General features: G+C 41.9%; 3 protein-coding genes and 1 long non-coding RNA gene across 4 annotated transcripts; 2 read left to right on the top strand and 2 right to left on the bottom strand.

Moving 5' to 3' along the window:
* Positions 1-35,714: 35,714 nt before the first annotated feature.
* On the bottom strand, positions 35,715-38,289 carry s1pr4 (sphingosine-1-phosphate receptor 4). Its single transcript, XM_061078428.1, has 2 exons — positions 38,265-38,289; positions 35,715-37,504 (listed from the first exon to the last, which is right to left on the bottom strand). Exon 2 carries the CDS (start codon positions 37,354-37,356, stop codon positions 36,121-36,123), a length of 1,236 nt encoding a protein of 411 aa, XP_060934411.1. The 5' UTR covers positions 37,357-37,504; positions 38,265-38,289; the 3' UTR covers positions 35,715-36,120.
* A 7,298-nt stretch (positions 38,290-45,587) lies between these two features.
* Positions 45,588-46,267, bottom strand: LOC133010697 (uncharacterized). The gene is made up of 3 exons (XR_009680689.1): positions 46,163-46,267; positions 45,950-46,043; positions 45,588-45,858 (listed from the first exon to the last, which is right to left on the bottom strand). It is a non-coding gene; the product is annotated as an uncharacterized LOC133010697 (long non-coding RNA).
* Positions 46,268-52,284: 6,017 nt separating this feature from the next.
* Positions 52,285-106,236, top strand: si:zfos-588f8.1. Its single transcript, XM_061078404.1, has 42 exons — positions 52,285-52,667; positions 72,308-72,528; positions 72,662-72,881; positions 73,117-73,626; positions 82,821-82,915; positions 86,202-86,264; positions 87,604-87,703; positions 88,512-88,612; positions 88,942-89,071; positions 89,317-89,406; positions 89,619-89,735; positions 89,854-89,988; positions 90,406-90,527; positions 90,660-90,801; positions 90,924-91,119; positions 92,571-92,646; positions 95,584-95,623; positions 95,791-95,913; positions 96,034-96,114; positions 96,417-96,527; positions 96,912-97,037; positions 97,139-97,288; positions 97,418-97,578; positions 97,695-98,852; positions 99,264-99,339; positions 99,503-99,615; positions 99,983-100,101; positions 100,618-100,811; positions 100,903-101,010; positions 101,122-101,292; positions 101,378-101,419; positions 101,500-101,611; positions 101,738-101,811; positions 101,949-102,141; positions 102,283-102,411; positions 102,645-102,750; positions 102,963-103,094; positions 103,196-103,319; positions 103,557-103,607; positions 104,331-104,446; positions 104,534-104,673; positions 105,131-106,236. The coding sequence occupies exons 2-42, from the start codon at positions 72,371-72,373 to the stop codon at positions 105,649-105,651; spliced, it is 6,726 nt and encodes a 2,241-aa protein (XP_060934387.1). The 5' UTR covers positions 52,285-52,667; positions 72,308-72,370; the 3' UTR covers positions 105,652-106,236.
* Positions 106,237-109,284: 3,048 nt separating this feature from the next.
* Positions 109,285-114,050, top strand: use1 (unconventional SNARE in the ER 1 homolog (S. cerevisiae)). The gene is made up of 8 exons (XM_061078280.1): positions 109,285-109,396; positions 109,920-109,969; positions 110,094-110,172; positions 110,401-110,553; positions 110,653-110,668; positions 110,775-110,805; positions 111,726-111,888; positions 112,661-114,050. Exons 1-8 carry the CDS (start codon positions 109,298-109,300, stop codon positions 112,841-112,843), a joined length of 774 nt encoding a protein of 257 aa, XP_060934263.1. The 5' UTR covers positions 109,285-109,297; the 3' UTR covers positions 112,844-114,050.
* The last annotated feature ends 16,960 nt before the right edge of the window (positions 114,051-131,010 follow it).

Genomic DNA, 131,010 nt, shown 5'->3' with positions numbered 1-131,010 from the left:
ATCCTGTAGGTGGAGTTCTGTCTGTTTTTAACCTGTGTTTTGTTCACATGGATGTTTGCCTGATCGAAGCCTTGAAGGAAACTAGATTATAAAGAAATAGAGTGACACTGAGTAGAGCACATACTTCAAGGCCCAATAGTCCCCTTATGAAACCACATTTAAATTCACAAATCCAGATTTATATTTAGATCTGCAACAAATTGAATTTAATGGTAATCCAACCAGTAGTTTTTTGCGTAAACCTAAACCTCCTTTGTGGAGGTAAAAAAAAAAGACTTGCCAATTATAGTTTGTGTACAGACTTTCTTTAGTTGCTGTTGTTAGATAAAATTGCCCAAACAACAACAGTAGCAACTTTGAAATATCTTTAAAAGTTTTTTTGGGTGCAATCATCCATGAAAAAAAAATCTTCAATAATCCTGAACTGCAGGTTAAACCCCTGTATTCAACATTTTATTTAAATTAAATACTTTTACTAATTAGTAAAGAGCACCAAAAATAGAGCCAGACTGGCCCCTGTTATTGTGATATTTCATACATCATTTGATTATTAATACTGATGTATCAAAAGATATTTGAGAAAAAGAATGTAAATCATGTTTTTATCAGTTTAAAATCAACTAAAAGTAGGAGCTGTTGTGTTTGTCTTAAATTAGAATGAGACTTTAGACTGCTAAATCATATACAGCTCTCTACCTTATGTACGGTAGCCCAGATGGACAAACTTAAAAATGATGTTGGTCAATGGTCAATATAAGCATCAATAAGAGATACCTAATCAACACATTGACAAAGGTAGAATGACGTGTATTCTGGTCGGCCGAGAGGTTGATGTGGTTGTAGAAGTTTGATGATGAAGGAAAGGACCGCGGACCAAATACTTACAGTATAACAAAGTTTATTACACAGAAGTTTCACAGGTCAGGACGAGCTCTAGAACTCGGAGAAATCACACAGCCAAATGGTGAAGTCTGACTTCCAGGGGTCGGACACACAGTATATATAGAGAGAGTGGTTCCGCCCATGACTTCAGGTAAATGCCGTCCCCCATGGGATTTCTGACTAAAGAGGGACATGTTTTTGTGTTCGAACATGAAAACACATTGGTCAAGAACATTCCTTCTACTCCCATCCAATAGCTAGTGAGAGGTCACTCTGAGAGTCAAAGGTAATTTCAAAAAGGTAGAGAACTTCTAAGATAAAAATCTAGAGGATTCTCTGAGAATGTCTGAGAGTCCAGAAGGCAGGTATCATAAACGTAGGCCTGTCATTATGTTTTGAACACATACCAAATTGATCTACTCTAACGAATATACGACAATAAGCTGTAATGTCTTTGTGTTTTAGTGGATAGTTGCTATTCATTGAATAAAAGAAGTTGTACGATATAAAGTATTACTTTGTGAGTGTTTGAACTGCACTTGCTCTCTCAACACGGTGATGATAGAGCAGGTGTGTTTATAGATATGACGATGCCCCTTAATACAAAATATGACCATTCTCTTCCTTTCCTCTCCTGCTGATTTACAGTGATTTGTGGCCACAGGCCCGGTGGAGGCAATATTCCCCCCGGCTTCTTTACGTAATACGCCAATTGATTTACCAATCTTTTTCATTACGGCCGGTGGAAATAAGACAGAGAAGAAGGGAGAACATAGTGTATGACAGCTGAACGGCAGCCACTGAGACCATGAACCGATTTGGTTGCGCGGGGCAACAGTCAGATAATGGATGACGAGGCCTCTTGGAGCCAGCCGTTCCATTAGGTTTTGTTAATGCGGTCAGCGGAGGTTGGCGCGGCTCATCCGCCTTCATATCCACTTTCAGAGACGCTCACTCATGCTGACCACTGGATTCAGACAATCTCTCGCTTCTTCTCCTGCTCTCTCTAATGTCTTGCTTCTGCTGTTATCTTCTTTTCCTACTCTCTCTATCCTTGTCTCTCCCTCTTCTCAATCCTCCTGCCTTTATTCCTCTCCTCTTTTCAGGGGAGCACATCTGTTTAGTGTTGCTGTCTTAGATTAGTTGGTGGTTTTCTTACAGCATCGTCGCAGTGGGTTGCACAAGAGCAAAGGGTGCACACTGTCTCTGGGTTAATACGCCGCGGGATTTGTGGTGGATTCACCCTTTTGCAACACAGAATTCTTCCACATTTATTCTAAAATAACTGAACTTCTCTAATTCTATATATGCATGTCTCTGCAGTGTGTGTGGCAAACTGGGAAATCAGGCCTTGTGAAATGGAGAGAGGGTGTGTGTTATGGCCGAGTACTGTGTGTACTATGTGTACTGTACATTGTGGGCGGGACTGAGAAAAATTCATGAATGGAGACATGGGTCTGTGCTTGTGCATGAATGTGGCAACCACTTCCTGCATCGTGCCGGGAATGTAATGACTGGAACAGATCTTAGCCAATACTTTCCCGTTTGTCCATTTTTGTCTCTATCTATCTATCTGTCTGTCTGTCTGTCTGTCTGTCTGTCTGTCTGTCTGTCTGTCTGTCTGTCTGTCTGTCTGTCTGTCTGTCTGTCTGTCTGTCTGTCTGTCTGTCTGTCTGTCTGTCTGTCTGTCTGTCTGTCTGTCTGTCTGTCTGTCTGTCTGTCTGTCTGTCTGTCTGTCTGTCTGTCTGTCTGTCTGTCTGTCTGTCTGTCTTTCTGTCTGTCTGTCTGTCTGTCTGTCTGTCTGTCTGTCTGTCTGTCTGTCTGTCTGTCTGTCTGTCTGTCTGTCTGTCTATCTATCTATCTATCTATCTATCTATCTATCTATATATCTATCTATCTATCTATCTATCTATCTAAACATTATTTTGGTTTGAATATTGTTTGAGAATTTATCGATTATGAAAATACACAAGTAAACAAAATAAAGGTCTCGTAGTTTTTAGATATGTTAATGAAGAATTCTTACATATTTTATCTTTAAGTCAACTTGTGCTGTTTTACACTGTCTATGATAAAGCATAACTAATCCTAGTTAACAGGATATATGGATTTGTTTACCTTGGTATATTGTGTACTATTTATTCTGAGGTTTTCCCGAAATCTTTCTCATAGCTTACACCTTGAGTCAACACCAAGCCTGACCTCCCCACTAATCGTCCCTTCACCACCTCATACCTGTGCATTTCCACTAGAGCGACCCTGACTTCTCCCAGTACAAGCAGGCCGTTCCACTCCGCCTCGACTTCCCTGTCATGTTTCTATCTGCCAAGGCTGGGGCACCACAATGGACGCCTGTGCCTGTTGACCTTCTCCCTCACACAGCACTCCCCCCACCCAGCCGAGCGGGAAGCGGCGTCTCTGCCAGCCTAATAAATACAAAAACAAATTGCAGCAGGTTAGAAGTATGCAGCGTGGGCCGGAGCTGTTAATGTAATGAACTTGGCTTCATGGAAATACGAGGCAATTAAACTCCCACGGTGCCTCCCTCTGGAGCCAGACAGACAGACCGAAGGGGGGGCGCTAGAGACCCAGGAGGGAGACAGAGAAAGAGAGAGAGAGAAAGAGAGTGAGAGAGCGAGAAAGCGAGGGGGGAGAGAGCAAATCGGGGGCTGAAAGAGAGAATAGAGCCATTTAACAGGCTCACAGGAGTAGGAAGTGTGCAGGCTGTGATCGAGCTTAAACACCAATTAGTCATGAGGCTGTCTCGTCCGGAGGTCACGCCGGGCCCACAGGAGCACCGAGCGGCCATCGCTCACCCTCCTGCTGTTTGTTTTGCTTGTTTGCCCCCCTTATTGGCCTGATTGGCCTGATCGCTGAGTGATTGCCAGCCGGGTGTAGGTCGTTCAGAAGGGGAGAGAGAAACAGGAAGACGGGGTTTAGTGTCACATGTTGTACCGACAGCTGAATGTCTGATCGTGTATTTTTACATTTTTTTTTTATTTAGAAGGATCCCCATTAGCTCTACCCTAAGACAGAGGTACTTTTAGTGGGGTCCACATTTAAAACATACGTAGTGGTTATGCAATTTTACCTTTGTCATGATATAAAACACTAATATATCCAATTCCATAGAAGCGAAAACTGCAAACCATGTGAGATAATACTACACATTTATGTACAGTACATCACCATCTAGTGTCACAAGTATGCTGTACCAAAGTGTTTCCTTATTTGCTTTTTGAACACACATTTACGTGTCACGTTTATAATTTCTGTTGGTAGTAGGTTCCATGACTTCATGGCTCTGTATCCCACAGTGCGTTTAAAATATTTGGTATTAGCTCTGGGGAGTGAAAACCTACCTTCTATTGCTCGTCTAGTGGCATAGTTATGTGAGGCTACATTTTTATTTAGTTGCCAACAGTATTCTGATGATTCTTCATGCAAACAGACAAATTGTACCGGAATCAATCTTCTACCATCTGTTGAAAGAAAAAGTCTTTACACTGCTTTCTCACTTACTTTTCTTATTGCGGACTCCAGTTAATCGTAAAACCAAGCGCTGAATTTTTGGAATGACATTCTGGGACTTGCAGGACTTCACTTTCTTAAGTACAGGGGACTAGGTTGAGGCAACGTGAAAGAAAGTTTACTAACTATCACTGAAAAAAATTATTCAATCTATTGAATACATATATATTTAAAATATCGATTGGAGTATTTATTTTGAAAAATACACATTTTACAGCGCAAACTTCTGACATACATGCAGTATGATTCTTATCATTTTGCTTGACGGAGTAGTTTGATTACCACCACGCTCTCTATTCAATTTGAAGAATAGACTGTAAATAAAGACTGGCGGTACATCTCCACTTCCTCCCACTATCCAGAAATTAAGCCAAAATATCTTGGATACAAACACTGACATCTTTCACCAATGACGTTTGGAGCGTCATGTCGTCAAATCTTTATATCCAGATAATGATTTGTAGCCAGCAGCCAGTTAGCTTAGCTTTCATGCTGCAAAGAGTGGTAAGAAAGGAAAACAGCTAGCATAGCTTTATATTAGCTTCGCCTGACAGAGCAACTAAATCAGCAGGTTTACCAAAACATTAGACTATTCATTTAACATGTTTTTGATCGACATGAGATCACAACTGGACAACACAAACCACCGGATGAAACAAGCAGAGAAACTCTCATGTAGACCTGAATCAAATGTGAGACGTTGATCTGGTCCAATCAGGAAGGCCTGATCCCACGGCTTTGGCCACATCTGGTTTGTAATTGGGCATGCTGCTGTGAGGGCGATGCAGAGGGTTGAATGGGCTGTGGAAGGCTTTGTTGTCCTCCATCCCGCCAGCTGGAGGAGGTTTATGAGGGAAGTCCAATATCTGCCGCCGGCCCATCCCAGCGTGGCTGCTGCAGCGTGGCATCTGCCTCCTGAGCCACGCGGCCTGAGTTATTCTATATCACTCTCTCTCTTCTGTGTGCTGTCTTTGTTTGTTATGAATATAAATATTGTCTGGCATTTGCCAGATGTACAAGAGAGGGAGAAAGGAGGAGGGGCTAAATGATGGAAATTCTGGTGAACCCTCAGGAAGTAATCAGAACTAGGACACACAGGAGAGAGAGGCGCATGGTTTTCTTCTTATTTTTCTTCTATTTGCACCTGATCTGAGTTTTGTGTGAAATGAGACTGTCTTCCTGCCACATGGCCCACTCTTCTGTATTGGTCTCTGTGGATATATCAGTCCTGGCCCACAGCTTATCGATATCGCCGCTTTCAAGATATCAGCACGGGGCATTAACCCGATCTCCCTGCTCAACACAAAACATCTGGGCTGCTGGTTGTCATAAAGCCGGCTGACCACCTCAGTGAGAAACTGCGCTCATGAAAGCTCTTTGGTTTGAAGGAGCTCAAAACATCTGCCGGCTTTGAAGCTACCAGGAAGCCGTGCTCTCACTCAGCACTGATAACACTCAGGCCTTAGCGCCAGAAACTCACATCCATCTGCTTGCTGCAAGCAGGAAATGAAGAAAATGTGATGAAATGAGTGTGGAAAGCAAAGAGTGTGAAGTTAGAACCAGTGCACAGTGTGGCGTCTGAACAGGGTTTGCGCCAACTGTGGACTAAGAGTGATGACTTAGTTTATATGTAACACCACATACTGGATAAATGTAGTGCAGATGGCAGATATGGGATTGCATCATGGGTTGCATCTCTTTCAGGTGATACGTTTAATAGCAACAGGTGGTAGAGATTTTTTCTTCTTTATTTTTTAAGTTTTTCTACATGTTGTCAGAGACTTTCCCCTATGCTTTGGATTGAGCCGATTCAAGCTACGTAAAAACCTGTGTTTATCATGATGCTTCTGTTACTGTGTTATTTTGTCTACAAGCCACACAAAGCCATCGATTGAAGTTGGTGCACATTAAGCTGCGTGTGCCGTTTCATGTGCACAATTCGAATTAGAGTGGAAACCAGCTGGTTCAAAGGAGCATGGCGCCAGTTGAGCTTTGGTGTGTATCCTTCATAAACTCCACAAAAACAATATATTACACATACTACCGAGGATGATTTAATACAGGGAATATTAAAAAAGATCCAGGAATGCTGTCTTTAGTACAGTAAGCCTAACTCAGTCCACAGTCCCTTATGATGTAGAGTGGCTAAGTTATTTTCACTTAATATTTTTTTTTTACCTTAAATTGAATTCAGATTCCCAATGTGGCAGAGGTCAGAGCTGTCGACTCGTTCGGCTGCAGTCTTTGTGTGGAGTTTGCATGTTCTCCAGGTTCTCTGGCCTCCTCCCTCAGTCCATAGACATGCAGATTGGGGGATGGTTGTTGTGTCTGTAAACCCTAACCCTGGGATACGCTGGCCACCTGTCAGGGGGTGAACCCCGCCTGTCGCCCAATGTCAGCTGGCATTAGCTCCAGCTCCCCTGCAACCGTTACAGGGTTAGCGGGGTCTGAGTCTTAGTTAAAGGCATTTGATGACCACAAATTGTGTCTTTAGTAGATTCTGGAATCAGTATCATCACCAATGACAATCACACAATATACACATCACTTCATCATTACAACAGGACATAATACAAACACTGTAAGAGCAGAAATCACTGAAATCATCATCTCTCCTGAGGAGATATGAGATGTATTTTGAAGTACAACACAGGCTAATGGGGACGCTCCCCTGTTCTTATGGCTGAATCCCAGATGAGAATGCGTTGAGGACTCGACAGCAGTCGATTCATCATCCCTCACAGGTCATCCATCATCAGCGGCTGGCGTTAAGCCGGGTGAAGGCTCCAGACTCGGCTCGGAGTGCCCCACTGGCTGCTCAGTCCAACATGTGCATCAGAGAGCGCCCTGTAAGGCAGTGATTTATCCTCACTGAGCATGTGTGGAGGTGATACATCGGTAAAAACAGAAAAAGGGCGGTGGTTACAGCGTATATCTATTAAAGTCATCCCACAGGCAGAGAGCTGCAACGTGAATCCATGGCGACAGAAAGGAATCAGACAGTCACATTTTAAAGGACTGAATTTACTGGGTTATGATTCAGATTCAGTTGGATTATCTGACTTAACTAACTTTTCATCTAAGAAATGAAAATGACAGAAGAAGATAAAAAATATTTTGGACGCAGCAGAGGAGCGTCTGTTTTCTTTCAGATATAAATTGCAGGGAATGGTTCAGTTCATTAATACATGAGACAATCAATTTATGTTTTATTTATAACTGTCAGGAAATGTGGTCTCTCCTGGATATCATTCCTCAACACATTTTTTATGCAAAGTTCAGTAAATGTTCATCGATCAGTGTGAAAGTCTCCTCGGTTCCCTGCTGTCTGATCACTTGCCGCTTTTCAAAATGTATGTATGTGTGTATACACAGTATGTGTGTGTCTCAGTCGTACTCCCACCTGTCTGAGCATCCTTCCCTTTGATGCCGGGCAGTGGTGTGTCATCCAGATGTGGCAGCAGAGGAGGTAAGAGTTCACTTAGTCCCCGGGGATTTCCCCCTCTGAACCCCTCGCTGGGATGAGCAATATAGCCGACGTGTGTGTGTGAGTGTGTGTGTGTATCTTACAGCTTCTTCCTCTACCGTTCCTTATCCTTTCATTCTTCTTTTGACTCTCACTTCTATAGTTCTTCTTTCTAATATCTGCGACTCCTTCATCTTACCTTCTGCTCCACTTCTAATAAGTAGTTGTGGTAAGATCTACTGTACTGGATTAAAACGTCAGGATTCTCTCCTGTCTGCATCACTTCACAGTGTATTTCCTTCTATGTGAACTCATTAGCAGTAAAAAAAATGTCCCCGTCTCATAGCAGGAGGAGCACAGGTCTAATTCATATTATCCATAACACCCAGGACCCTGCATTGTGCTCACTATCTCACAGTTTGGCTCAATGACAAATGTCCGTATCACTATTTTCACCTGTTCTACCCATGCTTTGACAAATCTAAATGTCTGTTGTTGGTTGAATGACACAAAAAATGATCTCATAAAATATACAAAATGCTTGTAATCCATCGCATTTACACAGAGTGGAGGAGCGGGCGTAATGAAAACAACGTGCATGTGGCAGTTATGAGCCGAGCTGAGTATGACTCTACATGCTGGAGAAGCATGGGAAAGAAAAGAGTGAGAACTTTCCTGTAGAGCCCTGCAGGCAGCATGTATCACCCACAATCCCTCTCTTTAACGGCTTACAGCAAAAAGCGCCCGAGCTTTAGGGAACACATGTGTCTATTTTCACTCAAGAGTCAACACCACCACGCCCGTGTGTGTGTGTGTGTGTGTTCTAGTTTGTATTTGAGTTCCTTTTTCTCGTTATATCTGGCAAACAATCGAGAGCAGCTGCAGAGAGGGAGCTCCGACGGTCACCGCCGTTATTGATGCAACAGAAAATCTGCAGGACTGTAAAAACTGCAATTCTTCAGCAGCAGAAACAGGCCTCGGGCTACATGATCTGACTCCTGTGTCAGCAAACCTTTACCGTGCCTGAAGTGCCCGTGAGCAACCAACATGAATCACACACTCTCACGTCTGCTGGGTAGGAAAAAAAATGTGAAAATTATCTCATACTAATAGATTCAGAGAAACAGAGAAACAAGACATTACAAAGAATTGGGTGTACTTAATGTGTATTTATATTTAGAGAGTAAAACAGAAATGATGCATAGTCTAAAAATCATCAGTGTCATTTTTCATCGTCGGCCATGCTGCTGCCCTGCGCCTGAAGAGGCGAGCACTGGTTGGGACTGGAAACAGGATGTGGGCAGGAGAACTGGGCATCTGCCACATGCCATGGAGCCTCTGGAGCTCATTTGCATAGGTTATGTATGTGTGTGTCTGTGCGTGTTTGTATAAGAGTTTAGTTTGCATCTGGGTGTCCATGGAAATCCCTGTGTGCATGTGTGTCTGTGGTATTGTCAGTGTGTGTGTGCTCACTAATTTCGGTTCCATGTCCCGAATTAGTGAATTGCTTGTATATAACACGTGTTCATTGCGTGTCTGTGCGCACAAATGTGTGTCTGTGTGTGCTGCCTCCCCCAGTTATTGCGTAGGATTCTTTTCCTGGCATCGCACCATGCATGGCATCCCCTCTGGCACTGTCTGCAGCCCACCCTGGAAAAGTCAAAGAGAGGCAGCCAGGCTGTCTGTCTCCTTCAGTCTGTCATCGGCCTCACCTCTCGATCTTTCCGCTCCGGCAGTGTGCGCCTCAAAATCTACGACGACTGTTAGGACACGAGCTACATGCACTTAAACTATTTATCCAATCAAGAGCATGAATCTTTCTCCGCAAGCGCCATAGGTCTTTTAACAAAAACAAGCGTTCAGCAATGAATGGTTAAACACTGATAGACTTGCAGAATATGATGTGAGATTTGACCCTGGAATTGACTGTTGTGAGTTACAGGAGATTTTCAAACTTTGATATTTACCTCACGCCATGGAGGTTACGTTTGTTTGTTTGTCTGTTTTTGTCTTAGCAGGATTACATGCAACTACTGGACAGATTTGCTTGGTGGAAGGATGTGGTCCGGCTCAGGGAGGAACCCGCTCACTTCGGTTGTGGATCTGGATCAGGGGGCGGACCCAGGAACTGTTTTCTCTCTTTCTCTAACATTGCGATACAGGGCGTTTTCCAACATTTCCGTTTGATTTTTCAGAGACTAATTTATGGAACTTGATGAAAAAAATCAGGCAAAGACAAATCCAGATGTTGTGAATTTAAGTGTGGTTTTATAAGGGGAGTTGGTGAAGGTATGCGCTCTACTGAGTGCCTAGTGGCTGGTATATATACTGTAGAGGGGACTTGATCTTAGCTACTTTATATAAAAGATAAACAAAACAACACTGCTGGTGAATACATTTTTTGCCTTATCTTATTTATCTGTCAGCACTTAAGGATCTGAACGGCTTGCTGAAGGAGTTGTGGCCTCGGGGTGTCCCCGTCACAGTTGTGATTTTCAGCTTTTAACAGCTCATATGTTACTCAAACTTTGCAAGTATAACTAAGACCTAAATCATAGTTTTATATTTCCAGGCTATTTTCTATTTTTAACATTGCATGCAGCTATAATAACTGCACATTGGGCTGTGGAGCCAGATACCTTTGTTGCGTGTCTTTCTCCCATAATCATCACTCTGCTGTCAAATCCATCTATTAATCAGCAAAACACAGAAAATAATTTCCCCTGGATGAAGGATTTGACTTGAGATCTAGTTTAACAAGATATAGGACTCGATATATCCAGAGTTTTCCCCACCACATTTTTAAAAAGGCGGACCCCTCCAACATATGAAGTTGATGCCAGTCCGGAATCTAGAAAATGTCAAAGCTTGGGACTATGTCAAAGTCAAAGTATTTTCTTTCAATAAACAAGGCCACATCATGCAAAGTGTGTACATAGTGTGTGACATTGTGTATAAGCTCAAACATAAAAATGTGAAACATACTAAAACTCATTGAATGCAGTGAAACCATTTTGTGAAAGTTTGGTCTTAGTCACTGAAAATAAGGGTTTGATCCCAGTCGGTCACGCTGCTTCTTAGCTTCAGTCTGGCTCAGTCTGCTGGAAACTCCAAATGCCTAAGACTAATTTAAATAAACAAATAACTCCAGTGGGAAACTGTGAGAATTACAGGCATTCATCAGCACCTTGACTTGAGTAATGAGCACCCATTAATGACTTGAAAGATAGCTTCTTTTTGCGCTGAGACGGCATCACCTCGTGATCCATGATTAATGTTGTCATGCCACGTTCCGTTTCCATCTCGTGAAGTTTTGCTCTCAGAAGTGTTAATTAACGTTGTGCAGATTTCAGAGTGGGTAGTGATTTCTTACAGTCAGGTTATTATTTGTTAGCTTTTGAGAAATCCATCGCTGAGGTTTCTGCTCCAGTGCAGTGGAGGTCAATAAAACTTGACTTGTGACACTCAAAGTCTTGAAAAACTGGTTTGAAATATGTCTGACGTTGCATCTAGAAAAAAATAGAACAGAATAAATGATATAGTTAGGGTTATTTGGAGTTGTGTCGTTGTCTGCTTGTGCTATAATCCTTCTCCTTTTAGCTCTGTTTTTGGTCTCTACCGACGAGTGGAATATTTGTATCATCACTGATTACTCCAATACTTTCACCAGCTAATCACTAACCTTCTCTGTCTGCTGCTTGGTGCTGGGCAGGTAGTGCACGGTAAAGCTTCACTGAAGACAGCAGCTGGATATGGGATTGATGAGAGCAGTGAGAGTGAACCAGAAAAGTACGAGTAAAGTTGAGCATCGTAAAACAGAAAGTGTGAGCTGTTGCTGTAATAATAGAAATATCGCTAATGCAGCTTTAAGCACCACAAACCAAATCCCACTCACCTTCCTTCATTGCATTGTGTTCGAGGCAGCAATCTCAGGGACAGATATCTCAAAACCTACAGGTAAATAACACCTGACATCAGCAGGGTTAGATTCCATTAGAAGACATTGAGAAAATGTGTCATTGTTTTGTTCAGGGTGTTTATCTGTCATTTTGAGGGAGAAACTCTGCATCATTAGCCTCCTGTGCTCAGAAACAGTAAAAACCAAGCCTGGACAAAAAGACAGTGAAGTCAAATTTTCTGCAAGGAAATGATAGGTTGCAGTGATAAGCTGTGCGATATGAAACGGATGGATGGCTCCAGGAACATTGCAGTGGCTGCAGTTCTTGTCCCCCAAACTGCTTTTGTAAGATATGATCTAACTTCAAAGAGAACACGAGAGTTTAATTAATGAATGTTATGTCTGGACATGTAATACTCTTTGAAATACAGTCTAATCTTTGCTGCTGCCCTCTATTCATCTCAGATTTACAGCAGAGAGCAGTTGGAGCCCAGAGAGCCATGTTGCTATACCTCAGCAGGGACATGATTGTTCATTTTCTTTACTTTTTTTTAACTTGTTGTCACTAAAGCTGCTTTTAAAAATACACTGATGTCCACACATTTCCCCCAAATTTTCTGGAGGGGCGGGATGTGAGAGTGCAAATGTCCAAGTCAGTTGCTCCAGACATTTTCCAGAACTTTTCCTGCCAGCTTTCAATTAAAAGGTTTGGAAAATGTCTGAGTGAATCCATGTGGGAATACTGCAGATTTCTATCTAGCATCCAATGGGCGGAAAAAACTGAAAAGAAGATTGCGAAAATCTCAGAATGAGAAAGAGGAATCATGCACATAGAGGATTCCAACAAAGATCGTCAACTTGGAAACACAATAAGAGATGAGCATTTGGTGATAATGGTCGAGGCCAGTGTCAAAAAACATGTGATTTCCTCCTTTGAGTTTATAAGTCTTGTCCTGACTTCATTTCTGAAAACATCTATTCTGTAGTATTTTAATAACACCAAACAAAGAAGTTGAGAGTTGAAGGAAGAAAGAGCCCAGAGAGAAAAGTTTGTTTCAACTTTTTCAGAAACGAGTCGAGTCTCAAATAAACCAGATGATTTCATTCACGTTCAGAACTCGAGTGTTAGCGTGTCGTCCGTCACTTTGTGCCTAAACAAATTTCAAATGTCAGAAAAAAAATTTGATTTGAGATTTTCAGAGATCTGAAATTCTGCAGATAGTTTCTCTTCTTCTGTTTTCATCACCATCTTCATCAAGTGACCGGGTTTTATTCACTTCTTAATCTGCAGCTTGGTGAATGTGTAATAAACTGAGCATCAACTGTAACTGATACTTTTCCATATTATCAGACTTTTTATGAAAATAATTATTAGCAGAATTAAGAATTTAAACCTTTTTTGAGCTGCAGACTTAAAAGTTAAAGTTAAAACTGCGATTGACCACATCTGAAGATCTGTTCTCAAGATTCTCATCAAGAGATGATCGATATATGAACTATGAAAACATTTAAGTGTCAATCTAAGATACAGTGGAGTGTCGAGGGTTAAAAAGAATAAATAATTCAAGGGATTCAAAAAAATTAAAATGAAGTAAATTAGTAAAAAGCAGAAACATGAAAGTTGAGTCACTTTCGTCCAGACGTGTTCTCTGCGCAGTGAGAGTGTGCGGCCGACAAAGTTTTTCGAGACACTTCAGCAGGACAGACAATCTTTTTTGGACACACTTGTGGGGATAAGAATCTGTGACTTTCTGCTTACAGGACGCTCTCTGCTGGGCCTCCTGTCACTCTCTGGTGTCAGACTTAAAAGGCCAAGTCCAAAGCCGCTGCAACGTGCCTGCTGATGAAACACTCTTTGTTGACAGAGTGATTTTCTGTGTTGAACGTATTGATGCCTGCTCTTTAGAGACAAGAGTGGATGTGACTTTGTGACATCTAACATTTAACATTTCTCTAACCTTTACTTTTTCATATATTTCTGTGGAACAAAACGATTTTGTAAGAGGAATTAGATCTGAGTGGTTTTTCTGGCGACATATAAATGACTTTGGTGTACAGGTGTTTGCTAGGACCCTTCCCCGTGAATTACAATTATTCAAACAACCTTAGCAACCGTAGCTAGGCACAGCATGGTGGAAGTGGGGCTTTAGTAAGAGCAATATTGTTATTGTAATTGCAGAAGCCTCTTAGGGATTTAATAAAATAATATTACAGCAAAAATGGACTAAACAATGCATCTTTTGGCTCGTTTGCAGCTCTGTCTTGCTCTTAAATAGATTTCAAAACATTTACACAACTCGTTATCCTTAAAGCTGTTGTCTTGGCGCACTAAAACTAATCTAATATATATAATTTTAAATCTAAACATACTTTTAGAAAATATGGACCAGAACTCTCTAATAAAATAGTCTGGTTTTCAGACTAACAAGAACAAAGCAGTTCCTTCATGGACCATAAACAGACTTTTTACATGGAACATGCAGCTTTAGCCCGAGTTTTTCAGCACATATACATGTACGTAGCCAACTGCACATTTAAGAGCATTTTTACAGGATTCTCCTAGCCTATAGCTAACATTAGCTCAATTAGCTGTCGTTGTAACTCGCACAACTGACAGTTTCTGGCTAAAAATGTCTGCCTCTGTTTGGAATGAAGGACCAACTAAAGATATTCTCATCTGAACTCTGAGGTGACTCAGATCGACCGAGTGGCAACGGTGGACCTGTGGGCAAGGTGAGTGGCAACCTCTTTCTCTCTCAAACACACACTCACACACACACACACACACACACACACACACACACACACACACACACACACACACACACACACACACACACACACACACGCAGCTTTAGCCCGAGTTTTTCAGCACATATACATGTACGTAGCCAACTGCACATTTAAGAGCATTTTTACAGGATTCTCCTAGCCTATAGCTAACATTAGCTCAATTAGCTGTCGTTGTAACTCGCACAACTGACAGTTTCTGGCTAAAAATGTCTGCCTCTGTTTGGAATGAAGGACCAACTAAAGATATCAAATGGTAAATTTGTCGATGTTATAGTTATAGTATGTGCTGCAGTGCAAGAGGTGATAGCTTGATAGTCACTAGCTGCTTAGCAATCATCAAATCCACCTTATTTCGAAATAAAGGTTCAAAATCAAATGTACTTTAATCAGAGGACACTGAAACCTTGCAGCTTGCCTGCCAGCATGAAAGACGTTAATTACTTATTATTGCCATAAACTATTGGGTTAAATCTATTTTTGTTCTTTGATTGGTTCTCCACTCATCTCCTGCCGCGGCGCAGTGGACCATTAGTTCTGTAATGGCAGGTAAACATTTGAGACAATCACAAGGCAAACAGAGAAACACAATCGATGCCTCTCAGCCTCAAGAAATATGATCCTTCATCTGGACTCCATCAAAGCAGCACAGCACCTCCATGAATGAGCGGAGAGACAGACAGTGTCCCTTTAAGGGATAACTCACAGAGGAAGAAGAAAAGCTGCAAAGAGGAAAGGAGAGGAGGTGTGTATGTGTACGTGTACATGTCAAACTGATAGACACTTGGGAGAGAGACAGAGAGAGAGAAAGAGAGGGAGAGGAGAAAGAAAGACAAAGACGGAGAGACCCAACATTGCATTAGTCACTAAGAGCCATTCCTCGCTCGCTAAAGGCTAATGCAATTTCCACAATAAGAGTTTCTCAGCAGAGGCTGTAAAAAAACTAGAGAGGGAATGAAAGAAGAGAGGCAGGGAGGGAGAGAGGGAGGGAGGGAGGAGGGAGGGAGGAGGGAGAACTGGCAGCGCTGCTTCAGGCTCTCATATGGACAGTGGATCTCTTGGGACAACTGCCTAAAAGTCTCCCTCTGTCTCTACTGTGACTCCTGGCTGTGTGAGAGGCTGAGTGGGTCGCTGCTCTGCTGTGTCTCCAGAGTGATTTATCAGGTTTTCAGGGAGGGGAGGTAGTGAGAGGGGGGAGAGGGGGGAGACAACTCCGGTGGCAGGCAGGCAGCAGTAACCAGCCAGCTGGTTGGGTGTGTTAACTCCACATCTCCACATCTGACCTCCATGGGAACAGAGCAGCCTCCACTCCTCTCCTGGCAGGCTGTGGGAAAGAGGAACAGGTCTTCATCTTTCCCCCCCGAGCTCCGGGGACCCAACCCCCGGACAGGGCAGGACATGACAGGACACCTTTGGCACGAAGACCCCAGCTGGAGACCTGGACTCTGAGGATTGTGCTGCCGACTGACTCTGGGATCTGAGATGGCACAGTTGGCAGATTTTGGTAGAGAGTCAGGAAGACATGCAGTTGTCAGTCAGTCAGTAGGCAGTCAGACGGTGAGTCAGTCAGACAGTGCATTGGTCTGTTGTGTCCTTGCCAAAGGGTCGACTCTGCCACTTTGTGCATATTCTCATCTGAACTCTGAGGTGACTCAGATCGACCGAGTGGCAACGGTGGACCTGTGGGCAAGGTGAGTGGCAACCTCTTTCTCTCTCAAACACACACTCACACACACACACACACACACACACACACACACACACACACACACACACACACACACACACACACACACACACACACACACACACACTTTTCTCCCTTTTCCCCCTCATATGAGTCATTTCATTTCCAAATCGTATTAGTTTTCCTCATCCTCATCCCTTTCCAGTTTCAGGGGACAGACACAAGACGACAGATTTGATCAAAACGTCAGTGTGATGTTATGGAGTTTATTGATTGGTCCTTAGGTGATGGTAATGGGGAACAAAATGCATTTGTTTGTTATCGCCCACTAAAGATATTTCACATGGGTGGTTTAATCTTTTTGTGTATGAGAGTCAATTGAAAATTTGTTTTAACACAAGGTTAATTTACAGGGCTTTATATTAAAGTAAAGAAAATGCAAAAATCAATAAAAACTTCACAAAAGTAGAACAAACCTATATTTCATATTTGATTAGGATCTTTGTGAACAGAAACCAGCATGTCTTAGGGACACACACCCACTCCAATGCATACACATGCAGACACGCACACACCTGCATGACTTTAGGCTGCTGTACCAGCACTTTTTCCCAGCAGACTCATGACTGTGGGGGGTTTTGTAGAGAGCCATAATCTCACCACTGTTTGGAAAAGGAGTTTCGTTTGATAAACTCACCCTAGTGTCAAGTGCAAAGAACATTTCTGCACAAATAGTTCAAATATTTGAGCAGGCTCCAAGGTTTTATCTGGGTCTGCTAAATCATTAAGTGGTTCTCGTGTGCAAGAAACACGGACAAGAAGTAAAAGGGCTAGGGTTAAAAGTTTCATACTGATGGGCAATAAACTGTGACAGCACCATATGGAGGATTTTATATACGAGCATAAAAGTGCATTTACTGGTACTTTGGCACAATCAAACGACTGTGTAGTGTGAACGAGACCATGAATGACAAACAGACCAATAATCCACCTCTGGAGCCCTTTTAGCTTTTACTGTATATGGCGCAGAAGCTAAAGAGCTGACTCTCTTAACTCTCATCAAATCCTCCACTATCAAAGCATAAGCAGCCGTTTAAAACGTGCAAAAAAAAAGGCCAGCTCAGGTAAGAAAAATAAATAGCGGTAACTACTTTAGCATTCATGACCTGTTTATGTTTTCTCTGGAGCCGGTGGGATAGATTAAAGCTGACGAGAAGTAAATATTATATAAATTATATTTCTTCATATGGGAAATCTGGCTCCATCATGTGTGGTTCCTTCGACTAAAAGTTTATGAATTTTCAGCCATAAAGACTTAAAGTGTATAAAAGCTTTTTTTCTGTTACTTTCTTCGGGAGTCTATCTGCCCCCTAGTGGCCAAATGCCACATGATTCAGCTTTAAATCTCTTCCACAGTAGGCCCAACATGTTGACAAGGGCGTTGTCTCAATTACAATGAACAGATGTGTGTTATTTGAGCTCGGTTGCTAATTTTACCGTAATCAATCACGTTTACGTGCGCGTGAGCTTGAGCACCATTGTGATTTCGTACCTTTTGTGTTGTGTGTTCCCCTGTATAAGTTCCACCTGTGTGGCTCCACAGTAGCTTGTAGCAGTTGTATGTGTGTGCCAGTGCCCTGTGTGCAGCCACACGGCCTCCTCATCCTCCTCCTCCTCTTCCTCGCTCATGGTTTCCCTGCACTTTGTGTGTTCGCTGGTTCCCCTCTGATCAACTGCTGAGAGTTTAAGTGCACAGGACAGCATGGTTTCCCTCAGCTCTTTCAGCCCGGCCAATGCGTCTACCACAGAGAATTTCTGTCTGAGCCCTGGCAATTACAGCACATATCCAAATCCATCTTAGCCAGCGACCAAATGAAGGAGCCTTTGATAGGCCCCGGCTGATGCATATTTACTTTTTATGACCAACCAAGTAGTAAACAGCTTGCCTTGTTGGCGCAGGAGTGAAACTTTAAATATAGGCCTGTTCACACACAAACACGCGAATAAACACACGCACATGGATGAAAGCTCATAGACAGGAATAGGCAGACTTTTCATGGAATGAAATAAAGCACAAGATCATTTCTTCATCCGCCAAGTCAGTGAACACCAGTGACCCTGCCAGTCCGGTTGCCAGTCGCTGATTTCATAATCAGGTTTGTCGAGCTATGTCTGGTTGTTTTCCTTTCCGAGCTGCAGACACAGCAGCAGGAACAGCAGCAGCAGCAGTAGCCTCCGATTGAAGCCATGTGTGGTGGAAAAACAGGCCTCGGTTTGTGGAGAGATTGCATGCTTGGAGTGGGAGGGAGCCTGCCGGTTACAGAGGTCACAATCCAAACACGCAAACCCCTCCTTGTCCTTCTCTCACGCCATGCTGACGAATGCATTTCAAAAGACCGGTGAGGAATCTCTCCCGAACCTCCTTCACTCCCTCCTAATCTTAAAAATTGAATTAACTGGTGAGATGTATCACCGTCTGCTGCTGCAAGTATCATGTTTTGTTTTTAAACCTTAATTCTATGACTTATATGCAATGCCTTTAAGAATAATACAGAGCAAATATAGATAACCAAAAAAGGCCTTTCCTCCAAGGTGGTGCTTAAGACAAGGTGCAGACTAAATTGGCAGGAACACTGTGTTCAGGGTGTGCCACGAAATAAGAAGCGGTTGGTTTAGTCAAGTCTGGTATGAGGATTTATTGGAGTCAACGCAGCGCTTGTGCATCCCAGTGTCCTCAGATGAACCCTGCAGTGTTTTATCTGGTTGTGTCTGAGCTTATCTCCTCCATGCATCCTATGTCACCCGAACCCACCGCCACACATGAGTACTCTGTTATCATCTCTTCCATCTCTTTATACCTCATTTTAGCCTCTTTAGTGTTTGACTCTCTCGTTGTTCTCCACCTCCCGGTTCCTCGAGCTCTTGCTGAGAGTCTCCTCCTCTGAGTCAGACTGTTATCAGGATAGCCACAGCTATTAGCTAATAGCTCCAAAAGTTGCTACTATCAGATTCGGAGATAGCCAATGCCAGGCTTTAATGCAGCTATGCCATTTCCCCTCATGCATTATAATCGATCACGTTCCTGTCAGTGCTGGGAGCCAGATCAGTTTTTCATCTCATCATTGTTCCTAATAGAGGTGAGTCATTGCCTTCCGATAGGTAACTATCACAAAGTACTTTTTGAAAAATCTTACATCCCTTTAGTTTCATGTCTTATTCTATTAAAACTTCTAAGAAAAGGTTTGCAATTATTGATTTGGCATGGAATTACATCCCCAACAAATTGCATTAATGCTATGCAAAGTGGATTATTGTTAATGGGACATGTGAAGAAGCTGCTGCTTAAATGCCCACTTTGTTCATCAGTCACATGTGAGCGCTGCTTTATCGAGACGGAGGGATCTAATGAGCTAAATAATGAGGCCCAGACCCCACAAACACCGGTAATGACTTTTTAATGCTCATGGGGTCTTTAGCTACCTTCAAGAGGTGTGATTGGTGGAGACAGGTTCCTGTTCTATCTCTGATCAAGCGTGGTTTATATGTGGGAAATGGTTGAAGATATTGTCTCTAGGCCATCTCCTCTTGTATAAGGGGGAGGATCGGGCTCCAAACAGACCGTACTGATTAAAGCTGCTATAGAAAGAGGAAGCTGTAATAAAGGTGCACACTTTTGGACTATATTTCCTCAGAGGCCTTCATGAGGTTAGGCAGCACAAGTGCCACAGAAACAAATTTATGAAGAATGAAAAAACAAAGCCGGGCTCCTGCCTGCTCAGCTGGCCATTTGGTGTATGAAGTGGGTGTGAAAGTCAAATCGTCAGTTACGGAAAGTTACAGATATTGTTGGCTTGAGCCCCTCAGCTCTGACGTCAGAAAGGTACACAGAGAGGAGGAGAGGGTTCAGTTGCTGTTCGATGATTTGTCCTGTACTTATTCTGAGGCCGAAACCTTAAAGATGGTGTGGTACTTGAAAAGAGCCTGGTCATACTACACAGTAGTATTCACAGCTGTTCCCAACAGCCACAGTCGAAGGTGGAGTGAAAAGCAGGCAGATATTCAGAGAGACGTCATATTGTTTGAATATGGGGATATGTGAAACATCGACATGAGGCATTTCATAGGAATTGATCCCATGAAAAGTGAAGATTTGCATCCAAACAAGCACTTGGGTTGGAGCATACTGCCGGAAAACATTCAAAAGTTTCCTCCAAAGAGTTAAAGAGTTTCATATTTCATAAGAGCTTTAGACTTTCATTTTGCTAATGCATGTCGGATATTATAAAGGGCCACCGGGAACAATATTCAGAAATGCACATACACATATGAAACAAAACTCCTTCCCATATACTGAAAACCTCACCCATGCACAACAGAGACGCTCTCACAGCATCAGCTGGAGGTTTGGTTTCATGTGTGTTTATGCATGGTAACTCTGAATAATGTCCCTTTCTGCCTCTCACAGTGTTCCTCTCTTTCTCACGCTCAAACACATACATTCTCACACGCTTACATTTCGCTCCGTCTATAGTTTCTCCCTCAGCCTCTCAACAGTTCCCCTGTGTTTTGTGAGCAGGGTGACAAATCTCGGTGGCACCTGTGTGTGAGATGCAGGGTGACGTCAACGCTTCTCAAGTGGGTTCCGATGCAGATCTTTGCTCTGGCGTCCACCACCGTGTACATCTCAACGTCTCCTGTGCAAACTGCCAACTGCCCAAAGATGAATTACATGAGAAACCGCTTTTCAGCAAATGGTGTGTGGCTTTTGTCACCTTAGAAAGAAAGAAAAAGGAGGGAGAGCCGAGGAACATACGTGGATTTGTGTGGGAACATAACGATGTTAATAAAGATAATTTTGTGGCTACCATTTTGCTTTTTTAGGATCTGCCACTTCTGCTTTGTGTTATTTTCACTCGGGCTCTGCTTCAGTCTTTTGCCCAACAAGCAGTTCCTCTTGCCTGCGTGAATGAGGTCATTCGATTCAGAGTGCAAACCTAAGCGCTTTCTAAATGCGGTGACTTGTTTGCACCTTTCGTCATGTGTACGAAAAAGTTCCACCAGTATGTATGTTGGGTTCAAATTGTCACGTCTCCAGACGTGACAATTTGCTTTCGCAAACCACAAACAAATGACAATGAAAATAAGGTCAAGTTGCTATGGATACATGGAAATGATGTCAGTGAGCACTTCACCTCAAGTAGGTTAGTATAGATCGCTTCGTCCTGATGCTATAGAAAGTCTTTTTTAAAGTGCATCATTCCTTTTCAGTTTCCTCTGCAGTTGAGAAGAAGGTTATATCTTCACCCATGTCTTTCTGTCTGTCTGTCTGTCTGTCTGTCTGTCTGTCTGTCTGTCTGTCTGTCTGTCTGTCTGTCTGTCTGTCTGTCTGTCTGTCTGTCTGTCTGTCTGTCTGTCTGTCTGTCTGTCTGTCTGTCTGTCTGTCTGTCTGTCTGTCTGTCTGTCTGTCTGTCTGTCTGTCTGTCTGTTTGTTGGTTGGTTAATTAATCAAATTTAGGGGAAGATCTGGATAAGGTGGCAGATCCAATACAATTTTTTTTGCACTTTCTTCCAAATCTTTGTTGATTTCCCAGACAATAATTCATGGATGTTGGTGAAAAAAACATCTTGACATGTTTAGGGGACTGATATTTATGAGAGTCAAATAAAAATCCAGATCTAGTGAATTCAAATGTGGTTTCACAAGCGGACTGGTGAGCCTGGGCAGAGGAATGCAACAGAGAATTGAACTGTAATTTAATTGTAAATCCATTAAACTTATCAAATGCAAGGATTCATATGTTAACTTTATCTGACATTTTACAGAGGAAACAATCAAAAGATTCCTCCATAATCGAGATAAAATGTTACTTGCACTGCTTATTCAGCCTCTCAGGTTTTTTTGAAAGAATTTTCTTGCATGTGTGACAACCTGATAATCAGTAATTTATCGCTATTGAGCCTCCACACCCTGCAGACAAACACTGACCACACCCTTTGAATTGCTCTCACCATTTTTCTTCTTGTGTTTCACACACAACTCACATCAGCTCAAGCATGCAAATGAAACCCCACAAAAACACACACAAACACACACATACTAACATGGGCACACACACACACATGCACACCATCCCTCATTCCTCTTTCCTACAGCTGCTCCGCGAAGCACAACTTTACATTCCACATCTCACAACCTAGACAAACATATTTATTCATGATTCCTGTGCAGGGAGGGGCGGACTGTAAACGCTGCCTGACAGGACAGGCATACCTTCCTGTCTGAAAGGACAGTTGTACAACATGTACTGTGGCTCGGCACATAAACGCCAGTGCTGACACCTGTTTCCTTTGTAAAATGATGCCCTGATGCCACTGAGACGCTGTCATGTGTTTAATGTGCATGCAAGTGCAGACAAGAATACCTGTGTGACTTTGAACAGTCTCGGTGTATTTTCTTTGTAATTATCAAGATTTGAGCCGAATGCACTGATGATGGTGCTTTCAGACGGGCTCCGTTCTCCTCCTGCTTTGATGATTATAGATCTGTACAGTTTGTCCTCATCTCTCGTTCCATAACTTCTTACTGACATTGGCACAGGAGTTACTTAATCGTTGGCATATGTGCTGTAAGGAATCAGGGGAGAAAAAAGCACCATCGACATACAGGATTTATTATTAAAGGACTTGTTTGTGAATTTGGGAAACACACTTCTTTTCCTTATGGGAGATTTAACTCTTATGTCTGATTGATAAACACACAACAAGCAGCTGGTGATCTTCCCTTAGCACAAAGATTCGGACCAGAGAGAAATGAGCCACATAACCATAGCGTCCACAGTTCAATTCTGGCTGTGGCCTTTTTCTGCATCTCCCTTCTCTCTCTCTCCACTTGTTTCCGTTCTGCCTCTTCACAGTTGATTATGGAATAAAGGCACAAGACAAAACACTTGGTCTCACCATCAGAAAATCATTAGCTCAGGGATGAATGTTATTTCTACTTTTTTATTATTTGTATTTAAAAATGAACCGTTCCCAGTCAACCAGAGTGGAGGCTGCAGGGAGTTACATGCTTCCAGCTAAGTCACCATCCAACACAGTTTTGTTCAGATTAAACAAACGAGATGTAGCTGATCTGGGTGTTTTTTCGAGCCGTGGGTAGAAGGATTGTGTTGCCTTTGGACGCGGCCAAGCTAGCTGTCTCCCTGTGTTTCCAGTCTTTGAGCTAAGCTACATGGATAGATAGATTTAGGGATAAGCTAACTAGCTTCATATTTAAAAGGACACATTTGAGTATTGGTCCTTTCATTTAACTCAGTGGAATTTTTTCCCAAGAATGTCAAACTATACCTTTGTGCTCACAAATTATACACAACATCATTCTATGCTTCTCTAGACGTGATCCAATCATTTTGACTCTCAAATTAAGTAGGGAAAGTGATCAGGGATAAACCTTTGAGCTCTAACTTCCTCCTCACTGCTCAACAGTCCTGTCATTATTTTTTCTCCCACCTGGGTGGGCCAGAAAAACGGCACAAACAACAACAACAGAAGATAATAATACCCTTGGACCTTCTAATCTTACAAGGAGGAAGTGGTAAAAAAAAGAGCTGGACTTTGTTTTTCCTGCGTGACCAACCCAGCTGCATCACATCCTCTACAATGGGGGAAAACAAATCGAAAAATTCTCTGTGACCCGAAAAAAACAGCTTGTTTAATGGCAGTCAAACCAGAACCATGTCTAATCCTCATAGTTTGGTCATTATCGGCTTAAAAGAGCACGAATCTCCGTGTGGTGCCTGTTCTCCTCGGCTGACATTTTACCGTGAGAGTGTTACAGCAGCGGCGCTCCGTTTGCGTTGCTCTTGCCATTTCAAACAAGCAGTGGTTTCTTCCTCCCCCCCGACTTGCGTTAAACAAACCGACCAGGTAGCTGGCTCTGCATGTTCCGACTAGACTCCACATCTGCTGCATCCTGCTGATCTGTGCAAGAGAGAAGTCTGCAGAGTCATTCCTCTTTGTCCCACCAAATTCTTTTTCTTTGTCACAGAGATAAGTTGCATCATTTTTTATTCCCAGGCTCACGGGAGCGGCTTAAGGGGATTCATGAATTATTATCAGATCACTTCAAGCGTGAATGTATAGGGGGCATGGTTGGACTCTGCATGGAGTAACGTGTCTCTCTTTCTTTGTCTCTCTCCTTCTTTCAGGTCACAGGTGCTCGGCAGCTGCTTGTGGAAGAAAGCATCTGGAGCGCAGGAGGATGTTGGAGAAGATACAGCGGGCAGGGAAGGGCAGAGAGGTTCTTGCCCCTGCCCCGGCTGTGGTGGGGAGGGTTCCTGGCACGGTGATTTGATGCACAAAGAGAAACAAAAATCACATTGCCAGGGATTTCCACTCCTTCACAGCTCAGCAGATGACCCGATTGCCTCATTATGTTTCCACTGGCGGATGTGTGGCTCTGATTTTTCTAGTTATCTGACACGGGATGTTGCTATGGAGTCAAAAAAATAAATATTGGTGGAGGCTAGACAGATATTGCGATCAACTCTCTCGGCAGACTTCAAGACGTCAACTTGTGGAATTTGATTGTCACACGTGAGACCGTCTCCCTTAAGAAATGTCTAAAAGCACTTCAGGCTGCAGTGCCGTTACAAGTTTTACCAGATGGATCACTTTTCAGCTCTTGGATTTCAGATTTAAAAACCAAGGCGACGGTTTTTGATTTCATAAACGCTAGGATCCTCCACTGGCTGCATAGCGAAACACGATATGAATGAGCCCTTGTGAAACTGAAGTGAACCTCAGCATCGGAAGCGTCGTTGCAACCAGCCAAACTTCACCACTGATCACGTAAAGGTCTGCGTGAGTCTCTGTTCCCTCAGAAAGTCACACACCCACTTGCTAAAGGCACAGAGCTTAGCTAATTGGTGAGCATTGATCCCTGCTATGTGTTGTTCACAGTGGCTAAGTTCAGTGCCTGAGGTGAAATAGTTGATTCGACGGAGGGGGATTTATATCAGGGAATGGAATGAACCTGATGATCTGGGATATGAAGAAAGGAGGAGGGAGGAGGAGATGAGGGAGGAGAGAGCGACGCTGGGAGGTGAGAAAAAAGACACACGGAGGATCGAGGTCCTGCATGGAATTAAACGTGTCCTGTGGACCGAACGAACGCAGGTCTCGACTGTGCAACGTGGTCCAGACGTGAGGCGGGCTGTGTGTGTGTTTTATTGTGTGCCTGAAGCAACGACTGTCTTATCTTACTTTTGCATCTGGCAAGAATCATTGTGTGCGTGTTTGAAAGCGTTTCACTGAGACAGTTTTACCAGGGTTTATTGTGGACTTATTAAATGCCACGAGTTGTGCTGAGGTTTTAGGAATGTGGTGCTAAATGTCAAACCTGTCCGAGCATGCCCGGCTGAGTCAGCTCAGGGCCGGTGTGCCAGTTCTCTGGTGCCACATGGCAGCCGGGACTTACGTGTTGAAGGCGTGGGTGCGATGAGAATGTAGGCTAATGTTAGCAGCTACATCCCGCTCTTCATTACCCTGCGCACCGACATAGTTGGGTGATGAGGATATTGTTCCAACCTGTGTGTGTGTGTGTGTGTGTGTGTGTGTGTGTGTGGACAAAATATCTCGACAAGTCCTGGGTGGATTTTCAACAAACTTGGCCGGAATATTACTTGGGAGGGTATCATCACATGATTCAATTTTGGAGCTGATCTGTCAAAACGGACAACATCAGTAAAAAAAAATTGTCCGAAAATCTATTTCTAAGAACTCAGGTCTAGAGAGACAATAAGGTTTATGCTGATCAGACACATAGCCCCCAGCAATTGACATAATTTCACAAAGAAGTCAGAAAGTGAGTCATATTAAACATATGTGAATCAAAAAATGATCTAAAATTTATCATATTTTAGAAATAACTTACTCTTGACGTCATCATGAAGTTAGTAACTGACGTCAATTAATTTAGTGCTACCAATATGATTAGTAACACATGCTAAAGTTTATTTAGAATAACTAATCATGTCCAATCTGTAACGAATATTAAAAGAATCAGTCTAATAGCCTGCATCATACATGGGTCAGTCCAGGAAAGGCAGGCAGGCTTAACAGGTGTAGCAGCAGTAACAAAATGGAGGAACAGGGGTTCAACTTTTACCCCAACTTGTTTGTCATTGTTCTATCTCTGCTTGTTACAATCTAATCTTTGTTGGATTATAGAAATGCTGGCTGGCTCGCACGCTGCCCCATGATGTCTGGGCTGTGCCCTCCCGTGCCTACTGAACTGGTATCAGTGTTTAACCTGAAAACTGGCTCAGTTCAGCAGGAACAGGAGTGGAGTCCTCTTACTGACAAGATCTGTCCCGTGTCCCATCACCGACCCGCAGTGGGCATGCAGCAAGGCAGCCCAGCCCAGATCTGGCCTTTTGGTGTCGCCTGGTTAGATGGACCACACCCAGAGATGCACGGGAAGTTAGCCTCGAGCCACCGGCCCTGGTGAAAAGTAAACGTGACCCGTACAACCTGTCAGACGACAGCACTGAACCTTGAAGCGGATGCGAAGCGGAGCAGCTTGAGTGTAATCACTGTCCGTGCCTTTGATAAAACATGAATGTTTCATAAGCAGATTTACATTTTCTTTGCGTATGAGGTTGGCCCTGGCGTCCCGAGCTGTTGAATACTGTCACTGACGCAGGCGATCTTGTTGTTCTGCTCAGCCTTCATGTTTATTTGAGCATTCTTCCGTCGACAAGGCTGCAAGCGCGTCTCTCACACTCTCACGCTCGTCTCTCTCTCTCTCTGACTCCCGTCTGTGTGTGCTGTCAAAGGCCAGGCGGAGACTGGAGTTCATTGTGAGGTAATTCCAGTGAAATGTGCCTGTGTGTAATTGATGTCACCCAGCAGTCTCCATTATCTGTGATTGGGAATGTGCTCGACGCTGCTTCCTCCCAACTCTCCAGATAATTTGCAGCCACCAAAGGAAGAAACGCTTCATCTTGAAGATATTCATACCCACAGGAGAATGGAAGCTCGTTAGCAGATGTGATGAATCTGCTCTTATCCCGCTACACGGCCGATCGTGGTTGACACCATAAGATTTTACCAGCACTACAGATAGAAAGTTATTTTTTACATTGTGTCAGTGGCGTGATGTTGTCTTCAGGGCATTGTTCAGCCAGGTGCTACCACTGACATATTAGCTATGAGTTATGTAAGCACTTAATCTAGCTAAATGTTGCATGAGCTTTATTATTGTAAATGTCACTAAGTTTCAAACTACTTTCCTATCCTGAGGAGCCTGATTCATTTTTGATATTGCAGGTGCAACCAATGTTTCATTTAATCACTAAACTAACCACAATCTAATAAAATACACTTTGAATGAGTCTGAGAAGGAATTCAAGCATTTTTGTATCCAGTATCTCAAGATGACATGAATCAGAGGCGAACATGCTGCGACGGGAACGACCCATGGTGGAGAAAGAAGCATTACAGGTAATGCAAATGTGAGAAGGTCCCTGTGGTGCTGAGAAATTATTAGAAGATGGGTTTATAGCACAACATTTGCATATTTTTGTGATGTTTTAGTTGCCGTGTCTATAAGTCAAGGTCAGAACTACAACTGAGGAGACATGCAAACAGATTTAGTCGTTTATAAAATGGAATAACCCTTAAATGATAACCTGCTGTTGTGGGCTGACAACATTCTCCTACTCAGGCTGTCTAAATAAACTGCGATTTAATGGGAGAAAATGCCTAAAGACTGTAGTTTGGAGTTTAACAAATTTTAACATTGTGGTGACATGTTGACATGGCTTAAAAATTGAAAATAAAGTTTATAGACGATGCAACTGACCAATTAACTGGACTAGAACTCACTAGGCACTCAGAGCATGTCCCTCTGCCCAGGCCCAACAGTGCCCTAACTTCATCAATTTGCACCAAATAGCAAACACTCAGAGATATCATGATTCCCAATTTTGACCTCCGCAGAAAAAACAGGTGAAATTTGGTGCCAATCTAGATAACGGTCCAGCTATGGTCCGTTGTGGCAAAAGGGGGCCTTTTGGTTTTGATCATGTATTTTTTGGTTTAATCCTGCTGCCAACAGGATTAAACCAAAAAGTCAACAGGGGTCAACAGGGGTCAACACATAACCTCCTTAGTGGAGGTAACACACTTAAGTGTTTTAGAAAGTTATACCCTGCATGGTAAATGAGGACATAGACTCCAGAATCAGTGCTACTTGTTGCTGTAGCAGATAAATTCTGACTGCTAAAGGTCAAATGTTCAAATTTCTACTTGGGTTCTACTTGTTCCATCCAGCTGCAGGCTGCTGTTTCATACAGTGAAATCAAAACCGTGACAACACGCAGTCTCTGGTTTTCATGAGAACTCACTGACACATCCAGCAGGCTGAGGCGGGAACCCAGACCAAAGCCTCCAGTTCTCCTTTTAGTCTCCATAGCGATGTCAATGCCCCTTTCATCTTCAGGCCTCAAAGGCTGACCAGATTTCGTGATGTGGCGGCTTTATTGAGCCTGATCTGCCTTTGTTGCCCCCTCTGCCATTCAATCAGCATCCGTGCAGCTCTGGCCCCGTGGCTGTGAGCTCGCCTGCGTAATTTGGTTTAGAGCTGAGCAGGAACATCTGTTCTACAAAGCCTCGGCTCCTTCCGTTCCTCAGACCTCATGGAAAAATACCGAGGCCGGCGGTGAGACCGCTGCTGCGCCACGAAACCTGCGAGTCACGACCTTGTGTCCAAACCTTTTCAAAAACAATCCGAGCAGGGACAGAAGAAGAGTGACGGCTCTTTGAAACACAGGGCTCAAATGTGTGAGGTGATGGTTTTTAAGAGAACGCTTAATTGATTTCATATGTACAGTAGGGAGTTTAAAACAAAGTGTTTCATTCAGTCAGCTCGCTCACATGGAACAGATTTATAATGTGAATACAGAGAGCGTGCTGTTAGTACATTCAATATCATTAATCGTCTGTCAATCTGTTTGACTGCACACAATGTCTGTTGGGAATTACACATACACACCAAAATCGTTTATATATTTTTTTATATATTTTTGGGAACATACTTGTACACACTCATGAACTGTATTAAAAGATGGACAATGTAGAAATCAAGCCAAAATTTAAATGCTGCCGTCTTGCAAAGGTGACATCATTTGGACTCAGTGCAATAGAAATCAGGGGATGCAGTCAAATAACTGATTAAATCCAAACTTATCTGCAAAATGAACAATCATGATTCATTTTTTTGAAAAAACAGTTGCTAGTGACACTCTTCAGCTTCACTTCTGCGGAGCCATCATGTCGTCCATCTTTATATACAGCCTAGGGTCGTACTCAGTAGTTCAAAGATGGTGAACATAGGAAACATTAACAGGAACATGTCAAAACTGTGGCTGTGAAACCGTAATCACACTGACGTTAGCATTAAGCTTAGAGCACAAAACGCAGTAGGCATCATTCTCCTAAAGCTGCTAGCATATACACTTCTTAGCCCTGGTACCTGCAGAAACCCTCTTCAAGAAAACCTGCGTCTTCACTTTTGGAAAGTTTTAAATAACTAAAGCCAAATCATCAACCTCCTCCTGGAACACCTTTCCCAACACAATTAGTTAAGTGGTCACGGTGCTCAGCCAAGCGCAGCGAGAACGAGAGAGGGGATTAAGAAAAGAGAGAACACAGGCTCCCATGCTGCACCACGCTTCCCAAAGTTGACAACAAAAGTCACTGCAGATGGACGACATCCATCCCTCAAGGGAAAACTTGTCGTGGTGATAATTGTGTGTTTGTTCCATCCAGTGAAAGAGGAATTAAAACATGTTGTTTGAAAATGTCCTATTTATAATTGAAACGGGTAATAACAGAATTTGTGCGGATGGTGTTTCCGCCTCCATCCGTTTATATCTTATAAACTCTGATCTCTTCTGTCCCACTGTCTATAATCTGATAAAGAGGAAGCAGCTGGGTCCAGAGATGGTGCAGATTTTCGGATGCACCTAAAGTGGCACAAAGAAAGAAAAATGCAGAATGAGGATAACTTGATAAATGATGCTTTCCCCACAATAAGGACAAAACTGGACAGAATTAATTTCTCCATGTTGTTCCTTTGTTTTTGCCTCTTCAGCTTTTCTCCCCCCATCTGTCTTCACTTTCATTGAATGACTCATTGAATGAGGTAAAACATGTCTGATTCCACAATAACAACAACAAGTACTACTATTACTACAACTGCAGCTACTGCTACTTCAGACTGGCATGTTTTCACACTAAACATGAAGCAAATTTTGTTGAGCAACAGGAGATAACCCAACCTGCGATTATTCACCCATTTTTCTCAAGAAAAGAGGAGAGGAGGATTTCAATCTGCAATGACTAAGATTGCTGCATTATACCTGTTGTGGAAACACCAGAGGTCCCAGCACCATCATGTGTGAATCCACCAGATCAACCAAAGGTGCACACAGCTCAAAGAATTTCACTGTCTTCTCCCAGAGCTGCATTGAAAGACAACTCCATCACTACCAGTGGCCGACCAGTGGCCAGTTGAATGACCTGCTGGCTAGGATCGGTTCCAGGACCTGTCTCTGGTGATATTCATTCTCAAAGCTGATTGTCTTTCCCGACATCATATCACACAATTGTTTTAACATTTTTGCATTGAATTAACGTGAATTTCCCGACATTGACGACTATCACGTTGAGTCCATTCATTTCACAAATGTATTATTTAAAAATATTACGAACCAAGGTAGCTCCCTTACAGCAGACGACTCCAAGACACAATGTGTGTTTGAACGAGTTTAACACACAAATCTAACTTTTATTTGGTAAATCACGATCAATCGTGGAAGAGAGTCAGAACTTTCCATCAGAGTTTAATCGAATTCGTCAGCCAGGTGCAGTCACATGAGAAGGTAAAAGGTCTTATATGCAAATGTTTGATTTGTTCGTGTGTACACAAAGAGAGTTCGCCCTTCCTGTTCTTTTGTTGTCCTTGTTGGCAAGTACACTGATTGATTGGGTCAGAATGTAACCACAACATTTGGTCAGCCATTCCTGATGTGTGAATGTGGAATTGGGCGCTGTGAGTTTGCCAGATAAATGTAACGTTCTCGCGGGGCGTTCTTCCCATGGAGCAAGACGACTGGTTCAAGATAAAGAGTTTCCGGATGTTGTCAGTTCACGAATCGTCCTCTGTGTGTGAGTGAGAAAGACCAGATAGTGACCCACTGACCCAACTCACACCTGGTGGTTACTGTCTGCGTTATATCAGTTGTGTTGTGGGAACAGTGTCACTGCACATCCATGAATGTGCACAGCTGCCCAAACACGTGCACACTTGAAAACATACAATATAAATCCCGGCTGATGCACTGTTAGGCTCCATATATGTTAAACTATTCAATTTTTCACACACCAGGCTCTATATTGAGGAGGAAATGGAAAATGACAGCAGCAAATTGTTAAAGTGCTCTTGATATAACATGTAACAAGATGTATTTCCATTACATTAAATCCATTATGGCTATTATACATTTTTCAGTTCTCGGAATCCATGAGCCATTATTTGGAAGCTATTTACATTCAGCTATAGACTGCAGTGAAACAGATCATGCAAATAATTTGTCATATAGACTCAGCCTCTCTTTACCAGGGGCTACAGGTGCAGCTGAAACCCAAACAGACTCTCTCTTTTGCATTTTTCCTTTTCATGTGATCTGCATGTATGTTCTTGATATAGCCTGGGGGGGGGGGGGGGGGGGGGGGGTTGGGGGGGTCTCCTCCCGGTTTCGCATGTTCTGTAAACCGCCAATGGATCACGTGGCATCCTGACTAGATGCCCTAACCACACCTATGAGAACATGGGTCATATTGTAACTGGTCTGAAAACAGGTTGACCTCTGCCCTGAAAGATCAAGCCACTAACCCTAACCCGTCTCCAGAATGTAGGTTCGATACTCACACAACATTTCAGCTTTCCTCCACAAATTAAGCTACTAAAATGTTATTATAACTCGTGTCCTTATTGAAGTTTAGAACAACAAATCTCCCTTTTCCTCAAAGACTTTTTTTCGTGCAGCACACGTGTCATTGAATTGTCGCAGTGGCAACATCTTACACTCTCCCACGTGAAGGGGCTAGGCGCCTCCCCCCCTCCCCCCCCCCCTCCCCAGACAGTACATCATTAACTGTCTGCTGAACACCTGGAGGCAAAGCCAGCAAGGTAATTATTGAGTGCATAGCGGCGTCTGCACGCAACCATCATTAACCCATCATACCTCATTTAGAGCAGAGAAGAGGCCTTGTTGTTGTAAGGGGAGAAGGGGAGAGAGAGAGAGGTGCATTGGTGATCAGCCGCTGACATGTCAGATATGATACAACACGTGTCTTCTGATCCCTGAGCTAATAAAGCCTGGAATTCGCTGTTGCTTTTTTCATCAGGCACCGGGCCTGGAGATGTGCCAGGACGAAGGATGAAGGAGGCTTATCCCCTTTACTGTAAAGATGCAGGAATTCATGAGAAGGGGAACTCACACAAACACACACAGTCACATAAGCACAAGCAGCGTTGACTTGCTTGCTTCCCCGGCCACAAAAAACAGGAAAAGATTTTGAGGTGAGCCAGCCGCAGAAAACCTCACCTCTGAAAAAACTCATAAACGACTGCAGAGACCAGATTTTGTGTGTGTGTGTGTGTGTGTGTGTGTGTGTGTGTGTGTGTGTGACTGTTTATTTGGAATGTGTGTGTTTGACTGTGTTCACATGCATCTTAATGTGTGGACTCATGCATATGCACTTTTAGCTAAGTATGTTTATGCCAAGATTTAAGTTGCTTCTGTGTCATGTGTAAAAATAGAATATGTGTGTGTGTGTGTGTGTGTGTGTGTGTGTGTGTGTGTGTGTGTGTGTGTGTGTGTGTGTGTGTGTGTGTGTGTGTGTTTGTGTGTGTGTGCGTGTACTCGTTTGGTTTCACCAGTTGACGTCATGGGGTCCAAAGCTCGGCCCTATTGAAACTTAATGTAATTACTGAGGTCCAGAGTCAGTTAATATGTGAATTGTGGCTAGGTTAAGGTTAGTGTTAGGCATTAAACGGTCCTGTTAAGTTCAGGCATAAGGTTCAGGTTAGGCTTTCCAGAATGTATGTGTGTGTGTGTGTGTGTATAATGGCAGCTAGAATGCACGTGGCGGCTGTTTCAGGTTAAAGTGTGAAAGCTGATGTCTTCGTTTCTCACCTCTACGCCTCATTTCCTCCTTCCAGTCAACAGTGACGAGCCCGTGCAGCTCACACATGTACAGGAATGCCAATGTGACAGACTGCCAAGATAGTGGAGCCTCTCAAAACTCATTATTGATAAGCAATTGTTCTGTTTTTTTTGCATCAGGATGACTTGCAGTCGTTGATTTGTTTGGGCCCAGGCTGAATTGTGAAGCAGGTCTGCCTAAACAAATTGAATTTGCTTTCATTGTTCTTTATTATTCATTATTCTTAGCTTTCACTGTAGAGTTGAAATCCCAGATTAACTTCTGTTGCACTTTCTTTTATACACTCATGTTTGTTTTCTTTGTTCACTTACCTTTCTGAAAAACTCAAACGTAACATCAGGTTTGCACAAGGACTCGATGGATCTGTTGTGTTATATGTTACTACCTTTTTTTTTTACCTCTAATTAGATGAAAAAGTGCTTAAATCACAATGCACAAGCTGGTACAGTAGTGAATACAGTAAACTACTTTTTAAAATCCCACTCATGAGATAACAGACATCCTGCAGAGGCTAATAGGCCGAGGAGTGAATGGAGATTCAGTACTCTGGCTCTCAGGGACACGTTATGGCACTTAAAACAATTATCTTCAAATTTTACTTTAGGAAACTTCCATGTTGCTTAATCTCGTTTATCATCAGCGTGAATTTCACTCACATCACACAACAGCAAAAACTCTTATCTGTGCCTCAACTGTAATTTGTAATAATCATTAATTTTAGCCATAACCTGTTTTAATGCATGACTCATTGTTAGAATGCCAAGTCAATGTTTTATAATGGGTGTGAGCTCCACAGATAGAGGAAATAAAACATGTGGGATTTAAATGGCTGCTTGTGTAAAAGCAAACAGACTTAAAATCTGTTTTCTCAATCAGTTTCTCACCCTCAGTGCGAAATGAACACATGATTTGGTCAACAAATCCATTTTTGTCTTTTAATATCGACACAAGCAATTTATTTTCTTTTTTTTCTTTTGGCTGTGATTTCATTGTTGGTTTAATGTGGGTGAGGTGTAGTTGTTAAACAGGTGACGTGCAGTTCCGAGCACCAATCAGCTTTGTCACTGTCAATCAAATCTGATCATGCCACCACACCACCCTGCAACGCATGATCTGAGCTTTTGATTGGTGAAGATTGAAAACTTAAAGTTAACAAAACAAGAAGATACACTGCCCACTGAATAATAACTCTGGATGCTTTTTTCTCAACTTTAACTTAGTTTAGTCTTGAATATTTAAGGGGCTTTGTGATGGAATAGGTCAATTCTTTAATGTGTGATATGAGAACTGGGTCACTGCATCCGAGAGAGTATAGAGACACTTGAGCAAACACATTATTCTTAAAGTGTGAACTGTCATTTCCTCAACCCTTAAACAGCATATAAGTATTAGTAGTATTGAATTCTCACAGCCTGTATGACTGCACCTCGTGGCTGTGATCAATTGCAGTGATAGTTTCATGAAACACGTAGTGAAACTCTGCATATCCGCCTTTGCAGAGTATCAGATCATTGGTGTTCTTACCGCCCTCAATCTTAGCTCTAGACAAAACAAGTTGTTCCAGTGTGCAGCAGCAGCAGCAGCAGCACAGTACGGTAGCCTGTACAATCTACAATGCATACTCTCTGCTCGGCCTTATCTCTCTAGCCTGCCAGACAGTCATAATGAATTTAACAATTAGCTCAGACTGTGTCTCCCTTGGGGCTGCAGTCCCAGTCCTCACCTCCTTCAATCAGTCATCTTGTCAGAAAATCACAGCGGGGAGAGCAGTCTGTAAAAGGCGTTTTAAGAAATCTGTCGGGTGTTACTCAAAATTTCCTCGAAACTATAATGAGAATTATTTCATATTTTGCTGAATCAGCATTAAACTGAGGATGTTTTAGCACAAATTGATATACATGATTTAAATATTTTGCAATGTGTAAAAAATATTGAAATGGTAATTATCCAGTATTTGTGGTTAATCTATATTAGCAGGCTGGGGAAATAATACATTATTTGGAATAATTTGATTCATCTGCAGGAGCCAGTCAGTGAGATGTCTCCCTCTAGAGAAGGTATCAGGTACTACACCCTTCATTAAAACAGCACGGACTCGTACATGGAGCAAAATAAACTTTATTCATATATTCATAACATAACTGTAAACAGTCAAACATCAGGCTCGGTACAAAAAGTTAAAATACAATGCAATAACATATGTGCCTATTTTCCCAAACATTCCCATGTTAACTGTTATACAGATAACTTTTCTTGTAAATAATCTGCCTTAAAATACATTTAAAAATATATATGTCTTCTTGTAAAAGTAAGTACAGTGCAATATCAGATCAATCCAGGACATTTGGCAAATACATAGAAAAATGCAAAAAATAATGCTACCTATGAAACCATTGCAAACCTGAGGAGAAATTCATATTTTTACTGGGTTTTCTATCAGTGCGTAAAACATTGCTGCAACTACGTTTTGGCCCAGCAGTGAAGATTCAAACCAAAACTCAGAGGAAACGGTTCGATCTGTGTCAGTGCACACAGGTTGTGTTGCTTGGGAGGGGAACACTTTGTGGTTTAACCACTTGAAACTGACAGGCAGCTGGTGGTGGAGCTCAACCTGTATTTTTTTTTGTGCGCCCTGCGAGGCTTGGTTGGCGTTGGCGGTGGAGAGGCCACGCTCAGATTTCTGACCTTGTTGAAGCTGTTTCTCAGACTGTCCCGCCTGCTTCCTGAGGTGCTGCTCGACTCCTTGGATATGAACTTGTCTGGGTGACAGAGGCCGCACCTCAGGCAGCAGCAGCACAGCAACTCGGCGATAGCCTTTCTCATGTCACTGCTGCCCAGGGCGTAGATGATGGGGTTCAGGCCAGAGTTCAGGACAGCCAGGGAGATGAAATAATCAGCGCTGAGCAGCAGAGCACATTTGCGGGAGGCGCAGAAGAAATCCACCAGTAACAGCAGGAAGAGTGGCCCCCAGCAAAGCATAAAGACCCCAACGATAGTGATCACTGTTTTAAGTAGGGCTAAGGAGCGCTTGCGACTGCGTTGGGGGCCCACCTGTGAACTCCTGTGCACGTGACAGTAGATGGCACCATAGAGAACACCAATAGCCAAGAGGATGATGAAGAAGATGAGGAGAGAGAAAAGAATGTAGCTCTTGGAGTATAGAGGGAGGAGCGTGGAGCATTCGTCCAGGCTGCACACACAGTTCCAGCCGAGCAAGGGGAGGAAGCCAACCACAGACGCCAAAACCCAACAGAGTACCACCAAGCCGTAGATCCTATAGTAGGCCTTCCTGGCTGACTTCTGGGGCAGCGGCTTCATCATGGCGGTGTAACGCTCCACAGCAATCAGCAGCAAACTGAATATGGATGCTGCCAGGGCAACGAACAGCAGCCCTTCCCTGAAGAGCCACAGAGCAGGGCTGAGGCGGAAGGTCTGGCTGCCAGACAGGCAGATGTTGACCAGGTAGGCCGCGCCTGTGAGGAGATCACTGAGTGTGATGTTGGCGATGCAGACGTAAACCCAACGCCGGCTGCGGCGGATGCGGGAGATGACAGCCACCAGCACAAGGAGGTTCTCCAGGATGATGAAAATGCTGAAGAAGAAGAAGAAGGCTTTGGAGACACTGATGTGGCTCGGGCTGTTTGAGATGGTTCTGTTCTGCAGGCGGCCGGTGTGGTTGTAATGCAGCAGGATCACGTCGTTGAGGCCACTGGTGTCTGACATGGTGGCGTTGGAGAGGTGACTGGGCGAGCGGTACAGGTGGAGGCAGGAGGAAGGGGAGGTGAGGGAGGAGATGATGCTCATGGATGCGGCTGGGATGGATCAAGGCCTCAGGTGGAAGCAGGCTGAACGGAGCTGGTACGAGCTGCAGAGGAATTAGTGTGAAACTCCTGCAATCCAGCAGGCTATATCACACTCTACCCACGGGAGCTCTCCCTGTGCTCAACAAACCCTAGGAGACAAAGGAAATAAGGATAAGAAACAAACCAGAATGGTACCTATATGAAAATCAAATCAATACAATGAAGTACTACTAAAGCGCTATATACGAGAAAAGCGCTATATAAATACAAAACCATTTACCACAAAATCATTTACTACTACTACTACTACTACTACTGTGTGTATACTCATAACGGTGCAATTTAAAAGGCATCTTTTAAATGCCGCCCCCATGTGCTACAGCACTCCACCTAGTTGTGGTTAACCGACACCGGGTGAGTGAACTGCTGCAGCCGGGGGCCTTTAAATCACACGATGAAGGAAATCAACATATGACAAGAATGCAAGAAAGGGGTTCCTTAAATTTGCCAGGCAGCAATGTTGACTGAATTACTGCACTATGATAAATAATAGCAAAATGTCAAAACACATGATAAGTTTCTTATTTTTCCCCTTCAACTTTTTTTCTGTGTAATCAGTCTTAGTGACTAAAACAAAGATGAGTTGAGAAATAAAAAGCGTTCTTACAAGGTTTATTGAGTTCTAAATTAATCACAAGCTGAACATTTTTAAACATTTCCCTGCATCTAGCCATATCACAAGAATAAAGTGGAAATCCTCAAATCTGTTTAAAATTTGAAATATCTTTTTCCCTGTTAACTTTTGACACTTGTTCTAAATGTTATTTTCTTATGCACGTGTCGATAATATTCCAGGTGATTATCAGAGCCGGAGATTGAAGTGAGCTTTGTGTGGTGGAGAGAACTTACCAGTGGCTGCTGCTGGTGATGCTCAGTGCACTTGTAGCTGACTGCAGCTTTTTGCAGCACATTTTGATGGGGAAGTAAGTAAGGTAGTGTATCACCACACCCAAAACACGTTACACATCACACACACAAACAGACACACACACACGCACATGAAGAGATTGCCATCGCTATGTTCCATCGCCTCGAGAAGAGAAAAAAGCAACTGTGACAGTTTCACACTTACCGTATCATTTTTGATTCTCAAAATCAGAGGTCAAATTTAATTACATTAAGTTTTATTAGTGTATTGCTAACATATATTATCTTACATAATAAGATTGAGACCTGAAAATATCACAGAGAAATTGTTGTTTAGTGATTCTTTACTGTTGCTCTGTGATCTTCAAACAGTTTTAAATGTTTCTTATCATTTGCTTTTTTCTATGTAACTGAATTTTTTGCAGTTCATTATTATTATTATTATTAATATTATTAAGTTATATCAGAAGATATTTTCTCATTGTACTTAAAGCCACCGTTTTTTATATTTATTCTTGTGCATCATGTTTCCCAAGGGCATCCTGCAGATGTGACTACAAATGCACATTAAATGTTGTTTCTCAAGCTGCCCCATGATAACTCATACGGGAAACGCTCTGATGAAAGACGTGCCACACTAGGCCATGTGTAAATGTCTTGTAAAAAATAACATGACTCAATTGTTTTTTAAGGATATGTGGCAAGGGTCTCACTTGCACTTACAAGAGCGTGGTCCCTCACCGGGGCCGGATTACAAAAGCTTGAAATCAAAATACATTTTTTCTCAATCTTTCTCAGTAAATACGCGAGAAAAACAGGAACCTTAGTGGGGCCCCTCCCTGCAGATAGAGGGTTTCACTTGTCTAATCGCACAGCTGTGGTTGTGGCTTTTGGTAAATAGGCATAGTCAGTCCGTGCTCTTGTTGTCACCATGCATGGCACACCTCACTTCCCAATATCTCCCACCATGTGCCAGCAGACCCTCACCACACGCCACAAGACAGGCAGTGTCACTGATGCCACGACCACTTTCACATCATCCAATAAACACACAACAGATCTGAGAAGCAGCAGATAGATCATCTTGCCAGAACCAGAAAGTGAGGCCAGACCCCGAAATCAAGAAACCACTTTTCAAATATGAGCAAAACCAGAGCTCGTGGCTGAACACATTGGCCCTTAGAGTGGAGTTTTCTAAGAGCTATGATTATATATTTAAAGCTTTCAGCCAAGTTGGATCTAATTGTATCGCTGTACTATAATTATCATTTATCAAATACTTCAAAAGCAGGCTCGTGTGGTTTGAAAAAAGGTCAAATGAAACCTTTGAGAAAATATAACTGTGATCATGCCGATGCACCGAATGTTTTTAATAGAAAATATAGCTTTTCATGCTGATAGTAAATGCTGTTATTTTGGAAATAAGAAAAATGACAAGTTGTTATTATCTGTCTTCTTCCATCATATGTCCGTCAGAAATATGTTTCTGTGGTTTTTCTCAGCAGTTTTCCATTCGGCCTGATTCAGGAGCAACACTTTGCATGTACATCTATTTATTTACTACATTACAAAGGTTAAATAACTTCTAGGCACTTGACCCAATTTGTGTGTATTTTTAATGATGCATAACATTCACGTACGCCCACCATGAAACCAGAGAAACTACTTTTAAACACCACTTCTCCTTTTTAGTCTTCAGACATAAAAGAGAAGAAATACATGCCTCAATATTGATATTATGAGTCTTAAGGCTGTTTTGCGAGTCTTGACCTGATATATTGAAAGTTTCATAAATCTAGTTGACACGCACCACTTCGTACAAATGTTCTTTGTGTAAAAAAAAAACTTGTACAGGGCGTAAGCAAGGCATCTTGTCACTCCAAGGCCATACAACCCCATCATGTTGCACACTTTAGTCTGTGACACATTTTAATGCATACCAGGCCTCTCAAAAATAGCAAATTGTGTTTCATCATGGCTTCGTAAAATAACAAAAGCTTCCCTCTGGAGCATCATCAAAGTTTCAGGAATATTGTGATCTGATTTGAGCAAAAACTTTGTTGGACCTCTGACATGTCAAATTAAGAATTAGACATTTTCTGTTCCAAGTCAAGGCTTGAAGACATCTTTAGGTCAGGTAATGTTCCAAATAGGAGGGAACATTTTTTTCCTAGTATGTGGCGTTAGGACCAAGAAAACACTTTGGCCTGTAGATGTCTTCAGGCCTGGACTCTCCTCAAACGTGAAGTTCTACAAAGATCTGATGATGTGGGCCAGAGTTATAGTTCCTTTGATCATGGCATGTATGCAAATTCTCGACAGCGCTGAAGCTAAACCATGGGACAAAAAGACTGGAGCTTCACAGATCTGATTGTGTGGAGTCTGGTTGCAGAAGGGAGACAGCTACAAATGAACATGAACAGTTTGTAGCTCAGGCCCTGAAACTGTCACAACAAACTCCTGCCACACGAGGTGTCAACAACACCCTCGACTGTTGAAAACGCCCTTTCCTTGAAAATACGACTTCAAACAGATCCATGACCACAGTGTGCGTGTACTGAACCAAAAGAGTGGGTGTTTTTCACATGACGAGGCCCTGCAGGTTTTCTACTGTAATGGCTTTAAACAAGATTGTGCTTGTGCCTTCCAGTCAGTCCAGTAATATTATGGTTTCTAAAGTAAATATCAACAAAATTTCTCTCTCCACTATTTTTTTTAATATTTTCATCCAAACTCCACTCATAAAATCTCCAGCCAGCTAGTTGTGATTTCATCATCTGTGGATGTTCATTATTTTAGAGTCAGAAATTTGAAAAAATTATAGATCACATGTTATTCGAACAGATCGATTACACATCCACTGCATCATCAGCCGTTTGACTTTGGAGACAACCACTTGGTTCGTTTTTTATATGGAAAAATGTTGATAAGTGGAACTTTTTAAACACTAAGGTAAACAGCTCCAATCCTGATGTGGGTGTTTGACATGAACAAGGAAGGACACACATTAGAACTGTGAGATTTAGACATAATTCAGTCAAAAGGAAGAAAAAGAAAAGGAAGTAATACTATGACTGTTGGTCACAGCATAAACGTCTTTTATTACAGTGACACCCCCTGGCCTGGTTTGGTATTTCAATGGCAGCATTACAGTTACTTTTTACCATTAGAAAATGTACTATAATAATAATAATCATAGTCATAATAATAAGAATACTTTACTTTAATACTTTTGTTTTATTTGAGATTTTATGCTGTGTATTTTATTTGTATGTTTTTGCTTGTGGTATATTTTGAGCATTGCTAGAAGGGAGTCTGTGACTCAAGCCTTACATAGTTAACGACTGCTAAATGTAAATGTTGTATGGGGTGCCGTTTGTCAAGCAGCTCACGTTGAAAATAACAGCAACATTTTGTCACATTTAGCTTCAAACCATGTTTAAAAAACTGGTGTGAATTTTTGAGAGTCACTTTTTTGCACATTTACTACAATATTTGTCAACTTGGAGATATTTTAAATATTTAAATCCAAATGTTAAATGTTACACTTAAATGTTAAATGTTAAATGTTAAATGTTAAATCTAAATGCTAAATCTAAATCTAAATCTAAATGTTAAATTTAAATCTAAATGTTAAATTTAAATCTAAATGTTAAATCTAAATGTTGAATCTAAATGTTAAATTTAAATCTAATTGTTAAATTTAAATCTAAATGTTAAATCTGAATCTAAATATAAATGTTAAATATAAATGTTAAATCTAAATTTAAATATAAATGTTTAATCTAAATGTTAAATTTAAATCTAAGGAGGAAGTCAGAGTGTGTTTATTACGGAGCCCCCCAGGGGACACGGGGGAAAATGAGGACAGCAAAATGACTTTTGCGAGATCCCGAGAAAGTTTAGGACAATGTACATCCGGGTATCTCATAATAATGACATATTAAGTCATTATTATGAGATACGGGTTGTGGGCGGGGCGCCACAGAGCAGGGCTGAGCGGCTGCGGGGACAGTCACCCTACTCGCGGAAGTGGGCGACTGTGCATCGATACAGAGACATAACAGGATCGATACATGTTTTCTGCTCCGTTCATTGTCTTAGCGAAGTCCTGTGTGTGTCTGTGTCTGCTTCCGCCTCACTTCCCTCTGTCCCCCGCTCGCTTTACACTTTAACAATAAACACCAGCGCTGATCACAAGTTATTAGGACACCTACAGGACTGATGTTATGATCTCAACTATCTCATAATAATGAGATACCGACTGCAGGGTCTGTCATGGGAGACTGTGTGTGTGTGTGTGTGTGTGTGTGGGCTGTGTGCGTGTTGGGGGGTGTATGCTTGTCTCTGTTCCTCTTCACTAAAACTGATAATCACATGTATTTTTTAGTTATTATCCGATGATGAACGATCGTGACTTCGGATCGCTCCGTCACTTTAACGCTGACAGTCCTGACTGTGCGCGTCACGTTCTGCTTGTGTTGTGTGGAGCGGGGGACTGCGTGCACACGGTGTTTAAACATGTGTTTCATGAGCTCAAACAAACTCAAAGTAAACATCTTTCCTGTACGTGTCCTAATAACTTGTGATCAGCGCTGGTGTTTATTGTTAAAGTGTAAAGCGAGCGCGGGACAGAGGGAAGTGAGGCGGAAGCAGACACACACACACACAGGGCGACCGGACTTTTAATGAGCGTCTGTTCTGATGCTGGAGCAGAGCTGGTTATAATGATTCAGCGGCAGCACATCGCTAAGACAATGAACGGAGCAGAAAACATGGATCGATCCTGTTATGTCTCTGTATCGATGCACAGTCGCCCACTTCCGCGAGTAAGGCGACTGTCCCCGCAGCCGCTCAGCCCTGCTCTGTGGCGCCCCGCCCACAACCCGTATCTAATAATAATGACTTAATATGTCATTATTATGAGATACCCGGATGTACATTGTCCTAAACTTTCTCGGGATCTCGCAAAAGTAATTTTGCTGTCCTCATTTTCCCTCGTGTCCCCTGGGGGGCTCCGTAATAAACACACTCAGACTTCCTCAAGCTTTTATTTTGTTACTACTTCCTGTAACCGGCATTTGAATTCGCATATTAGCTAAATATTTAGTTTCACCCGAAACATTTAGATTTAACATTTATATTTATATTTAACATTTAGATTTAAATTTAACATTTAGATTTAAATTTAACATTTAGATTAAACATTTAGATTTAACATTTAGATTTAGATTTAACATTTAGATTTAACATTTATATTTAGATTCAGATTTAACATTTAGATTTAAATTTAACAATTAGATTTAACATTTAGATTTAGATTTAAATTTAACATTTAGATTAAGATTTAACATTTAGATTTAAATTTAACATTTAGATTTAGCATTTAGATTTAACATTTAACATTTAAGTGTAACATTTAACATTGGGATTTAAATATTTAAAATATCTCCAAGTTGACAAATTATGTTGTAAATGTGCAAAAAAGTGACTCTCAAAAATTCACACCAGTTTTTTAAACATGGTTTGAAGCTAAATGTGACAAAATGTTGCTGTTATTTTCAGCGTGAGCTGCTTGACAAACGGCACCCCATAATGTTGTGCACACAACAATAAAGTATTGAATCTTAATCTTAATCGTGAATCTTGAATCTTGTTTAAAAAATCTGAATTGTCCTTTCTTCAGACTGTATTATTATTGCTGTTATGTTTATGGAAAAATAATTGCAGTTGCTGAATATGAACAACAGGCTGTAGCATTGTCAACTTTTTCTGTTTAATTAGACAGTTATTGATTTTCTCACTGCTCATTCAGTTTCTACCTCTGCAAATCTTTTTGATGTACTTAAAAATGTTTTATTATCGATTAAATATACAGCCGTGGCCAAAAATTTTGAGAATGACACAAATATACATTTTCACAAAGTCTGCTGCCTCAGTTTTTATAATGGCAATTTGCATATACTTAAGAATGTTATGAAGAGTGATCAGATGAATTGCAATTAATTGCAAAGTCCCTCTTTGCCACAAAAATGAACTTAATCCCCAAAAAACCATTTCCACTGCATTTCAGCCCTGCCACAAAAAGACCAGCTGACATCATGTCAGTGATTCTCTTGTTAACACAGGGGAGAGTGTCGACGAGGACAAGTCTGGAGATCACTCTGTCATGCTGATTTAGACAGAATAGCAGACTGGAAGCTTTAAAAGGAGGGTGATGCTTGAAATCATTGTTCTTCCTCTGTTAACCATGGTTACCTGCAAGGAAACACGTGCAGTCATCATTGCTTTGCACACAAAAGGCTTCAGAGGCCAGGATATTGCTGCCAGTAAGATTGCACCTGAATTTACCATTTATCGGATCATCAAGAACTTCAAGGAGAGAGGTTAAATTATTGTTAAAAAGGCTTCAGGGCGCCCAAGGAAGTCCAGCAAGCGCCAGGACCATCTCCTAAAGTTGATTCAACTGCAGGAATGGGGCACCACTAGTGCAGCGGTTGGTCAGGAATGGCAGGAGGCAGGTGTGAGTGCATCTGCATGCACAGTGAGGCGAAAACGTTTGGATGATGGCCTGGTGTCAAGAAGGGCAGCAAATAATCCATTTATCTCCAGGAAAAACATCAGGGACAGACTGATATTCTGTCAAAGGTACAGGGATTGGACTGCTGAGGACTGGGGTAAAGTCATTTTTTCTGATGAATCCCCTTACCAATCACTAGACGAAAAGCAGTATTATTGTCACAGTGAACCTCTACGGACAGGCCTAATCCCCTGCTGTAACCAACTGTTTCCATGATGTTACCTCGGCGTTCGCCACTGAAGACAAGGTGGGTCTATCGGCGTTTGCGGACCTTAAGGGGGATTTGGAGAACAAAGGAGAGCGCCGCGGGGGGGCTCGCGCCGCCGCGCGGACCGATCGCGACGTGTGATCTAATTAGCATATGAATCGGAGTCCAGCCGCTGGCTAGAACCTCTCTCTACTCACCATTGGAGGAAACCACAGACCCTTGAAACTAATGTCACTCGTGATTGGCTGGTAGAAGTGTTGCTATTGGTCACCTTATGGGTCATTGCAGTGCACACGTGGGGTCACAGCATTCCGCACGTGGGGTAAGCCCCTCCCACACAATATTTATAATAAAAATGTATATATTATATATTATTATATATATTATTATATATTATATGTATATATTTATTATTATTTATAAGTAAGCCTTTACCAAAAGCACTGCAGTTAATTAAAACTAAACATTCATGTGATGCTTGATGCTATAGGTGAACATATTGTACAGGGAACAAATGTGAACAAGGTATATGTGGAGTCAAAGCTTTATTTACATACAGCAAAAATATTGTACAAAATCTCAGGTGAGGCTTGAAATGTTTCTCTGCAGCCTCTGGGTCATGACTTCTTTGTGGGACTCTGTCTGAATCTTCTCCAGTGTGTAGACGTCTGTGGTGTGTAGCTGTGAGATCAGTGTAGCTTCCAGTCTTATATGAAGTGTGGGACACAGGTCGGTGCACTCCTGGCTGTGGAAGGATGGATCCATGTCATCTGTCCCGCTTCAATCAGCTGTAAACACATTCAGTAAAATTAGCACAGTTCAATGACAACATACACCTTTACATGTAACTGGAAAATTATTTAATGAATATAACCTTACCCTCTTTCTTCTCCGACAACTCCTCAATGCTGATGTAAGGTCTGGTCGGATCATTCTGGCTCATAGTGTGTCTTTGTACGTCATGGACAGGCAGCTGGAAAACAACACATGTAACATGACTTTATTATTAATAAACGGAAATAGCCGCGCTGCATCACCGTTGGAAGATCCACAGCAAAAAAACACCAAAACAATTCATAAACAGTTACTTACATTCAATGGCTTAATTTTCTGCACTTTAAATCCGGACTTTCAGCGTCTCAGCCTAACGCCTCTTTGTTTGTGTGTGTGTGTGTGTGTGTGTGTGGGGGGGGGGGGGGGGGGGCGCTGAGGCTGTGAAAACATACAGAAAAAAGTCACGTTGATGAAAAAACTTAACGAGAACAAACTGTTACATCTAAGTAATTCATACATATTTACACATGCACTAGATCTGCTCCAGCACTCGATGCTGTATTCGTATTTTAGCAACTTTCTCGCTATCCCAAAGAGTGGCGGACATGCTTTCAGATGTAGGGTTAGCTTAGTGGTTAGCATGGCGTCTCTAGCTCACCGTAACTCAGGGACTGTGCATCCGTCTTCTCCGCCTCGACTCGTCCACACCGGGCCCGCGGCTCTGCTTCCCACGCACTCATCTTCTCCTCCAGGGAACAGCGTCGTGTCGACTTCAGCAAGTTATTTACCCCGAGAACAGAGTCACTCGTACGGGACAAGCTAAACACGACCCGCTTCCTGTCTGCGGGACACTCGACGCTGCTGCACGGCGTTTACGAGGCTCTGCTTACGAGGCTCTGATTGGACGAGTCCATCAGCTGATGACGCGAGCGGGTGACGTGAGCAGCGGTTACTTCATGGGATAAGTATTTGACTGAGGCCAGGTTTATTTTTTGTGGTGTTTAGTAAATTTACACACATGATTCACTCATGCTGTTCTGTGTTCGTAACCTTATAGTTGAATGCACTTATTGTAAGTCGCTTTGGATAAAAGTGTTGACTGTTTTAATGGAATACTGAGAAAGTTTAATAACAACAATTAGACAATTGAAGTTCAAATTATGAAGGAATTTAAGCTCTATATTGTGTCTCCTTTATATTTAAAATAATAATCAAACTGAGTGGAGATGTATGTTGTATCCAAACAGCCGGCTGCTGTGTTTTGTCACTGTGCAGTCCATGGGGGATTAAATATTACACTGAAAAAATAAATCATTAAATCAATGAATGTTTCATAGCAATTTTGAAAGTAGTGGTGAAAAGGTACCATTTATAATTCATGGAACAGCTTAGTTTGCCATTGACATGTGAATTTGATGCCAGTATTTTGGGAGGACAGATATTTTTATGGAAAGCCAGTAGAAGTTTGGAGCTTACAGGACACAGATGATCATACCCAGCATCATTTATTTGCTGGTAGAGGTGTGGTTAACACTTCCTCTGTGCATTTAACCAGCACAATTGAAAAAGTGACTGTAATCATGCCACTCTATACAGTTGTTGAGATTTAGGATTGTTTTGGATGACAAAAAAAATTTGAAATAAAGTGCATTGTTTCATTTCTTTTGACTGCATTGACCTTTGTTCGTGGTATACAATATAATTCATTATAGCACACTTACTTACTTAAGAACAATTTAAAATTTCAGGTTTAATATTTATTTTAAGCCTGGTTTACTCAGCCAGATAGTTTGTTGGTGCCTCTTACACATTGGTGTTATCTGCTCTCAGGGAAACTGATTTGCATTTGTGAAGCTCAGAGCATTGTCATTTGCATGTGAAAGCGTCCTCTAGGAGTTGGAGCAGGGGGGGTCAAATCTCAACAGCTCACAGGCTTGACAACTGCAGGAACCCTGAGCGTTCCTTTGCTGCCTGCAGATACGTGTGAAAGTCGTTAACCGAAGGATGTGCCAACACTTCTCTGCGACACAGATTGACACAAACGCTTCTTTTCATGCAGTGAATTGTTTAGGGCATCTGAAAAAAAGCTTGTCTGGAGAAGAAAAGGTGAGCGCTACTATCAGTTCTGTGCCGTGCCAACAGTAAAGCAACCTGAGAACATTAATGTGTGGGGTTGCTTCTCAGCCAAGGGAGTGGGCTCACTAACAATTTTGCCAAAGAACAAATCCATGAATAAAGAATGGTACCAAAACATCCTCCGAGAGCCACTTCTCCCAACCATCCAAGAACAGTTTGGTGAGGAACAATGCCTTTTCCAGCATGATGGAGCACCTTGCCATCAAGCGAAAGTGATAACTAAGTGGCTCGGGGAAAAAAACATCAAAATTTTGGGTCCATGGCTAAGAAACTCCCCAGACCTTAATCCCATTGAGAATTTGTGGTCAATCTTCAAGAGGCGGATGGACAAACTGAAAATGAAAAAGAAGGGTCAACACTGCAAATATTGACTCTTTGCATAAACTTAATGTAATTGTCAATGAAATCCTTTGACACTTGTAATTATACTTCAGTATACCATAGTAACATCTGATAAAAATATCTGAAAACACTGAAGCAACACACTTTGTGAAAACCAATACTTATGTCATTCTCAAAACTTTTGGCCACGGCTGTAATCTTCTCGAAAGTAACCGGTAACTAAAGCAGTCAAAGAAGTGTAGTGGGGTAGAAAGAACAGTATGTTCCTCTGAAATCTAGTAGAAGTATTAAATATTAGCACTTTTCGTCATGGTTTTTGTGGTCTTGTCCTCTGTCTGTGTGTTTATAATTTCGTACTGTTTTGGATGGGAGCCTTCTCTTTTTATTGCTGCAAAACTAATCTACCTACGGGTACAAATAAAATAACCTAAACCTTAACCTTAAAATAGAATCACTCATGTAAAGTACAAGAAACTCAAAGGTGTACTTAAATACTGTATTTTTTTTACTAACATATGAATTTTGCTACAATATATGTCAGCTTCAATAGTATCATATACAGGCTCTACATATAGTGGAGTACAGAATGTAGACAGCTATACAATGTGAATATACACAAGGAAACTGAATACTTTTGCAAAACCTACTTGAAAAATCTGGTTTAGCAGTTATCAGTGAAGATAAATAAGATAGGGTAACCACATGAGGTGGTGAATCTGTGGACATTTTTAATTGAAATACTACTGTTGTTTTTTTACATTTGAAGAATCTGTCCCCATTTACATCAACTATATTGGATTTGGCTGCAACTCTTTTTAGTGGACATTAGGCTACTCACCCATCTGTCGGCATTATGGTGAATAGATAGTGAGTTAATTTTAATTTTTGGGTGAACTATCCCTTTAAGACTTATAAAACAACATTTAGCATCTTGACAATACAATCTATTGATGCATGAATTCCTTTTATTTTTATATCTAAGGACTAAAAAAGAGAAGTTGTGTTTGAAGCTGGTTCCTTTGGTTTCATGGTGGGTTGTACATGAATGTTATGCCTCATTAAATGTACACACAATGTAGGTCAAGTCAACCTTTGTATTGTGGTAAATTAACATGCAAAGTTTTGCTGCTGAGTCACACACAATGGAAACCTACTGAGAAAGAACTACAGAAACATATTTGTGACGGACACATGATGGAAGAAAAAAGATAATAACCACTTGTCATTTTTCTTATTACCACAATAACGTAATTTACCATGAGCGTGAAAAGCAATATTCCAATACCAATCCTCCATCGGCAGAGTGGTGAGTAGATCATGAGTGAATCGTCATCTTTCGGGGTGAACTATCCCTTTAAGACTTATAAAACAACATTTAGCATCTTGACAATATAATCTATTGGTGCATGAATTCCTTTTATTTTTATATCTAAGGAATAAAAAAGAGAAGTTGTGTTTAAAACTATTTCCTTCGGTTGCATGGTGGGTCGTACATGAATGTTATGCCTCAAATCTACACACAATGTAGGTCAAGTCAACCTTTGTATTGTGGTAAATTTATGATGATGGAAGAAAATATATAATAACCACTTGTCATTTTTCTTATATCCAAAATAACAGCATTTACCATGAGCATGAAAGGCAATATTCCAATACCAATCCTCCATCGGCAGAGCGGTGAGTAGACCATGAGTGAATCGTCATCTTTCGGGGTGAACTATCCCTTTAAGACTTGTAAAACAACATTTAGCATCTTGACAATGAAATCTATTGATGCATGAATTCCTTTTCTTTTTATATCTAAGGACTAAAAAAGAGAAGTTGTGTTTGAAGCTGGTTCCTTTGGTTTCATGCTTGGTCGTACATGAATGTTATGCCTCAAATGTACACACAATGTCGGTCAAGTCAACCTTTGTATTGTTGTAAATTTACATGCAATGTTTTGCTGCTGAGTCACGCAGAATGTAAACCTGCTGAGAAAGAGTCACAGAAACATATTTGTGACGGACACATGATGGAGGAAAATAGATAATAACCACTTGTCATTTTTCTTATTACCAAAATAACATAATTGACAATGAGCATGAAAAGCAATATTCCAATACCAATCCTCCATCGGCAGAGCGGTGAGTAGACCATGAGTGAATCGTCATCTTTCGGGGTGAACTATCCCTTTAAGACTTATAAAACAACATTTAGCATCTTGACAATATAATCTATTGATGCATGAATTCCTTTTCTTTTTATATCTAAGGACTTAAAAAAGAGAAGTTGTGTTTAAAACTATTTCCTTCGGTTTCATGGTGGGTCTTACATGAATGTTATGCCTCAAATGTACACACAATGTCGGTCAAGTGAACCTTTGTATTGTGGTAAATTTATGATGATGGAAGAAAATAGATAATAACCACTTGTCATTTTTCTTATATCCAAAATAACATAATTTACCATGAGCATGAAAAGCAATATTCCAATACCAATCCTCCATCGGCAGAGTGATGAGTAGACCATGAGTGAATCGTCATCTTTCGGGGTGAACTATCCCTTTAAGACTTGTAAAACAACATTTAGCATCTTGACAATGAAATCTATTGATGCATGAATTCCTTTTCTTTTTATATCTAAGGACTAAAAAAGAGAAGTTGTGTTTGAAGCTGGTTCCTTTGGTTTCATGCTTGGTCGTACATGAATGTTATGCCTCAAATGTACACACAATGTCGGTCAAGTCAACCTTTGTATTGTTGTAAATTTACATGCAATGTTTTGCTGCTGAGTCACGCAGAATGTAAACCTGCTGAGAAAGAGTCACAGAAACATATTTGTGACGGACACATGATGGAGGAAAATAGATAATAACCACTTGTCATTTTTCTTATTACCAAAATAACATAATTGACAATGAGCATGAAAAGCAATATTCCAATACCAATCCTCCATCGGCAGAGCGGTGAGTAGACCATGAGTGAATCGTCATCTTTCGGGGTGAACTATCCCTTTAAGACTTATAAAACAACATTTAGCATCTTGACAATATAATCTATTGATGCATGAATTCCTTTTCTTTTTATATCTAAGGACTTAAAAAAGAGAAGTTGTGTTTAAAACTATTTCCTTCGGTTTCATGGTGGGTCTTACATGAATGTTATGCCTCAAATGTACACACAATGTCGGTCAAGTGAACCTTTGTATTGTGGTAAATTTATGATGATGGAAGAAAATAGATAATAACCACTTGTCATTTTTCTTATATCCAAAATAACATAATTTACCATGAGCATGAAAAGCAATATTCCAATACCAATCCTCCATCGGCAGAGTGATGAGTAGACCATGAGTGAATCGTCATCTTTCGGGGTGAACTATCCCTTTAAGACTTATAAAACAACATTTAGCATCTTGACAATATAATCTATTGATGCATGAATTCCTTTTCTTTTTATATCTAAGGACTAAAAAAGAGAAGTTGGGTTTAAAACTATTTCCTTCGGTTTCATGGTGGGTCGTACATGAATGTTATGCCTCAAATGTACACACAATGTCGGTCAAGTCAACCTTTGTATTGTGGTAAATTTATGATGATGGAAGAAAATAGATAATAACCACTTCTTATATCCAAAATAACATAATTTACCATGAGCATGAAAAGCAATATTCCAATACCAATCCACCATCGGCAGAGTGGTGAGTAGACCATGAGTGAATCGTCATCTTTCGGGGTGAACTATCCCTTTAAAAGCCAGAGGGCGGGGCGCCAACCCCTTGCAGTGCCGCCGCAGAGCTTCCTGCAGGGGGCGCTGCTCTCTAACGCAGCCCCTCCAAATCAACAGGGTTCCTTCATTGTATAGAATCTGGCTTGTGCTCAACTTTTTTTTTCTTCCTCCGCCGCTCGCACCGCTGCTGTTATTTCTGCAAAGAGAAAGGAAGTAAGGACAGAGGCTAGCAGCTAGTTAGCCTCGGCGGAACAACACAGCCCGTCTGTCAGCGCCACGGACCGGTTCTCCTTTTACCACCTCACCCGCGGAGGAGGGGGTGGGGGTTTCCATGTGAAACCAGTGGACACGGTTTTTCCCCCTCGGTTGTTGGTTTTTATTTTTTTATTTGTTTCAAACCGTCAAACCCTGAGCTTTTGTCTGTGTGGGACTCCGGCGTCGTTAGCCTGAGACCGTCCCTGTTCCACCCCGAGAAGAAGAAGAAGAAGAAGAAGGAGAAGAAGAAGAAGAAACACAGCAAGAGAGAAAACCCGCCACTTTATATATCTTCCATTAATTAGTCCGGGGCTCGGTTGAACCGCAGCGGGATGCAGTGGAGGATTACACCGAGACAATGAGACAACCAGCCGGGGAAGGTACGTCCAACACGGGGTTGATTCACCACATGTAACCGGCTCGTTCCTGTGAAGTAGAGAAGTTCACAGCAGCAGCGAGGTGAACGTGTGTAAAAGTCACCTTGTTCATTATTGATGATATAATACGTGTTTCGCTCTCTGCGGCTTCCAAGGCGGTGTGTTGACAGAGCTGCAGCAGGAAGTTCTCATGAAGGAGCCAGTCACTGAGTGTCTCCCTCAGCCTTGTGTGAACTCCTCTCTTAGGGCTTTACTCCCATTCTTTGACAAAAGACAAAATGGAGCCACTGGATCGAACCCTCCTTCCTCCTGTGTGCCAGTGGTTGTGATAGACACAGACAACATCAGCTGGTCTGTCTGGTCAGAAACACACACAGCACTGGTTTCATCCCAGTGTGTGACTGGTCTGAGAATGTTGAGTGACTTGTTGCAGGTGACTTGTTCCCCAGGCCCTGGCTGCATAACGCTGGCTGCTCCAGTCTCCACAGAACCAGACATAAATGATGAAAGAGAATGTCAGTCTCTAACTATAAATATCGCGATAAGTTTGAAGACAGATGTTTTGGCTCCTGAGTGAAGCTTGTGGTGTAAACTCTTTCCTTACGAGCAGAGAATCACAAACACTTGACAAACAGCAGAGTGGTTTTATAAGTCTGACATAGATCAATTATGTGTTATACCTCCTCACTGTGCATAACACATACGAAATACATTTATATACATCCTCAGCCTTGTGTGAACTCCTCTCTTAGGGTTTTACTCCCATTCTTTTGACACAAGACAAAATGGAGCCACTGCATCGAACCCTCATTCCTCCTGTGTGCCTGTGGTTGTGATAGACACAGTCAGAAACACACAGCACTGGTTTCATCCCAGTTTGTGTGACTGGGCTGAGAATGTTGAGTGACTTGTTGCAGGTGACTTGTTCCCCAGGCCCTGCTGCATAATGCTGGCTGCTCCAGTCTCCACAGAACCAGACATAAATCCCACCAGAGACCACCTGTCAGGGCGAGACGATCTGGCGATGTTACACCGACATGAAAGAGAATGTCAGTCGCTAACTATAATTATCGCGATAAGTTTGAAGACAGATGTTTTGGCTCCCGAGTGAAGCTTGTGGTGTAATCTCTTTCCTTACGAGCAGAGAATCACAAACACTTGAACAGCAGAGTGGTTTTATAAATCTGACATAGATCAATTATGTGTTATACCTCCTCACTGTGCGTAACACATAAGCAATACATTTATATACATCCTCAGCCTTCAACCTTTTATTTGCACAGCATAGCTTGAATGTTGGCTTTCCCCCAAACTGAACCAACAGCTGCTTTTCAGATAACTGCCAAAAAAAAGTTCATAAAGTGGCCAGTCTGGCTGAGTAATATCAGACTGCCTCTCCCTACTCGTCCTGCCATTTGCACAGCAGTAATTGCTAGGATGCAAAAGTACTGCCACCGTAAAACATTGTTTTGGTTTATATCTCCAAGCTCGAGTCTTGACCTCTAAATTGATCATGATATTGAATAAATTCCAGGAGGTCAGGATGGCCACGAATGATGTCCACATTAACACGTTTATATCACTTAATGTCGATAAGTATCTTGGTAAAAATCACTTTATTGTTTCTTGTAAGTTTAAAGATTGAATTTTGCTCCTGTGTGAATGTTATGGTTTTAAACTGGTCTTAATGGACAGAGGATGACTAACAGTTAAACATTTTACCAATCTGGGATCAATTATGTGTTGGTCCTCCTCACTGTGCTTGCAAAATGCATAGGAATCACATTGATATATGTTGAACCATTGGTGTATTGCTATAATTATTGATATTATTCTATTGCCCAGCCCTACTTTGATGCAAAGCCTCTAGCATTAGAAATATGACAAACCAGATCTCCCAGTTTAACTTCTTGACCTTTAAACTGATCATGATATTAAATATACTCCAGTGTCATTTCACATTAAGACGTGGCAAATGTATTTCGAATCAGTTTTTTTGTAGCAGCTTCCTCCATACAGTAGCTCGTCAGCCAAACCCTAACAAAGTCGTCCTCACAAGCTGCAGAGCGAGGCTCTTTGCTACATGACTAATGTCTGGGTGGTGGAAAAAAGTAATCATACATGGGAACATTAAAATTACACACATATGCAGTTCACTTAGAAGTTCCTCGCTCTGTTTCCCTCTTTCCATTCCTGTGATTTACTGTGGACTGAATACAGTTGTGCTCTTGCAGTGGCTTGACAAGTAAATTATTTCATCATGCTGCAATAATGTATTTACACTATCCTGTCGCACTAGCAGCTCCATGGCTCCGTCGGCCACATGTTGTGAAACAGGCCTTCAGGAATAGACTGAAAGAAGCTGTCAGGCTAGAGAGTAGGAGATTGTGAATTTGCTTACTGAATGGTTAAGGGGGGTACAGTTAATATATGGTCTGTATTTATCTTGTCACACAGCATATGTGAGGCATCAACAGGTTGTGGGCTGCAATAGATTTTATTTTATCTGCATTATTGTTTTATGAGCAAGTTACTAGTTGAGTCTAGATTTTTACCTCTGTCACCTAAGTTGGTTTCATCAGTGTTTGTTTGTTGCTTAGCAAGATTACGCAAATCTATTGAACAGATTACCAGGAAACTTGGTGGAAGGATGTGGTATAGGTCAGAAGAGAACCCATTGAATTGGGGGTGGATCCAGGAATTTCGTTTTACATTCTTTAACATTGCAACATACAGTTTTTCAACTTTTTCATAATTTTCTTCGAGAACAATTCATGGAACTCAGATTAAGAAAATTCTGGCATGTTGAAGGTACTAATAGTTATGAGTGTGTGTAATTTGGTGCATATCCAAATACAAATCTGGATCTGGTGAATTTTAATGTGGTTTCTTACTATCAGACTGTCGGGCCTTGGCAGAGGTGTGCACTCTCTGAATGGCATTCTAGTTTTGTTTGGAAAAAATGGTAATAAACTGCCCTTGGTGGTTAAAACGTTGAGTCAAGCAAGTTGTAGCCCTGGAAATAACAATAACAAGACAGTCTGTGACAGTCTTTTCTAATTTCTAACTTATAAAGCCTTTACATTTTATTATTTATTCATGAATTAATTTAATTGACAATATATTTAGCATTTATTAATTTAACAGTCAATAATAAAGCTTCAAAGAGCATTATCGTTGAGAAACTGTGTGTAGTGTTATCAGTGACAATAATGGTAAGTTATATAAAAATAATAACCATCTTCTTCAGTTGTTATGTATAAGGAGGGGAGCTGTCTGGGTGTATTTTGTGTGCACGGCATCTGTAAGCCTGGTTTACATAGACACTGTGCTCTGGATCAAGCATCAGCATATTCAATACAATCAAGTTCACCATCTGTCAAATTCAAAATCTAATTAACATCCCAATCCCTCAGAGAAAGCTTGAGTGTCAAATCTCCATATATTAAAAAGCTTTCTGTCTCACGGTTTCAAATGTAGTAGCTACTGAGAAGTTTATGGAAGCAGGAGCAGCCAGGTGACTGATTACAGATGTTATTCAGATATGAACACATAATGCTTGTGTGGATGGCATTCAAATTGGCTGTTTAATAAGAAAAATGTGTGTTTCCTTTCCACCCTTTGAACAGACCTGGCCTAATACTTTCAAATTATTGCACAGGTAACAAAAATCCCTTTAAATCATGTTGCAGCATAATCCATTTTACCCCATAGGTCTGTGAAGTGCCCATAAACACTCAAGCAGTCCACAGACAGGCTCTCTGCCATGTTTGAAAGAAAAGGGCCATATGGCCCCCTGCTAATGGTTTGTACTCTACGAGCCCCACTGCAGAGCTGACAGTGTTGGAGGACAAGAGGGGGGAGGGGAAGGAAGGAAGACCAATTACATCCTCAGCTCAGCCTGGAGTTGTAATTGGTGTACACGTCTTGGTGCATGCATTTGTGTGAAACTGCAGATGAAAAGATAATTGGTTCAATCATGAGCTGTGCCACAGAGACATCCAAGGGTTCCCTCAGACCAGGCTTTGATATTCTGCTTCATTGTGCTCATTATCAGCCACTGAACTTTACATTGTGTGTATTTTTTTTTAATGTCTAAGCTGCAGGGCTGTATATAAATATATATATATTTAGGTCTGTTGTCATTTTGCATTAACCTGAACCAAGTTAGAGGAACTGATGTTGTTTCCCAACATGCTTGTAAGACAAACTGTTCTCTGCTGCTAGCTCAATCGTATTTTTGAAGGTGTTTTGTGAAGAATCTTTATGAAATGGCTGAGGCTTAATTTTGCATTGCTGCTATCGTGAAATGTGTCGTGTGGTTAGTTTCATTTAGGGATTTTATTTTTAGCTGATGAGCTAAGCAGTGTGGTATTGGTGTTTGCATTGCAGATAGCAAAAGCTACTTTGTGGGGGTTGCAATTGCTCCGACAGCAGTTCTGCTTAGTGTCCACCTTAACTCATGTATTTTCTGGGTGAAATTGTGCTGCGGTTTTCTACATTTCTGCAAAATGTTTTATTTTATCATTGAAGAGGGAATGCAGGTCAAATTAGCATGTGTAAAATCTCCGCTTTTGAGTGAAAAAATCACAGACTTGGTGCAGAAAATAATCGGATTGACTAGTTTGAAATCTAAAGATGGTTAGGTTGTGACCGTGTTAATGCTCGTCCAGAATTGTGCTGTTGAGTTACTGTGTGTGAGGAAACGGTGACAGGAGAACAGGTTGAGTTATGATGCACACTGGCAGCACAGTGAGTCCCTGAGCTGCATGCGTTCTCTATGTGCAGCTGGTGAACTGGGCTAAGATGATATAGGCTACCTGTGGAATGACGCAGACACCTGCAGTCCCGTGACTCTGCAGAACAGCTTTGCCACCTCACATGAACCAGCTAACTTAACTATCTTGAGGCAAATACAATGCTATTTCTCATTACTGATCTTAAAGTCATAGGTTATTGAAGATTTTAGTGTTATGTTGTAGAATATTAAGTCATGCTACATTACTTAAAAACAGTGGTCCTTTTAAAGATTATTGACCAAGTGTGAGGTTGTTTGCTGCTTCATAGATAGTGAATGTCTCATTTCCAAAAGCCAAGCCCAAGAAGAGTCAAACATGTAGAGCCTTGTGCTTCTATTTACCTGTGGGCTCATCAGGAAGATGTCTGTTTCAGTCTGTTACTTAAACTGCTGAGGAATCCACAGAATGGGCTGGGATATGTGTCATTCTTCCTTTTGTTAAGCTGTGGGCCGGTTCATGTGATATATTAATAAAATGTCAGGACAGCAGAATCCAAGATCCGATATCTCTTAGCTATTGAAAGAGCTGCATCTTCCTATTCCCACATGGCAGATGTTGACAGCTGATTTGTTTTGCCAGCAAAGGGTAAAAACTGCACAATTCCTATCAAAGTTACCCATTGAGTCTGTAAATCTATCTGGGTGTACGAACAGAGAAGGGATGAATGGAAAGAAGGTCAGAGAGGATAATGGGACACCCGTATGTGCTTTTTGTGTACATATAGTGGGTCAGTTCTTAGTCTCATAATGGGAGAGGAATGCTCCAGGGACTGCCTTTCTGTGGCGAAAGACAGGGAGAGAAAAAAATGGCCCTGCATTCTGCAGAAAGCTGCTAAATGAGCTTTGCAGTGTGGATTTGCAGTGAGCTGTACTCCGTCGAGACTGGACCCGATGGAGAGACTCTGCTTTACCACGAGGAGAGGCATAGAGAGGGAGAGTGGTGGGGTTTAAAAGTCCTCAATTCCACAAACTCCTTGGTAACTTGCAGTGTGGCAAGCAGAATTTATGGGCTTTATAAATAGACCCAGCTGTAATGATAGGGTATAAGTGAAGAAAAGGCAGTTCTACTGTTAAGTTATGGCCTACTTGCATCGCATTTGTTTGTTGCGTCGCAGTCTTCACTCGGCCGTCCTTTCAGTGTCTATACACATCAAGTCAGGATAATTGGGATCAAAGCTTGATTGTGATAATTATGATTACACCACACCTGCCTGTTCAGATTCTGATTATAGGCACAGTCATAAGCCAGAATATACAAGCAAAGAATTTTCCATCTACTGAAATGAAAAGTGGTTTGTCAACGTCACCAAAGACACGTTTTCACCTCAGGTAATTCAAGCTCACTGGTTTCATATGGCATTAATGTTGAAATGTACATGTTACATCTCTATTTCTATTTTCTACCCAGAGTTTTGGGGAAATAACCCTCAGCAGTGTTTGCATTATCAGGCTGTCATGTGATCAAACGTATGGACAGGAGTGTGAAGTGAGAGACACCAACAATAGTCCAGTTTTACCAGATGTACTTTATCTCAACAGCCCGGGTTTTCAAAAGATTTCCAGCTTTTTGTCTCTTTAAAAGTTAATGTTGAAAGAATAGTTTGGCATGAGAATGTGTGTGTTACTCTACGCTGGTGACCCTGATGCTTGGGTTTTAGCTCTGGCAGTGACTCCGGTGGTTGGAGATGTCCCGGTGAGAGCCTCCAATATGGCAGCCAAAAATGAACATCAGCCGCACACCAGGGACACAAAAACAGTTCAGCTAAAACAACACAAAGAAAACCTCCACAGTAGATGATGACATCTTTCTACGTTTGATTCTAAACATGGACACATCTGTAAAAACTACTTCCTGACATTTACTGTGTTAGATGCATTAATATCACAACTGGTGAACAACTTAGAAAACCTTTTGCAAGAAGTATAGAATCTATGTTACATCTCTATTTCTACCCAGAGTAGAAATAGAGACTTTTTAAGCACAGTTTTAATCTGTGCTTAAAACTGAGTTAAACAATTGTGCTGAAGCCTTATGTCACTTGCTATTTACAACCTCAGCCACAGTGGTCAGTGTGTTTGTCTCTATCTTTTCCACTGAGGCAGTTTAAGGGCAGACATTTTGCCCAGTCTCGAACCAGTTCCATTTGTTTCCACAGCCAAATAACAGGATCTTAGGCGGGGAAACTGGTTAGACTCTGGCACCAACACCTCGCTGGTCTACAAGGAAGAACTGCTTGTGTCATGTGTCGTCTGCAAAGAATGTTTCTAACAAAGTGAACCAACATGGTTGAAAAGAGACACTGTAGTCCACCATTGTTGATGTTGTTGCTTAAGGCGGGGTTAGTGCTACTGGGAAATCAGAGACGTACGAGTAACATACAGTGACATAGTGTTGTGGCTCTAGCCCTTGGAAAAGCAAGCTGGTTCTTAAAAGTTTAGCAAGATGAGCCAACTCTAAACCAGCCCTAGCACTAGGTTCACCCTGGTCAAAAAGGGCTAGTGTGTGTGGATGCAGATTGACCAGCTCATGGTCAATCTGCAATCTCACATGTGGTGAGTGCCATAACCTCCCCCTCCATCCTCTCTGCGGACACTTCTCCTGCCCTTGGCTCTAGGTTATGGGCAGAGAGAAGGCACACCCCGAGGCTCTATTTGCTGTGGCAGTGAGTGCACACCATTGCTCAGCTCTGAGGGTGACACAACCTTATGATAAGGCATCCCTCAGTAGGTTGACTTTATCATCGTTAACTACCTAAACATCCATCATCGTCACATCCATGCCATTGTTAGGAAACACAATCTATCCAAGAGATTGGCCATAATAATATTGTTTGGTCTGTTTGTTGACTAAACTTGCTTGAGTGTTCACATATTTAAAACACTTCCTCCAACAAGCTGATTTGAAGAAACCCTCATCTTAATCACCTCACCTGATTTATTTTACACTTAAGTCCAACCAGATGTTCCACAACTTCCATGTTTAATTGTAAATTCCTGAAATGGCATATAGCTGAGATCATATTAGTGAACTTAAAGCTTTGCAGTTCTTCATTACTTACAAAAATCTAATTACTAGTGAAATTATAGTACTAGCTAGTATCTCTATTTGTGTTTCCTTATTGAAACACCTTTTAAGGGAAAATATAAAAAATTGTCCCTATAACGATCTATATAAAGGGAATTTAACAATACCCACACAATACCATCCTCCAAGTTTTAAAGGTTTCTGTATATTGACACAGAAAAGAAACAGACTCCAGCTCCCCACCTTACTCACTGCCTTTGAAATGACGGGAGGAAAAATGAATAACCCCAGTCAAACAAGCTGGTAGAGATGACAAACCATTCCTTATACATGTGCCAGGGCGGAGGCTGAGGACACTGGATGGTACAGTTTGAAGCACATGATGCTTGTTCTTGTGATTAGTTGAAGGTGTGTATCCAAGTATTTTATTGTGCTTTTTGTCTATAATACCAATTCAAATTGTAGTTCATAACATAGTTACTGTGACGACAAGGTCAATAAGGTTCTTAGAACAAAGTATGGTGTTTACTCTGCTCACATTATTGCTTTGATCATGGTTTGATCTAATTATTTGTGTTCAGGAAATGTTGTAATGTTTTGCCCCACGATTCCTCTGGGACCAATATTGGTTGCCCTTGTGAGAACAATGGCGCATAATGTATACAAACACAGCATTTTTCTGTTTGACTGGATTCATGTGGGCCTTAACATATGCTTCCAGTCTGAATATATAAGTAAAATACATGTGTTTTTAGGTATTTTGTGTTGGTGTTGAACTCTTGGTGATTGGAACTCAGTCTCACAACTGGATACCTGAAAGGCTGTGGAGGGTGACAAGAAAAGTGAAATATCAAAGCACAGAGGAGAACAGACGAGGGAGGCACAGATGGGGAGAGAGGTGGAATGAAAGAGAGATGGAGCAGGAACAGTAGACCTTGGCTGTCAGCTCTCTGTTGGCTCGGCTCGACTCTGCTCTGTTTGTTTTTACTCTATTTTTACCGAGCAGTCCGACTCCATGATGAACGACTCCATATGTAAGTTACATTTCATCTGACAAATGTCATCGAGGACTTCTGGCACAGGTGAGAGAGGGGGAGGTTAGACAGATCTCATGTGATCTGTACGAAAGAAAAGTAAGGGATCAGAGGGAAAAAAATCTATCATTAGTATTTTCTTTTTGTATCTTATCCAAACCATTGGTTTAATTCTTTCTCCTGTTATTGTCCAGTCCTCTTTGAACCAGTGTGGACGGGTAGATTTAGAAAAAGGTGGTTGGAGGTTTACATGAACAGATTATCCTAAGATGCTTACCATCCACACGTATGTGTGAACATTTTTCAGCCCAATCAAACATAATTCAGGACGCACCGCAGGAAAGATGCTCAGCAGATTAATCGAGCAGGACTGCACACACTGTATAATCTATTGTACATTACATTATGCCATTTCTCCTTCTTTATTCGTTTTTCATTACACATCTGTCATCACAAGCTCTTTATTGTTTCCCTCCTGCTGGTATTTGTCCTGTTTTTAGGTTCAAACTGATGTCAGAGTATTTATTAAATGTAGGCTGAGTAATCTTATGAACGGAATTTTCGAACATATTAAGACAACCACAGCAAAACTTGGCCACAGCAGAGAAGAGATGCTTAAGTCTGTGTTTGCCAGTTCAAATCTCAGTTTCTTCTTGCTACCTGTTGCAGGAATTTGATATCAAGAGTCACTAGCATTGTAACAAGCCGCCTGGACTTTTTTTTTTTATCAGGAACAAAGAAAAGTGTGACTGGTGGCAGGGGTAAGATTTTTTAAATAGCTATGAACTATTCTACTAGACTATTCTGGTGCTACAATGGAGTCATGTGTCTGGACAAGTGTTTTTTGAGTAGGGTAGCCCACATGAGTGAGCGTGTACAATAATCCCCTCTGTGTGCCTCCTTCCCCTTGCTTCCTTTTCTCCTCTTCCTGATTTCTGCCTGCAGCTGCCCCACATCCCCAGATGGCGTCCTGTATGTTTGTGTGTTTGCACGTGGAGTTTATCCTGCTGAGTGGAAGGAAGTGTTTCCTTAACTGGAGATCATCCTTTAATCATCTTTTTTTTAATGATTGCATTTACAGTAGATGGACACAAAAGGAGATTATCCTTTAATCATCTTTAAAATTATTGCATGTACAGTGGGAACACATGTTGAACAGTAATCACTGCCCCAAAGATTCAAAAATTAATCTTTTGCATCATTTGGAAGAGCCTTCTAGCCTTATCTACACAGATAAAAGTTTAAGTAAAATGTAAAATAAAATCAATTGTAACTACATTTTGTTTATGGAGCTGCTGGAATGTTGAGAAACAACAAGAAAATATATATTAATGCTATTCATGTTTTCATTACACCCTATTTGTTTATTGCTGCCTTAAACTAGTCTATTAATCCAACATTGTTTAGATGACTGGTCTGGAAAGCTCTCCGGAATCTACTGTCACCACCAACCAGTGAGGAATCCCAAAGCAGCCAATCAGACTGAGCAGAGACTTCTGGGTTGCATTAAGTCAGACATGCTAAAGCCTCACTGGTCTGGTGTATTTCATGTGGACGCTGCTGCTTTGAATCTAGAGTTTCAGCACATCACAATGATTAAAAACATAAAGTTTTCTATACCGTCTTGTTTGCTTATATGCTTCGTCTTATCCCTGCGTTAACCTCTGGAAGAAAGAACCTTGAGATTTGAATCTGTGCAATGCAGACGTTAAAGGTTGGATTCATTTTGGGGGAAATTTGCATGTCCTGTATTTGCATTTCAGGTGCAATAGAGCAAACTGACAGAGATAAGATGTGTTTCAATACAAAGGATTCACATCTGTTTTGTTGGCATCTCTGGTCTTCTCACTGGGGGTATTTCCTCTGGAATGACTGACTGTGTGACTGTTTAGTAAAGTGACATTATATGCAAATCAAAAACACCAGCGCCTTGTTTTTCATGGTAAGCAGACTTTCCTCAAGTCTAAGCTTCTCCTCTCCTCAGTGTGGCCTGGCATCTGGACTGTGTTAAAGCAGCAGTGCCAAATGTTTGGCAGGGGGGGAGCAGAAGGGGGTGACTAGCAGGGGGTCGAAGGAGAGGCATTGGAGGGTAGCATTAGGGGAGATCCTGTGAAAGACAGTGGAATGAAGGGAGATACGGAGGGAAAAAGGGGCACAGTTAAGGATGCAGTTAAAAACAAAGCGCTACAAAGCAGAGGCAGACGGGTGGTGAGACACGGGGGAGTAGTGTAAGGCTGGAACCAGGCCTCTTAGATTACTGACCTTCAGTGAAACACACATGAAGTGGGAGTTCATAAAGTTGTGTCTGAAACTAATGTAGGATCGCCTCAAGCAACAGCCGAACACACTGACACACAGGGGGGCCTCAGAGGAGTAATACAGCCACGATTTCATGTTGTTTTAAATTAGTCTGTCCACTGTGTTTGCAGCTAGCTCCAGCTGTTGTGGTTCTCTCCCCCCCCCCTCGCTGACTGGGGATGATCTGCGTGTGATACGGGGTCATACCTACCTCCGAGGGATGTCGAATGAACAGCAATCGGCTTCTGTTTGTCAATACTTGAGCCAGACACATGATATTTGGAGTGGAGGATCAATGCAGTGCAATCAGATGACCATGGTGTAATTGATTACCACTGTCCCTCGCAGTCATGGTTATTTAATGTGACAGTCGGACGGCTAGCTTTAGTTAAGTCTGGGTTTGGAAATCTAAGCAGTCACTGGGCTCTTTAAATAGATATAAAATGATCGTGTTAGTCGCAACAGCAGACATTGTCTCCCATCATCCTGTCATCGTCTTGCCATATGGTGAACTGTGGGCTAAAGCCTCCATGACTCAGTTTGGGCTTTGTTTTGAGCACTTTATTAGATCTGTGGCTCTCATCAGTGCACACAAGATCGATCTGTGACACATTCGCTCTCCTCCACTCTCCGACACAATGAACAACAGAGCATAATTTGAAAGAATAGGTGTTTATTCTTACATTATGGAAAATATACAGCCCATGTCAATGTGATAGGGAGTTATAAGTTAACCATCTATTACCTTTAATATCTAACTCTGCATTTTATGTTCCATTTCTAGCAGGTTACTTGTAGAAGAGAACCTGACTGTGAGCATGAGCTTGAGCTCCATGTTGAATAAATAGGGTAATATCAACAAGTCAAAGACTGGATCCCCGGGACTCCTCCTTTATCCTCCGCTTGAGATGGAGGCAGCAGATGCTCCTCAGCTCTGGTTTTATTGTTTGTGGTCGGCCAGCCTGGGAGCCGACTCAAAGACAGGGGGGAGGAGATGAGCTTTTAGTACCTTTTTTTTTGTTTTTTCTCCCTCTTTTTTCCTTCACTTTATCCTCATAGTTCTCTATCTGCGTCTGTCTCATTGAGCCCAGTTGGTGTCTGCTGGATGAGTTAATTCCCTGATTGAGGTTTTAGTCGCCGTCAACAAAAGGCTGCATCTTTCAATAGGCCACATGGCTGGAGTAGGAGGGCTCTGATCCTTTCACAGACGTTTTGGGTGCATCTGCACTTCCTATTGAGCCTCAACCCTGAGGCTGATTTACCATCAGCAGCCACAGGAGCAATCTCTCTCTCACACAAGTCCTCAGTGCATTAAGGAATACCTAAGAGAATACACACACCACACATGCATGGTCTGAAAGCTACGGGGGATACACACTCACGACAGACAAACACACTGATGCACACAGTGAATCTGTACTTCCCTTGCTTCTGCCTCATTGTGCCCAGAGGACAATGCAGCCTGCTCTGGCAAAGAGCCAGTCCCTCTCATCTCCATTAGGTCATGTAGAGAGAGTTGTAGTGGTGATGGATACTTCAGTGGCCCAAGCTCTCCTCTCCGCAGGGAGAGAAAAGGAGCTGGGCCTCTACGGATTTGCCGCCATGCACACAGATGTACCCGGAAGAGGCTGTAGATGGACCTGGGTTTTATGAAATGTTTGAAATTCAGTTAAAAAACTAAATGATTACATTTAACTTGAAGACAGATGTTCAAATGATTACCCTCCCGAGCCACACAAAGCCTTTGGCTGGTCCATCATTACAAACACATGTTGTTGGAACAAGTGTAGTGTAAACCCACAGAGTCTATTTACTTTTTAATCAAGCTCACCAAAGATATCAGAATAATAAAAAATTGATTGCATCTGAAAAATCCATTTATTAAAAAGAAAATGCTTCATCAAAGCCCTGAAATGGCTTATATAGTACACATGTGGAAATCATTTATCTAACATTGAGGCTATTTGAGGAAGAAAATGATTAGTCTTTTTAGATTTGTAGCTACATTTTTGCAGTTACTAATGTCTACACAAAAGTAACTAGTTTGCCTCCATCCACAGTCTTTTATGAGCTTTGAGACAATGTGCTTTTTTGAAACCTTAACACACCGTATACTCGTTCACTCTGAGAGACCTAAGGGCAAGTGCAAGCCCTAACCAATCAAATTACGATAATACGATGGAGGAGGATGAGGCATCTGGTGACCCTTGTGTGTGTTCATCTGGTTGCGGATAAGATTTCCTGTGTACTTCTTTTAAGCATTGCATTGATAGCAAGTAAAGTACATTAGTAAGGCCTCATAAGACCTCGTGTCCTGCATGGAACTGTGATTTTTGTCGTTATGGTCGTTATTGGACACATCCACGTCAAGCCTTAAAGCAACCCATCTGGTGAAGCATTACTGACTCTTTATCACCTTGCCTATTTCCCTTTTTTTGTTATGTATATGACTTGGTAATGAACATAATCCCTTTAATAATACAGAATAAAGAACATTCCGAAGTTGTTCGTGAATGTATGACTCCATTAACGGATTGTAACACTCATTGTCTTGTGAGTGACTAGTTAATTCCACAATGGGAGCTGCTTGTAGCCCTGACTCATTTAGTCCTGTGATGCTGAAGAGGGAATGATGGGAGTCACCATATCTTGGGTCTGCACACACTGCTGACATCATAACTCGTTTCCTTTTGATTCACTTCTTTCTGTGTCTGTGTGTGTGTGTTGGAGTGTGAGACATACAGTCAGCGAGAGATGGGAGGAGTGACGAGGAGAGTTGACATCAGTGAGACGCAGAGAGACAAATCCTGTTGAACTTTGTCGACCTTGTATGTGTCATGCCACTTCCTGTAAGATCACAGAGTCAGCCGGTGAAGTTTCAGCGCTGACTGGCTGCTCTGTTTACACAGTGCATGATATATGAGTGTGAGTATGTGCCAGCCTTGGGAGGTCCATTAGGAGGAACATTTACTGCGTGTAATCACAGATTTAGAGAATAATACTCAATGCTTACACTCAATTTAAGTGAGATCATAAATACTACAACAACTGGCCATATAAAGGCAAAACATTTATTTTCTCTATCCACTAATTGGCACTCTAGACTTACTTTTGCTCCTCCTCTTCCTGCTTCTTCTATGGGTGGAGCTATTTCTTTGAAGGTGGGCGGGGGAGACAGAGTCAGAGCTGGAAGGAAGGAGAGAGTGAGTTAGACCTGGCTGGCTTCATTCAATATGTCAGTGACCTGCTATCATTTCGGCTGAGGGTATATGTTTTATACAGTTGTTTTTTACAGTATTTTACTGTCTGTGTGCATTTGATCAGAGATGAGGTACACCATTGCTCGTTCAAAACCCTGCCCGTCAGATTTAAAGCGTATAAAAAGGGACCATCATTCCGTGTTGACACCATAGGTCACTGAAATATTGACCCTCACACAAGAACAGCCCTGTGGCAGAGGATTGAAAATCAGAGGAGTAGCCCACACACAAACACGTGTGGCCTGAGAGAACACAAGTGCTGATAAATAACATTTCTGTTGTGCTGATTGAGCTGAGCAACATTTCAACATCTTTCATCTAGAAAAATGTTGTGAAAGGGTGTGGAAACTTTGTATCATGATTATCGTGGCAAAAATGGTCATAGTTCAGTATTATCACGGTATTATTGAAATGCACTGAAAATGTTCAAAAAAATCCTGATACACAAACTGAAGTAATTTAGCTTTTTTGTTGACATATAAAATAACAAAAAGAAAACAAGTAGAGCTGGATTGCAATAGAGACGGCCGACAACTTATTACGTCAAGTGCAGAGGTCGACTCCCAAAGTTTGTGTTTGTTAGACGTGTGTAATTTGTCGACAGTGGATACTAGCAATTGCTAGCTATAGCCAGAGCATTAGCAGCTCATGCTGTTACAGTACGAACCAAATCACCACGTTTATCACAGTAATTAACGATTCATACAGTACAAATACCTGTCAGGAATTTTACGTTACACCATGAAACCTGTAACTGTTTCACCCCCACTTTCATTTATGTTATTGATGACTAATGTGGAATTAACTTACAGAACGCCTCTTCTCCTTGGCTGGATAATGAGGGGTTAGTTGGGATGAGTCCATTTAAAAATGTTTGAGGTGCTTGTTGTTAATGGCTCGTCCTGGCCATGAGGTAAAGACTCTACCCCCTACCTGCAGTTCTGTGCTACCAACTCTACCCATCCACCCCCAATAAGCAGCTAAAGTGCCAGGCTTAGCCTACGCAAAGCAGACGACCCTAGTTCTTATCTGTGGAATGCCGGGCATCCTCACAGAGGATCTCCTCTGCACGCAGGAAGCTGTATTATCTCAAAGCCTCTGTCTCCTTTGATTGTCCCTGGGGACCTCTCTCTCTCTTCTGTCTCACTTTTAGATGTTTACATTTCTCTCGGCTGCCTCTCCCTCTTTCTTCCTCCCTTTTTCTTTGTACAATTTTCTCTCTGTCACCACCTTTTCGCTCTCTGCACAGCCACATATATTCAAATGAAAGGATTTATATCATGCACACAGATGCCGTAGCTTTATGTTTGCTCTTTTCAAACAAGTCGAGAGAGCAGCTTGGGAGTTAAAAGGGACAGATTTAAACCAGACACAGCTCATGATGGAGGATATTGATGATGCCGTCTTTTGTGGTCTCTGCAGTTTTGCATGCCGTGGCACTTTACAGGCTTGCATGTTTTTGGGACTGTGGTCAGCTCGCCTGGCAAAGATACAAGCTCATGTGTCTCAAGTTGCTGTATTTTTCCTCTAATTCTCTACCGTGACCTAAATTATTCCAGAGTTGGCTATGTCAAGATATCCTTCTTGTGCAGCTCAGTATTTGAATCCATTTTTAGTATAAAGTGTTCTGTGTCATTAAGCATGTGTTAAACAACAATTTCCTGTTATTGCCTTTTTAAATAAATATTTACTAACAGGAGGTTAACAAGATGATGATGATGAGATTGATGGTTACACAAGTAAATGGGTCAATTAAAATGAATCCAGATATATCGCTTGACCAACCAGTTACTAGCAGCACTAACTGGTCTGGTTTGATATCTCTTGATTGTTGTTTGTGATTGTGTCACATAACTCTTTCCTCTTCAAAAGTTCCCATGATGACAGAGTAGAGTAAGAAACAAGACACTATCTCTTGCACCATAACATTCACAGAGTTGAAAGGAGCCGAGCCCTTATCAATTTGTGAATGGTTACTTATGATAACTGTGCTGAGCTCATGAGTTATATCAGTCATTGGAAAATTTCAGTGAAAATAAACCTTGTAATGGAGAACTTGGTTTCATAACGCATGCAAATGTCTGAGACACACTCTTTTCCCTCGGCCTGCTTATTTTGGGCATATCTCAGAGTATAACATGTCTCATTATTCAGATTGAGAAAATAAACTGTCTTTGCTTGAATGATAGAAGTGATAAACTGAAGGCTCAAAGGACCCGTCCTTGGATCGGGTTACCAAAGCAATGCAGTCTGCCTGCCATGCAGTGATTTAAACCAGGTTCCTGTTTCTCCAAGGATGGCTTACAGTTTACACAGCGTGCCATGCTGATGCAAAGCCACGCTATGTGATCCAGCATTAGACCAAACTTTACCCAGCTGCTGTCTGTGACTCACACACAGTTATAGAACTGTATTGAGGTTTTTTTACAGACGGCATTAACCTGGATCATATTCCTCTGACTGTGCTCCTAAGATTGAATCAGTTCAGTAATACCTCAGCACTTCACCTCAAAGCATCGACTTTAACCTCAATTAGAGGTGTCGCTCAGGTTTCTGTTTGACAGTGATGATGTGATAATGTCATCAGTCTGGCAAAATAATCTGAAACTTTCAGTAAATTGAGTTCGGGGTTTACTCGTAGGTATATGAAGAAGTAAGATTGTACGATTATTTGAGTGGAAATTACAGAGTAGTGTTGGCCCTATATAGTTTTGTACTGCTACTGCTCAGTAGGTTGTGGTGTGGAAAGCTGCTTTACTGCCTGGAAACAACTGCTCTCTTTCAAGAGTTGGTTTTATGAGATGAGAACACGAACATGTGATGTCACTAGAACTAAATTATGCTTTGAAATCCTTATCTTAAACTTTAACAGAAGAGCGTGTAAAAGTTCTGACTAGAGCTTGGCAGATTTATCAGTTGATTGATAAAAATCAGGTGATATGAGCCTTTCACAGACATATCAGTATCAGCGTTTATGTTTGCTGATATGTAAACATATTTTACTTAATATACAATGAAGAAAAGAAAAGTGCTATCATGTTTACATTTTACTAAACAAATGGATATTTTCTTATATTATCTATTTAGTTATTTACAATAAAGTTTATGATGAAACTGTAAAATATCAAGCCTCAATTACATTTCTTTCTCAAAAGGGTTTCATAACGAGATCTTTATTGACCGATAAATTGGTATCCTAAATTGTTTACTCTTTAGTATCAATCCCAATAATTCATATCGGTAAGGACAATGTTGTCTCCGGTCAGTTTTATGGCCTCGATGCCGTTCTTGGGATTCATCAGCAAGACGTTTGTCCTTTTAGTTTCTTTAGAGTTTGGAACGTCCTGAAGGCAGCTTCACCTCAGAGAGGAAATCGGTGATATCCTTAGTAAGGACTGAACAAATCTCTTCTGTGTTCTCAGTTAAAGGTCTGCTCTGAGGCTGCAAGACCATTTGTGTGGGTCGTTTGCCAGGAAAGGAAATTAAGTTATACATGGATACGTTGTTGTGGAGAAGAGTTCTACGTCAAACATTACTGTAGGCGTCATTAAACCACCGTGGTTAACCATAAGTACTCTCTGTTTTTTCTGTAAGTTGCTATCATTGAGCGGAAGGGTTCAATTTCTTTGCAGAATCTTTAGCTGTGACGTCAGTTTCAGTGGCGACGCTTCTGCACATGTGACATGCGATGATAACAGTTTGCCTCAGTGTTATTAAAGGCAAGTCATCGCCACCACTGATGCACATGTCTGAGCCCTGTACCCAGGCTCATGTGCTTTCTACAGCAGAACAAATCTGTTTTTTATTTTGAAATTATTTTTGTTTTTTATGTCTCTGCCCTAGTCTGATGACTGATGTTTATTTTTAGATGTGAGAAAAAAACTGGAAATTGGCTGCATTTAACAAGTGGCTTTCTCATTCAAATATCATCCAGTTGAAGTTTGTTTTGATCATTTTAAAATGTTTCACTCTAAAGGTCATATAATGTGGTGCTACTTTTTATTTTAACATGCTTGCTTTGAAATGTTTGTCTCATGTCTTCCTCTGGGCACAGTCACTGTTCGCAGCTGTTTTACCATCAGCTTAGGAAAGTTTAGCCTCCCTATGTATTCAACTAAGATTAAAATGTTGAGATATTTATGGGATGGGCAAGAGTTGACTGCAGACAGACAAATTAAACCCCTCTCTTGTGTGTGTTGAGTGATTATTCTCCATGTGACAATACAGATTCAGTTTTTCTGTGTTATTTCGCTTTTTGTTATCGTTTAGTTTGACTGATCAGACAAATTTTGGTCAGCTCTTTCATCACAACAGTTAAAATGAAATCATTACTGTACCAGTGGTTTGCAGAATTAAAGGTTATATATATGATATTCACTGAAAATAGATGTTGCACTAGCACCAGTTTCCCCGACCACAACAAAAGCTTATCTGCAGCATCTCCCTCCTCTGTTTGAGTGTCTGAGCATCTATGTGAAATGCTGTAGTTGATAACATTATGTTTTAAAACCTATTTTAAGGCTGTGAGAAGTCTTGCAGCCCTAGGGTCGGCACACTCCCCCAACGGGCCAGTTAGCATGTCAAGTGTCAACACAAATACAGATACACTGTATCTACATGTACATAGTATTTGGGGTCCAAAATCCACATAACTGTAACATCTGTTTATGATAAATCACTAGTTAGAAGGAAAGAGGCTTAGTAGAGTAAATAACTTGATAGGAAACTGGCCTAAAAAATGATATGTTGCCTATTTATGAGGCCTGTGTCATATAAACTTTTACATTATTTGTTTGGCCTCACCCATATCTCTCTTGAAGAGTTGCATAATGTGCCGAACCTAAAACTCAGTGTATCAGATTCCAAGGATGAGATTTCTGTTTGGTTTAAGACTTTGTTTAAAAGTAAACTATTTTGTTTGCGTTTTAAAATGGTTGCTCAGACCGGCAATGACACATTGTTTTGGCATTTGTTTAGGCTCTCAGGAAGCTGTAATGCTTTATATTGGAAACCTTTCTCTGTGTTAGATCTTTTACTGGATTTCTACTGGCAATAGTAGTAATAGCTGAGAGTTTAGTTGAATAGATAATGGGTGGCTTGAAAGTCATTCTTCACTCTTTTATTAACTTTTTTTAGTTATAAACTCACTTTTGTCTCTTTTATGGTCCAGTGTCAATATTCATACTTGTCAGACTGATAATGGTTATCAAACAACCTGTTATTTCCAGGTGCTGCGTGGTGAGAGGGAAACAGTGGGTGCGGCATGCTGAGGCCACTCCCCCTGGCTCAGGATGAGTGTCAGAGATGGCGCTGCCACCATGGCAACGATCGCAGGTGGAGGAGGAGGGGGGAATGGGCCAGCTAACCTTAACGATCACGATGACCGCTCGTACCTGCTTCAGATTTACCCTCGACTGAATGCCCAGCCCTCCACCTGCTGCAACCTCAGGTGAGTGTTCCACAATGTTACTGCTAAAGACCTGCTGTTATTTATATCTAAAACTAATTTTCTGTATTATTTCTTAAAAAAACAACAACATTTAGCATTGATCAGACTGTAAATTATTCTATCAATTCATCAGGGTGCAGAAGGATGCAACAGCAGCCTCTGTAATCAAGGATGCTGCCACTGAGCTGGGGCTGGACCCCGGTCGTCTGTATGTGCTGGCGGAGGTGAAGGAATGTGGTGGCGAGGAGTGGGTGCTGGAGGCCGGAGACCAGCCAGTCCAGAGGTTTCTGCTGTGGCCTCGGAAAGCCCAAGAGCAACACAAACAGAACCTCGGCTTTTACTTCTTACTGCAGGTAGAGTTGAAAGAACACACTTCACTTTTCTGTCAACCAGTGGATGTAAACCACTGAGAAAAATCCTCTCACCACCAGACTGTTTCATTTTGCTTCCTCTTTGACATTTTAGTCATTTTCAGTGAGAAACAACAAACAAGTTTAACACATTGTCACCCTTTATTTTTATCAACCTTTATAAAGATAGTGTGTCAACAGTAAACAACCCATTTTTCTTTTCATTTCTCTGACCCAGGAGAGGAACCATGATGGTACTATTCATTATGTCCACCTCCCTGCTGTGACCAAGGAGCAGGAGGTACAGCGGCTAGCTGCCAGGGGTTTCCTCCCACCCCCACAGGATGACTTTGCAGACCTCTGCAACCTGCCCGCCCTCAATGAGGACAGGATATTAAATAACCTGCGCACACGTTTTTACAAGAAAAAGATCTACACTTATGCAGGCAGCATCCTGATCGCCATCAACCCCTTCAAGTTCTTGCCAATCTACAACCCTAAGTATGTCAAGATGTACGAGAACCACCAGCTGGGTAAATTGGAGCCTCATATTTTTGCTATCGCAGACGTGGCATACTATGCCATGCTCAGGAAGAGAGTCAACCAGTGCATCGTCATCTCTGGGGAAAGTGGCTCAGGCAAGACCCAGAGTACCAACTTCCTGATCCACTGTCTGACCGCACTCAGCCAGAAGGGTTATGCCAGTGGGGTGGAGAGGACCATACTGGGAGCGGGACCAGTCTTGGAGGTAAGACGTGAGATGACAGCTGTGCTAACGTCTGTGATATAAAAGATGGTGTTGGTCTTGTATAAGGTCAAAACAAATCAAAGAATGAAACAAGTGTGGTGATTATCCATGAGCTCTGAGCGCTTCATCCGTTTGACTCATCAGTCACATGGAACTCAACTCGTAATCACGTGTATTCAATATTTAGTATCCCAGAGTTATTTACGTTACAGCTATTCATGCTATTCAAGCTTGATGTCCATTCTGCAGTAGCTTCAGTCAGGTGTGAAAAGTATCACTGTTTTGATTAACCCTGATCTAACTATGACAGCTATTCACCAACTGACTCATCATATTGCCATGACACACACACACACACACACACACACACACACACACACACACACACACACACACACACACACACACACACACATACACATACACATGCACAGGAAGCATGTATACTGTTATCATAAAAATCATATAAAGGTATCAAATCCCATTCTGCAAAGAGCAAACGTATTTTCAGTGACTTAATGGCTCTTTAGGTCAGGGGCTGAGCTTATGGTCCATAAGGAAATGAGAACAGTGTAAAACCCTATAACATTAAGACTATGGTGTACTCAGAAAGAAGAAATGAAAAAGAGGATGGGAAGTTGCAACATAAACCTTTTCATGTGGCCTCTTGTCTTTGAAAACGCTGTGTGGGAATCTAGAAGAGACGGGGTTGTTTGTTTGCTCTCCGTGTCTCTGTAGTTTAGAGCAAACGGTGATGTTTATAAACTTATATTTCCAGTCAACGTGCTAATCTTTGCCTTGTTGGCTAAATGTTCTTCGAACAATATTTTCTAGATTCTGTTTGAAAAACTTAAATGTCATTTCGAGCTGTTGAACAAACACTGGTGTTTCTTTGTTGCCGCATGGGTCAGGTGACTGCGCTTCGCTTCCTGCTTTGAGAAAATACAAGCTTGTACTGACTTGTTCTGTACAACCGCTGACAGGACAGAGTAAACCAAAGCCTCAGACAATCTGAGACTGTAAACCTTGTGTCAGTTAAAGAGACAGGAGCTGGTGGGGAAATGTATTAGATTTGTCTTTGATATTATTCTCACTGCAGTGTTAAGGCCAGCTGGTTGTTAATGTAGGTGCTCATTTCGCAGACTGATGACAGGCAGACGCCGGCAGACTGATCGTCTGAGTCAGGCAGCCTGTTGACGTTGCTTAGTTGTCTGATCAATCACAGTGAGCAACTGTCTCAATGGTGCACAGGGTAAGGCAGCGCTAATCAGACTAATCACAGCAACAGAATAAACGTCTTTTCTCACTGATGACTTAACATTGAAAACACATATTTCACATTGTCAAAACATCACAAACTGTAGGGCTGCAACTAACATTTAGAAATTACCAAAATCAATATCTTCTTATTATTCTCTCAATAAAACAATCAATTACTTTGTCTATAGATTGTGTATTATCACTATATTTTTGTCAAATAACTGCAATAAATCTTCATATTTTACAAACTAGAACTTAATACAACTTACATTATTCAACTTTGATTATTTGTCCCTTATGCAGCCGAGAGTGAAACCGTCAGGGTTAATTAAAAACAAACTAAACAAATATCGGCAGACAATTAGACCACTGTTGTTTGTTTGTTTGTTTATATTTTCAGCAGGATTATGCAAAAAGTGCTTCACTGATCTGCACCAAACTTGTTAGAGGGATCTGGTAGGGTAGAGCCCATTAAGCCAGTTAAAAGCAGATTTTAAGATTTTTTTTTTCTTTTTCTCAGCATTTCATGTCAATAATGTTTGGATCTTGATGTTAAAAGCTGATATTTAAGCTGCTGAGATTTGACAATTTGACAATTAGATTACTTCCATTGTTTGGCTTTGGTGGTGGTATAAAAGCTCCATAGACTGGTATTCTAATTTAACAAGTAGTGGTTGCATCATGAAGAGTCAGTTATTACACTGCATTGTTTTGTACTTTAGTTTAATCCCTGAGCTCTGCTGCAAAAACGGAGTTGACTTTGTCTGTAAAAAAATTCTTGTCCCTGTAATGAGAAACAAGGTCCTCTACTTTCACATATGGTAGAATTTACCTCTGCTCAGACTTCAAGCAGGGTTATTATTGTGAAGTAATTTTCAGCTTTCAACATCCCTCCCCCTCTCTTATAAGGAACAGTCCACTGTGAGAGTAGTTTCACAATGTACTCGTACAATGCATATCGTTAGCACTGGACAATTACACTACCCTGCAGTTCTGGCTCAGATGAATTAAGCATAAAGTTTTGTATGTGTGTTGGTAGTGTACTAGGTGGCATGAAAGTGTGCGACCCCAGGCTGCACAATCATCTGACCATCATGTAGATAAAAAGCAGAAATGCCTGTACTAGTTTCAGTTCTACAGCCTTCCTTGTAGTGGAGAACTAATTACTCTCAGGCTTATCTGGAAGTAAATCTCCACGTATTTTTCTGTTTTATTTCACAGTAATGTAGCTTAGAATAGACCTTATAGCCATGAAAGCCGTAAGAGGAATGTGGTTTATTCAAAGTACAAAATGTTTTGGAAAAGTGATCTGTAAAAGTTCACTGGAACACTCAATACGATCGAGCAAGAGTAAAAAGAAGAAGAAAAAAGGAACCAGAAGTTTGATAGGAATTGGCCCCATTTAGTTGTATTACTGACAATAATACAGGGTGGGCAGCTATAGTAAGTTGCACCCACTGTGTATCCATCCATCCAGCATTTGTCATTTCCCTAGCAACTCCACACTCGCTGACTCAGTACTGCACCTTTCATCACTGAACTGCTGCTCCCTTCACATGCATGTGAATAAGCACCTTCTGAAAGCATCAGTCCCTTGATGTGTGTCACTCTGTCAGTCCTCAGTTCTGGGTGGCTGATGGAGGGAGGAAGGGGGACGTGAAGGGGAGATTTTCCTCTCCATCAGCAGAGTTCTGGTCCCTTTGGCAGACGCACTGCCACTCTGGTTTTCTCTCCCGGAATTGTGTGCGTGTGATTTGCGTGTGTAGTGTGTGTTTGTGTCAGCCAAGTCCAGCGCTGTGGTTGAAGGGGCAGACAGGGAGACGGGTTTAGGTTTGCTGGCCTGGTCAGTTGAGGAAGTGGAGACACGATTCCATGTCTGACCCGTCTGTCAATCATCCTGGCTGCTGAACAGATGTACGATTCAGCTTCGAGTATCACAGCATCCACATGTCATCAGACAAGTTTGAGGAAACTATTTCTTTTTCCACACTGTTATGTGCTAAGAGACCCTGCTAGATTGTAGTTGTTAAAAAAAGACTTGTTTGAAAACCACCCCAGTAGCACGCTCTTAAGATGGCTGACATGAAACAAAAGTTCCTTTACAGAGGAAGCAATAACTAAAACTATGTTCCCTGCAGTTTCTCTCCACTCACAAAGTTTACCTCTGGTGGTTGTTTCCTGACGACTTCCAGTCCAGACGTTACATATGGAGCCTAGATTTCTATTTTTAGACAGGTTTACTGAAGTTGAGCTATTATAGTTTATTCTTTTTGTCTTGGAAGCTTATCAGGTTACAGTGGTGGAAAATGCAAAGTGTGTGTGTAGATCCTGAAGCTTTAGGAGAGGTCCTCAGGCCCGGGTCACATTTTGAGGAGATGAGATCATCGTGTGTGGTGCCGGACTCTGGCTGTGGGCTGTGTTGCTGGCAGAGTGAATGGCCCCAACCTGAAACCATATGGGAAAGCCTTTGCCCTACTTTAGGGCTTTGCTGCACTTTGAACAAATGGGCTTCTACCTGCAAAACGGCTCACCGGCTACAAATGACGATTTCACTCATGAACTGGTCAAACCGGTTGATCATCTTTTACATGTTTTTTGTTGGTCTCTCTGTTTTCATTTAACCCGGCTGTGAAGCCCATTTATGCTTTATGTCAGCAAGGCCCTCCTCTGTGAGAGAGCTTACACATGGGAGGCAACATATTGGAGTTATGTGCCTGTAGTCCGGAAAGTTAGATCAAGTTTTTCCTGTTACTTTGTGTTTATAAGACAACTGTTTGACTATCATTTCCTTGATTCATTCCTGCTCTGAAATCTAAACAATTTTAACTCAAAGAGAGAAGTCAACAGCAGAACAAGCCTGGAATTATTTAGAAAATACTGGCTTGGTCTTTGGAGCAAATAAAAGCAAATCTTCAGAAGACCTGAGTAGCTTGTTTCTAAAGTATCGGTTGTCATTGTGATTCATACAGCCTTGTACTATGACCTGTTTATAATGTGACAGGAAGTAGATTTAGACAGACACCTCTGACACAGCTTTCTTGCTCATAAGCATTTGATGTTTGGTATGATGCAAGTCATGACTTCTTTTTCATATTCTTTTCACTTGCTTTCAAAGACTTAGTAACTACAATATAACCTCCTAGTTGTTGCTTATTTATGTTATACCTCTCTTACATAGTTCCCCGTCTCCTCCATTCCATCATGTCTCACAACTTCAGACAGGAAGTTCCTATCATCCGGAACCCTCTTTAACAGGAAGCGCCTACGACACGGGAAGCAGCAGCAGCAGTTCTCGCTGCCCCTAGCTCAGAGTCTCGAGGGGCGTGGAGAGACCCAAGTATTGTATTGTTTTTCAGGAAGTGCAGAGGAGTAACTGGCCATTCTGTCTGCTGATCCATTGTTTATCTCTTAGTTACGGGTTGCAGCGCTTTATTCCTCAGCTATATTTGGTCAGGCTGGGTGGCATTGTGAGTCTTTGGCAAAGCTGGCATTACTGGGTTTAAGTTGCTGCATCATGTGCAAGCGTCATTCATCTCAAACACACACACATAGACAAAGTTCTTACTGTAATCATATCATGCAGAATCACATTAAAGAGTAGAACATGCTGTTCCTAAGAGGCTGAATACAGCTTACATGTAGCAGCATGCTGCAGGCCACTGCAGGGTCTAATAATGGTACTGTGACCACACCACAAGCTGGAGTTTGATGTGGGACCCATCTAGACATGGGTGGAGCAGCTTGAAATGGCTTCAATCTGGTAAAACACCAGACCACAAGAGGAGCAAAACTGGTGCCTGAAAACGTAATCCTAACCCTTCTGGTTGTGTTTCTTTTACTCTATTGTGTGTCTTGTTCTTCTGCCTGTAACTGTGATGAAGCTAATGTTAACGCCTGGAAGCGTTTCACCAGATTTTCTGCTTTTGCTTATAATGGCTGTCGTCTGTTACAATCAACTACTGCATACTGAATCAATTACAATTTTTTCCCCTCGCAACCAACACTGCCACCACTGTATTTCCACTATGCTGTTGTCATGCAACACAAGTTAGTTTGTTTCCACTGAAGTTGATGATGGCTTTGCAGTTATTACCTCCACCATGGAGGTTATGTTTCTGTCTGTGGTTGGTTGTTAAATTGTCTGTCTGTTAGTTTGCAGAATACAGAAAAACTACTGGATGGATTGCTAGGGAACTTGGTGTAAGGATTTGATATTGGTCAGGAAAGAACCAATTTAAGTTTGGTGCAGATCAAGGAATTTTCTTTTCTTTCTGTACCATCACGATCAGTAGTCAGTCTGAAACTCAATGATGTTCAGTGTAAATATGCTATATTAGCATAATATCAGCAAATCGTTAATCTTTGCGATGCTTGAACAAAATTGCTTGATTTATTATTTAGGAATCAACAGTTAAGATACAGTACTGCCATATTATTCTGTCGAACACAATAAAGAATATAGATCTGCCTGGAGTGCATTCATGAGATGCTTCAGTATGACCGTATCATCAGAACATTCAACATTTGGAATCTAAGCTCCAGCCCCTTTTAAGCACTGTTGATGCCATTATTGTACCTCAAAGAATCAATTCTTTGTTAACTATTCAGTTGAGTTAAGCTCAAGGGGTTTAAGTGTAGTCGGTGGGATATAGTGGCAGCTTGAAGCATGGCCAAGCATAGAAGAGGAACTGTGTAGAGACGCAGTTGCATTCATTCACTGCCAACATCATGTGATCTCACCAAAGCCTTTTCTCACATTCAGGACAACAACAAACAGTGATTATCACTAAATACCATTGATGTTCTGCCTCAACATTACAACTACAGTGATCATATAGCTCATTACCCTCCTGCGGGGTTCACAGGGTTATCCAGTAATTAAAGAGCCTATCAATATATTGGCCTTCAGGACCATGATTTGTTTTAGTTGTCTGTGTTGAAAGTGTCTGCCATTGAACTTGTAAGCAGGTCCATGTGAAGGTTTGATGAGTTTTGTATGCTGGCCTGCTGTTGTCCTCTGGGAATGTGGGAACCGTTTTTTGGCAGTTGGACTATTGAGAGTCCTTTTGTGAGTGTATCCCTGCTGTAGTGAGGTGTCAGTGTCGAAGCCTTGGCAGAGCCTGTGGAAAAGTCTAACTGAAGCTCTTTTGAGCAAGACTTTTAAAGGATTGCAGCAAAACCTCCTTGTTACAGTACGAAGACCAAGTACAAGCAAAAGTCGAGTTTGCATCTGCAGCCATTTGCACACACTGAAACCTTTTTTTTTCATCAAGAACCATGAATTATTCTCTGAGAAATCAATGAAATTTGGGTCCCTGCCCCCTTTCACCAAGTTTCATGATAATCTGTTCTGTAGGTTTCACGGTGTCCTGCTTACTGACAAACAAACAAACAAACAAATGCTGTAAACATAACCTCCTAGGTGTGGTTAACTGTATAGAGCATGGGGACAAGTATGACGACCCACGGGACACAAAAACTTATTTCTGTGGAGAATCGACCGCAAATTTAATTTGCTGTTTGCTTGAACATCTCATCTTGTGTACACCATAACACTATTCCCTTTCACATGTTTGTGTATCTGTTCACGTTTGTGCAAGGCCTAACATTTAATGTCATTTTAAAGTATATAATTTATACTTTCACGTCTCTGCCCCACTTGCTTGTTGAGACACACAACTCGTAAACTCCACTGTTCTCAAGACACTCCCCTAGTTGTGTGTGTGTGTGTTAGTGTGTTAGTATGTGTGTGTGGAGGATATGGTACTTTATTCTTGTACGTCTGGCTCTGTTGAAGTAGAAATATTTCAGGGAGCAGGCTGCCAGAGGAGACCGCTCACCACCGAAAGGAATCAGTTAAAACAGAGTCAGACGTCATGAAATGGTCACTAGCTATTCATTCTCACAGCATGCACACACTACAGAATGCTAAACCACCCTGCTGTCTGTTTGTGACCTATCTCTCGCTTCTTCTTTACTTCTCACTCTTTCTTCACTCTTCTTCTTCTATAGGTACCCGTTACAGCACTCGTATTTCATAAGAATGCAGATCAGACCACGTTTCTCTCTGACATGGTTTGGCAAGCTGTCGCTCCATTTCCTCATACCTGCTGAGCCTTGCAGCCAATCAGATAACTCACTAATGGACATGTTCGAATACGAATGATGCAGTGACATGTTTAGCATTCCCCCCATGCTACAGTGGTCTGGGCTTTGCAGAGATTTTCAAGGGTTTTGTTCTCTTGGCTGCAATGTTTGTTTAGTAAAGATGATCAAGACAGTACTGGGCATTGGGGCAGCACTGAGCAGAGAGACTCTCTGGAGAAAGAGCACCAGAACGCGCTTTACTGAGCCTCAGACCTGGAACAGTGCTGGCTTTGTACCCTTTAGCACATTTGATATATTTAGACTAAATCTACAGTTTTAAACATTATTTACCTACATGATAAAGACACAACTTTACATACACATAGAATAATTAGTGATATATATATACACACACACACACACAGAGAGTAAAAAAACAAGCGAGCATGACATCCCAGAAAATTAGAGGGTAGGTAGGAGCCTTGTCTGAGCAAGTCCAAGTCAACTGAAGATAACATATTCTGGTCTCTGATAAGAAAAAAATACTATCTCTTTCATCAAGAGGCAGCAGCTCTTGCCTCATACTTCCCTGAAATACTATCTGAAAGTGACATTTTGTTTGTACACAGAAAATAAAGGTTAGTTGTTATATTGATGCAAATTGGTAGAGAGTAAAAGAAAAGTTTTAGTAATACAAGAACATGTATGTAAATCTAGGAAGTCAGGCATGCTGGAGCAGAGGAATTGAAAATAGGTCGACATTCCGTCCTAAGGAATCTCAATCAGACCCTGTGTGTGTTTGTGTGTGTGTGTGTGTGTGTGTTTGTGCCCCCTAACTCTAATCAGGCCCAACACCACTGTATCAAATTCACCCTGCAACGGCTATTGGTAGACCCGATCTCCTATTTAACATGCACTGAATCCACTTCCCCTGTGGTGGCCTTTTGTTGAGTGTCTGTGTGTGTATCTGTCTTTCTGTAGCCATGGGAGCATGTGCATCATGAAGGGGGGAGAAAAAGAGTGCTATTCTGTTACCGTATCAGTGCAATAAACCCCTGGCTGGGTTAGCATGAGCCTGAGGCCTAGAGAGTCACCCTGGTCGTCTGTGTCTGCTATACAGAGAACGGCTGTCCCAACCTCATTTATCATCACTGACCTATGCTCTCTCTCTCTCTCTGTCTCTCTGTCTCTCTCTCTCTCTCTCTGTCTCTCTCTTACTCACACACACATACTGATCAAGAGAATGAGGGGGAAAAGGTCTTCAAGGAGGAAAAAGAAGAGAATGAAAAGAGATGGATGGCAAGAGAGTGAGAGGAGGGCAAGAGGGGACAACGAGTTGCAGATGCTCACCCCCCCCTAAAACCCCAAACACACACACACACACACACACGGTCGCACCCCCTTCTGTGGTCTCAGCTGCTGTTTAAAAACGAGATTTATCCCCTGCACTATCCAGTTTCTTTGTTACCATGGTGATTTGTTGCTGTTGTTGACTCCAGTAAGGATGCTGATTGATCTGCTGACTCAAAGGTGCACTCAGTTTTGTTGTTGCACCTCCGTGTAAGGTTTGCAACTCTGCACATTTCACAGTTAAGTTTCAAAACATCAATAGTGAACAATGCTTAAAAATCGAGCCTGATGCGATGCTCCGAAATCATTAGCTGCTTTTATTCTGCGTGTGTCTTCATCTAAATCATTTTGATTGATATGGTAAAAATATCAAGAGGTAAAACAGCTGTGTAAACGTTGCATTAGTCTGGATAAGTTGTTTATTTGTATCTGTGTATGTTTTTGACTTGATCCCTTTAAACTTAACATGCATTTCTCTCCTCTGTTGTTTTTGCTAGGCCTTTGGAAATGCCAAGACAGCACACAACAACAACTCCAGCCGCTTTGGTAAATTTATCCAGGTTAACTATCTGGAGAGTGGAGTGGTCAGAGGGTGAGTAATTAAAACCGGCTCTGTGTGTTTGTTTGTGTTTGTTTGTGTCTTTGCAATTACTACTTTTGACCATGTCAAGTCTTTTGACGCATAGTCTTAATTACCATACACATACCTTAAATGTTTTATGTTCTGTATCTTCCTCCTTTTGCTCGTCACCCCGGTCGTCTACCTCTGTAATCTCTTCCTCTTTGTGCTTGTTACTGCCGGTCATGTGGTTCCTCATCTGTGCAGTGTGTGTTTATGTTTGTGTGGGCACCGAAACTTTCAACCACTAGCATGTCCTTCCTTTTTTCTCAGCATTCAAACTCTGGTTAGTAGCTGCATCAAAGTCTGGTCGGCTGTGTCACTTCCTCAGTTCCTCATCAGAAGAGCGGAACAGCTGCTCAGTATAATGTCTTAAAAAAGACGACATTATACAAGGGTCCGGAGATGAATGGCTGTGGAGAACATTCTATACGCTATGTTGACGATAGACAGACAGGATGAGATTTTTCACACGGGTGTATATGCTAAAGTTTCACTCTATAAATAAAATATGATTTGAAGTGTGCAAATGCCTGTGGCGACAGCTGCTAAGCTCCACAGTAAGTGGGCATCCCCGACCTGATTATCCCCTGAAGGCACCAGGTCTCATTGAGCTCTATTGATTTTCTTACCCTGAGAATGGTTTGTAAACCAATCCTGAGAGTGTCTCTTTGGCGGTTGGGGCTTTTCTGAGCTACAGAGTAGTTCCTCCATGAATAACAGAGTGTCACTGTGAAACTTAAGTGAAAAATATTAGCTAATATTTGAAGCTTCTTGCTAAGGGTAGTTTTAACTAATAAGCCTGTCACACTGTCATGTGTTTCTGTCCCAGTGTCAGTGCTTGTAACCTGGCTGCGTCATGTGATGCACAAACCTGTCACTAAGATTAAATTACCTTGTATGAAAATAACTAATAATTATTCATGTTAATGATGCATTTTGTTAGATCACCATTTCTTATTTCATGAGCCATTGGAAATTGTCATTATCTTTATCCATAACAGTAATTATTGTTATCTCCATTAATGTTATTATTCGGTCAACCTTAAAGTGAACTCACTTAGATTAGTAGTTCCCAAACGAGGAAACATTTTTGTTTGTTGAAAAAGCATAATTATTACAAAAGACAAAAGCTGGGAGTTAAATTTACAACAGTGCAAATAACCATGCAAATAAAAAAAATATCTGCTTTTACCTTTGTACTCACATGACCCTTCAGGTGGTTATGACTGATTAGTGGCAGTATCAGTTGCAGCAGATCAGTTTACAGGAAACGTTCACTTTCACACGTTTTCTTTTTTTGTGTGGTGCAAACTAACTTAAATCCATATCCTTTGTGACCTTCAACCTGCTACTGTAATAATGTGGCTTTTATGTCCCTTTCAATGTTATTCCTGGGGTCGGTAGTTGGGAACGTCTGACTTGGACAAGGAAATATTAAAAACTAAAACACCTCACGTAGTTACCTTCAGGTTACGTGTTCAAGAAAACCTCTGCTTCACACCAGTAAAGTATTCAGCGGATCACGGCAGCGCTGCTCTGTAGACTTAACAAAGACTGCCTGTCTATCTCTCCATCTCCAGTGGCAGCCATTCAGACAGTCAATAGAGGAGATTAACAAAGGGAAGGCTGCTGTTCCACTCTGCTCTGCTTTCTGAGCAGACCCACTCACTGACGGACGGGATGTTTTTATGCTCTCTCTCTCTCTCACTGACTCTCTGTGCGACTAATCCTTCCTCACTGGGACTGAGCGTAATGGAGCAGGACCATGACAAGCAACTCCCACTTTAGTGGAGGTGTAAAAAGGAGCTGGTGCATGAGTGACAGATGCCTGAGAGCTAACGTACTGTATGTGTGTGTTACTGTTCTCTAATCAGCTAGTATAAATAAATTAAAAAGCCAGCCTTACTTTGAGGCTAGTATTACATTTACATATTGTTTCCTGTCGTGGCCCTTTAAATGAATCAGGTATCCATCTTGTTGCTCAGAATCCATTGAGACAGACCTTCACAAACACATGCATACTGTATATCATGATTTAAATATAAAATTACCCCAACATGTACAGACAACTTAAAGGAAACTGGTTCAAATTCCTTGTTGGGATGTTTTTCAAGAAGATGCATCATCAAGCACTAAATGTTCTTATGGCTGATGTTTATGTGGTTCTCTTAAAGCCTCTGATACAACTGATGACTGATGAGATATGTTCAAAAAGTATTATCAGCTTAATATGAATTCCTGCCAGTCAGTCAGGACATGCCAAAAGGCTGTGTCCTGTCTAAACATCAAATACATTTTCACCATAGCCAAGGAGGATATTTTTCCATTGTGGTTTGTCTGTTTCTAAGTTACTTTGCATGATTGCCAATTGGGGTGGGGTGGGGTGGGGGCATGGGTCAAGGAAGAATAATCGAGTGGATCAAGGATTTTTATTTCTTTTTTACTTTCTTTTAAATGGTGAGATAGGGCCTTAGCCTTGGTAGAGGTATGCACTCTACCCTTCTAGTTAAACATACTCTGAACTTAACTAAACGAACTTCGTCAACTAAAACAAATTTCAACATCGTTAATTCACTTTAAAAGTGAAAATGAAAGATGGCCACCAGTGGATCAGTACAGTGGATGCACAGTACGTCTATAGTTGAGGCATCAGTTTTAGCAGATGGACACCGCAACCTTTCTCACAGCACAGTTCTATTCTTGGTGTATCATGACGACTGGCGTCAGTGTTCTATTTGCTTGGATATAGAAAAAAACAACTCTGACTGATTTGCAGTCTGATTTAGACAACCTAATGACCTTGGCCTGGTGTAGTGAGTAAATACAGCTCCTTTTAAAACGGCATCTCTCATGACTGCAGAGGTCTGACAGGATAAAGCTTACAGTACCTCTATCAGTTTTACTATACAATGGAGTTAAATAAATGAACCCCAGAGTTGTCTGGTTTTTGCTGCGTGTCTGACTGTGTGTTGCTATGTGTGTGATGTGTTGTGCCGTGCATGGGACCCTATCTGAAAGCTTTGTTCACTCTTTGATTGATCCGGCCATCTGTCCTCATTTCCCCCTCCTGCTCCTCCCCCTCTTTGTTTATTACCAACCCACTTTCACATGTGACCCGACAAAATCCACATACTCACAGAGAGACAGAGCTGAGTGACCCATAGTGTTAATTGATTAATCCTTTTTGTTTTTTTCTTCATCCACCTTTCTCTTGTCCTCTTTTCTTTCCGCCTCATCTTTCTTTTCCTTTATTTAGGGCTGTGGTGGAGAAGTATCTTCTGGAGAAGTCTCGGCTGGTCTCCAGAGAGAAGAACGAGAGGTGAGGAGAGACGGGCAAGGTCTTAACCCCTGACCTCCACTGACCTTCATGGGGCCCTTAGTACAAACATGGGGAGTTTCTTTGCAGGAGCCTCTGACAGTTGGATATGAATTTCAGCTGAAGGCTGCTGTCTTTAGTCTTTACACTTGTAAAACCATATATACACATACTTACATATTGTTGCTGTCAGACTTGTCATATGTCAATTATATTAGTTAGCCTTTACCTTTGTAAATAAAATAAAAAATACTTCACTAAGCGATTTTAACTAGAGCTTGTAACAAAATCTTGTCGTGGTATTCAGAGTTTCCTTCACAAACTATAGTTTGGTTTGGCCCTGTGATTCCAGTTCTGGCTGAGTTAAAAATTACCTTGCTACACAAACAATTGTTAAAGGGAAAAAAATCCCTCTCCTGTCAGTCATTCCTGAGAGACACCGCCCCACTGGTCATGTCGTCACTTAATCTTCTGTCACGTTGCTGCTACTCACAGTGACATTCACTCTGTTCACTGAGACACACTCTGTAAGGAAAGAGAGAAAATCCTCCACTGTGTTTTTATTTTTTGTGTGATATAATCACTGAAGAATGAATCATTACCACTAATTATTTCTTACAATAGGGAAACCAACAGAACACCCTGACCCTACCAACATAAAAGATTAAAGCCTTATCCACAACACTGTGCTTTAACTTCTACTGACACAGGGAGACTTTTCAAAACATCACAAGTTTTGTTTTATCTTTTTTAGTTTATATTGATGCAGATACACACAAACACTCATGAGTGTTGCTCTGTAATCCTGTTATCTACCACTGAACAGCTCAGCCGACTGGGTTGATGCTTTGTTTAAAAAAACACCGTAGTTATTTGATTAGCGTTATTATTCAGCCGCTTCCTTTCCAGATTTCTCCAGCTGGTTTGTATAAAGGAAGTCACCTTTTTATTGACAAACCTGCCTCTGTATCCTCCAGGCTATAACCAGTGTACTGTCAATAACAAGCTGCTGTTGACAGAGCTTCTTGCCTGTCGAGTCAGGGAGGAAACCTACTGTATGATGTCATCGTTTCTTAGTAATAGGTGTGGGAAATCATTGCTCTCATAAGCTGTCACCTGAGTATCTACTGTCCCTTCCCATCGATACCACGAGTGGAAACTGAGATTTATATCACTGCCCTCCATTGTCTTCTGTCTATTAGCTTTTTACTACGAGTTTTATCAGCAAACGACCACAAACATACCAGATAATAAGACAAACAAGATGATGGAAGCACGTATGAATTAGTTTATCCAATGAAGAGTTTGACTTTACGTGTATTAACGTGTTGTCTTTTTCCAGGAACTACCACGTGTTTTACTACCTGTTGTTGGGAGCCTCAGAGGAGGAGAGGAAGGAGTTTAAGCTGCTGCCGCCTGAAGAATACTTCTACCTCAAGCAGGTACAGTGCTGCGCTTCTGTTGCGTCACATCCTGCAGTTTACACCTAATCCATTATTTGGATCCCTTTTTCTAACTAGTGCAGTGCCTGTTCTAAAAATGCCTGTTTGGAATGGGCTGTTCGCTTGGCCTGTGGTGATGCTGTTTGCAGCTTCCTTTTTAAAACTGTTAAAATGATCCACAGAACCCCACAATGATTTGTTCACTTGTTTATTCAAAGTTCACAGAACCCCAAACTGGAAAATCAGTTGTTGTTGCTGTAGTCATGATCGACAACATCACTTTCGTTTAGTCTCAGCCGACGCGGCTACAGAGCACTGGTCGCCTGTTTATTTAAAGTTAATTAATGTTACACGAATCGCGTGTCCAAATCACAGCAAATAGGACAGAACACTCCCAAGTGTGAAGCCGATAAGATGAAAGGCTTTCGAGATATGCGAGCCACATACAGACAGAGATTTCTGGAATTAGTCGATTATTATTATTCTACACTGTTTAGTCTGATCAATCTTATAAATATTCATTACTACAACTCAAACCTATTGTAATTCACTGTTCGTAGACCTGTTATTCATTCAGACTGTCAGGCTTCTGAATTAGCCGCTGTCTACAGTCCCTGTTCAGCGCGCACATGTGAACTGCATGTTAATCAAGCTGTCTTTGTTGTCTCACTCGTTAATATGCCCCTCTATCTTCACCTCTCTCCTTTCATTCGCCTCTGATCTTCCTGTTTATTTTTCCGTTTCGTGTTACGCTTTCATTGTCTCGTCTACATCGACTGCCCTACTAACTGTCTGTCTTTCCTTGCAGCAAAACTTTAAGATCGAGGATGAGGAAGATTTGCGTCATGACTTTGAAAGGCTGCAGCAGGCAATGGAGATGGTTGGCTTCCTTTCTGCCACCAAGAAACAGTAAGTGAACATGTCCAGTGTAATGTGTGTAATGTGGGAGCCTGCTATTGTTACCCCCTCAGTCCTTAAAAATAATTTTGGTTGAAGCATCGAGTCATTTGACCAAAAATATAAATTACAACAAAGATACGCTTTAGCAAGTCAACTTCACACCACTAGTTTCATCTAACAAACGAATGTAGCAGTTTATTTGAGAGTGTGAGAGACAAGGCGTTTATTCATTTATCACATAAATAGATGATGAGGCCGAAGAGGAGCAAAGCAGTCGCTGCATGTGTCATATGACTGATGCTTAAGTTTATCTAATTCTTTTGATGACTATGTTGCAGGATCTTTTCTGTCCTCTCGGCCATCTTGTATCTGGGCAACGTGACCTACAGGAGGAAGTCAACCGGCCGAGACGAGGGGTTGGATGTGGGACCACCAGAGGTCCTGTCTACGCTGTCTGATCTGCTAAAGGTAACACATTTGTGTGTCTCTTTGTGAATCCATTTAACGCTTTGCCTGTGAGTTATTGCACTGTCAGTGTTAGGAAAGTATACAAAAGCATGCACATCTAAACTTGATCTAAACACTTGGTGCTGGACAGAAGAGATGGAAATTTCCCACCTACCTTAGATGTCAAACTAATATGTTTTTGGAAGCCTCAACTGATTCCTGTCTTCTGACTGTTGTTAGCATTAACCTGTGGGTGCCTCTCTCAGGTTAAAGAGGAGCTGCTGGTTGAGGCGCTGACGAAGAGGAAAACAGTGACAGTCAATGACAAGCTGATCCTCCCATACAGCCATTCTGAGGTGAGCACCAGTCTCTGCAACTTGCCATAACTTGTGCCTTTCTGCTTCTTCCTCTCTATTGATACATACTGTAGATCTCTTCTTGCAGTCAGTGCTCAACATTTGGACTTCTTGATTTTTAAATCCTCACACACATTTCTCTCTATCTGTCTTTTTTGTGTTTTGATCAAGTTTTTCTCAGTGTTCATATCCTCCACTTCTTCTCTCATCAGGCTATCACAGCCAGAGACTCCATGGCCAAATCTCTGTACAGCGCCTTGTTCGACTGGATCGTTCTACGCATCAATCACGCACTGCTTAACAAGAAAGACATGGAGGAATCTGTTCCAGTGAGACTCATACGCTCTCACACTGACACACAAAATACATGGAAAGAAATATACATATGCACATTGTAAAACACTGAATAATATATCTCCTATGTATGGCTGGTGTCTTGTTTTCCAGTGCTTGTCCATCGGTGTCCTGGACATTTTTGGCTTTGAGGACTTTGCAACAAACAGCTTTGAGCAGTTCTGCATTAACTATGCAAACGAGCAGCTGCAGTATTACTTCAATCATCACATCTTCAATCTGGAACAGGTGAGATCATTGGTTTATGTCCCTCGTCCTAAAATAATCTAATGTGAAACTGAGGCCAGATGATTTACTTCCCTGTAATTCAAACTTACAACTGTTTTCACTTCTGCGTGTTCTCCTGCTCCATAAATGACTAAAATGATGACTCATTGAAAGTTCTTGATCTCTGATAGGAGATTAAGTCACATTACAGCTATTCATATCCTTCAGAGTTCAGGGTTATGATAAGAATACAAATGAAAGATGAATGAATTATTATCATAGTTAATAATTTAGTAAAATATCCTACTGCTCCATCTTTTTGGCACACACAGTAAAAATATTCTCAGTTTTGAGATTAATTGGTTCAATAATTCAGAAAGATCATCTCGACTTTTCCATTGAGCTGGTCCATGAAATGCTCTGTCCTGTCTCACGCAGGAGGAGTACCAAGCAGAGGGAATCACGTGGCACAACATCGACTACACAGACAACGTGGGCTGTATCCACCTCATCAGCAAGAAGCCCACTGGTCTGCTTTACCTGCTGGACGAGGAGAGCAAGTAAGACACAGCTACAGATGACTCGCTCTCTATTCATGTCTAAGGCATTTGTGAATGAATAAAGTTTGTTTAAATTCAGTTGAAGCCTTTCCATTTATCTCTTTTCTTTCTCCTCTGTGTTTCGTGCCCCAGCTTTCCCCACGCCACAGACGAGACTTTATTGGCTAAATTCAAGCAGCAGCACCAGGGCAACAAATACTTTGTCCCCACAGCCGTCATGGAGCCCGCCTTCGTCATTCGCCACTTTGCTGGAAAAGTCAAATATCAGATAAAGGTAAGCAGGGAGATGGATACGCCACAGGTGACCCGGCAATAGTTGAATCCTTTAAATTCAAAGGATTTAGTTGTGAATTTGAGTGCTGATGGTGTAATTTGCTCTATTTTTGACATCACCAGGATTTCCGGGAGAAGAACACAGACCACATGCGTCCTGACATTGTGGCGTTGTTGCGGAGCAGTGATCGTGCCTACGTTCGGCAGCTCATCGGCATGGACCCGGTTGCCATGTTTCGGTGGGGCATCCTGCGCGCCACCATCAGAGGCCTCGCTGCTTTCAATGAGTCTGGTCGTTCCTGGGCTGCCAAAACATCCGGTATGTTATCAGTGTACCACTGTCAGCCAGTCATGGGTCAAATTAAATTATAGTATTTTTTCCTCTTTTGTTTATGGCAGCATACACATTCCATCTGAGAATAACTTAAAACTTCAATCATTGAAGAATTAATTTCTCTATGCAACGTACATTTATTTGATCAGTTTTACTTTCAAGTATTCAAAAGTACCATATCATAGCTGTATCCTCAGACCACTATTGCATTTCATAGCAAACCTCCTGACCGCTGCAGTTTCTCTGCTGTGTGATAAGCCTTTCAGGTCAGCACCCAGAGCAGGGGTCGGCAACCTGCGGCTCTGGAGCCGCATGTGGCTCTTCAGCCCCTCTGCAGTGGCTCCCTGTACAGTGCATGTTGCGCATATTTTTTGCGAACGGTGAACTTAACGAATCAGTTTTCATATGACGTATCAGGCCGTCCTGAAATACCAGGAGCGGGTGAATGTCTGTGCTTGTGTGTGTGTGTGCGTGCTCCCAGATAGCGGACACACACAACGGCCCAGGGGCTCCGCCCCCCCGCTCCGCTCACTCGCTCACGCCGGGTTCACACCGGACGCTGAAGCACGATGAAGCGCCGCGCAGCGCTAATAATATCACATACTTTTGCTGTTATCAGCCTACAGTAAAAACGGCATTTAATCATTTTTTTCAAGCATATACTTACCTTTGCTCCAACATTAACTGCAACAGCGTCCCATCATGTGTCTTTTTTGGTGTTGTCTTTATACAACATGTGCTGAGGATCATACAGCTCACTGTACTTCTCCACTCCAATTATTAATTTAATGTCATTCATGTTGAAGAACTTCTTCGCTGTTTGGTCCGTTCAAATTACGTATTCTCAACAAGCCTATGTGGAGAATACGTAGCCGCCTCCGGTCTGACCTGCTCTCACATTTTGTTTTCAAAGTTCGTCAACTAAAATATGCGTCACATCCTATTACGTCCCGGCGCTCTTCCCAGACAGATTAGGAAACAAAAAAAAAATTCTATAATTTTATAAATGCAACAAACTATAGTTTTTATATATATTGTATAACTATATATATAACTTCACAACCTGTGTTATCAAATATGTTATGCGGCTCCAGACAGATTTAATTTGGGGGAAGAGGGGCCAAAATGGCTCCTTCGATAGTAAAGGTTACCTACCCCTGACCCAGAGGAATATGTTCAGAGTTCAGAAACGTGAGGCTTTAGGAGATTTTGAAGTTTTCGCTGCAAATCTCAATCCTCCAGACTATTTCTGTCCTCTCCGACACAGCCCATTGACGTAGGAGCCTTTTATGCGGATTAGCAAGATTAAATTAAGAGAAAAAAAGAAAACAACAGAAACTGTTGCAGTCATGTGCCTCAGATCAACCTCTGTGGTGCCAGAGAGCCTTCTTATGATAAATGCACTGGTTCACTTGTTATTGTGTGTTGTGTTTTAGGTGTTGTCCGTCCAGTCTCCAGAACTCCTTTAGGAGAGCTTCAGCGTTCCAATGCCCCAATAGAAAGAATGTACAAGTAAGTAATGTAAATAGCTGAATATGAAACTTGTCTCACTTGATTTTCTTGGTTTTGGTTTTCTAACTATCAGGTCTGTTTCCTTTGGAGGGGTCGGCCATCTATTGATCGTTGGGAGGTGGTGCAGATTGTCCTGTTCATTTTGTGTTCAATGTCTTTGTTACCCCTCACTGTCAGGAAACACACACTGATCACATTCCCAGTTTGATGGTCCCTGTTGATGGTGAAGGAAATGTTTAAAATGGTTGGTGAACTGTGGACCTCCTCGAGTCTTTGGATGAGATGATGAAGAATAACGTCAGAGGCCTTCTGCAGCTATTTATCTGAATTATTAAATCTCATTTGAGCTGAATCCACAAATACGCAGCTTTTCGCAACACCCTGAAAGACGAATCTTCCTTCACCTCATTTAAGTCACCATCGTCCTCTCCACCCTTTGGTGACCCCAGTGTGTGCGGTTCTCTCCTCTCCCCTCCACAGAAGAGCTTCTATGCTCGATTTCTACTTTGATCCCTCAGAGGAGCGCCCTCTAGAGGCCTTTGAAGACATCTTTGCTAGCTATGAGAGTAAGAAGTAAGTGAATTTGGTGGACAAGGGAAAAGGATTGAAGACATGAGGCCTGGCAGGAAGGAAATGTGCTCTGTTTTCAGTAAAAGATACAGGTCTCCTTCATTCTCTGAGTTTGCTCCCATTTAAAACTCATCTGAATCTTTCTTTATAGCTGTTTAATGTAAATATGAATCTTTTTCCTTATTGGAAATTCAGTAGACCAGTATAACACAGTACAGCAAAGATTTTACCTTGAGTTCTCTCTCTACCTTCACAGTAATCTCGTCTTTTCTCTAGCTCGCTCTCTCCTTCCTCACGTTTATTATTCCGGCTATAGAGCACAGGAAGGTGTTTGTACTGGCCTACTCTGATTAGCCACCCAGATTACTTACATCATCTGCAGACCGCTGGAAACACACGTGTATTCATAGGCGTACAGGGAACCCAAGCCAAATAGACAAAGTAAATTAGAAGAGCCTTCTCCAGAGGGAGAAAAACCATGGGGAATATTTTTGGATCAGTGGGTCCTCTGAACCTCGACTTTTCTACCTCCTGCTTTCAGATCTGAAACTGCTGGGTTATGATTCTGAGGACTGAATACCTTAAGTGATTGCTTAACCTTTAAGCACATAATTGAATCATCCAGTTTGCGCCAAATCTGCAAATCTGAGCAGAAAAACTCAGATTCACTGTGACTCACGTACAGTTTTATATGTTGCCCATTTCCTTCGCTGCCTCGCCTCCTCTGTCTTTATGGTTATTCATGGTAAGTATCGAAAACCATTGCATGGACAAGCTCTGGGACATGGAAAAAGTCCCTCATATTAACCTCATCAGACTCAGTGACAAGTGTAACACCAGCTCTATTAAAGGACCATGAATCCCCCCCCAAAAAAAATCACCAGTAACAACTTACAGGCTCACAACCAGTAACAGCCCCAGCATGGAAACAGTTGGCCGACCACACTGAACGTCATCTCAGCTCTGCATGGTAACTACCCCAGTGGCAGGGATAGGGGCATGAATACGACCCAACATGCCCCAGTGACTCTGTGTGTGTGTGTGTGTGTGTGTGTGTTTTTAAAAGGGATATGGCAGCATGGTTGGGTGGTCTTGTGGTTTCCACATACATAAACACAAACAGTGGGTTATTATACTTTGTGGGTTTTTCTTCATGGATGAAGAAAGAGTGAAAGCAAAAGTTCCTCTTGATATCAGACCCCCAACTATCCTGCTGCATGTGTGTTCCTCTTTTGGGTTTTTGCAGTGGTGTGTTTTCGTCTAAGGTGTGCTAACAGGGATGTCCCATCCCTCCCCCGCTTTATGGGTGTTTTTCTCCCTTTCCTTCCTCCTTTTGTCGGCTTTTCAAATCTTTCTCCTAATTTTCCCCTCCCTCCTCCCTCCTCCCCTCTCCCTTCCCTCTCCACACTTGGTCTGTGTGGTTGCGGTGTGATCAGAGACATGCATGCGGAGATCATCAGCTCCATTAAGAACTTGCAGCTGGACGGCGAGGACCCGCGCAAGCTGCTGCAGTCCTGGGGTCGTCTCCGCTTCCCGCGACACGTCCTCCAGTGAGTCTGCAGACAGACGCGCCATCAGCTCTTCTCCAGATCAGTCCAGTCTAGTCGGGCTCAGGCAGAACAAGCCCCTGTTAGATGTATTATTACAAACACAGCATCGACTATCTGATGTATTTTATTGTATTTTCAGTTTTTAGTTTCACTAAACCTTGTCATGCATAGTTGTAGTTGTCATGTTTACAACCACTTCTCTGAATGGAACACTAACGTCTCATGTGATCGTCACACCAAACACACTCCTGCTCCAGTAGCAAACATTACATGAGTGGCTCTGTTTGTAGATAGTGTCTAATTTTCTTGAAGGCCGTAGCCGAAACGCCTTGAATACATCACTTTGTTAACTGCTGCATGAACATCATCAGACGTCTCCAGGCATGTGAGGTCTTTCGGAGCATCTTGGGAAAATATGTGCCAGCGGCCTTCGCAGCATGTTAGAGTTTACAGCAAGTTCCTGCAGTCTGACACTTAGCAACATAGGCAACATGAACATAAATTCTTGGCTCTGTATGTTTTAGTGAAAACAAGAGTGCATGGCTGTCTGTATGGTGGTTGTTTAGATCTTGTCGTCCCATCATCAGCCTCTCCTCCATCATCATGTTCCTTCACTTGTTTGTGCCTTGCCTCTGCCCGTCATTCATCCTTCTTCCAGGTTCCAGCCTCGATTTATCACTGACTGACAGCGCATGGTGAAAACGCCATACCCTACTAACCCACTTTCTCACACTAAACCAGCTTCTCTTTTCCATCCCCCTGCCTCAGCTTTGAACACTTCACTCCATCTTACCTTTTTTTTTCACCTTTTCTACAGGAAGAACAAGAGCACCAGACAGAAGCAGATCATCCCCAAGGTAAGCCTGAGTTTAGTAAGATCAGAGATTAGGGACAAATAAAAATCGAATGCTGCTCTAGTCATAACAAGCATTCTGGTCATTTCATTAGTTTGCCCTTATTTTGATAGAATCAAGATAACTGAATGCACAAAAATTCAATTCAATCATGAATTTATGCCGTGCAGAGTTTGCTGGATTCTCGATCACTGAAGTTCATTGTGGGTCTGACGCTGCACGATCGCACAACCAAGTCTCTGCTGCACCTGCACAAGAAGAAGAAGCCCCCGAGCATCAGTGCCCAGTTCCAGGTATAACAAGTCAACCAATCAGTATCGTCAGTATTTGTTATATTAATATTCTCATACACATACACTCCCTCTAAACAGTCACCCTGATAATTCATGAAAACTCTTTTCTGTTTCCTTTAGACTTCTCTGACCAAACTCCTGGAGACTCTGAACAAAGCCGAACCTTTCTTCATTCGCTGCATCCGCTCCAATGCAGAGAAGGTGAGACTGTCTTATCATTTGACCTTAAACATCAAATCCTGAAATGTTCTTTCAGTTTATGGTGCATTGCAAGATGAAATCTTAAGTCTACTTTTATACAGTGTCATTTTATAAACAAGTCTGTTGCACAATAAGAGAAAAAGGTAAAATTAAAACCTTGAGTATGAAAAAATAACACAGAAATGTCTTGAGCACAATTCACAGGTATAGTGATGATGATCATTGTTAGATTTTTTTTATCTGGCTGTCTAATGGGTAAGAGCATAACCAAATGTGCTTTGTGTGTCCTTACCTATGAGCAGAAGGAGATGTATCTGGACGAGGCCTTGGTGGTTCAGCAGCTGCGATACACAGGAATGCTGGAAACCGTTCGTATCAGGAGGTCAGGCTACGGAGCCAAGTACACATTCCAGGTACTGTAAAGTTACTCCTCTCTTAGTAAAATTTCACTTGATAATCACAATCTATGTATAATGTCACACCAGGCACGGGAGATATAGTGTTTTAATGGTGTGTAGTGGAAACTACAGCCTGGTACAGTACCACAAACACGCATAAAGACACTGTCAAAATAAAAGCTGGACACTTTTTTACTGCTTTTGCATTTATTTATTTTTTCAAATCTGGGGATAAACATCCTTATGAAATCCTAGGCACACACAGATGTTGAGTTAGTTACTGTGTTGCAATGATTTAAATTGATGATGGCATCATTGTGTTTAAAATAATAACTGTAATTCTGGACATTAGGACATTTCTCATTCTTATTCGTTGTCCTTTTCTTCTTGTCCCTGCAGGAGTTCATTGAGCATTTCAGAGTTTTGCTGCCAAAGAAAGCGTCTGCCTGTAAAGACGATATCTCAGCGCTGCTTGGCAAGAAGATGGGCCTGGACCCCACCACGTATCAGATAGGCAAAACCAAGGTACGCCACTAAACCCTATCTCTAACCTCATGTCTGCATTAGTTTCTCTACCATTCCGAATGTCCTTCATCGAAATGTTTGTTGCATTTGTCTCTGTGCAGGTTTTCTTGAAAGAGCTGGAGCGACAGCAGCTGCAGGACACTCTACACAAGGACGTAATGCGTAAGATCCTCTTCCTTCAGCGCTGGTTCAGAGCTCGTCTGCAGAGGAAAGAGTTTTTGGACATGAGGCAGGCAGCTTTCTTGATCCAGGTAAACCCAGATGCAACATTTATTATTGAGCTGTAATGACAGTTTATTAATTCAGATCCGTGTTTTTCCTTTCTTAACATTTGTAGAGAATAAAAGTACATTCCTTGTATTCCATCTCTTCTCTCTTAGCGTTCATGGCGCAGGTACTGTAAAGAGGAGCAAAGGCGACGTGCAGCCACTTCCATCCAAGCTTTGTGGAGAGGACACAGACAGAGATTAGAATACGGCCGCCAAAGACAAGGAGCCACCAAGATACAAGCCCTGGTCAGAGGCCACTCAGCCCGCAGGAGGTAAGAACACACACAAACACTCAGTGACACTGTCGGGGTCTATACAGAAAATATGTAAAGTTTCATCCTGAACAACTTCCCTGATATACATGTTAACATGTTTTGTGTTCTTACAGGTGTCACTCCATTCGTGAGGAGAAACAGAAAAAGGAGGATGAGGAAAAAGAAGCTCAGAGGAGGGCAGAAGAAGAGGAAAGAAGGAGGAGGGAAGAGGAGGAAGAGGCGAAGAGAAAAGCGGAGGAGGAGGAGGCAATGAAGAGATTGGAAGAAGAAGAAGCAAGGAGAAAAGAGGAAGAGGAGATAGCGAGGAGAAGAGCAGAGGAAGAAGAGACAGCTAAGAAAGCACAGGAAGCACAGAAAAAGAGAGAAGAAGAGGAGAAACAAATGGGGCGAGAGCCTCAAACAAGAGAGGATCCTGATATAGAGCTGGTCACGGAGGAGATGCTAGATGACAACCTCTCTCTACAGGAGGAGGGTAAATCAAGCTCACATACAGACGAGGAGGAACAGGACAAAGATGAAGAGGATGAGGAATCAAGTTTGGACTCCAACGGTACCCTGGCTGAGGCTGGACCCCAGCTGGATGAGAAAGAGGAGGACTCGGAGAACCAAACCCAAGGACAGCTAGACTCCGAACCTGTTCTTCCCTCTGATGGGGTCACTCCCAACGCACTTATATCTCCAAGTCAGGTGTTAGATAAACAGCCTCACAGCACTACCTCCATACCTTCCAACGCTGAACAAGACAGAACACGAGCTCCACCTCTTCACAAGGGCCAGTCGTCCCGGAGTCAGGAGAAGAGAGAGCAGAGGAGACGACGAGGGCTGGAACACAACCAGAGAGAGACCGATCGAGCCGCCTCCTCCTCCCTCTCCTCACCCACCGACAAGGACCAAGCATCCCCGCCGAAGAGCAAAAGCCAGGAGACCTCCAAGCTCAAAGAACGTTCAGATAGCAAGGAGCTGGACCAGTACACATTTGTGGCCTGGAAGGTGAAAGAAGAGAAAGGAGGGAAGAAGGAGGCAAAATCTTCTCCTCCTCCTCCTGTTTCTGGTCCTGTTCGTCCAACTTCCCTCCCCCTGCGGCCCCCTGACACTGTTTCTGAGAGAAACGGTCTTGGGGACAATGGGGGGGCGGTGAACCTGCAACGCCGTCCTGGGGCAATCAAAGAGAAGCCAGAGAAGTGGAAGGAGAGGAGGAGTGAGGGAGAGTACCCTGAGAGCACCAGCACTCTTCCATCTCGCAACCGGGAGGAGAGGAGGAGAAAACCCCTGTACGTCTTCTGTCATTGTCATATTCTCTCTGATCTACTTTTATGTTGGACGCCTGGTGATATTCTAAATTTGTCTCTTTTTTTTTTTTTTTTTTTATAAATCCCAGCGCAATTAATTGATCCTGATAATAACTATGGTCTGTTTAGCGAAAGATTTATAAACCTCCGCTTCCTCTATTGTCTATTAACACAGAACACTGATTTCATATTTACTTAAGTAAAAATATAGAATATCACCAGCCTTATCCCTTAAACTGCAAGAACTCCAGTTCTACTGTTAACACACTCAGATAATATACAAAATATCATTCATAAGAGATGGAAAGTCAACTATTTGCTTGTGTAAGAAACCTCAGCTGTAGATATCTTTCCATATTTGTGTCTCATCTATATTTCTTTGTCTGTTTGCAGCAGTGAAACAGTCTCATCATCAGTTGACAGTTTGTCTCCAGGCTCTGAAGGAGCTGGTGCCACATCAGCCAGAGAGGTATTTGATTTGTTCATCTATTTTAATACGAATGTCTTGGTTTCATAAGTTCAGATATACACTTTTGACCATTAGAAATTGTTAAATTCTATACTAACATTACACATACTTCCTCCTTTATCAAACCAGTTTTGATTTCATACTTTTGTCTTCTGTCCTGCAGTGGATTTCCCCCTCAGACAGTGATGGGTCAAGAGGATCCTCCATCAGAAGGAAGCAACAAGATGCATCTGGTTACCAAGATTCAGCCCACTCCATCCCGTCCACACCAGACAGGTAAGACGCTGCAGTAAGCTGACCTGGCTTCCACTGTAGACACAGGCTTGAAGGGGAATAAGCTGGAATTCTTCCTGATGCAGTTGTTTGGAGAGGTGAGACGAGTCTAGCCCAGCTCACTGCGTCTGTGAGGCAGCTGTGTTTATAGTGTTTATAGTCTGTGAAGATAAGTTGTTAGGAAAACACTTTGAATGATTATCACTTTGCCCTTATCTCCAAGCATGTTTGATCACATTCATGGGAAAACGTACGTGTAACCAAACTGTCCTGAGCTCCTTGTGTTGATTCACAGCAGAAATTCCCTGATGACTAAATTTGCTGCCTTATGAATATTCTTTAGAGCTTCTCGTGTGTCTGTGCTCTGCAGGTCAGGTGGTTTCTTCAGCAAGATTTTGAAAAAACGACCCCACAAAGAAGCCCAGACTCCAGACAACGGAGAGCTGACACTCGCTCAGATTCTCAGTGAAAAGCCCACAGGAGTGGAAGGTAAATAAAACCCCTGTGGTCGTAGGATTACTTTATCAAGGTGAATAGTAACGTAAGGATTTGCAAGAGGAGGGAAAATTAAATATATTCATTGAATTAAGTTGTTTTTCTGGGTGCCACTTGCCCAAATCTGTATATTTAATATCAAACTGTATAAATGTCATCATCAAGAATCAAGATATTGTGGTCTTCTTCTGAGATCATTGTTAAGCACAAGAACTGCTTGAATGCTGCAGCTCACCTCTATCACACCTCATGATCACTGAAGGAAAACACGGCTGTATTATCATTCATTATTCCTGGATCCTAACTTATCCTGACGTTTGCTATCTGAGAAAACACTGACCCGTGCCGGGTAATGCTCACTAATAACAAGATAACTTTACTTTGGGTTTGGTTTCATCAGTGGTACTTTCGCATAGTTGTACATTCTCTATTGGAAGTCTGAGAGAAGTCAGGTGGACCGGGTGTGATTCTAAAGTACTTTTTTTCACTTTTTTCAATTCTCCTTTTCAGCCCCATCATCTGGACATTCATCTCGGTCTGTATCTCAGTCACATGGCGACCGTGCCAGCAAAAACATTGGCCGCAACCCCTCCATAAAGATCAGTCGCGCCACGCGGGTCTCGGAGCAGTGGAACGCCTCCCTGGACCGAGAGATCACCAACACTAACGAGCTGCGGCACCTTGATGAGTTTCTGGGCAACCAGGTAAATGAAATACAAGAGTTTGACCTGTTTTTTGGATATACGTTTAACTTATATTCCCACAAGTAAATGTTTTCTTTGTGTTTCTCTTTAGGTCAATGATTTCCGCTCCCGTGGGAAGTCGCTGTCGGCCACGGAGGCAATCTTTGTCACAGCCACCATGCAGTTCAGAGAGAATATCAAAGCCATGTATTCCCTCGTGGTAAGTCTGTGTGCAGGCGCACAACACACACATAATGCAAACTGATCCACGCTCTTCATCAATAGTCTCTCCTCCTCTTCATTTTCTCTCCCATCCCATAAACTTCACCAGAAACCCACCATCGGCTACAAAGGGCTGATGACGGGCTACCAGAACAAAGTGGTCCACCTCGCTGGCGACAAGCAGAAAGGAGAAGTCCAGCTCGTGGTCAACTTGTTCCAGTCGGTGCTGGACGGATTCATCAGGGGAGAGATGAAGAAAGAGGAGGCCGAACCTGCAAAGGTGAAACACTGAGATTTATTGTCTGACGCAATCATTTGTCCAAACGTGAAAAAGCATCATAATCACACCTCTGTTTGTTCTTCAGCCGGCTAAAGCTCGTAAGAAGAGGAGGAAAAAAGATAAAAGTGTAAGTGTGCAGACTTTGGAATTCAGTTGTTTAAATTCAATATAGATTAAGATTTCTAATTGCAGCTGTCTGTGTTGTAGATGGAGAGTCCCCTGGATCATGTTTTCGCCAACTATCAGGTCAACATTATGCAGTCATGTGACCAGTGTAGTTCTTATATCTGGGGCATGGAGACGGCCTACATGTGCAGCTGTGAGTTCCCGATGAAACAAGACTCTTTCCTTATCCTCATTAGTGTTGAATTTACAAAATGATGTACCAATGCGTGATTTAAGTCCTTTTATTAATTTCAGTCTCTTGTTAAATCTTGTCCTTCAGATTGTAAAATGGTGTGCCACAAGAAGTGCATGTCCAAAATAGTCACCGACTGCCTCTCCTTCTGTGCCAAAAAGGTATGTTTTTCTTCTAGAAAACACAGATTGATAACAGCCTCTGTTCCAAACGACTCAGCTGTATTTTTTGTATTCTGAAGATGTTTGTATCAAGCCCTTTCGACTTACCGACTGGTCTAACCTTTCTGAATTCACAGATTGACGAAGACTCCACTGGTCTGCACTTCGGCGTGCGGGTGTGTCGCCTCGTCAGCGATAAAAACCCAGTTCCCATGCTGCTGGAGATGATGCTGGAGCATGTGGAGATGAACGGCCTCTACACTGAGGGCATCTACCGTAAATCTGGTTCTGCCAACAGGATGAAGGCGCTGCACCAGCAGCTGGAGACCGGTTAGAAACCTTACATACAGTGTTTACAGTTCACTAATGATTAACTGACATGTAGATTAACAATGATTAACGGACATAACATGCAGGTACAAACTCTGTCGTGGGCCTTATTTATTGCTGTGATGTTGTTTGTGTGTTTAGACCCCCACCTGATCTCCCTTGAAGACTACCCCATCCACACAGTGACGGGCCTGGTCAAACAATGGCTGCGGGAGCTGCCAGATCCACTCATGACCTTCGCACATTACAATGACTTTCTGCATGCAGTGGGTGAGGAGGCTATTCCCCACCAGGGGGCAGCATTTTACACAAGACAGTAGCCGCTCCTTTATCTGCTGCTGGGCTCTAGTTAAAATGATTTATGACTGTTTCTTATTTTAATGGTTCGTAATTAGATGAGGCTGAAAAAAAGGTGAAAATGGTTAATATCACACATAAGGAAATAAAGACATTAAAAAAAAATGATGGGATGTGATTAATTATGTATTTTCTCCTTCCTGTAGAACTGCCAGAGAAGCAGGAGCAGCTTCAAGCCATCTACAAACTGCTGGAGGAGCTTCCCACTGCAAACTTCAACACGCTGGAGAGACTCGTCTTCCACCTCGTCAGGTTGGGATTCTCTCATTGTGGCCTTGTGTATATTTTGATATGACTCTCACATATTTCCTTATCAAAACATCGTACTCACTAGATTATTTTTCCTAGGTGGTGGATATATAATGTATTGCTATGTACCGTATTTAATCTACCTCCGTAGTGAAGTCAGAATATGGATCATATGTGCATAAATAAATTCTAATATCTGATGAATTCTCTGGTAGGGTTTGTAAAGAGGAGGCTCACAACCGCATGTCTCCAAACTCGCTGGCCATCGTCTTTGCTCCATGTATCCTGCGCTGCCCGGACAGCGCTGACCCGCTCCTCAGCATGAAGGACGTCGCCAAAACCACCACGTAAGACTGCCATACCTTTCTTTGCTTGTACCTGTTCTAATTACCTGTACACGCTTGTTGGTTGGCGTGCAGACTCCTCATGTACTCTCCTCCCTGTGCAGGTGTTTAGAGATGCTCATCAACGAGCAGATCCGACTCTACAACGAGAAGATGGAGGAGATCGAGCAGCTGGAGTACGCCGAGGCTCTGGCTGTGAACCAGCTCAAACTCAAAAGACAAAACACGGTGAGGAACAGAATCCTGCCTCGCTCCGGATCACCTCTGTTCACTTTTCTCTCCAAAACAAAATCACTGCTTGACGTCCAACCTGGATGAACAAGAAGGAGTATAAAACATTGAAAAAGTCACTTGTGAATTATTATAAAATCCACTATTATAAGATTATGCAACGACCCCAGTGTCAGAAGCTGCTGTTCTTCAGTAACATGGGTAACATGGCCGATGTTCCTTGTCTCTCTTTAGCACTACTGGCATTTACCTCTCAGGTTCTCAGCTCCTTACAAAGGAGTGGTGGTATGTATCACTGAGTTCTCCTGGTTCAGTAGATTTACTAGTCGTAGTGTGTTGTAGTGTGCCGTGTAGAAGCACCTGTGCATGGCATGTCAGATGTGGGTGGCGTTTTATGCTCTGGCTCTTTTTTTTATTCTTTTTTATATATTTTTTCTTGCCTTAATCCTATTTACCCTTCCTTACTAACTGGTAGTAGTTTGCATGTTGCATTAGTCTGGTTTAGATCTCCTGCTTGTGATGTGAAGAATTTGCATCGTTCTCGTTCTGTCTGTGAGGGCAGAAGATGTCTCTGGGTTGGTGTTATAACTACTCTCTATGGAAGAGAGTGACCTAACTTGATATTAATTGATATTTGTTATGTTCATATCTCTAACCAATCGGTAGCTGGCTGTTGAGTGGGTAGACCCGTGTGGATTGTGGTGATGTGTCCCTCAAACCCCTCACATCAATACTGAAAGGGTGGATGTGTTTATTCGCTTATTTTTTATCACTGCATTTGTTTTTCTCCCTTTTTATATTATTGTTTTTCACAGAAGTGCTACAAGAATTTTGCATGAAAACTAGACGCACCATCCACCCTGCTCTTGCATTTCTCACTAACAAATCTTGGAATTGGTTTCAGATTTGGATCGAAACCATTAGTTATAATTCTATTTAGTGCATAAATGATAATATAGAAGACATGTTGAGTTGAGGTTTGAGTGTTTGATGTTCTGTCTTCTGCAGGTGCATGAGAAGGTCACTTCTGATCTCAGCGTGGTTCCTGAGAACGAGCCTCTCGACTCAGACACCGAGGCTGAAGAGAACCTGATGGAACGAATCAAGTCCATCAAACAGGAGAAGTAAAGAAGTCCTCTTAATCACTGCCTCTGTGTTCAGTGAGGTGCAGCGTCTCACCTCTCTGATGTCCTCCTTCTGTTCCTGTGCAGAGAGGATCTGGCCTGTCGCCTGCCGGAGATGGAGCAGCCCGGTTCGGACCAGGAGAACCTGGACTCGGAGGCGTCGCTGAGCTCCGAGAGTCTTCTGGACGAGCAGCAGCGCTCCTCCGCCCACAGCTCCGAGCCTGAAGGTCAGTAGTAAGGTACAGTGTGGACTCTTCCTTCTACCTGTAACTCTCACTCACCTGTGGGTTTCTGACCAGACCACTGGGGCCACTGGGTTGGGCCCTTCCTGTGTTTTATGGTACAGGTCTGGACCAGTGATGGTGATTGGGCGTTGACGTCTGCTCTGTAACAAAGCAGGTTGGACGAACAGCAACCGTGTTTGTGTGTGTTTGTTTGTGTGCATGTTCAGAGTATGTATGCATGTGACTGCATGTGTGGCATGCTCGAGGGTGCATGCTCAAACTCTCTCCAAATTCGTTAATTGAACATCTGGCTCGACTCAAATCAAATGTTTGACCATCACTTCTGGTAGATAACATGGTTGCATGATCTTCCGGTTGTCCTCACTCGCTCATGTTGCCCGTGTAATTCTTTGATTAAAACATTTCTCCTGCTCTCCTCTCTTTCTTCCCTCTCTTCCAGGACGAGGTGGCCTCCAGCCGAGGAGACACAAGCCAGCCTGTCCACCTAAACCCGACCCGGCCCAGCGACCCAAAGTCCTCGGCGGACGCCACTCTCTACCAAACCTCACACCTGCTCACTCCACCTCCTCTATATCCAGCTGCGCTTCTTCAACCTCCGACTCATCCAACAGGCACCCGCTGCAGCGCCGCAGCCCCGTCATCCCAGCCACAGTGAAACTCCCGCCAGGAATCCACGCCCACGCGGCCTCGAGTCTGAATTGCAGTCCTCCCGGGAGTCGAGCGTTCCAACACTTCAGAAGGAGGGAGCAGCCGGGCCGCCGCAAAGACAGCACCCAGTCCATGTACATCGACAACACACAGTGTGACGTGTTGTTACACTTCTCCTCCTGCCCTCCCTCCACTTCCTCCTCCTCCATCTCCTTGGTGAAACGCTCTCCTCCGCACCACGAGACACAAGCCCCGAAGGGCCAGAGGCGGCTTTCTGACCCCGATGTGACGTTCACGGAGGAGGGTATGTGACGAAAGATGGAGAAGTGAGGAGGATTAGGGCAACAACCTCAGAGTAGAAGAAAGGTAATAAATAGAAATGTCGTGCCACAGATGACAATGATGGGATTGTAAAAATCACACAGGAAGAGAAACATTGAACACGATGAAACGTTCATTCGCCACGGTGGCTCCACACAGATGAGCAGGAGTGAGACGATGTTCCAGTTTCTGTCGTCAGAGGGAAACAAATCAACGAACTGTTTGTGTGTTTAAAGTCTTGTTGTCCTTTTTCACAGTAAAACATTTTTACTGGACATGATGTTGCCAAGCACCTTTTCTATCTTTTTTTTCATATTTTACGGTGACTCAGTGAATTCAGCTTCAACACAGGCTGGGTTTCATTTGTAGCCTCTTCTTTCTACTTTTTTTGTCGTTTTTCTTCAAACAAATTTGTGCTATTTGGAGGAAATAATAGCGGTTCCAGTCGCACTTTTCATTTCTTAGTTCTCCTATTGAGCAATGCATGCTCGCTGAAATGTTAGCTAGTGCCTTGATAATGTACAGTAATCTGAACAAGAAACTCGTCGCTCATGTCATTGTTATGGAAAAGTACTCATAGAGGGAGGGCGGGGGGGGGGGGGGGTTACCTGGGATAAAGAGAGGGTTCCTTTGTCTCACAGTTTTGTGTTTATTGTTCTGAACCAATGCAAGACAGACGTGTTCAAAAACAAGGACCTCAACATGCACAGTGTGACTGTTGTTCAAAACACAGCAGAGATGTCCGCCTCCACCGCACAGCACAACACCGATACAAGTGTCCAGAAGTCATCACCTTCACATAGCAAAGGGAAAACGGGAGCAGCACACGCCACTTTTCTCCCCCTTGTTTTTTTTTTATTTTTTTGAGACGACAAAAAATAAAATAAACACAACATTGGCCGTTACGCAACAGCGGTGCCACAATGTTTTAAAAGCTCCAAGAACTCCTTGAAACTCCCCCGACCCCTTTTCTATATGAACTTCTTGGTCCCTCCCACCCCCCCGCTGTGGACAGTCCCGTAATGAGCAGGTTCTGCTGAAGAACATTTCAACCTCTTGTCTGAAATGTAATACTAATGTTCCTCTCTGACTGCTGTCGAATGATGTCTGCTAGTTTGTCTGGATCCTGAGGAAGATGTGTAATGTGTAACAGAGTGCATGGTTGGGACTGAATGTTATTAGTATTAACGTGACAATACAGAACCTGATGCTTGTAACGTCTGCTGCTGTTGTGTGATTCCTTCAGGGACAGTCGCCCAAGTTTCTCAAGGGTTGATTTCAGATACATAACATGTTTTTAAATGGAGACGATAAAGAAAGCTGAAATCGTGAGTTATTAGTGGAAGAATTTTCTGGTTATGTACATTTTAATGCAAAATATGAAACATGAGAGGTCATTGAGAAAACTTTCCATTAATTAGTCTTCTCCAGGAAGCACTGAACCCGTTTACACCAATATTATAGACTAATTATATGAGGTGAGTGAGTAGATAAACACAAATTCATTCAAAAATAATTTCACCATGTTTGGGTTTTTACCTTCAGGCATGTAAGTCTCATGACTGTTAATTTTGGAAGAATGTCACACTTTACATACCCACACACAGATAATTGTCTGTATATAGTAACTATAGACTATGTATAAAGATGGACGAGATGACTGTACACCAAAAGTGAAAGCGTCGCATCTCGATCATCACCTGGTGGCTATCATTAGTATAGGCATAAATCCTGCCTCCTCCATGTCAATTGGTGGGACGCGGACCAAACTAAAAAGTGAATGTACATCCCAAATACATTTTTCTCATAGAAGGTTTCTGTCTTTTTATCTAGTTCTTATCACACTGGTTTACTATTCAAGTGTTTATTTTTCCAATAAGTTTGGTTTAAATTAGTTATTAGATGACAATCATGATTGAGAGTTGATACTGACTTCGGATTGGTCGAGTGTGTTTATCCACGGGACCGTGATCCAATCCCCTGACTGCGCAGACTCCGGCTTCAAATGCTCAAGATGGCAGGCTTCCTTTCTGGATAGTGGGAGGACCTGGAGAAGTGTCATCTGTCTAAATACAGTCTGATAGGAACACAGACCTGATTTCTTTACCTTAACACTGATTCTGAATCAAACGAAATTATGAAAACTCATAGTTGCTGAAGCCTGTGCCTTGCTGCCTATATATAGTTTTCCTTCTTAATTACAAAAACGTTTTGCAAGCCACATTCATTTATCAGGTCCAGAGGAATCACAGTTTATAACTAGAATATCTGAATAGTTGACAGGTAATTTTCTGTTGGTCGACTTATCAATTAATTTATTAAAAGCTCATTTCCCCCTGCTACTTAGTCTATAGGGTTGTTTTATTGTGTTTTATTTACATTGTATATATTGGTTTATTTTTGTCGTGCACTGGTGGCTGGTTGTACATCAAATTGCCCTTGAAGGATAATAAAGACTTTCTTTTATGGACAGCTTTAGTTAATCACAAGCTGCACAAACCAAGCAAGAGCAGCAGAGGAACCCAGCAGCCAGCAGGGGGCAGCCTCAGGACATCACATGGAAACAAGCAGCAGCAGACTGTGATTCTTGTAAGGCGTCAGAAGACAAGTTTGGAAACTACTGGGTTATTCTCTAACAATAGGTTTTTAAAGCATGTTAAATCCTCCAGTATCTAAAATCCAAAAATATAATGGGTAGAGTGGTTGTTCTTCAACACGAAGGTCGTGGGTCGATTCCCAATCTTTCTTATCTTCGTGCCGGCAATATACTGAGCTCTTAAAATTGGCAGGATTTCAATCACCGCGCAATTCCTGCGCAATGGGCTTCTGCGCAGGATGCTCAATGGGATGATCACCGAATATAAACTAGAAGATTTTGCATGAATTTTCAGAATTATATTAAATTAAATCTGTCCGACACTTAAGCTGCAGAAGCCAAGGTCGGACACTACTGGGTTATTCTCTAACAATAGGTTTTTAAAGCATGTTAAATCATCCAGTAACTAAAATCCAAAAATATAAGAGTAACTTTTAAGTAAGGCTGTCGAATATATGTAGTAAAGTAGAAAATACAATGTTTTTTTCTGAAATGTGTATCAAAAGCCGCATAGAATGACACAGACACACACACAATATTTTGTCCATCTTCTTGTCCTGCTTAGTTTCTTGTTGGAATGAGCAGGCGGTGTGGCCTAGGTGGTAGAGTGGTCTTTCTGCAACAAGAAGGTTGAGGGTTCAATTTCCATTCTTCCCCATCTGCATGTCGAAGTGTCCTTGCCAAGATACTGAACCCCTAAAATTGGCAGAAAATTCAATTCAATGAATCCTGCGCATGACGCTTCTGTGCAGGAGGTGCGCAGGAATTATTTTATTTTATTTTTTAATTTTATAAAAAAAATTATAATATATATATATATATATATTGTTTTTAAATGTATTTATTTTATTATTATTATTTAAAACTCAGACCTCACTTAAACACATTGTTAAATCGTATTAAAGGTCATAAATACAGACTTAAGGCCGAAGAAATTCACATTCACACTCATTCTCTGCGTTAACTCGTTTTTTTGTAATGAGTAAACAACCATCGGACGGTGTGACGTCACAACGCTGCGACGGTGAGTCGGCTCCAAACATGGCTTCCAGGTTGGAGATAAATTTCATCCGGCTGTTGTCCCGCTGTGAATCCATCGCCTCGGAGAAGCGAGGGGAGGAGGAATGGAGGCTGGAGAAGGTAAGAGGACCCGGAGCCGGGGGACAAGAGGACAAGCCGCCATTAGCTTCGTGCTAACGCCGCTGACGCTGTGAGTCAGGAGCTGTGTCAGCCACGTCGTCACCGAGCAGCAGCAGAACAGGAGGATTCACCTTCACTGTCTCACACGGACTCTTCTTCACTTCATATGTTCACATGTGGAGTGAAGCTGTGAGGTCACTGAGGGACAGGTCGAGCTGCTCGTCACAGAGAACACTGCTCATAGAAACACACAGATTAACATTGAACACTGATTCGAGCTGAAACATTAGACCTCATCTTTGTTTTATTCATTATTTACATGTCAGATAAATGTGATGTCCCAGATCAGAGTTCATCCTGAGGTAGCAGGTTGTTTAGAGGGGCTTTATAAACAGGATTCAAATGTACATGTCAGGGTTTTAACTAATGCACTTAACGCTGACAATCTGGTCTTGTGTATTTCAAAGTATCGTCAACTGTTTAAAACCACTTTTAATTGTAAAGTGTTTTCTATTTCCTGCAGTATGTTGGTGCTCTGGAGGAGATGCTGGTGGCTCTGAGGAAAAGCCTCAGGTAACATCTCATATGACCTCTTGTTTTTATTCGTGCTCACTTGTTACACATACAACTCAAATGTTTACTTTCACCTTCAGTGTCTTTGTAAGATAATACAGAAACCAATTATTCCTCCCAGCAGCAAACCTACAGGAGAAGTCCTGACTGATTACTCCAGAAAAGTCGACTTCCTGAAAGGACTCCTGGAGGCTGAGAAACTGGTTAGTAGCCATATTGTTAAAAGCCTTTATTTCCCTTTTTGAAATTATACATCTGATGTGACTTTAAATGTTTGTAGCAGCTTGAATCAATTGTTCGTAGTCATTTGTATAATGTTAAATCTAGACCATTATTCCTCCTCAGCTTTATTGTATTGGTCTCTTGAAGTTCCATTCCATCATTTGGAGTAGAGTCCTGATGTTGTGCGTCTTTCCTGTCCTCCTTCACAGTCTTCACCCACAGAAAAAGCTTTAGCCAATCAGTTCCTTGCTCCCGGGCGAATGCCCACGATAGCCAATGAGAGGATGCCCGCCACTAAGACTGTCCACATCCAGACGAAGGCCCGGTGCACGGGGGAGATGAGGAACGAGCTGCTGGGCACGGTACGACCAGGGGCTGAGGCTCCTCCCACCTCAAAGCAGCTGTGCAGACCGTGTTTTCAATGATTGACTCATAAATGTTTCTCTTTGGTGTCATTACAGGTTTCATCAGGCAATGGTGAGAATTATTCAGTTTGATTCAGTATCTTGACTGAAGAATTGTTACAGTTTTTTTGTAACATTAAAAGTGGAGGTAAATCTCTGTTCCTCTCTCCTCCCTCTAGGAACATCAGAGACGGATTTAAGAAACAGAAGGTATAGCTTTAAATATGATCTATTGTACTTATTGATACTAGGGTTGCAAAATTCAGGGAATATTCAAAGTTGGAATCTTTCCATGGGAATAAACTGGAAATGTTGTGGGTAATTTATTCTAACTGTATTTACCTTGTCATATACAGACATAAATATAAACAATTTGTTTTGTTATAGGCTGATTTGAGCCCTGAGGAAACTTTGGGCACTTGACTATATGCTTCTGCATCGTTGTGTCATTCTTAACATAGGTCTTTGCACAGTATTTGCAAATGTACACAGCCTTTCCTTCTACATTGGATGGGGTGAAATGTCTCCACAAATGAGAGAGTGCACGTGGCATTGTTCTGTAGAAGAAGATGAGAAAAAAGTTTGTAAAAAAACACTAATGCAATGCCAGAGATATAAATAGTTAGCCAAACAATTGGAATCGTCTGTAAACATATTTTACAATTGATGGATAAATGAATGGAAATAGGCTAGATGAACAGATGAACAATCCTCAATCAGCATGCTAATATATTTTCCCCAGTAATATCATTGAAACTTACCTGACTAGTCCTGCACACTACAGCAGGCCTGAATCAGCCCTGCTGTAGAGTGGAGGATGCTGGGAATTATCTGTGCATGTGATGGAAGAATGAACAGTGGAGGGTTGTAACTCAACGTGCTGCGTGTGCTGCATTCCATACATCTTTAAAATAGAGTTTTGAAAGATGTTTTTATTGCTCAGCGTTTAATTTGCGTATTTTATTTTGTTTCAAAATTCCCGAGCTAAACTTTCCGCTCCTTTGCAACCCTAATTGATACACTACATCAAATGATCTCCTCCAAGAATGTTGAGGTCCATCTGTCACTATTCACCTTTAAATACTTTCACAAATTCAAAGCTGTTAATGAGAGCGTCCCTGGCTGTGCAGGGGTCTTCCTCTGGATGAGCGCCAGTCGGCTGCAGAGCTGGACGCCGTCCTGCAGCATCACCACAACCTGCAGGAGAAGCTGGCCGAGGACATGCTCAACCTGGCCCGGAACCTGAAGAACAACACCATGGCTGCACAGAACATCATCAAACAGGACAACCAGGTAACTGCAGAAATACATTATTAAATTAAATTACATTTCTTTATATTTCAGATATCTAAAAAACTATTTTTTTTCATTTGGCTTTGCTTCAGAATCCTAGGTCCATAACTGTATACAAATAAAATAAGTTAATGACAAAATACAGAACAATAATATAGAAATACAATCATCACTTGTTTATTTGAGCGTTTTGGATTTAAGTTTGATTTCATGTTCCCATAATTTTGTCTCCTCCTGATGACACGTCTCTTCCGACTCTGTCCACTAGTTGGCAGTATAAGACAATTCATATTAACAATCAGCCTTTGATTCCACATAGATAGATAGATAGAAAGATGGATACTTTATTAATCCCGAGGGAAATTTAGAACATCCAGTAGCTTATACAGTTAACACTTAAACACCACACTGACATACATACATAAATCACATACGGAGAATATATATACAGATACAGGAATGGAATGCAATGATGTGATTGTGTCAGTGTCCAGTAGGGAAGTGTTCTTGTGCTGCTGGAGTGGAAAGTACAATAAAAAAATATATATCTATATATAAAACAACAAAAATATATACATATATAAATATAAAAGAATATGTAGTGATAAAGTCTGTGCATGGGGTAAAGCCAGTAAAGGGATGGACAGTGGGTTGGTATATAGTAATGAGATGAGAGAAGAAGAGTAGAGAGTAGAGAAGGGGAGGGCAGACTGAGGTAGACCCATGTGCAGAAGAAGTGATCTGAGTTATCATTTCTTTCTCTCCTTCCCAGGTTCTGAGTCAGTCCATGCGCCAGGCGGACCTGAACTTTGAGAAGCTGAAGACGGAGTCGGAGCGACTCGAGCAGCACACCAAGAAGTCTGTGAACTGGCTGCTGTGGCTGATGCTCGTCCTGGTCTCCTTCACCTTCATCAGCATGATCCTCTTCATCAGAATCTTCCCCCGACTCAGATGATGGCCGCAGACAGTCCTGAACTCTTTTCAGTCCGGCGCTCTCCCGTGTAGTTAGGACATGGCTCTCTGTAGATCTCCACCTCCTCTAGTGTCTGTGCGTGTGATGCAGTTCAGGCTGAAGGACTGAAGAGTTTTTGCACTTTTTTGAAACTGAAACTCTTCCTCTAAACAGGCGGATGAAAGAAAGATGTAGATGCAGAAACTGGTTTGGAGCGTCAGCGGTCATTTTTTTTTTAAAAAACAGGACAGAACATGAATCGAGGCTACGTGACACTCGCAACACAATCTGAACACCGAGACAGCCGAGACTGAGCCTTAACTCCTTTAGTCCCTCATCAGCTCGGCCTCCAGCTCGTCTCCGTCTGCCCCCCCCCCCCACGCGCTGGGACTCAAGTCACTCAGTGTCTGTCAAACTTATTTCCCATAAAACGTGTGTAGCACATTGTATATTATAGAGTTTACGAACCGTCCACCATCAAGTGCATGTCACCCTGGTTACCCACAATTTAACAACCTGATTTCTGATCTGAAACACTTTGGTTACACGTCACTCTAACTCCCCTGTTAAGTGTTTATTAATTGTTGATATACGTGTTTAATGAAAGGTTTATTACACAGTGTGAGCAGATACAGACATTCGAAGCGTGCTTTAAGATCTATTTTGCACTTTTACAACTCGATGATATTGTCATTGTCTGTCAATACATCAGCCTCCATGTGTGGGGGGGGGACTCGCAGTTGAATAAACATACATTTATAAAAATGTATCTATTTGCAGCTGTGTTATAATGTGTGTAAACCTGGGAGATGTTAATAGAATGCCTTTGAATGTTAAAGTGAAGTGTTACCACTTGTTTCTCTTAAACAAAATATCATTACAAATTACACTTACACAATTTCTTAAATCTGCTGGTTTAAGATTTTTTTTTAAAGATTCATTGTCAACAGTTTTTGGATGTTGTGATATTAGATTTATTTCATGACTCCACATGTTTCCATCACGCTCAGTCCTGTTCGTCGTCTCAGAGTCTGTTTGGTTCGGTGGCTGATTCTGTAAATGTTCGTCCGGTGATGATGTAGTTTGATGATGATGATGCTGAAGAAGTACGTGTCTTCCATCCCTGCTTTCGGGAGGAGCTGGAGAAAGACCCAGTGGACATTTGTGCGAGAGGAAGGTTTTGTTCTCATTAAATGAGTGTAACCTCTCAGTCTGTCGCTTAACCTGTGTGTGTGTGTGAGAGAGAGAGAGAGAGATCACAGCAAAGTAAACAGACTCTAGAGTAAATGAACATCTTCTTAGTTTGACTGAATAATAATTGTGAGACCTTGATGCAGGAGCTGTTTCTTGACCTTTCCACATCACCTCAAACACCAAACAGCGCCCTCTGCCTTTGTGGGAATAAACTGGATGCAGTGACTTCCTGTGGCCGCTGTGTGTCACTCCTGCCCTGACAGCGTGCACCCAATGACCTCCATGACCCTGATCAAGCCATGAATCTAAGTTAACAGCCCCTCTACCCTTTTAGAAGTGATGTGAGTCGGCTAAATAAAGGCAGTCGGCCACCAAAATTAAATCACACGGCGACCACATGGGACTCTGGGAAGTTTATACATCTGATGTATCCTACTCCTCAGTATCTCAGCCTGATGTCCACAGGCCGTTAGTGATATAAGACTGTGGTTTTCACAGGGAAGAAGCTGCTTCTCACAGGTTAACATTCCTCCCGTGTTGTTAAGTCTGAGGCCTGTGGAGCTGGCTGGCCTGCCCGGGCTTGCAGCTCTGCCCCTGGCCCTTCCTCTCGCCCCTCTCCCCCGCCCCGCTTCATGGCGTGCAGGCTGACTGGTTGACTGGGCCCAGGCCTGGCCCGCCGTGTATATTTTGGGATCCCTGGGGGGTATTTTGCCTGCTGGAAGCCGAGGTATGCAGGCCACCGGGAGACCAAATGAGGTTGTGTCACTGCGGAGGATCATCATCGCTCAGTTTAATCACAGCTGTTTGCGCCTCCATTCTCAGGCCTTCAGTGAAGCTCCGGCTGTGACGCTGCAGCTCTGCTTCTCAACTCAACATGCGGGACATGACTTCACCAGCGGGGCAGCTTCCCATGTTCATTATAGCTGTATTACCCCATTAACTGAAAGAGACTGTTACCCAGTTATGCGGTACTTTCCCACATACACACTCCGGAGTCTGTGGTGTGTTTAGTGTGAGTTCATATATTCGGCAGAAACTTCTCCTGTTGGTTCACTGCTAACATCTGCCTCAGTAAACCTGGACACATTCTTTCCTGAAGACGTTTTCCCACGGGGCCATCTGAAAATAGTTTGGCAACTCTGTGCAAAGTTGTAAATTTCACGTCCCATAATTTGGTACAGCTTCTTCAATAAGGTGCCTCTAATGGAGGAATCAAAGGTCAAACAAGTGACAGAAACTACATTAAGCTAGTAGGTATTTTGACAGTTGTTTAAAAGGGGATTCGCTCATAAAATGTGATGCACATAGACAGTAAGTGTCCAGGATTGTTCAAATTAGCTCCACCCACCAGCTCCAGCTCTAAAATGCTGCTTCTTACACAGTAAATCATCAGTAATAATAATCTGATGATATGATATAAACCATTGTGACAGGCCCCCTTCATTCATCTTATGACTACTACTCATACTCTAAGTACATTTACTGCTTATGCAGTACAATAGAGTATTTTTATTTTGTGCCTTGCTACTTTTACTGCACCTCAATATTTCTTCTCACACTGGTCGTAATGAATGACTGTAATAAATCAGTTTGTGCTTTATAGATATGTATAAATCAGATTTGATTTATTGATTAGAATTACACTAAGGTGGTCGGCTTGTAAAAATCCTCTTGGCCGATTGGACCGGCTGGAAAACCGATCTGAACCTAAATTAATAATTTACTGTTGTTAAGAGCTGCAGAGTTGATGGTTTGTTAGACAACGAATATGACGGAGTGGGTTCAACATATTCACAGCTTTATGTTTTTGTTCTGCTGATGGTAGAGATATTATATAAGAGGAGGGAAGAGGTGGGGAATGACAGACACCAAAGTCCTCCTGGTTAAACACAAACTGCAAACATTGGGATTCATGGTTGTCAACACGATAACATTTATAACCAAGTCAAGTTAAATTCATTATCCCATCTGAAGGAAATTCGTTTGAAGTTAGGCTTTAAAATCACACACTTAACATTTGACAGGGCCAAAAAACCCATTCAAAAGATTTGTGCAAATTCAGCCTATGACCTGGTGTTCGGACAAGGAAGAGTTTGAGATGTTCTCAGCAAATACACACCAGCCAGTAATGTTTGACAACCTGACAACCAAGATTTGTTGTCAAGAGATTAAAACCCCGTAGAAACACAACAAAATCATTTCTCATTCATCCTTAACAAGCCACAAGGTACAACTTAAATTTTTTTTTACCACAAATTGACCTGTAAGCAGTTGTTAAGATGTTTCTGTCCCTAGAACAACCAGTGTACCTAAAGACAGAAGGCAAAATCCCTCCAGCAGATACACAATCTTATCTGCACTGCAGGGTACACACGTATATTCCTCCCACACACATACAAATGTACATATTAAGACATGTTTTTTTTAGTGCTTTTCAAGATATATCTTTATGGGACCTTTTTCTCCCCCTCAGTCTGAATTCCAGCAGTTGCCTTCTGTTATGTGGCTGCTTGTGATGAGACGTTATCCAACCATCGATGCAAGAAGCATCTTTGAAATAACAAACATCGAGCAGTGTTTTTATTATGACCATGATCAATTAATCAAAGAATAATCGTGTGTGTGTCTGTGTGTGTGTATGTGTTTGCTCCAAACAGTGGAGAACAGAGGAACAAATGATTGAGAATGAGAAAACCTCCATCTCGTCTCAGAGCAGCGCTGCGCCTGTTAAACACTCGGGTCTTTTTAATTTGCTTTTTGGCTGCAGCTACAGTGAGGATTTAAGTTGCCTACAGAGATCAAGGAGATTTCTCTTTCATTCTCTTTTTTTCCATCTACTTGCTTTAGGGAGCAAAAGGCTAAAGAGGCTTTTTTCCTTTCTTTCCTTTCTTTCAGCCTGAAGTTTTGAATGTGCTGTAATGTTAATGACCTGATGAAGCTTATAAAGTCAGAGTCTACCTTACACATGCAAACTTCTATTCACGGAGCAGAGGAAGGATCTGCTTGTTGTTTTATGTTTAAGTCTCAGTGTCCAGGGGGAAACTGGTCCTAGCTGACATCTGATTGGCCGCTAAATTATATCCAAGCTTTTTTGAAGTTTGCAATGTTCCTGAAGAAGGAACAGTTTTCACTGATGTGTTGCTCAGAGCTATAGAGCTAACAGAAAACAAGCAATGACTTAAATGTGGAAGCTTACTGAATCAGGAGCTGTGCTCGTATGTGGGTCTATAGTTGGCCCCTCTGTGTAAATTGTGGCCCCTGATTTAGAAGAATCCTACATGAAAAAACAAATGGAAAGTTTTCACTGATCATTAATTGCTTTCAAGGTTTAACATCCCTGTTGATGGGAAACGTCTTACATGGAAACCCTGTCCACATCTGGATCAAGGACAACAATGATGGAAACAAGTTTTAGCCCCCCCACCCGACAAGAAATTACATTATACGTCATTTATAAGAAAAGCCGGTTAGTGAACTCAACCAATTCAGTGCAACAAACCTTTGTTCACAGAATAACTTCAGAGCTCAGAAGAAACAAGTGCACGTTCAAACAGTGAACCTGCCTCTCTCTGGATATCACTCTCCTCATCTCGCCCGTCTGCACAGGTGTCCAGGACGTTTCTGTTTTCAGTTTGCCGTTACTGTTTCCCTCGACCTGCCTCCCTGTGTGTGTGTGTGTGTGTGTGTGTGTGTGTGTGTGTGTGTGAACCAGCATTTCTGTATCTGACTGTGTGGTTGTGTTGTGTCTTCCTCAGTCTTCACATCCTAATGGGGGTTACTCTCTTTATCACACACTCACACACACACACACTCACTCACACACACACTCTGCACGTGCAGTTGTGTTGTGGCTGCTCTCTGACTGGCTGGTTGAAGCACCCATGAGTAGCTCTCTCTCTGTTTATTTGAGTCATATCATCTTCAAGAAGTACATCACAAATAAACCCAGCAGACACAGCAGCACATCCACAGTGTGTGTGTGTGTGTCTGTGTGGTTGTACACGCCCGTGTGTGTTTATCCCATGCATGCATATGTATGTTTATTGCAGCTCCACATGTCAGGAGCACATGTGATTCCCTGCAGCCTCCACACTCTCCCTCTATCACTCGAGTGTTTCCAGCCAAGTGTCAACATGTGGGTTAATGCACTTAGCCCTCCAGCCTGTTAGTCAGGCCGTGCAGCCCTGAAACTGACCCAGTGGAAGAATCAACCTCCCGCTGGTTTCTGTCCATGGTCTGATGTATGGAGCTCAGGTAGTGCTGCCGATGTCTCGCTTCTTTCACCTTTGAGTGGTTGGGGATGTCCCAGTGGGCGGGGCTGAAGAGCGTGGCTGGTGCTCCATGAGGCTTTGTGGACTGAACTGGGGACAAGTTCATCTGCCTCCACCACATAAGAGCCGAACCTGAATATGCTCATTAGTGTTCTTGAGTTAACTGGGAATATTGACACCGCTCGCTTAGCTTATTACAAAGACTGGGAACCAGTGGCTCAACCAAATCCACTTACCATCTCAAATACATCTTTTCCCCAGTGGTTGTTTCCACAACAATTTCTTGGCCAGGACCAGTTAAAGCCAGCTAAAACAGCACAGAGGAGAAAAATATGAAATATGGACCACATAACAATTCCCATAAGTGAAGCCAAATCATCTTGATTGATTGAGCACTTGAAAATGACAGTATAGTACATTACAGTACATTGAGTATTGTGCATTAGAAAGTGTACTTATGGTTACTTTCCCCCTCTGTCTGGATACAGCATTATCATGAATGAACAGATATATATGCGTTGTATATATCTTATCATCTTTATCCATGGAAGAAAGTATATATGTTTATACAGTCTAAAATGTTAAACTATTCCTTTAAAGCTGTACAGTGAAATGCTTCATGTGGACTGAGGTAAGACGTTGCAGGTGCTTTGGATCGGCTCTCTGTTTTGCTTTGAACGTCGGGCTGTAAATCGCGGCCCAGACAAAGAGGAGGCCTTGAGGGTGAGGAGGTGAAGGTGCTGTCGAGCAGGAGCCTGGCAGTTGAGGCTCTGGGCTCTGCCTGAGGCCGGAGCCAAGACTGGGCTGTGTAATAGGGGCGAGGGGTGGGGGGAGGTGGAGATGGGCGGGTGTCTATCCCAGGAATAATACGCTGTTTTAACAAAAGTGATATGCTGAGAACCAGGCGCACCTCCCCCGGGCCCCTCAACGTTCTCCTTCAGGAGGCCCCAAGCCGCCGCAGCAGGTGGAGGGTCCTTCCTGGAACACGGAGGCTCCTCGGGGTAGCGGATTAGGTGTGTGTGTGTGTGTGTGTGTGTGCGTGATATCTTTCTGTTTTCGCTTTCATCCAACAGGTTCCCACTCTCTGATTTTCCAGTCAGTCTGGGTATCCTTGCCTGTATTAATAATGCAAATGAACAAAACACTGTAACTGACTCGAAATTCTGAAAAAAGGGGCGAAGCTGCTTTTGAGGTTGGAACGAAAATAACCAAAGTCTTGTTTGTGTGTGAAGCTGCGTGTTGACAAAAGCTCTGTATCCTTGGCTGAGCTGTTATTTGTGAGGATGTTTGAGAGCAAGGTTTTCTGTCAAGGGTAGTTTCACCGTCACCGGTGACATGTTTTGTCCACTGAGTTGGAATGTCAAGGCTGACCAGATGGTCCGTGATTAATTACAAATACAAAGGTGATACATTTTAGTAAAAGTCGTCTTCAAGGTTCTCAGCAGCGTGTTGCTTTCTGGGTGCAGCTGCTGAGAAAACGCAGCTCTGACTCCCAGTGCTGTGAACCGCCCCGATGCAAAAGGCGTTCAGTTTATTGCTTGACAATAAAAACATCAAGAAAAGTAAAGGAATAGAATAGAATAACCTGTCCAGTGTGTACGGAACCTCTTGACTAGGGTTGCAAAATTCCGGGAATTTTCAAAGTTGGAAACTTTCCATGGGAATTAACGGGAATTAACAGGAATATACGGGAATTAACGGGAATAAACTGTAAATGTTGTGGATAATTTATACTAACTGTATTTACCTTGTCATATACAGACATAAATACAAACATTTTGTTTTGTCATAGGCTGATTTGAGCCCTGAGGAAACTTTGGGCACTTGACTCTATGCTTCTGCATCGTTGTGTTATTCTTAATGTAACATGTGGACTATAAGGTTCGGTTGGAGCCCTTTGTGTGAATACCAAGACAGAGACAAAGGGTGCTTTTAAATATAAGTTGTATTTTTCTCAACAACACAAACAATAGTATGACTCATAACAAAAATAAATATCTCTGTTCAATAATTTCACTCATGCACATTACTTCAATTCAGTTGTATGATTTCAGGTAATCAATGTCCGTTGGTTCAAAAAAAAAAATGTTGGACCAAGGCGGGGAAGGGAAATAAAAAGGTTTAAGGTGAGTTCTTCTCCTACCTCTCGCAGGGCAAGGAGGCTCGTAGGGAACAGGGTTAGCTCGCCATCAATTGTCAAGGGGAAAAAAAAAGTGGGGGGTAAAAACCTGACCTGAAGTGATCAGTTTTGTCCGCACCTCGCACCTCGCACTGCTCAGGAAACAAAGAGCATTGAGGGAAATAAAAAGAAGTCCAAAAAAGTCAGAGTTACATTTAAATCATACAAACCTTTGACTAAGGTTAACTGTTAATTATAAAATAAATGACTTAAAGAAAAAAACATTCAATCAAAGTACAACACAATTTCAAGAAAATATACACACAAACATCACTCATGGATCACTGCTTCCCCAAAGGGGGTTTGTTAGCATTGTTAGCATTTAGCTAACGGACTCAGACAGAGGCAACACACACACACACACACACACAGACACACAGACAGGTTAACTAGCATCCCGCCATACCAACCCAATACAACACAGAGAACACAACTCACCCTCGCACTGCTCAGGAAACAAAGCGGAAGTGCGCCTCTACACCCGGATATTTATAGTCCCGAAACCGGAAGTAGTTTGCACTTCCGGTTTGGATTTCCGGTTCGGAAAATAATTATTTTAATTATTTTGAAGTCATGAGACCTGGGTTACATTAACATACGTCTTGCACAGTATTTGCAAATGTACACAGCCTTTCCTTCTACATTGGATGGGTTGAAATGACTCCACACATGAGATTCTGTAGAATAAGATGAGAAAAATGTTTGTAAAAAAACGCTAATGCAATGCCAGAGATTTAAATAGTTAGCCAAACAATTGGAATCGTCTGTAAACATATTTTACAATTGATGGATAAATGAATGGAAATAGGCTAGATGAACAGATGAACAATCCTCAATCAGCATGCTAATATATTTTCCCGAGTAATATCATGGAAACTTACCTGACTAGTCCTGCACACTACAGCAGGCCTCAATAACCCTGCTGTAGAGTGAAGGATGCTGGGAGTTATCTGTGCATGTGATGGAAGAATGCACAGTGGAGGGTTCAACGTGCAGCGTGTGCTGCATTCCATACATCTTTAAAATAGAGTTTTGAATGATGTTTTTATTGCTCAGCGTTTAATTTGCGTATTTTATTTTTTTCAAAATTCCCAAAATTCCCGAGTTAACTTCCCATCGAAAGTTTCCGTAAAGTTTCCGTAAATTCACCGGAAACCTTCCGGCCCTTTGCAACCCTACTCTTTACCGAGGAATACACAGCATAAATGTGTAGGAAATATAATACAATTTCATGAAAACAACAAAAGACACTCAAAAGCCTAGGCGGCGCTCAGTCTAACCTTAAATTTTCTTAATGAAATATCGCCTTGAACCTTCAGCCTCGACCATGCGACAGCCAGGACCTGAGGGATCTGGGATTGAAGAGGAGAAGCTGGGAGATGTGTCGAGGGACCAGGAGTTTCAATGCTTAAAAAAACAACTCACCCTGTCTGACCTGGGGCCAGTCCAGGGAAACAAGTACAGGTGAGATGCTATCGCTCTTCCTGGTATCAGCAGTCTAATGGCAGCTCTCCGCAGCGGCTGTGAACAGGAACCTTTTCAGTTTGTATCTCCTCTCCAATCCATCATATTCCAGATATACTGCAGACAAATCGCCTGTTGATGCAGCTTGTTCACTTGTTAGACCAGAGCAGCTCTCTGCACTGGTTTCCTCTGCACGTCTCCAAGGGGCAGACGAGAGGAGACGACTGACCTGTGATAAACTCTCAGCATCTCTATACGGGTTGGACAAACAGCTCGACTCCTCCTTGTGATCTGTACTGGAAACCGAGGTGAAACATGTGGCGGATGTTTTTGTGAATCCTGGGTTCACAGTGTTCGAACCATATAAAACCTTTCATAAATGAGTAAGTGGCCTGACAAACTCCTGCAGAGGGAGGATGTTTGATTTACAGGAGGCTCTGCAGACATTAGGCGTTTTGCAGTGGGATCTCTGTGGAAGGTTTTGCACTGTACTGCAGCAGAATGGAAGTATCACAATGTTCCAGCTGCAGGAATTTGTCTTTTAGGAAAACACTGAACTATAAATTCTTTACATTGAAATTAAAGTTCTAGAGAAAAAGAGACGATAACAATTTATTTCAAAAGCACAGCATTTTCAATTGATGTTTCTTTCTACTTTCGTCACAATAGATATTAGACATTAAATACATTAAGTAGACGGTTATAGAAAACTTATAAGTCTTATAAAATATGATGCAATAGAACCGATGAAACCCATAGCAGATAATGTAGTAAAGGTTCAAATGACATTAATGAATCAATTAAAAAATGATTCACAAAATACACATTGTGTTTGTTTGCTTGATGTTGATACTTCACTTTATATATATTCTAGGATGTCCTGGTGTGACGCAAGGTATTTAAGATGCTGATCATTATGAATCATCATCTCTTTACTGTCCCTGTTATATGTTATAAAGGTAAATTGCGATAATTTATAGCATAGCATCAATATATCTACTATTTTCTCTTCAGCTAGACACACCTCATTTGTTTAAGTCGGATGGTTGAGATGCTACTCAGCGTTCTTTTGAGTTTTCTGCTCAGCCAGCAGTAAGGACTGCTCCTCTCTGTAAACGTCACACTGGCCTTCACCACTGTTGCTGCAGCAGTTACTGATATTTCATCCTCTATCATCTCTCCAACCACATCTCCGTTTACCTGAATCGCTCTCTTTTCCCCTCCCTGCACTCCTTCACCCGCTCCTGCGTCTCGCCCTCTCCGCCTCGATCTCTCTCACTCTGCAGCACAACAAGCAGAGAAATGTATCTGCTGAATAAAACATCACAGCGGCAGAGAGAAGGTTGTGAGACGCCCTGACCTGCAGTTGTAACGTGTTTCTTTATTTAGTAGCTCAGAGATCCTCCGACCAAAAACCATGCAGACAAGGCATCTTAGGAAATAAAAAATAACTCTGCGCTTGCTAAAGATAATGGAAGATAGATTTATTTTTGATCGAAGCCTTTTTAAAATGTCAGAGGAGAGTGCAGCTTCATATGTTGTCTTTAAGGAACATGTGTAATATGGCAGCACTGGGATTATTACTGTTCTTGAACAGACTCCTTGTCTCAGATTTTGGATCATGTTGAAGTCAGGACCTTGGTCAGACCACAACACATCATGAGATTCAGCATGATTTAACTGAAGTTGTACTTTTCATGTGTCTTTATGTGGATGTGAGTCTCTGGACGACGGTTTGATGTTGTCCTGAAGAGCTCGGAGGTATTCTTTCTTCATTTTTACACCATTCACTTCCTGCGATGCAGCAGCTCCACTGGCAGCTGAACAGACCCAGAGCCTGATACACCTTCACCTCTATCTTCTCAATAAAGGAACCATAACACCTGTGTTGTGCTCCCTCGACCGGCTTCCTGTTCGCCACAGGGTTGATTTTAAAGTTTTATTGTTAACTAAATGTCTTGATGGACTGGCACCGCCTTATCCAGCTGAGCTTCTTCATAGTCACACTCCAGTTGGAGAGCTGAGATCAGCCACTCTGCTGCTCCTGGTCTCACCTGAAACAAGGCTCACAACCAGAGATCAAGCCTGGCAGTAGACTTGTGGAACAGCCCCTTCTCTAGCACACTTCAAATCATTGTTGTAAACTCATCTCTTCTCTTTTGCCTTCTTCTCCACGTTTTTATCCCAGCAGATTTTATTTTATTGAATATTTTACATTTACTTTAAATGATTATACTTTTTTTTATCTTATTTTAATTTAACTACTAGTATTCTGATGTATTGCGTGTTGCTTTCTTCTTGTTGTAAATTACTTTGTGAAGTACTTTGGTCAACCAAGTAGTTTTAAATGTTCCATATAGATAAATTGACATTGACAATGACATTAAAATATCATTTATATCATCAGGGACCAAATTACTCAAACTCTCCTCCTTATATATGGACAGAGCCTGGTTTACACTGATCTGGGACCTGGATTTTCATTCTGTCATCTGACGCGTGAAGTCCTGTTTCTACAGGCACAGAAAAGTGAACAACTGTAAGTTGTTCTGTCTAATAGCAAGTTAAATAGCAACTCATGAATTAATCCACGAGGGCACTCAGAGAGCACTCATAGACCTCCGCCAAGGGCGACTGGCAACTTTATCACCACATTGCATATACATTTATTCAGATCAGATACACGAACCATGTCGAATTTTAATGTAAAAACTGCTCTGAAACTCTACATGTGATTGTGTTTTTACATCGAGATTGTTACCTCGGCCAAGGAGGTTCTGTTTTCATCTGCATTTGTTTCTCTGTCTCTCTGTCTGTAGTTTAGCAGCATAACACAATAATTACCAGAGGGATTAACACAAAACCTGGTGGAAGGATGCAGTATGGGTCAGGGAAGATACCATTAAATGTTGGTGCAGATCCGAGTCATCCTGAATCTGCCTCTTTATTGGAACCCACTCCAAAGGTTAATGTGTACTCCGCCGAGTTTCAATGAATCGGATCGGCAGTTTTTGCGTAAACAGACAAACAGCAACGAAAACATGACCTCTGTGTTAATATTAAACTTTCCGTGCCCCCATTATTTATTATAAGGAAATTTATCACCACTTTAGTGAGACCCACGCAAACTTTATGAGGCCAAATGTATTTGTTTCTGACTAAGAAGTTTATTTCCTAATCATCCTGTCTCTGAAAAATAACTGAAATCCACAAACATCCCTGAGTAAATAGGAAGTAAACACATCAATATCTAATAAGTGATAAGGAACATGTGTCACTGACACATTTACAACATGTTACTAATCATCACTTATCCAATACTGCTCTGCATGTCTGATGGGATTAGTTATTTTAGCACACACTGAATAATTAGGCCCAAATTTGCAGTTTTTTGTGTTTTCCAAATGGGGTTATTTATAGTGACTACACACTGTACTCTCACACAGCATGTGATCAACACACACACAAACAAACACACACACACACACACACACACAAACACACACAAGCACAGACACACAAGCACTCACTCAAGTAAATTACATTACATGTCAATAATCCCATCTTGAGTAAATCTAAAGCCGCAGTTGGTTTGTTGACTCCCAGACCTCTCGCTGAACTTTAACACGCATCCTTCTTCCCTGATCCGCCACTTCCCCGCCCTTCTCCTCGTGAGAACATAAACAAACACGGTTTTTATTACTGTCATTCTAGGAAGCTTCGAGACACCCCTGTTCCTCCCATTCTCAGTGTTCTGGGCGCCGGCCCCGGGGTCACGGAGCAGCGCTGTGGTCACCCAGGCCCGTGTCCTCGCAGGATGCTGGAAGTAACACGCCTCGGGGCTGTGGCTGGAAATAGGACTTGGAAAGAGTGAATAGTTAAAGCCTTGATGTCTGGCCTCCCCGCTCCTGGTCCTCCGGGATGGAAACAGAGGAGGCCACACACATGCCAACACACACTCATACCCTCTGTCAAACAACTGACAGGAGCTGGGGGCCAGTACTTTAGACTTCACTCCACCGGGTCAAAAACAATAGCAGAAGGCAAGCGGAAGAGGAAACTAATCAAGCATTGTGGCAGTTTGTTTGGCAGCCCTGTTACGTCCGACTCTGTTTGGGGAAGAGACGGTTGACTGGGGGTGGGGGGGCTCTGCAGACGCTTGGCCAGGATTCTATCAAAAGTAGCAGTTAGTCTCCTGCTCCCCTTTAATTGATGTTGTCGTGAACGCTGCTCTCTGCGTTTGATCCTCGCCGGAGAAGCAGTTCTCACCTTGGATGTGGTGTTTGCTACGTCCAGGATGGGCGGTGTGTGGCCGCCTCTGTTTCCTCTGTAAACACTAATACAATGCTGCTGCATTTACCCCACAACCGAGTCTCGCTCTCAGGAAGTAATTAAGCATTTCCCCTTTTCTCTTTCCCCCCGTTCTCAGCCACTCGCTGCGTCAGAGAGAATGCACGGCCTGCACCCTGACCTCCATCGGGCCCTCCTGTTTATTTCTGTAAATATATCTTAAAAGGAAACCATCTTTCCTGTTTACTTTTTCCCATTAGCCCGTCTGTACACTATCTATAGATCGTGTAGAGCATGAACATCCCCCTTGCATGTTTGTAATTTTACAAGATTCAAAGTTTAATCCACATATTTCCAAACAATTTCCTCCGCTCAGAGGTCAGGAAAACACTCAGAGCTTCAAACTGCTGGTGAATGCAAAGTATGTGTCCAATAAATGTTTACAGCTTTGTCTGTGCAGTGTGGTCTGTGTTCACCGGGACTCTGAGGGTTGTTCCAGGAACTGTCTCCACATCTGGGCAGGATTTAATCTGAAAGACTTGATAAAATGATCATAGAAATAATCATATAGTATATCTATTGGAATATAAATGTAATGTTCATCTCCAACGACCTTTAATGTGTATTTAACAACAACCCACATAATGTATCTACACTGGCAACATAATTTTTGTCGTTTTTTTATATTTGAAACATAATACATTTTAGCAAATAAAGGTCAGCTGATGCCAAGAAAACCTCCACATGAAACGTTCGGAGAAGATAAGATGCAATTTTGTTAAAACGGATATTTTTTGGCAATCTCAAATCCTTTCACTGTTGATTTCATATGCAGTTAATGAAACGAGTTCAGAATCACAATCCTTACATGACACGTTTAACAGAAAGACACGACTACATCTACAAATAAATTCATCCATCATTCACCTGATTCTTGAAATAAGACAATATACACAAATAAATAATTAATATCATTAAAAGAAAGAATAATAGCCACTTAGTTCACCATACCACCCTGTTAAAGGTGTTTATAGCCATAAAAAATAATTTGGTCCGTTACTCTAGTCATAAAATACAATTTTCCTTTGTAACTTAACTTCACAAAAGTTTTTTAATTTTATTTTGTTGAAATAATCAACTACAACACTGTGATTCTCTTCATTCTATAAATCAACGTTTACTGACTGATTCTCAATTTTCACCAATTTGCATGGATGGTGATTCAATAATTATGCATAAGAATGGAACTGATATCTATGAGTGTGTGAAATATACAGCTTGATTGAATTAAAGGCGACTGCTGGGCATCTGCAGGTTGATATGTGCTCATCGCTGCACATTTAAGTCTGATGTGAGTATTAATTTTTTTTATTTTTTTTACATATATGTTTATTAGTTTTCCAACAGGTAATACAAGACAAAACAAAACAAGACAAACATTTGGCTCACACACATATTCAAATCCATACAGGCAGAAGATTCAGGGGTCACGTCCTATACAAGTAAGAAAAAATTAAAAACAGATAAGTAAAATAAAAGTATACAGAAATAAAAGTAAATCAATTAAATGGTAAAACAGAGTGCCTCTTTTGAGGCAGAGCATTCTGAGCTATGATACAAACCCTCTTGTGAGAATGGTGGAAACATTCAGACCAACATATGACAGAAAGGGTTCCCATGTTTTACGAAAGGCATCATCATTGCTGTGAAGTTTACATGTCAAATGGTCCAACACAACATATTCAAATACAACCCTTTGCCACTGAGCCTTAGATGGAGCTTTATCTGTGATCCAATTCAAAAGAATACACTTTCTAGCACAAAAAGCAAGTGTCTGATAAAGTCTTCTTTTAAATTTGTCAGTGATGGACATGTCCGATATACCAAGTAGCAGGTATAAAGGGTTATTATTACTGTTAATTGACAGAATCTTATTAATTTCCTGCCCTATGACCTGCCGAAACTGCTGTATTTTTCTACAATCCTGATGTGAGTATTTAATCAAGAAAAGCTGAATAAATCTTAAAGTATGTTTAAAAAGAAAAACAAAACTTGATGCTGAATTTGAGATTCCTTACAGTAAGTTAGGTTAAACATTTTAGAGCCAATAAACTTACCAGACTCATCAATAGAATAAAGCTGAACAGTTGATGTGTTACAGGTCACAATTTAAATACAAAAATACAGGTTTTAATTAAGATCTTCTCAATCCTGCCATTCGTCCAAACTTTAATCAAAGTTAATTCCCTTGTCCCTTAGCTGACGGGGTCGCCACGTGTCTCAGTCAAATTCACTAACCTCACTTAAACTACAACCTTATATAAGTCTTCCCTGTGCCGGAGCACCTCTCGTGGCATGTGTGCACGCACGTGTACGACTTTCGTGTGAAAGGAAGCAACAAAACAACAGTGTCCCCATATTCCCAGTGTGAGGGGAAGCACCACAGCCGCACTTTGATGTTGTGCAGCACACGCTATCTTCCCGAAGGCGCACCTTTCCCCCCCCCCACCCCCCCTGAGCCGGCGCTGCTGGGGGACCTGTGACACTGACCCGACCTTGACTGTGCAGTGTATTTACCGAGCCCCTCTCTCTGGATGTGTTGTTCCCTCTGTCACTCTGACAATATGTGGATAAAGCTTGTCACTGACACATCCTCTCAGGAAGGGCATTCAGGTTCAAACTGGCCATGCAACACTCCGCCCCGCTCCCTTATCAATGATGAAACTAATCCTTTAACCCCCCCCCCCCCCCCCCCCCCGGCAAATGAACTCATAGACTCCTGCACCGCTCAGCAGTGTGAGAAAAGGTACACAGGGGGCAGAGGGCAGGAGACGGCCAAGAGGGGAAGAGGAGGAGGGAGCATCGATGGGGATCCGGGGGGACATGAAGGTAGATGGACAAATGGAAGTGGATTCAGTCTTGAGATCGTGAAGGGAAAGAGCTGAGGAGGAGAGTTTGCACATGGAAAAAGAGGAGCGAGCAGCTGAAGTGACCTTGACAGTCTAATCTGTTTATAGATAAGTATGCTGTGGTCCATTTGTGGGAAAACAAGGCTCCCTGGGATGTGTGCATGACCCGGGGTTAAGTGTCTTACACTCAAGGCAGAGGTGAACACACTGGGACAAACACACACACATATAGAAGACAGTGGAGTTTAACAGGGGCTGGGTGGAGGGTCTCATACAGTTCAGGACATTGTGACAGTGATGGAGCTGTCCAGAGAGGAAACCTCTCCTTTAGAAAATAAACTCTTTATCTCCAGAGGGGACTCAGTCAGCGACATATAGTACAGATAGGATGTTGTTGTTATGAGGAACAAGGTTATGTTCTCCAGTGTGACTTCAGTCACGTTTCACTACAAAACATGCAGAAGATGAATACAACAGCCTCTTAGGTAACAGCTCAATATTTCACACAAAATATATTTTTTGCAATATTTCAAGGAAAAAAACTGCTTTTTATTGTTAGTGTTAGTAATTTACTTTTAGTTACAAGTACACAAGTTTGTACTTGAAAGGGTAAAAGTAGAATAACCCCATCAGTTATATATTATTCTATCGGATTATTTTCTCTGATGGACACAATTTATGTGACTTTTTTTTGTCCTAGCAAGTTTATAAACTTATAAACATACGATCAGATAAAGTGACAAAGTTAATAAAATGTACTTTATTTATAAATAAAGTTTATAAAATGTATTTATAAATAATAATAAATAAATAAAATACATTTTATTAACTTTGTCACTAACTTTGATTATCTTATTTAAATCATTTAGTTTTTTTTAGTTTTTACTAGCTTACATTCTACGATTCTGTTTATCCAGCTATGCTCCAGAATGAAATGGTTTCTCCCTCCCGTCAGGCCCTACCCCTCCTCAGGAAATCATGAAAATCGTTAGTTTCTGTGTAATTCTGCTAACTAGCAAATAAATGCAGATGATAACCTCCTCGGTTATGTGGAACAGATAATGATCTACAGTCTATAAAACTGTAAATTATAGTGGGTCGTGAATTTCTGATTCTCATAAAACAGCATCTCTTCTTGTCAAATGATTTCCAGAAGTCTGTTCTCTCCCTAAATGTACATCAATAAATGCATAACATTTTTTTATACAGTACACAACTTCTAATAAACTCTTCTTTACGCGATAATAAGTGAAAATGAAGCCTTGAGCAGGTTGAACAAGGAAGGAAAAGGAAGTGAAGACACAATGCACCTGATATATGTTGAAACATTAACATGTAGGACTTGTGTGTGAATGTGATGAAGCAGTAAACTCAATGAGAGACTCCCTGTCTGAAGGACGGATTGATGCACAGTGTGTCCTCTGTGATTCATCAGTCCTCTGCGGTGAATACCAAGCTGCTTCATGGATGGAAACATCTACACTTGGTCATAATTTCCTCATTGGTTAGTCAGACGGAGGCAGAGAGAGTTCAGACGCACCGAGGCTCCACGGATCAATCCGATGACCTGAAAGGCAGCTGTTATCAACATGGATTATTAACAAGAGTTGTGTGGTCTGTGTGCGAGATTTATCGGATCACTGAACGCATCATAGGGAACATAATCATAGTGTTGAGCCGGCCGCCGTGTTCTTTCCGAAAGCTTTAGTCTTCCTCATCAATGGCTTAGTCTGACATCTACTGTCATATAGTCTGCAGCTCCCCTAATCTTCCTCACTGATCCTGTTTCAGACAAACTGTTCCACACAGACAGGTAGGCTGCTCCTCCTCTTCCTCGCCATCTTTAGGTCAGCAGACCGATTC

The sequence above is a fragment of the Limanda limanda genome, chromosome 9 (genome assembly GCF_963576545.1).
Source record: "Limanda limanda chromosome 9, fLimLim1.1, whole genome shotgun sequence".
Taxonomy (NCBI): Eukaryota; Metazoa; Chordata; class Actinopteri; order Pleuronectiformes; family Pleuronectidae; genus Limanda; species Limanda limanda.
This window is presented reverse-complemented; position numbering and strand designations above follow the sequence as displayed.

Bases quoted from the DNA above. Each gene is read 5' to 3' on its own strand.
- s1pr4 (XM_061078428.1), bottom strand. From the start codon at position 37,356: ATGAGCATCATCTCCTCCCTCACCTCCCCTTCCTCCTGCCTCCACCTG.
- si:zfos-588f8.1 (XM_061078404.1), top strand. From the start codon at position 72,371: ATGAGTGTCAGAGATGGCGCTGCCACCATGGCAACGATCGCAGGTGGA. The intron at 72,529-72,661 runs GTGAGTGTTCCA...TCAATTCATCAG, and splicing joins TCCACCTGCTGCAACCTCAG to GGTGCAGAAGGATGCAACAG. The intron at 101,812-101,948 runs GTATGTTTTTCT...CTGAATTCACAG, and splicing joins TCTCCTTCTGTGCCAAAAAG to ATTGACGAAGACTCCACTGG.
- use1 (XM_061078280.1), top strand. From the start codon at position 109,298: ATGGCTTCCAGGTTGGAGATAAATTTCATCCGGCTGTTGTCCCGCTGT. The intron at 109,970-110,093 runs GTAACATCTCAT...TCCTCCCAGCAG, and splicing joins GCTCTGAGGAAAAGCCTCAG to CAAACCTACAGGAGAAGTCC. The intron at 110,806-111,725 runs GTATAGCTTTAA...CTGGCTGTGCAG, and splicing joins ACGGATTTAAGAAACAGAAG to GGGTCTTCCTCTGGATGAGC.